At 44.3% G+C, this 143,506-nt stretch overlaps 2 protein-coding genes across 9 annotated transcripts; one reads left to right on the forward strand and one right to left on the reverse strand.

Moving 5' to 3' along the window:
- The first annotated feature begins 16,124 nt into the window (after positions 1-16,124).
- ARHGEF6 (Rac/Cdc42 guanine nucleotide exchange factor 6) lies at positions 16,125-112,443 on the forward strand. Of its 7 annotated transcripts, none has more exons than XM_027607900.2 (22): positions 16,125-16,632; positions 18,047-18,130; positions 44,837-44,921; positions 47,104-47,228; positions 48,517-48,718; positions 57,891-57,961; positions 72,386-72,480; positions 75,230-75,325; positions 76,783-76,905; positions 90,699-90,837; positions 93,171-93,230; positions 95,100-95,246; positions 98,082-98,168; positions 98,953-99,031; positions 99,828-99,970; positions 101,034-101,171; positions 102,754-102,774; positions 103,889-103,982; positions 105,243-105,332; positions 107,150-107,249; positions 108,848-108,902; positions 109,997-112,443. In XM_027607900.2, exons 1-22 carry the CDS (start codon positions 16,468-16,470, stop codon positions 110,135-110,137), a joined length of 2,340 nt encoding a protein of 779 aa, XP_027463701.1. In that variant the 5' UTR covers positions 16,125-16,467; the 3' UTR covers positions 110,138-112,443. The 7 variants fall into 7 exon arrangements, with proteins under 7 accessions (XP_027463701.1, XP_027463700.1, XP_027463699.1 ...); XM_027607898.2 differs by having other exon boundaries at positions 16,448-16,632; positions 101,046-101,171; XM_027607899.2 differs by lacking the exon at positions 102,754-102,774 and having other exon boundaries at positions 16,447-16,632.
- A 6,965-nt stretch (positions 112,444-119,408) lies between these two features.
- CD40LG (CD40 ligand) lies at positions 119,409-134,633 on the reverse strand. 2 transcript variants are annotated; one of them, XR_003522675.1, is made up of 6 exons: positions 134,393-134,633; positions 132,421-132,552; positions 128,442-128,496; positions 126,499-126,561; positions 123,222-123,809; positions 119,409-119,500 (listed from the first exon to the last, which is right to left on the reverse strand). XR_003522675.1 is itself a non-coding variant. In XM_027608831.1 (5 exons), exons 1-5 carry the CDS (start codon positions 134,546-134,548, stop codon positions 123,433-123,435), a joined length of 783 nt encoding a protein of 260 aa, XP_027464632.1. In that variant the 5' UTR covers positions 134,549-134,633; the 3' UTR covers positions 122,742-123,432. The 2 variants fall into 2 exon arrangements, 1 of the variants encoding a protein (XP_027464632.1); XM_027608831.1 differs by lacking the exon at positions 119,409-119,500 and having other exon boundaries at positions 122,742-123,809.
- Positions 134,634-143,506: the final 8,873 nt, after the last annotated feature.

A 143,506-nucleotide genomic window follows, 5' to 3' on the forward strand; every position in this document is an offset into this window, starting at 1 on the left:
ACCAGGTTAAAGTGACCTGGAGGCTTATTAAAAATTAAAGTGAGGGGCACCTGGGTGGCTCAGATGGTTAAGCGTCTGCCTTCGGCTCAGGTCATGATCCCAGGGTCCTAGGATCGAGTCCCGCATCAGGCTCCCTACTCCTTGGGAGCCTGCTTCTCCCTCTGCCTCTCTCTCTCTCTGTCTCTCATGAATAAATAAATAAAATCTTTAAAAAAAAAATTAAAGTGAGGGCGCCTGGGTGGCTCAGTTGGTTCAGCGACTGCCTTCGGCTCAGGTCATGATCCCGGAGTCCCGGGATCGAGTCCCACATCGGGCTCCCTGCTCAGCAGGGAGTCTGCTTCTCCCTCTGACCTTCCCCCTCTCATGCTCTCTCTCTCTCTCTCTCTCATTCTCTCTCTCAAATAAATAAATAAATAAATAAATAAATAAAATCTTAAAAAAAAAATTAAAGTGACCCCTTTAGCAAGCAGGGACTCTCTCCCTTTGAACTTACTTTGACAGGTCTATGAATTTGGGTCTGAGGCCAGATCCTGTGCCTGATTTAACTGAAGCTTCTCATAATCATGTTCAATACTTAAAAGGGCTTCTCTCTTTCTTAGAAACCTTGAGACTTAAGGTCACAGGACCTGGAAGGACCTGCCTGAAGAGGTCTACCCCCTCTATCAGTTGGGAAGCCTCATCTATGTGAAGATATTCCAAAAGAAAGACAGGCTGTCCAATGTCAAGTGCTGCTGATCGCCCACATGGCCAGCAAAGTAAAGGAGAAACTTAGCTGGATTCAGGCTTTCACCCCAGGAAGTCAGCGCCCCAGGAAGACTGCATTGTGGTTCCCACAAAGGACTTTTCTAGAGTAATGGATATTGATACTGAACTCAACTGAAAAAATGATAGTCTATTAAATTGATTACTATTCTCATAGGGCTACATCGGTGTCCCACTCATGGCAGTGGTTATTCCAATTACTTTAAGAATCACATTTACTCAGAAGACAAGCGTTGTTACCCGACTTTTTCTTTCTGCACTCCAAGTAATGGTTCCCACAACCACATATTCCGGTCAGCTCTACATCATGCTCTTGGTATGCACATGATCTGGGTTTACAAACCCAACATTCTGATTATCGGCACAGTACATGTGGGACCATCTTTATATTAGTAATTTTTGATTATAACAAACTAAAAGTGGTTACTACGCATCTATGTACTCAAGCTCTAAATTTCACACAGAAATCTTTTGTTGACTGGTTTGATCTGGAAGGTTGTTGTAGAAAATAGAAAAGCAAAAACACTGAATTAACAGACAAACAAAGCTGGCATCTAGAGACAGAAACTGCAGAAGTCAGATTTGATATCACGAGATTAACGTTGGGAGGTAAGTTCTCTCTAGTCCTAGTATAGATGGATAAACAAAGATGAATGCCTGTTACATATATTCAGTTGACTGTTACAATAATACAAGTACTGATTTAGACCAATGTGAAAAATGACCCGTAGGATCGATGTGTCCTCAAGACTTAAGACATTACAGACATGTACAGTAAACACCAGAGGTTCCATCTGTACTCTGGAACTGCTGTCTCATCGTAGGACTTTGAGGGGCGCCTGGGTGGCTCTGTCGGTTAAGCATCCGACTCTTGGTTTCTGCTCAGGTCGTGGTCTTATGGGTTGTAGGATCCAGCCCCACCTCAGACTCCACGCTCAGCTGGGGGTCTGCTTGAAGATTCTCTCCCTCTGCCCCCCCTCAAATAAATAAATAAATCTTTTAAAAAATAATAAGACTTTGATACTAGATGATGGCCATGGGAATCTTTGTATTTCAAATCTGAAAAAAAATTATTTGGAAAGATGGAACATTTACTGAAGGGTCTAAATTATCATGTAAATGTGATGTTGCTTATGTAATCAATGGACCTCAGGGGAAATTTATTGGCCTTAAAAGGAAAACTTTTCTTTTTAAAGAGTTTATTTATTTATTTGAGAAAGAGTGCGCGTGTGTGCGTGCGAGAGCAGGAGCACAAGCAGAGGGGAGGGGTGGAAGGAGAGGGAAAAGTAGACTCCCCGCTGAGACGGGAGCCTAATGCGGGGCTCCATCCCAGGACCCTGGGATCATGACCTGAGCTGAAGGCAGACGCTTAACCAACTGAGCCACCCACGCACCCCTCTATCACAATTTTGATGAATGCTTTGCTTTGTGTTTTTCTATGCATTTGCTTGATTTAGATGGCTACAACTTCCCCAGAGAAAGGGAAAAAAATAATGGAGATGATTAAAACAGAGCCCGACATGGGGCTCGACCCCACAACCCTGAGATTGTGACCTGAGCAGAAATCAAGAGTCGGACACTTAACTGACTGAGCCACTCAGGCGTCCCTGTTTTTTTTTTTTTTTTTAAGATTTTAATTTTTAAGTCATCCGTACACCCAGTGTGGGCTTGAACTCACAACCCCAAGATCAAGAGTCACATGCTCCACCAACTACGCCAGCCAGCACCCAAGAAGTTGATTTCTATCTCGATAAAGCCAATTAGCTAACAGATATTCACGCCAATTACAAAGTAAAGTTAGGATTAGCTATGTGTGACAAATGGTGCTGTGAGGCACTCTTCCTTAAGAAGTAGGCCATCATTTATCTTCAGAACATGCATGTAATCGGTTGTATCTGCCTGGCTGTATCAAAGGGTGAGATTTCTTTCTGTCTTTGCAATCTCTTAGTAGATTACCTATGATGCACATCACATTCTGGTTTAATGTTTATTTAATAATAAAAGTGTTCTCTTTCTCTACTACCATTATGGGAATGATTTCTAGGTTTGGAGAATACCTCATTTTTTAAAAAATTGTACTTCTCCAGCTTAAGCAAAATAATGACCCCTCCCCAAGATGTCTATGTCCTAATCTCTGAGACCTGTGAATTTTTACCTTAGGTGGCAGAAGGGATTTGCAGATGTCATTAAGGGAGATGGGGAGAGGATCCTTGATTGTCCAGGTGGTTCCGATCTAACCACGTGAGTTTTTAAAAATGGAAGGGAGGGGAGAAGAGTGGGGCAGAGCTGTGATATGAGGACTCAACCTGCTGTTGCTAGCTTTGAAGATGGAGAAAGGGAGCTGAAAGCCAGGGAATGCAGGTGTCTTAGTGTGTTCTGGCTGCTATAATAAAATACCCCAGATTGGGTAGTTTATAAACAACTTCTCATAGTTCTGGAGGCTGGAAAGTCCAAGATCAATATGCCAGCATGGTTGGGTAAAGGCCCTCCTCCTGGTTCAGAGCCAGGGCTTGCTTGCTTTTTTTTTTTTTTTTTAAGATTTTATTTATTTATTTGACAGAGAGAGAGTGAGATAGCACAAGCAGGGGGAGAGGGAGGCAGAGGGAGAGGGAGAAGCAGGCTCCCCATGGAGCAGGGAGCCTGATGCAGGGCCCATCCCAGGACCCTGGGATCATGACCTGAGCCCAAGGCAGATGTTTAACACACTGAGTCATCCAGGTGTCCCCCCCCCCTTTTTTTAAAGATTCTAAGTGGTTTCACACTATGTCCTCACTTGGTGGAAGGGATTAGAGAGCTCTCTGAGGCCTCTTTTATTTTTATTTTTTTAAGTAACCTCTGTACCCAATATGGGGCTTGAACTTACAACCCCAAATTCAAGATTCGCATGCTCCACCTACTGAGCCAGCCAGGCGCCCCACTCTGGGGTCTCTTTTATGAGACACTTATTCCATTCATGAGGGCTCCACCCTCATGACCTCTTCACTTCCCAAAGGCCCCACCTCCTACTACCATCATGTTTGAGGTGAGGATTTCAGTTGGCGAACTTTGGGGAAGGGGCGGGCACAAACATTCAGACCATAGCAGCAGATGGCCTCCAAAGGCTGGAAAAGACAAAGAAATGGATTGTCCCCAGAACTTGTCTCTAGAAAGCAGCATAGCTCTACTGACACCTTGATTTTAGCCCAGCGAGACCTCTGTTGGACTTCTGACCTGTGGAACTAGAAGATAGCAAGTCTGTAAAATTGTAGCTATTTTGGTCCTGTTGCAAGGAAAAGTAATAAAGCAAGGTAGTCCCCAACAGCTAGAGCAATTCTAAGGAGGCGGCTGCATGTGTGAGCTGTTAACCCCAGCGCTCCCAGCAGCTGGAGGATGTGTGTGCTGGCCAGAAAATAGGCAAACAGCTTTGGCCATGCCAGTGAGTCTGCCTAATTCTGCGATGCAGTATAAAGGAAGCCTGTGTTTCTGGTTTGGGTTTCTTTCTGGGGGGGAGAGGTCCTTTTTGGGAATACCTTATCCCAAGGCCAAAATGTATTTTTTGTTTGTGGTATGAGTTGGTGATCTACCTCTTTTCCAAATGGGTAGCCAATTGTCTCAACATCATTTATTGAGGGGGCAATCTTTCCCTATTGATCTAAAATACTATGTCTATCATATACCAAATTCCCACATAGGCAAGAGTTGGCTTCTGGGCAGCTCTCTATTTTTTTCTACTGATTTGTTTTCACCTAATCTTGAGTCAACACCACACTTGCTTAATTATCATAGCCTTATAGTATGTCTTGGTATCTTGTGGGTAAAAATCCCTTCTTTATTTTTATTTTTAAAAATAATCTCGGCTATTTGGGGGGGTGAGATGGGTTGAATTTATCTCCTCCTCCTCCTTTTTAAAATATACAACAGCTTTATTGAGATATAATTCCTATACCATACGATTAACCCATTTAAAGTGTAAAATTCATGGTTTTTAGTATATTCACAAATACAAGCTACAATGATGTGGAAATGACAAGTAAGCAGTTGAATATATGAGTGTGAAGTTTTAGGGAGAGGCGTGAAGTAATGAAGTGAGTCCAGTCATCACTATTGTAAAGTTTTTCTCTGGTCACATTCCGCTAGTGCAAAGTTGAATTTAGCCAGGGTTGGGATTTTGGCAGATGATTATGGTGGAGGGAAAGTGAAGGAAGAAGGGTGAGGGAATTTGCAAGGAAATAATTCTAACAGTGGACCATGGAATCTAAGCTGGTTAAAAAGGAGAGTGGTAGGGGCGCCTGGGTGGCTCAGTCGGTTAAGCGTCTGACTTTTGGTTTCAGCTCAGTTCATGATCTCATGGCCATGGGATTGAGCCCCTCAGCGAGCCCCACGGTGGGCTCATCGCTCAGCAGGGAATCTGCTTGAAAGATTCTCTCCTTCTGCCCCTCCCCCCACTCATACTCTTTCTCTCGCGCGCGCGCTCTTTCCAAAATAAATAAATAAATAAATAAATCTTAAAAAAAAAAAAACAAGGAGAGTGGTGACAGGAGGGCAGTGATGGACCATAAAGAGGTTTTGGCTCAAGTGGATAACAAGATGGTTGGGATAGGGGTACTAGAAGAAATGATCTGGAAAACTATAAGATTGTATTTAGAGTGCTGAATGTTTGAACTTGAGATTTCAGAGCTGGTGCATTTTTGGTAATGATAGGAATTTGAATATGCTTATGAGAGTGGGTGGAGAGAGTAAAAGCCAAGATCATGGGAAATGAGAAGGTCAAGGCAGTCAGAGGCCAGTGTTGGACTGGTCATCCATATAGGTATGGAAGTTACCAAGAACTGTGGCAGTTGTCATGGTGCAAAGAAAGAGCGCAAAGCTAGCCAGATGCTAAAGACTCTTATGTTCGATGAAAAAAAAAGAGTAAGAAAGAGAACAAGATTTATGGCATGATATCATTTATGTAAAGCACACTACAAACCTTATGAGAGAACATGGATATTTAATGACATTTATCACACACACTGGAATGGGTGTCTATGAGGAGAGTTTGTGAACGAAGGAAAAGTATGAGGGGAGTCCTCATGTAGGATTATATGCATGGTAAACTGAGGAGTATGATTAATTGAACACTCTGCATCTGAAGATGAAGAAATATTTAATGAGTGTTCAGTGATAACAGCTGTGGTATAGTCTTCAATTTTTCTAAAAGATTTTATTTATTTATTTGAGAGAGAGAGTGTGTGCACACAAGTGGGGGGAGGGGAGAGGGAGAAGCAGGCTCCCCACTGAGCAGGGAGCCCAGCGTGGGGCTCGATCCCAGGACCCCGGGATCATGACCTGAGCCGAAGGCAGACGCTTCACCAACTGAGCCACCCAGGTGCCCCTATATGCTTCAATTTTAGGCATATTTAAGCATTTATTTTTAAAAAGGAGGATCATACCATATATGTTATTTTGTATTTTGCTTTTTGGATTTTTTTTTTAAGTAATCTCTACACCCAATGTGGGGCTGAAACTCAACCTTGAGATCAAGAGTCAGATGCTTTACTGGCTGAGCCAGCCAGGTCCTCCTGGACCATACACTCTTGATAAAAGCTTTTCCACATTCACCTCTGAAAATCTTCTACCTGTTATATATGAAGCTCCCATCATATGTGATGTCAGTTCTTTTCATATGTGATGTCAGTTCTTTGTGACCAGACTGCATCATCACCTACCACTTCACAGTATGGAATGGGGAGACCACACTGGCCATCCAAATTGGTGGTTTTCATAAGACAAGTCTTCTAGGCCTTCGAGTTGTTTTGTTTTTAAACAAAAGTTCTCACTAGTTATTACTGAACCAACCTACTAGTGCAGAAGCATAGAAACAAAGAGAACAGTCACTTCCCCAATAAAACATGACCAGCTGTCCAGATAGTGGTGATGTTTCCAGCTTGATATAGTAAGACACTAGTGACCTTGATGCAGGATAAATATGTGTGCCGTCTCGTGTGCAGCTCCTCATAGACCCAGCTGGGTTCTTGTCCAATGTCTGCCCTTCAAGAGGTACCTGATTTTATTACCAGTGTTCATCCGAATCCATTGGGGAATCGGACAATTCTGCTTTTGTTTCTTGGCCGGGAATTGCTTGATCTTGAAAGTCTTGTAAGGAGACATGGTGAGGAACAGAGTCAACCACACATGGCATGATGGTGGAGAAAGGAGAGAGCTGAATTTTCTTTCCTTGACAGATTTCCCAATATTGGTTGCCAGGTGGGTTCTGGCAAAATCTAAGGAGTAGAAAAAGCTGCAAGACGTGACCCCCAGGGTACCACAGAACGCCAGATTGTCAGCAGAATACCTCCAAAATTAATGTGCTTGTGCACTCATCCCAAGAATACCTGCTTAAACTTAACCTTAAAGGCAAAGTTAATGGCTCTATTGGGGAACTATATGATGCCTTTTCTCAAGTTGCCCCTCCAGAAGGAGAAAATCCACTTCTTGGGGAAGCAGACTATATAATACTATATGTCTTTGTATTGTTTGTCGACATCAAGGGTTTTCCATGTGTGTTGTACCTCTGGCGTTGTGAGGCCCCTGGGCATCTGTCATTTCAAGAATGTTATATAAAAAGGGGCGCCCGGGTGGCTCCGTTGGTTAAGCGACTGCCTTCGGCTCGGGTCATGATCCTGGAGTCCCGGGATCGAGTCCCGCATCGGGCTCCCTGCTCAGCGGGGAGTCTGCTTCTCCCTCTGCCCCTCCCCCCTCTCATGTGCTCTCTCTCTCTCTCTCATTCTCTCGCAAATAAATAAATAAAATCTTTAAAAAAAATCTTTAAAAAAAAAGAATGTTACATAAATGAAATCGTACAGTATGTAACTTTGGGGATTGGCTTCTTTTTCACTCAGCATTATTCCCTTGAGATCCATCCAGGTTGTCGTGTGTATCAGTAGTTTGTTCCTTTTTATTGCTGTTTAGGATTCTGTAATCTGGATACACCACAGTTTGTTTAACCATTCACCTGTTGAAGGAAGAACATTTGGGTTGTTTCTAGTTTGGGGCTGCTACAAATAAAGCTGTTATGAATGTTCATGTATAGGTTTTATTATTATTATTATTATTCAAAGACTCCATTTATTCATTTGAGAGAGAGAGTGAGAAAGAGCAAGCACAAGCCAGGTGAGGGGCAGAGGGAGAAGCAGGCTCCCCATTGAGCAGGGATCCCGATGTGGGGCTCGATCCCGGGACCCTGGGATCATGACCCTACCTGAAGGCAGATGCTTAACCAACTGAGCCACCCAGGTGCCCCCATGTATAGGTTTTGATATTTTTATTTTTTTCTGTGATAAATGCCCAAGCACATAATTGCTGAGTTGTATGGCAAGTACAGACTACTGCAAACTACTTTCCAGAGCGGCTGTAACATTTTCCCTTCCCGCCAGCAATGTCTGAGTGATCCAGTATCTCTGCATCCTCAGCACCATTTGGTGTTGTCACTGTTTTCTATTTTAGTTCTTCTGCTATGTGTGTACTGATATCTTACTGTGGTTTTTAATTTGCATTTCCCTAGTGGCTAATGATATTGATCACCTTTTCATGTGTTTATTTACCATCCACCTATTCTATTTCATGAAATATCTGTTCATGTCTTTGCCCATTTTCTATTGGATTCCTTTTTTTTTTATTGTTGAGTTTTGAGAGTTTTAAAATGCACTTTAGATAGTAGGCCTTTATCAGATACGTGGTTTGTGATATTTTCGCCCTGCTTATAGCCTGTTTTTCCCGTCCTCTTCGAGTGGGCTTTTACAGAGCTCCTATGACCGGAGCGAGGATCTGAGCGGAACCCCTCATCGCTCACACCTCATTGCAACATCACCAAATCCTCTTCCTGATGGCCACTTCAGAATCACCAACACCTTATGGCCTCCATTCTTCCTTGTTAGCACTCCTTTAGGGGAGAGAACACTTTCTCCACGACAGGGAGTTCTCTTTAATTGAGTATTTTTTAAAAGATTTTATTTACTTATTTGAGAGAGTGAGCACGCATGCGCACGAGAGAGCACAAGCAGTGGGGAGCCAGGACCCTGGGATCATGACCTGAGCTGAAGGCAGATGCTTAACTGACTGAGCTATTCATGCGCCCCTATTTATTTATTTTTAAAGATTTTATTTATTAATTTGAGAGAGAGCACGAGTGGGGGAAGCTGCAGAGGGAGAGGGAGAAGCAGACTCCCCACTGAGCAGGGAACCAGAAATGGGGCTTGATCCCAGGACCCTGGGATCATGGCCAGAGCTGAAGGCAGATGCTTAACCGACTGAGCCACCCAGGCGTCCAGATTGTGATTTTATTGTCATCAACATATATCTTCTGAACTTGTCATCATTACCCTAGGATAAGTTTCTGAAGTGACTTTGAGGAAGGACTTGAAGCATATAAAAGGTATACATCATAAAGGGAAAGATTGGTATATTTAATTATATACAAAATTTTAAATTTCTGTATAGTAGTTGTTAAGAAATATATAAAAGACAGGGGCGCCTGGGTGGCTCAGTCAGTTAAGCATCTGTCTTCGGCTCAGGTCATGATCCCGGGGTCCTGGGATCAAGCCCCACGTCAGGCTCTCCACTCAGTGGGAGCCTGCTTCTCCCTCTCCCTGCCACTCCCCCTGCTTGTACCCGCTCTCTGTCGAATAAATAAAATCTTTTTTTTTTTTAAAAGAAATACATAAAAGACAAATACTAGCTAGGAAAAAATTTAAAACATATACCAAAAGGTCAATATCCTGAATATCTTATATCTTGCCCATAGGACACAATGTTTTATGAGTCATCTCATTAGATACCTGTGGGTCAGGCATGCCTTGGTGACATTCCAACTTTACTGTACTTTATGGTAATTATACCCACCCTGCTTCTGATGGTTAAGTGCTACTGCCATTAGCAGTCACTTCCAGTTTCCCCTCAACCCCTACCCCAGTGCTGGGCAACTGCTGTTCTGTTTTCTGTTTGTATGGATTTCCCTATTCTGAACATTTCATGGAAGTGGAATCATACAACATATGGTCTTTTGCGTCTGGCTTCTTTCAGTTAGTATGTTTTCAGTGTTTATCCATGATGTGGCCTGTATCAGCACTTCATTCATTTTTGTGACTGAGTAATATTTGATTGTAACACTTTATCCATTCCTCAGGTGATGAACATTGGATTGTTTTAACTTTTTGGTTATTATGACTAAGTGCTATGAATATTTGTGTACAAGTTTTTATGTGGACACATGTTTTTATTTCTCTTGGAGAGGAATTGCTGGGCCATACTGTGACTATGTTAACATTTTGAGGTACTGCAAATCTGTCTTCTATAGCAGCTGTGCTATTTGACACTGCCACCAACAATGTAGGAGAGTTCCAATTTCTCCACATCATTATCTTTTTGGGTTTTTTTTTTTGTTATTAAAATTTTTTTTTAGTAATATCTACACCCAACATGGGGCTTGAACTTATGACCCTGAGATCAAGAATCACATGCTCTTGGGGCACCTGGGTGGCTCAGTAGGTTAGGCATCTGACTCTTGGTTTCAGCTCAAGTCCAGATCTCGCAGTGAGATTGAGCCCCCTGTCAGGCTCCATGCTCAGCATGGAATCTGCTTCAGATTCTCTCTTCCCCACCCCCCCCCCCGCTTCAATCTCCACTGTGCTCTCTCTCTCTCTCTCTCTCAAATAAATAAATAAATAAAATCTTAAAAAAAGAAAAAAAAGAATCACATACTCTTCTGACTGAGCCAGCCAGGTACCTCAATATCTGTCTTTTTGATTATGGCCATCCTAATGAGTGTAAAGTGGAATCTCATTGTGGTTTTGATTTGCATTTACCTGACCGCTGATGATGTTGAGGATCTTTTCCTGAGTTTATTAGCTATTTTTATATCTTTCTTGGAGAGATGTCTACTCAGATAATTTGCCCATTTTTCGTTATTTGTCCTTTTATCATTGAGTTATAAGAGTTCTTTTTATATTCTGGATACAAGTCCCTAATTAGATATATGACTTGCAAATATTTTCTCTCCTTCTGGAGTTGTCTTTTCACTTTCTTGATGGTGTCCTTTGAAGCACAGAATTTTTAATTTTGATGAAGACCAATTTATCTATTCTTTTCTTTTGTTGCTTGTGGCCTCAGTCTGATATCTAAGAAACCATTATTGCCTAGTCCAAGTTCACATAAACAGTCATTTTGAACTATGAGGTGGGAAGCTAAAGATGGTGAAGTAGCAGGAGAGTAGAATCCTGGGTCTCTAATGAGACTGCATGCTAGCCTTGGACCGCCAAATTCTGGATTTATTTTACATGAGAGTGAGATAAAGTATCTTATTTTTGAAAATCAAGAACTTCTATTTCCTAAAATACACCACATATTACACCATGATGAAAAACAAGAGTACAAGGGGATATTCACAAACACATTGGTTTAGTATCCATAATGTATTACACACTTTTACAAATCAATAACAAAAGGACAACCAGTGGAAAAGTAGACAATGGAAATGAGCAAGTATTTCACAGAAGGGGAAATATTCATGGCCAATTGACACATGAAAAAATGCTTTAGGGGCACCTGGGTGGCTCAGTTGGTTAAGCATCCGACTTGATTTTGGCTCAGGTCATGATCTCAGGGTTGTGCAATTGAGCCCTGGTCAGGCTCTGCATTGGGCGTGGAGCCTGATTAAAATTCTCTCTCTCCCTCTGCTCCTCCCCCGTCCCTCTCTCTTTCCTTCTCTAAAAGATAATTTTTTAAAAATGCTTTAACCTTATTAGTAATCATAGAAAAGTAAATTTTACACCCATGAAAATAAAAATTTTAAAGTCTGAAATGGGGCATCTGGGTGGCACAGTTGGTTAAGCGACTGCCTTTGGCTCAGGTCCTGATCCCGGGGTCCTGGGATCGCGTCCCACATTGGGCTCCCTTGCTCAGCGGGGAGCCTGCCTCTCCCTCTCCCTCTGCCTGCCACTCTCCCTGCTTGTGCTGTCTGTCAAATAAATAAATAAAATCTTTAAAAAAAATAAAAGTCTGAAATGTGTATTAGCTATGATATGGAGCAATGGGAAATCAGAATCTGATTTCAGGAAAGTAAAATTGCATAATCATTTTGGAAAACAATGCTTTGAAGATCCCTACAAGGTTAAGGGCTAGTTGTCACGGGAGAAACCAAACAAGCCAGCTGGAAAAATGGTAGGTTGTAGTTAGAAAATGTAATGTTTGAATTCATGATTTAGGAAGCAGAGAAATTTGTGTGATGCCAAAAAGTACAAGTTGTGACCTTGCAAGTGGTTGGCGAAAGCGGAGGAGCGTTCACAGAAGATAACGAGGCCTGTCAGTCTGGGTCCAATCAGGACAGAGAAACCACAGAGGGATTTGAACAGGAAAAGTTTAACACAATTATTAACAGGAACAGAGGATTGACTAGTATGAAGTAAGTAGAACTCTAGAAGAGTATAGGCATATAGCAGGTACAATATGAAATAACACACTGGTCGCTTCCATAGAGCCGTGAGAACCTCCCCTCTTCACCTACAGCTGAGGTCCACGCCTTATTACAGAAGTTGCCATGGGGCTGAGTCAGTGGAACTCGCTGGACATCCGCCCTCTAGAACTTGCCAAAAATGTGCCCTGGGAGGGTGCTTGTTTCCCCTTCACGGGGGAGGTGTCTCACCAGAGGTACTTTGCCATAGCACCGCCCCCCCCAAAGGGTGCCAGGGGAAGCTGCTACCCACTGTGCACTGGAGGAAGCCAGTGTTGCAGAAGGGGAGCACTAAGAAAGCTGGGAGCTCGGCAAGAGCCTGTGGAGTGAGCACACAGGAAACAGGAAGTAAAACCCCTTCTTCCTGCAATGTCTACCACCAGCTACCCATAAAAGTTCATGTCATGCCAGCTGGCAAAGTAAAAATGATTTAAAGGCCCAGGTCCATTTTCACAGAGCAGGCATAAAGAGGGGCTGGAGGTAATCCATCAGTCACAAATAGGGAAGTCAAGGAACTGAGCGGACATGACCCAGATGTTGGCAGAAATTGGGGTGGAGTTGGGGCACCTGGGTGGCTCAGTTGGTTAAACCTTCGGCTCAGGTCAAGATCCCAGAGTCCTAGATGGAGCCCCACATCTAGCTCCCTGCTCAGTGGGGAGCCCGCTTCTCCCTCTGCCCCTCCCCCTGCTTATGCATGCTCTCTCTCAAGTGAATAAAATCTTTAAAGATTAAAAAGAATTTGGGGTGGAGTGGAAGGTTATAAACCAAATTGTTTCTCCAAGTGTGACCTTGGTCCCCCTTATCAGAATCAAGTGGGGTATTTATTTATTTTTATTTTATTTTATTTTTTAAAGATTTTATTTATTTATTTGGCAGAGAGAGACACAGCGAGAGAGGGAACACAAGCAGGGGGAATGGGAGAGGGGGAAGCAGGCTTCCCACGGAGCAGGGAGCCCAATGCGGGGCTCTGGGATCCTGACCCGAGCCGAAGGCAGACGCTTAACGACTGAGCCACCCAGGCGCCCCTCAAGTGGGGTATTTAATAATATAGATTCCTTTGCCCCATTGCAGATCTTCTGAAGTAGGGTTCTGGGGACTAGGGCTCCCAAGTCTTCATTCTTTTCTCCGCCTTCCCTCACAAGAGGTGATTATTTTTGTACATTGTTCTTTGTAAAATCACGGCTTTAGGCGATGGAGTGCCTTTGAGGGTTTTTGAGCAGGAGTATTACACGATCAAAGAGGTGTTTCTGGAGAAGCAACCAAACTGTGCTCTGCCAGAGAGTCCATTAGGATGAGAGGGCGCAGGTGGGAAAGGCAGTGAGCGACGGGGCTGGGCTCAGTGGCCCAGGGTGCGTACTGCTAAGGCTTGGCAGTCAAGTGAGAAACCTTTTCTCTCGCTCTTTTCTTTCTTTCTTTTCTTTTCTTTTTTTTTTTTTTTTACCTTTTCTCTTTTTACTCATGCTGTCGTGGGAAGCCTGTTGCTCTTCGTATCAGTGTGACCTCTAGTCTTCCAGCGTCCCACCCTATACCCCTAGTTCATCAGCTCCTTTGTGGTGTCCCCTGCTTCCCTAGCCAGCCTCAGTTCCATGGCTAGTCATTCAGCCACATGCTTGCTACAGTCCTGGTATTCCTTAATCTCCATACTGACCCTAACTCCCAATCTTCGTACTAATAGAACTGCCTTGAGGAGGTGGCCTTGCTTTTCTGGTTTTACTTTTAGTACTTAGAGTAATTTGCTATAGCCATTGTCCAAAATGAGGCAGATTTTTATCCGGGTGACCTCAGTGGGCTTAAGCCTGTTTTGGGCTAGGCTGGGTTCCTGAAATTACTTCGGCTTTGTTCTTGATCAGAAACTGTAAGGGATACCTCAATAATACTGTCAGATTTGTTTGTCTGTAGAGTACAGTTTTGATGAGCAATTGTGAAAAATTGTCCAAATGACATAGAAAAATGTATTCAAGTAGGTCTGACTTGGGAATTGAATTTACCACCGAATGGATTTTGTATTTCTTTCTATGACATAGCTTTGGCTATGGTCAAAAGTCAATTAAAACTTTTGATTCACTATACTTATTTTGCTTCTAAGTATAATTACATCAAACCAAACATTTGGAGGTCAAATCCTTGTTATAGAACTATTGATAGACAAAACAACATGAATGAATCTCAAAACGATGATGCTGAGCAAAAGAAACCAGAGAAAGGGAAGTACCATACTCTATGCTTCCATTTATATATGATTCTAGAAAATGCAAACTAATCTACAGGGACTGAAAGCAGATTGGAAGGGAAGGGAGGGGGACAGGGTTTGAAAGGGCACAAGGACATTTTTGGGGATGATGGAAAGTTTTACCTGGATTGTGTGTGTGTGTGTGTGTGTGTGTGTGTGTGTGTGTGTGTGTGATTGTATTGCAGGTGTATACATATGTCAAAATTCATTAAATCGGACATCTTAAATATGTGCAATTTATTATACGTCAATTATATCTCAATAAAAGTAAAAATCATTACCAAGGAAAAGAGTTTTGATTTAAGACATAGGAGTTCATTCACTCATTCATTCAGCATTTTTAAAAAAGATTTTATTTATTTACTTGACAGAGAGAGACACAGCGCGCGAGAGAACACAAGCAGGGGGAGTGGGCAGAGGGAGAAGCAGGCTTCCCGCGGAGCAGGGAGCCCGATGCAGGGCTTGATCCCAGGACCCCTGGGATCATGACCTGAGCCAAAGGCAGACACTCAACCGATTGAGCCACGCGGGCGCCCCTCATTCAGCATTTTTAAACATCTGTGTACCTGGAGCTGCTGGGAACAGTGTTAAACAGGACGGACAAGCTGTCTACTCTAGAGAAGTTACATTCTGGTGGAGGGAACATATCAACAAGTAGTAATAGTGAAGTGTGGTAAGTGGTAGGAACAGGGCAAGAAGGGGAAGCTTTGAAAACATTCAGCAGGATTATCTAAGCTGATTATTCGGTGGTAGATGTTTAAAGCTGTGTTGAGAAGGATTCGGAAGCTTAGCAGGATCCCCGGCGTGAGGAGGGGCAGTGACTGACGGGGAGGTCCATGCATTTGCCAGTTTAAAGCTATGCTGCTCACATTAGTCTTCTCGTACGTTTCCCAATAGTATGACTCTTTCAACTGGTTGTGAAAATGTTTGAGAATAACAAGATCTCTTGTTCTAGACCAGGTTTGTTTTTTTCAGGGCAGCATTTTTAATGCAAAGTGTTTCTTGTTGGGGACGCATCAGCTTTCCAGACTGTAGTATAGACAGAGGACAAGCGCTCTTTTGTTCTCAAAAGTTCTGGTTTCAAGTATTTTGTACCCGCTCATGGGACTGTGTCTGCGCCTTTGCTAGGGGTACTGCAGCTGGATTGTGTAGTGGAACCAGGTCCAGAAAAAGAATTGCTAAAGAATGCAAGTAAACAGGATGTCAGATGTTATCCTTAGCCTCTTTCCCTAAACACAGCGTTTTGGCTGCAAAGTAAAATGCCATTCTTCTAGCTTCTGCTTATACACGGTGATGGCTGACAGCAGGCGTGGTCTTCATGTGCTTGGCACATTATCACCAGGCAATCAAGGTGTTCTAGGGGGAATGATCACGACACACCAGCTCTGTGAGACAGGATGAGGGCATCCGGCCATTTCTCGGAAGAATTTTCCCAGCCTACCTTCCCCACGAGGCTCGGATCTGTCTGACCTAAGAGCCAGTTGGCATCTTCCTCCTGACCGGAGCCAGGTTTTCACTGGGGCTAGACTATTTATCGGCAGTGTTTTCCCAGACTGGCCCATGAGTGTCTCATTTCCAAGGTCCCCTCTGTTTTCCAAGAGCACTTGCTTCCTTCTCTCTCCTCCCTCCCCAGCATCCTCCTCACTTCCTTCCTTTACAGCTTCTTGCACTGTTGGGGTTTTTTTTGGGGGGGGGTGGTGGTGTTTGTGTGTTTCTTCTTCTTCTTCTTTTTTTAACCCTCATGAATTTGTTTTGCAGGTTTGGAAAAAGAAACCCAGCATCATCCAAGGATTTTTATTCCTTCTATTTCTTCATCTTTTAAGTGTGATCTCTGTGGCTTTAAGATCCCGTAATTCGTGTGGGTTCCACCATTATCTAAGAAAAGTTGTCGAAACGCTTTGCTCTGCAAGCCACAGAAGAGAACTTATAAAAACGGAAGGCAGTAGCAGATGCAATTACGGATGTGGCTTAGTCCTTGCAGCTGCCCCAGGGAGCTGTGCGGTCCTCAGTGATGAATCCAGAGGAGCGAATCGTGACATGGCTTATATCCTTGGGAGTTTTAGATTCCCCCAAAAAGACCGTCTGTGACCCGGAGCAGTTCTTGAAGTCCTCACTGAAGAATGGGGTAGTGCTGTGCAAACTGATCAACAGACTTAGGCCGGGCTCTCTAGAAAAGGTAAGGGAAATGGGCAGTCTCTTTGGGATTGCTCACCACCAGAGAGCAGCAATAATGTAACCCTTGAGATGTTCTGTTGCTCAGGCCATGGGACTCGCCCCCTTGAATCTCTTCCTAAGAGTTTGGCCTTCTCTCATTGTTTTTGTTGTTTGAGAAACTCAGAAAATGAAACGTTATCCTCTCGCAGTTGGGCCCCCAAAGATAGTAAAACCGTGGTACACCGTTGGTGCCAGGGGACAAGGAGAAAACACCCGTATCGTTTGCTCCATCCAGAGATACGTGTTCTACCTCCCCATGTACCAAGGGCATATTTTGCACTTGGGGTATATATGAGTCTGCGTAATAATGGGATGATTTATGAGAGATATTGATGGTATTTTTTTAAAGATTTTATTTATTTATTTGAGAGAGAGAGAATGGAAGAGAGAGAGCATGAGAGGGGGGAGGGTCAGAGGGTAAAGCAGACTCCCCGCTGAGCAGGGAGCCCGATGCGGGACTCGATCCCGGGACTCCGGGATCATGACCTGAGCCGAAGGCAGTGGCTTAAGCAACTGAGCCACCCAGGCGCCCCTATTGATGGTATTTATTGACAGTTTGGCTAGAATCGATGTCGATTTTCTGCTCAAAGAAATAAAATATCCTTTGAAACAGAGGCAACCAGGAGAAATAATCCAAAATGTCAGAAAAGGTTTGCTAAAACAATAGAAACCAGATATGTGTTTTGAATGCAACATGTGTTCAAAGTGAAACTAACCTTACCCTCTTTTAAAAAGCCAAAAGTTTTAATGTTGGAAAGCCATGATCACGAGGATGGGTCATTTCTAAAGTAGGCACTTTAAGGAAGTTTAAAGGTTGAATCCTACAGCTCTTAAGGTTAGCAGGGTACGTGACCGTGAGCATAACGTGAATTCTTTTGCCTTCTTGAACCAGTTTGTATTTTTATCAAGTAAATTGATTTTCTTTTAAGTTTCCTTAAACTTGAAAAAAAGAAAAACAGTACTAAAGCACAGCATACAGAACTGTTCCCAAATGTAGCAAACAGTAAATGGGAGAACAGGATTTTAATAAATTATCATGGGGGAGGAGGGAGCAAAGTAATAGATTAAAAGCAAGAACCAAAGCTCAAAAAACAGTCTGGATCCAATTCACTACCCCCGCACTTCGGCGGAAGGCTAACAAAGGGTTTGTCAGTAGATTTAGATGGTTTGGGACTGAAAGTTTGGTGACATTTGAAAGAGACCGACCGTTTAGACTGTTACATCACTTCCTCCAGTGGTTATTTCTCTTCCTGGATTGATAGCAATGTGTCCCCTGCCTTAGAAAGCCTACCTATCTAGTTATCAGAACATGAGGACTATGGTATGCTTGGCATGGGATGACAGTGTCCAAGTGACCTCTGACTGTGTTTCTCTAGTACTGTTCGGAGCCCCAAACGGAAGCTGATTGCCTCAGCAACATCAGTGACTTCCTGAAAGGATGTGCAACACTTCAAGTGCAGGTAAGCCCGCCCGGGGTGCCTCGCCCCACTGGTGAGCTGGTGAGGATGGTGCTGTACTGCAAGTCCTCGGTTGATCTTGACTGTCATACTGGGGTAGCATTGTATGGAAACCATGGTTAAGATTGGTGGTCTCCAGGGGTGGCTTGCTAGTTTGTCTTCTCCAGAAACCAGTGCCAAAAGCAAACAAACCAAACCAAATCAAAACTTAGGATGGGATTTATTCTTTTAATACAGCATCCGAGCCCTGAAAACAGGCTTTCGGTGACAGAGGTTGTATGGGGTGCTTCCCTGCTAGGGGGAACTGGCTGCTCTAGGGGGTCACCGTAACCCCCCTGAGTTGGGAAGAGAGGAAAGCATATTGTCACTTTTTCCCATTAACACTTTATGTATTTCTTTTTTTTTTAAAGATTTTATTTATTTATTTGACAAAGAGAGACACAGCGAGAGAGGGAACACAAGCAGGGGGAGCGGGAGAGGGAGAAGCAGGCTTCCCGCGGAGCAGGGAGCCCGATGCGGGCCTTGATCCCAGGACCCTGGGACCATGACCTGAGCCCAAGGCAGATGCTTAACCTAGCCACCCAGGCACCCCCCTATTAACACTTTAGAACAGAGGCCTTGAAAAGCCCAGAGAACCTACCCCTGCGGTAGAAATTGTATATTAAAGTACATTGCATTGTTTTATATTATATGGATCCTTAGAGTACGTATGGGGGTATTGCTGGAAAGGAGGTGATACTTTTGTCTGAGTGTCAAATTACTTAATTTCTCTGTTCCCGTGTGTCTATGTGTGTGTGTGTATGTGAGACATCTTTATTTGCAGAAGCAAAAGCCATGGAAACAACATCAGTATCTAGCAATAGGTGAATAGTCAAATAAATTATAGTACATTCAAATGATGCTGAAGTCTTATACATTCATTTAAAAAAGATTGTAGGTTTTTTAAAATTGAAGTATAGTTGACATATAATATTATGTTAGTTTCAGATGTACAATGTAGTGATTCGACCATTCTATACGTTACACAATGCTCACCACAATAAGTGTACCTACCATTTGTCACCATACAATGTTACTATAATATTATTTTTTTAAAGATTTATTTGGGGGTGGGAGGGACAGAGGGAGAGAGACAATCCTGAAGTAAACTCGCCTCCGAGTGCAGAGCCCAGTGGGGGGCTCGATGATGGGCTTGACATGGGGCTTGATGCCAGGACCCTGAGATCATGACCTGAGCCGAAATCAAGAGTTGGCTGCCTAACCTGACTGAGCCACCCAGCCGCCCCTACAAATTACTGACTATGTTCCCTGTGCTGTACTTCTCATCCCTGTGCCTTACTTACTTTATAACTGGAAGTCTGTGCCTCTCCGTCCCCTTCAGCTGTTCCTGCCATCCCCTCGGTCCTCTCCCCTCTGGCCACCACCAGCTTGTTCTCTGTATTTATGAGTCGGTTTCTTTTTCTTTTCTTTTCTTTTTTTTATGAGTCGGTTTCTGCTATGTTGGGTTTTGTTTTTCAGATTCCACATATGAGTGAAATCATATAGTAATGGTTTTTCTTTGTCTGATTTATTTCACTTCACATAATACCCTCTGGGTCTATCCATGTTGTCACAAATGGCAAAATTTCATTCTTTTTTTTTTTTATGCTTGAGTGCATATATACCACATCCATCCATGTATCGATGGACTCTTGGGTGGCTTCCATATCTTAGCTATTGCAAATAATGCTTTAATGAACGTATGGGTGCCTATCTTTTTAAATTCGTGTTTTTGTTTTCTTCAGGTATTTGCCTCAGTGTTTTGATCTGTAAAATGGACACAATAATTGCTACCTCATGGGGTTGTTTTAAAGGATCAAATGAGATACTACATCATAATTTAGAGCTAAGAGCTTGGACCTGAAAAACATCTATGAGTTAATGTATGTACAGTGCTCAGCAGAGAACCAGGGACATAAGAAGTATAGACTCGTTTTTAGCAGCATTTTTTGTGGAGAAGTATTAGTAGTGGGTTGATCATGGATTCTGATGCTAGATTGCTTGGGTTCAAATGCTCAGTTTTCTCTCAGGAGTAGCTTTGTGACCTTGGGCATGTTCCTTGACTGTGACTCAGTCTCCCCACCTATAAAGTGGGAATAATAGCAGCACCCATTTCATAGGATCAGTATAAGATGTCAATGAATTCATGTCCCCGGAAGAGTGCCTGGCGCCTAGTAAGTATTTCTCCAAGTCTTAGCTATTATTATCAGTAGTAATACAAGTCGCTTTGCCCCAGATAGACTTGACTTGCTTCAGAATTTTTCCTAAAGTTAGCTACAGCATCAGGCTATAGTTGTCTCAGAATATTTTCTTCCAGGTGTCCCTGTTACCCACTGTTAGCTGTGTGTCTCTGCACGTGTGTGTGTGTGTGTGTGTGTGTGTGTGTGTGTGTGTGTGTGTGTGTGTCTTTTGAGGTAGGTGTAGCCTGAGACCTCTCTATATATCTTCTAGAATGATGTCTACTATGGAACAGATCATGGCATTTTCTTTTTTATTTGACAAATAAAAACGTGGTGAGGTTGCCAATGATTTCTGCGCTGTGAAGCTGCCAGAAGGTATCCTGAGCTTCTTTGCAGTTCTAAGAATACTAGATGATACAGAAACACCTCCTGGGTCTAGCACTGTGGGATAATGAGTCGTTTCACAGAAGTGGATTTTTCTGATGATAACTAATGCTTACTCCTTTAAGTACCAATGCTTAAAATATTTTCACCCACTTTGGGTACAAATCTTTCTGAAAAGTATATGCTAATTTTCATTTCTTGAATCAAGGCGCTGGGCATATTTTTGTCTCTCTTTGATCATTGAGGCTGGCCTGAACATCATAGGGATATTGGAATAAGGCGGTATCTGGCACTACGGCTAAGCACATAACTTTCTCTAGTTTGACAGACTTGGATTAGAGTCTTGGCTTGGTCAGTTACTGACTGTGGACTCCGGGAAAAGTTACTTGGCCTCTCTCTGTTTCAGTTTCCTCATCTGCGTAAAGGAGACATTAATAATATCTATTGCGTAGGATTGTTTTAAGGATCAAATGAGATAATGCACCTAAGGCATGAGACTGAAAGCTGAGCTGGGGGAACCCCGCAGCCAGGAATATTGACCATCCAGTCTCAAGCTCCCACGTAGCTAGCTAGGAGACAGACTGAGACACAAATATTTACCATTTTTAAAATTAATTTTTTTAATTGAATATATTTGACATTTGGCATGTAAGTTTAAGGTGTACAGCATGTTACTTTGCTACTTCTATATATTGTAATATGATTGCTGTTGCAGTGGTATCTATCACGTCACATAATACTGGTACGATATTGTCTGTATTCAATATTATGCCGGACATTAGATCACTGTGGCTTATTTAGTACTCATTGCAAGTTTGTGCCCTTAAACAATATCAATTTTTATCTCCCCATCTCCCCATCCCGTGGTAACCACCATTTTACTGTTTTTTTTTTTTTTCGAGTTTGACTTTTTAAAGATTCTATTTACTTATTTGAGAGAGAGAGTGAGAAAGCGTGCATGAGAGAGAGCACAAGTAGGGGGAGGGCAGAGGGAGAGGGAGAGAGAGAATTGCAAGCAGACTCCCCGCTGAGCATGGAGCCCTTTATGCGGGCTTGATCTCAAGACCCTGAGCTCATGACCTGAGCCGAAATCAAGAGTCAGAGGCTTAACTGACTGAGCCACCCAGGCGCCCCCAGAACACACTGTTATTTTCTAAAGACAGAGTGCGGGCTTGAAAGGGTCAGTTGGGAAATGTAGAAAAATGAAACCAGAGATGGAGCAGCACAGTGACATCTTGAGTACTGGCTGTGGAGCACGACGGCCCCATTAAAGAGCAACGGCCTTCTGAACCTCTGGGTGGCCAGTGGGCCTCTCCAAGGGACCTCCATCTTTGTGTTCTCAGATGGCTGTAGTGTCCTAGGGTCTCTGGAAGACCACACAGCTAGCAACTGGTCAGGGAGGTCTGCCGAGACATCTAAGAAACAAAGCACTCTCTAAAGCACCTCCCCAACTTTGATAGTATCTTTTGAAACACAGAAGTTTTTTAAATTTGATGAAGTCAAATTGATCTATTTCTGTTGTTGTTGCTTGTGTTTTGGGTAGCATGTCGAAAAAACCATTGTCTAATGCAAGGTCGTGAAGATTTATACTTATGTTTTCTTGTAAGAGTGTTATAGTTTTAGCTCTTACATTTAGGTCTTTGAATCATTTTGAGTTAATTTTTGTGTATGGTGTGAGGTAGGAGTCCAAATTCATTCTCTCTTTTTTAAAGATTGTATTTATTTGAGAGAGAGAGAGAGAGAGAGAGAGAGAGAGCACAAGCGGGAGGAGGGGCAGAGGGACAAGCACACTCCCCACTGAGCGCAGAGCCCGACGTGGGGCTCAATCCCAGGACCCTGAGACCATGACCTGAGCCAAAGTCAGACGCTTAACTAACTGAGCCACCCAGGCATCTCCCAAATTCATTCTCTTAAACACTATTTTTGAAAAGACTATTCTTTTCCCCATTCAATCAATTAATGTAGCTGTGTAATAAGTTTTCAAATCAGAAAGCATGAGTTTTCCAAATTTGTTCTTCATTTTCAAAATCATTTTGGCTATTCTGGATCCCTTGTGTGCCCATATGGATTTTAGGATCAGCCTGTCCATTTCCACAAAAACAAAAAAACCCCCCAAAAAAACCCAGCTGGCATTTTGATAGGGATTGTGTTCAGTCTGTAGATGGCTTTGGGGAGTATTGCCATCCTAACAATATTAAGTCTTCTGATCCATGAACACAGGATGTCTTTCTACTTATTTGGGTCTTTTAAAATTCCATTCAACAGTGTTTTATAGTTTCTAGTGTGCACATCTTATACCTCCTTGGTTCAGTCTATTCCAAAGAATTGTATTCCTTTTGATGCTATTGTAAATGGAATTGTTTTCTTAATTTCATATTTGGATTGTTGATTGCAAGTGTATAGAAATACAATTGATGTTTTGCATATTGATCTTGTATCCTTCAACTTTGCTGAACTTTTTCATTAGTTCTAATGGTTTTTTGGATTCCTTGTGGATTTCTTGTACAAGGTCATGTCATCTGTGCATAGAGATAGTTTTACTTCTTCCTTTCCAGTCTAGATGCCTTTTATTTCATTTTCTTGCCTAAGTTGCCTGGTTAGAACCTTCAGTTCAATGTTGAATCGAAGTGATTAAAGTAGACATCCTAGTGTTGTTCTTAATCTTAGGGGGAAGATTGCAGTCTTTCACCATTAAGTAGGATTGTTAGCTGTGGGTTTTTCATAGATGTCCTTTATCAGATTGAAGGATTCCCTTCTATTCCTAGTTTTTTGAGGGTTTTTTTTTTTTTTTGGTCATTAAAGGGTGCTGGACTTTGTCAAATGCTTTCTCTGTATCTGTTAAGATGACCATTGGTTTTCGTCCTTTATTATCTTGATATGTTATATTACTTTGATTAATTTTCATATGTTAGATCAATCTTGCATTGCTGGGATAAGTCCCAGCGGCTCATGGGGCTGTATGTGCACATAGAGGTGGATTTGTGTACATCTGTGATTATTCTTGAAGCATTTTTCTTCATAGAAATGGAATTACTGTGTCAAAATTTGATAGATATTCTCAAATCCCCTACAAAAATGCTATATGAAGCTCTGCTACCACCATAGAGTAGGAAGTGCCTTCTCCCTCATGTCCCTGGCAGCACTGGATATTATTTATCTTTCATGTTTGCTAAAATGTTGGGTGAAAATGATATTTCGTTTACCGCTGTAATTTGAGGTTCATGATTCCTAGTGAGTTTGGACATCTTCTTACCCCTTTATAGTCCACTTGTATTTCCTTTTCTGTGAACCAGCTCTATCTTTTTTATTTGTTTACAGAATGGAGAAGGCAGGGAGGACACTCAGGCCTCAAGAGAAGATCTAGAACATATGGGAAAACCCTCATATCTAGGTAGAGTGTCACTAATGTGACCAGGAAGTCCTCTGACAACCTATTTTAGCAATGGTGGTTTTATTTTCATTCTGCCTTTGAACTTGGGAGGAGGAGGGACAGATATACTTCTTCTGATCAATTGAGAGTGGCCTGGGGTGATACCTCTTTGACTACACTGTTCTGGCTACAGCCCTCGTGCTCTCCTCCTGGCCTCATCCCCAGCTGGTACTCCTGCTTCGTCCCCTGCCACCTTTAGTACCAACCCACTGCCGGGGATACCCTACTATCTCCTATTCTGCTCCTGGGCCAAGCCTACTTTTATAAAAAGATGTTTTGCTCATGAAGGATTTCACTGAATGTATATAAGGCTCAATTAGTGCTTCTCTCTCTCTCTCTCCCTCCCTTCTTTCTTTTCTCTCTCCTTCTCTTTCCAGTACCAGCTGGTATCAGTATGGCTTTTCTTTGCCCCCACCCCCTCACTGCCTCCTGTCTCCTGAGTCACTCCATCTGCCTTGTCACTGGAACAGCATGGATGCCATCCCCAAAGTGGGGCCTGTGGGATGGACGATTTGCCATTTCCCAGGGACTGCTCTGCATGAAGGTAGTTCTGGAAGGAAGGCAGATCTACTCATGACCAAGAGGCAAGGCTAAATCTCCCATAAGAGAGCTTCAGCTCCGGGAGAGCAGAAGCATCTTGGGGGAGTGAGGTCAGTAGCTGTAATGGGTATCAGTCGGGCCCTCCTTCAAGGCTAAGTCCGCCACCTGTGTGAAGTCAGAGCTCCCCCCCCCCTCCCCGCCTTCAGTTGATTCATCTGTGAAAGGAGACTAGAGTAGGGATTGGTAATGTCTAACTGTTGGATACTCTGTTTTTAACTGGCTCAAGTCCATGAGTTTCTGCTGGGCAGAGCTTTGTATATTTAGCTGCTCAATTTGTGCTAGTGGGAAGACTAAAGAGGATATCGGTAAGTTGTTTGTTTGTTTTTCTGTTGAGCAAATCTGACACTCCTAACGGAATTTCCCTGAGTTACATTGACTGACACCCAGGGCTCGGGCCATCCTAATCTTTTACCGACTGCATCGTATTTCTGTAAAAACTGGACTTCAAGTGAGGCGGTAAATATTCCCCATCTATCATGAGCCTTTTTATGCTCCTAACAGGCCCCTTTGACTTGGGTCCTGTTAGGAGAGAGCCCAGGAAGGGCATGCAGGACAGTTGGGGAAGGGACAGATGTGGAGGGCCGCCGGAGAGCGCGTCCTTTCCCGCTGTCTCGGCGGCTGGGCACAGAGCTGGCGGGGGGGGGGGGGGGAGGGGTGCGTTCCGAGTGGCGTCGGCGAGCGGCAGGAGGGCGCGGGCCGCCAGGAAGGGCTAGTCCGCGAGGCCGGGATTCCCTCCCGGGGCTCCGGCAGTGGCCGGCGGCAGGCCGGGCGCCAGCGGGCCCCGGGCTCGGCGGTTGCAGGCGGCAGCAGCATGCGCAGTGTGGCCGCCGCCGCTCCTCCGCGGCTTCTGCCGCTGCCACGGCTACCCGGGCGGCGGCGGCGGCGGCGGCTGCCCTGCCGCTGTCACTTCCAGTTCCTACTTCGGCGATCCAGGTCCGGGTCACCGCTTCCCCGCCGCTGGCCCGGTCCCTCCAGGCCGCTCTCCCTGCCGGGCTCTGGCTCCAGGCCCGAAGGGGCCAGCGCGCGCAGCCCAGCGGGGTCCCCGGGCAGCGGCTCCCGCCCGCCCTGGCCCGGCCCGCCGCCAGCGCACCCGGCGGGCGCGTCTCCCGCAGCCCGCTCGGCGCCGCGCTCCTCCGCCCGCCGAGCCGCACGGCCCTGGAAGCAAGAACTTGAGGGCAAGAATCTGGCTTCCCTTTAGATTAAAAAAAAAATAAAAAAAAGGCATAAAGAAAATCCTTAGGCTGGCGAGGTGGCGGGCGCGGCACGGAGTTTGGAGACGGGCGCCCCCTCCTCGCCCGCGTTCGGGAGCAAAGTTGCAGCAGCCCCTCCCCGCCCGGGCGAGCCGAGCCCAGCTCTCCAGTTTCGCTCGGGTGGCGGCCGCGCTCAGGGCAGGGTCCCAGCCCCGGCTGGGGTGCACGGTTCCCGCAGCCTTGGCACGGGCTCGCCCGCCCGCTCGCCGGCCCCGTGACTCGCGAGGGCGAGCCGCTTCCAGGAGGCGGCGGCGGCGGCGGCGGCGGCGGCGGCGGCGGCGGCGCGGCCGGAGCGAGCGAGCGAGCAGCGGGAGGAGCGGCGGGCAGCGGCCGAGCCAGGTGACCTGCCTGGGGGCGGGGGGGGGGGGTTGTCAAGGGAAGGGGAGAACGCAAGGGCCAGGGTGGTGCCGAAGGACCCGGGTTGCAGAGGAGCCGCCCTTCCTCCCCCTGCCGAGGCTCGCAGCCCCAGCCGCGGGGTCGGTGCTTGGCCAGGGCCTGGCAGTGCCCTGGGATCCCGGGGGCCGGGATGGCGCGCGCGCGGGGCGGGGGGAACCGGGGGCCGAGGGCGCGGAGCGAGGACGCGCCAAACTTAGGGGCGAGTTGTCCGGCTCTGGCCGCCGGCTTTGCGGCGGACAGGATTCCTTCTTTCCCCCGGAACCAGGGCAGGAGTCAACAGTACTATTTTCGATACTAATTTGATGCCTCCCCCCACCCCCACCAGCTCAGTCCCCGGCATCCGCACGTTTGCGGATATTTTCGGCGTCGAGTACACAGGTCTGTCGCAGGAATGGGTTGTGGATGGGGGAAGACCCGTACTCTGCAAGGTGTGCCAACGTGCCCGTAGTTAATTCCGAGTTTCATTTTCCAGTCATTTAGGAACCCAACAGGTATTTGAGCTATTTCGTTTCTTAGCTCTAGAGTGGAGAGCCCTTAAGTTTATCTCTGTCTCTTCAAAAATCTTATTTTTATTTTTGGTTTGTTATTGTTTTGGGCTATAGGGGTGACTCACACGAGTTTTTTTCTTTTCTTAATGTGTAGTGGGAATACAAATGGAATGAGGGAATATATTTGCCTACGCAACTACTTATGGTTTTGTGAATAAAAGCTTCACGTAACCCCGGAAAAAAAAATCACAGAATAGGATACATTTCGGTTGATGTTCTGTAAAGTAGTAACAATTTTAACCACAAGATTCTAAGGTCCAAACTGCTTTTCTAACTTCTATTTGCCTGGAAAGCCCACAATTTGTCCTTGAACTTCCTATCTTAATTTTGACATTGACCATGGTAAGAGGAGCTTGGATGACATCATTTGCTCCAGCCACAGTTCTGGTGTTCTGTGACTGAGAGCACCTCTCTCCAAAACGTTAAGGCCTGGGCCTGCCCTTGTACTTCAGCTGAGGCATTTCCAAGGATTTCTCTTAAGTAAAGTATTATGCTACATGCCAGGCAGTGCTGCAGTCCCTTCTTACATAAGCGAGCTTCAGGCTGGGTGTGCTCGGAGCGGTTAATATCAGAGAGTTCTCAGTCTCCGGGGGTGGTGGTGGTTGGTGACTGGAGTTTGGAACAAAGTAAATTTGCAGCTTGTATTGTGTCTTGCATGTCTTTGCCACTTAATTTTTTTAGATTGCCTTCTACCTACCTTATCTGAAACTCACAGTGCCCTTGTAAAGCATGTAGGAAACCGAAAAGTTAGTTAACTAAAGTCATCCAGCTTACCAGTCATAGCATCAAAACTCCAACCTGGATCTTCTGCTCTCAGCTCAGGATTTTGGTTTGTTTTTACTAAACTATGACATTTTATACAAAAGCGTTTCATCTGGCACATTTTACGGATGGTATGTCTTCCAAGCTACTCATTTTTTCTGTTCTTTCTGCCAACTCACATCTTGGCCTTGTCTTTGCTCGCACAGGGCTGGCGCTGTTCTTAAGGATGAGGGCAGGAGTAAAGCCTTCTAAAGGGGGGTCTGTGGTTTGTATTTATGGTACGGTCCGTGTCCTCTCCATTCATCTTCAGGGATAGCAGGTGCTGAATAGAGTGAGCAAACTAGGGCCCAGAAATGTCCGATATTCGTTTGACATCATTAGTCCAGGTATAATATTACTTCAGTCTTTACAAAGAAACTCATTCAGGAGGAGAAATTGGAGAGCGTTGGTTTTGTGCATTTGCAGCGATCTGCTCATCACTGTACTTAGGAACTTAGATGCAAAGGATTGGAAAAGGAGTGGAGTAGCTACCACTTAGCTACCACTTCTTAAGCACCTACTATATTCTAGGTACTGTGCTAGGTGCTCTAAGTCCCAACAATCCTGGGAGGGAGGTGGTGTTGTGCCCATTATACAGTGGAGGAAACTAAGGTTTGGGGATCATCCAGATAAATGCCCCACACCGTCAGTGCAAATCAGAATGTCATTGCTGATGGGCCTGAGTCCAGAACTCATTCCCTTTGCCATGTGCCGGACTGTCCCCCCAAAAGGAGCTATTGATAAATACAGGATCATCAAGCCCCTTGCTTTTCAGATATGGCTGTACATCAGAGCCATCTGGGGTGCTTCTACAAAATACAAATGTTGGGTTCTCCCACCCCCACCCCACTGAGCTTAATTGGTCTGTAGTGAGGCCCAGGCCTGGGTATTTCTTTTCTTTCTTTTATTTTTAGAGAGGGAAAGGGTTAGAAAGAGGGAGACGGAGAGAGAGAATCTTTTTTTTTAAGATTCATTTATTTCAGAGAGAGAGAGAGAGAGAGAGTGCATGGGGGGGCGCAGAGGGAGAGGGAGAGAGAATATGAAACAGACTCCCCGCTGAGCGCAGAGCCCGACACCGGGCTCGATCTCACAACCCCAAGATCATGACCTGAGTCAAAATCAAGAGTCAGACACTTAACCAACTGAGCCACCTAGGCACCCTGGTATTTCTTTCTTTTTTAGTGTTTAAATAAACATCATATTGAAATGTAACATGAATTCAGGAAATCGCACAAATTCTAAGTATATAGTTTGATGAATCTTTACAAATTGAACACATCCATATAATCAGCACACCAGTTAAGAAACACAACATTATCAGCACCCAGAAGCCACCCTCATGCCCCTTCCCAGACACACCCCTCACCAGTGGGCACCACTGCCCTGACTTCTAAGACAATAGATTCATTTTTTTTTTTCTGTTTTGGTACATTATATGAGTGGAATCATATAGTAGGTACTCATTTGTATAAGGTTTCTTTCACTCAGAGTAACATTTGTCCAAGTCACCCATGTTGTGGATCCAAATGGTTCATTCTTTTCATTGCTAGTCGTATCCCATCCTGTGGATGTACCATCTTTTGTTTATCCATTCACCTGTTGATGGACATCTGGGTTGTTTCCAGTTTGGGGTTGCTGTGAACAGTGCTGCTGGGTGCTGTGCATGTCTTGTGCCTGGCTTCTGGTGGACATTTCTGTTGGGTTTGTACATGGGAATGGAACAGCTGGGCCACAGGGTATGTGTATGTTCAGCTTGAGTAGGTGCCGCCCGACAGTTTCCCAGAGCCACCATGTCTTGTAATTAGTTTGTTTTGAAAGGTCCCCAAGTGATTCTGATGTGCATCCAGATTTGAGAACCATTTCCATGGTTTATCTAGAGTTCAGCCATCTGGCAACCTCCAGTGTCTGCCATCTAGCTGAGAACCATAAAGAAAGAGATACCAAGCTTCCTCCACAGCCTCAGATCTTCTAGAAAATCTTCTCTGCTGGATTGGGCAACTCTCGTCCCCCTTCCCATAATCCTTTGTGCCAGGCTATCTTAATGCTGGCGGGCCACTCTTGTTACAGGGATCTGTGGACACGTTTATCTCTCTTCTAGTCTTGGCACTTCTCAAAGGCAGGAAGCTAAGGTTGATCATTCTTATAATCCCAGCACTCAATATAACATGTGCGCATAGCAGGTACTCAGTAAATGTTTATTAAATGAACGACCAGTAGCATGAGTGAGTGGTGAGGGAAGGTCTGGACTGCAGAAGAGATGCCTCCCCCCACCTCTTTGCACTAAGGCTTCCGCACTTTATTCCTGGGAGACTGCCTCAGGATCTCACTTGGAGCCTAATGACTTTTACTTATCTAAGCATGTTGGAATTATGGGTAATCTGGTTGCTCATCCCCAAACGGATTAGAAATAGAAAATTAGATTAGATGAGATAAGGTATGTGGAAGCACTTTGTAAATTGGAGAACAGCATCGAGATAGAAGGTCGTGATAAAGGGAGAAGGGGGGTTGCCAGGGACTAGACGTGCTGGCAGTGGTACAAAGGGTACATATCCACGCACAACATGGAAACAGTGAAATCAGCAGCACGCCAGGAAAGGAGGCAGGAAAACTCTAAAAAGCAGAGCCCCGAATACATAACCATCTGGGGCCCTTTGGTGTGGGGTCAGGCAGCTCAGCACATGCTGTGCAGTCCAGTGGCTCGAATTTGTGACTTCCCCTACCTTGGTCTGGGTTTGAATCCTGGTCAGGGAAACCTGTGTTCTTGAGGAGTCGCATGCATGAGGAGTGCAGTGCTTAAGAGCCTGGGCTTTGGACTTGAACTGACCTGGGTCGGCCACTTCTTAGGTGTGTGCTAACTTCCGTGGTGGTAGCAGTAGGTAATGTGTGTGCTTTGTTATTGTCAGGTATACACTACCCCTTAGCCGGAAACGAGAGAAAGCAGAGAAAGCACTTGGCACAGTGCCTGGCACTGAGCAGACTCAATGAAAGCTAGTTCCTAACTGGAATTTTAATATATCCCAGTAGACTAGTGTTCATGAATGATCACATAGTGTTATCAAAAAAAAAAGTTCACTTAAGTCTTTAGTTATGTTAAGCAAACTCTAAGAAGTGAGTCATACTTTAGAGAGAGATCTTCTTTTGAAATCCTAACATTGAAAACAACTTGGGGGGCGCCCGGGTGGCTCAGTTGGTGAAGTGTCTGACTCTTGATCTCAGCTCAGGTCTTGATCTCAGGGTGGTGAGATCGCTCCGCGCTGGGTGTGGAGCCTAGTGAAACAAACAAACAAAAAGCTTGGATACAGGCAGGGGTAAACTGTGGCCTCTCTGGGATGATGGCTTCTCCCAGGTTTCTGAGCTTTTATACCAGTTACTTGGAGAATTTAAACAGGGAGGAACCTTAAAACAGGAAAACAAAATCCAGCCATCTTTTTCCTTGGTTCCATGCTTTATTGGACAGAGACTGCTTGCTTGTGGAAAAAAACATTTTTTTAAAAAGTAAAGTTGAAGGTAAAATGCCTACATATTTTCTAAGACTTGACACCCCTCTTCTGAAGGCAAAACCGAGTTGAATGTTTTCTGGGAACTTTGGATGAATCGTGGTGGCGGCCTTGGCCTCTGTTCTCGTGTTGACCAGCACGCATCAGGCCTTTCAACATTATTTACATCTTTCACTCACTAATTGAAGTGCTTTTCTTTTTTTGTACTTGAAATTCTCAGTGCCTCACATCATAGAAAATAATTTGAATTTAGATTAGAGTGTACTGAAATGTGTTTAAAATTATTTACATGTCCTGTTTAATTTGTTTACATATTTTATTTGGAGGGCTACATAAAGGCAGTTTAAATTTCAGTGATGCTGTGGCTCAGTGATACCCACAGAACAGAGACTGCAACCTTTAATTATAATTTCTGTCAATTTATGTATAATCTTAAGAGTTTTATGAACCTGTTATAGAAGTTCATGTAAAGGTCTCCAGCTGGTTGTCTTGCTGTTGGTCTGAATGTTGTTCTGAATGCTTAGGGTGGCCAATATTTAACTGCTGGAAACAATTTGTATATGGTTTCCTTTATAAGAACTCAGGACTAGAGGTGTGTGGGACTCCAGTTCTAAGGAGGACCTGGAGAAGACCAAGGAACCGAATTCTTCAGAGACTATGAATTATTCAGTTGTTAACCACAGAAACTTTTTTAGCTACCATTTTGTGTGCTAATAATAGAAACAGTTTGGATGGATTCCCCTTGGAATTGAAAAATCAGGAATGCTTTTTGCTCTTTTCTAGTCTATGCAGAAACTAGAAGGTGATAAAAGAATATTTTCAGTTTCTCACATTTACTACCTGGATGAAGTAGTTTAATTTTTGTGTCTTTCGTGTGTTTTATTTTTAATTTCTGTGTCTTTTAAAACAAACACATCCATTTTATAGTTACAATAGCTTGAAATTTAAAAATACACCCCAGAGCAAGATGCTTGTTGTTTTAGTTAAATTAAACAATTCAACAAATGGTTTTCTATTTTTGGTGATGACCGACAAAAAAAAAAAAGTCTCCCCTTGCGCCGGGGAAATAAGTAATAAATCTGTCAAATTGGGCATAGTAGAGGGTGAAAATCAAAATCAATTGCTTCTGTACAAAAAAACACGGTATGTACTACTTAAAAAGGAAACATGGCATTTGTGGGTTGGGTTGAATGTATATTGATAATACCAAATGGAATGCATTTCGTTAGAAAATTTGACCAATTGAGTCTCCCTTATCTTGTTTTAAATCCCATTCACTCTAATTTGTTTTTTTTTTTTTTTAGATTTTATTTATTTGAGAGTGAGAGCACGAGCAGGGGGGAGGGGCAGAGGGAGAAGCAGACTCCCCGCGGAGCAGGGAGCCTGATGCGGGACTCGATCCCAGGACCCTGGGATCATGACCTGAGCCGAAGGCAGATGCTTAAGGACTGAGCCACCCAGGCGCCCCCTCTAATTTGGTTTTAATGTTGATTCTAATCCAGGCTGTTTCTGGGGGCACCAGAGCACAATATAGCTCTTTACTAGAACCACACAATCTTGGCCAGCGATCCCCTACTCCGGCCCCATTCTTATCTGGTCATAGGTTATCATCGAGGTAGCCCCCGGGGGGGGTCAGTCCTTGCTGGCACAGCAGAAGGTATGCCGGACGATTGGTGATGACTTTGGGGTTAGTACCAAAAGGAAGTGCAAGGTCTGGCCTTTGAACTGCAAATGAAGAAGGGTGAGGGCACTTGTCAGTTTTGTAGGGCCTTCGCTTACCAACTTTTTAGAGGGGATATATGTCCACCCAGTCCAGAAGCTGCTCCACCTCTGCATTTCAGTAGTGACGTTGCCCCTTCCTCTGCTGTCGTCTGGAAGAAAGATTTAGGATGCCAGACATCTGTCTGATTAGCTCCAGGCTTTGTCGTAGCCTGGCCGACTTGGACCCTACCACGCAGAGGGGTGTACGGGTTCAGAGAGGGCTCATCCGAAAGAGCATAGAGCCACCCATCATTTCTACTTGACTTCTGGCAGAAGATTTACCTTCCTAATTAAGTTCTGCTTAAAAACAAATAGAGTAAAATCCCAGCTTTATACTTTCTTGGGGACTTGAATATTATTACAGAGATCAGACATATCAGCCGAGGGATTGAAACGGGCAATAGGGAAAAGAAAGGATTAAATTAAGGTAAGATGGAAGGCAGCAGTTTGCAAAGCAGTGAATGACACTGTTATTAAGGGCTTGTCTCGCTCTAGACAATAGCAGGCAGGTTTCTCCACCCTTGGAAGCGTGGACATTATTTTAAGAGGCATCATTAAGGTGTCAAGCTCTTCACATCTTTTATGAAGAGCCCAGCCTGTGAAAGCAGGCCTGAACACTAAGGAACATTCCATCTTATAATCTCTCTATTCTTCATGGCTAGGTCTCCAGCAAACTGGGGCTGTTTACCAATAATTTGTGAGAAACGTATGCAAACCAAGAGAATGCAGTATTTTAACAACGAAAGAAGTGTAACCGTTTCTTTGGGGGCGTATATGTTGTGATAGTGTGAATAAGCATTTGCGCTGTAGCATGACCACTTTGCGTTCTTTGAAGATATGCTGGTGTTTAGGAATGTGTTATGGATTGGGGCAAGTCTTGATTTGGGATCGCAAAATTACCTTCCAGGAAAGACCACAGAGTGGAAAACAATGGTTTTGGTGAGCTCGTGGGTGACTCCTTTATGTGCCAGATTTTACATACTATCCTTTTTATTTCCCACGACTGCAAGATCATGACCTGAGCTGAAACCAAGAGTCGGATACTTAACCAGTTGAGCCACCCAGAGGACCCCGGATGAATTTTTTAAAAATGTATTTTAGATAGCTTGTATATCTAAGAGTCTATATGTAGATTATCAAGAGTTGACTTTCTTTCATAGAAATGACTCTTTAATGAATGAAAATAAGGATAAAAAGAAAGCTTAGTCTCTCGTAATACAGTATTTACTGTATTTACTCTGTTTCTTTATGCCAAACTGTTTCATTAAAAAAAAAGAAAAGAAAATTAATGGTATGTGAATTAGGTCCCATAATGTCATATGGAAGACCTTCTCTGCTTTTCCAGTCCTCAGCTCACTTCTTATTTTTTTTAAGATTTTATTTATTTATTTGTCAGAGAGAGAGAGAGGCAGGCAGGCCAAGGGAGATACAGGCTCCTCGCTGAGCAGGGAGCCCGATGCGGGGCTCCATCCCAGGACCCCGAGATCATGACCTGAGCCGAAGGCAGACGCTTAACCCAGGCGCCCCACACTTATTTCTTATGTTACCCAAACTGTCTTGATTTCATTGGGTTTTCAAGGTGTGACACTTGCACCTTAGGACTCTGTAACTGTGATTCTCCCAAGTGATCCCAGGCAGTACCTTCACTTCCTTTTGGTGAGATAAATGCTTTGTCAGCATTCTTCACGACTCTCAATCACAGCCTTCCAAAGAAGACTCTGTTTCACCAAGTGATGGAAAAATAGATGAGCCCTGATTGGTCAGGTTCTACTAGAAAAAAAAAATGACCTTTTCTCTGTCTTTCCTTTCAGGGAAGGCATGCCAGAAGGACAGGTGTTTCTGGTGGAAGAAATACCTGTTTAACTTTCAGGTGAAAAGGAAAGCATCATAGTCAGCAAGTACTTGTTTGCTGTCTGTACGGTGGGTGCTGTGCCTGTGGCATTGTGGGAAGAGGCAGTATGGGAAATCGTGGAGTTTAACAGGGTGGATGGTGGCATATGGCGAGGTATCCAAGTTAGTGGGTCCAGAGTCTAGACCGTAACACAGAGTTCAGAAGAAGAAGCCTATTGTGTACTGAGGTGTAGTGCCTGGGGCAGACCCCGTGGAGTGGGAGTGATGTTGTCTGGGCCCCAAAGGACAGCTGGGGTTCAAATGGTTAAGGGGCCTTTTTCATAAGGAGAAGTGTGCGTATCGGAGAGAGGCACAGTGAAGAAAGTGAAGGATTCTGGTGCATACAAGTTGACGATGGTGAGAAATGATGGGCTTGAGAAGAAATCTGAATGCCGGCCTGAAGCCTGGGGATTGGATTCTGTAGGCACTTAAAGGCTGGGTTCCATTAAGCTGAGAGACATGGATATTCATGGAAAGCACCATTCCTGACATGTCTGATAGGTGAGCTCCCAAACACCCACCTCACCATGTTTGGATTGTATCCTAGGTGTAAATCTTGTTTGAGATCAGATGGAGGAACATTAATTAATTGTCTGTTAGGCATTGATGGGCATCTCTGAAAATGACATACTTTTGAAAAGGTGACTCACACATAGACTTTTGGCAAGGAGTGCCAAAAGTCTTTGCCAAATATACTGTTGAGGGTGATCTCTAAATAAAGAAAATGGTTGTAACTTTGGCACAACATCCTTCCTACCCAGATTAGCTGGTCTAAGCTGGGGCATGTGGATTGTAGGCTTTCGATTTGCCTCTCACCCCTTCTTGCTTCTCGTGAGTTCCTTTGGCATATTTTGCCACGTCCCACTGTGCTCTGGCTGTGACTCAGAGCCTGTTTTGGAGTAAGGGATGAACAGGTGAGTTTGGCTGCTAGTGTCTGCCCTTTAAGCGATTTACCATGAAGCGGTTCAAAAAATACAGCCAACTCCAGCAAAGCAAAAACAGTTCAAAAAATAGAGCCAACTCCAGTTTTTCCCCACTTCCTTTCTCTGTGATGCGTAGGTCATGGCGCTTTGTGAGGAGAATGAAAGGCCCCTGTACTACCCGGGACAGGCCAGCAATTGCAGACTTGGCCCAAACTGGGCACATAACTCAATGAAACCCACAACCTTGGAGTTTGAAGCACCTCTGGTCATCTCACAATTGAGCGGCTTAATTCTGCCGACGAGTACAGGCGTATTGTTATGTTAGCTAATAGGCGTTTCCTGGAAAGTCACGTGGAAATTGTTTCTTCCTTAATCCTGTTCTTTTGAACTTTACTGTAATTTTGGCAATGCTTTTTCTTCAATTGTGATTAATCATCTGTTGGCAAGAGCTTCTAAACTTTCCTCAATTCATCAAATATTTATTAAGCGCCTGCTATGTGACAGGCAGTCTTCTAAACACAGGATCCAGAAGTGAAAAAGTTTTTAAAGAACTGGCTTCATGGGGGCTTGCATTTGAGGCCTGATTTGTGTGTAAGTGTCTCTGCCAGTACATCCTGTTGATCAGCCAGTGAATGATTATTTATCGAGGCTCTCACATACGTTGAACCCCAGGTTGGGTCTGTGGGGGCCAGTTTTGGGCTTCCAAGAGTCCGCCTTCTCATTGGAAATCCAGAGCTAATCCTAACACCCACAGAATAAATACAGTGGTACAGTGTAGGTGGTAGGTGGCTGAAGGCTTGAGTGTGTGCCGCCATCTCTACAGACTGGGAGGCTGGGGCAGTTCTGAAGACAGAAGCCTTAGGGTAAGGCGTTGCAGAACTTTCTGGAAAGCAGCAGATGAAACTGGCTAGAGGAGCTGCCACGGAAAGCAGCCCGCAGTGCTTCCTCTTTTCATGGCCCTCCTCCCTCCCTGATCTTTGTGTAGCGTTCATTTAACACCAGTCTTTCCTGTGTGTGGCCTCTACAGCAAAGCCGTTGGTTCTGCTAGGCTCCCGGGCTCCAGCCCTAGCAGACTCCTGGGAAAGCTGGGGTGGCAGGAGCCCTGTCTTCCCATGGGAGGCTCCTCCCTAACTGCCTGGCCCCGTTAAACAGGCGGGACTTGTCAACTGTTACCATTTCTGAGGCTCTCCTCATCGTCTTCCTGTGTTATCACTTGATTCTCGAATCATGGGCAGTTCCAACATAAAGAGTGCTTGGAGTGTCCAGGGTAATTGTTCATCCTTTATTTGAAAGGACAAGGAGAAAGTATAACAGAGGTGGACATTAATTTGGGACCACACAACCAGGCATTCTTCCATGTAAAACGGAGTCTTTTCCAAAAGTTGATTTGTAAGGTACTGTTAGGAACACAGAAAACATTTTCCCCCTAGAAACCAGGTTCTGTGTGCTGATTAAGTTTTCCGGCTGGCCCACAACAGCCTGTTTAATAAGTGTGGCTGAGCTGTAGAATTCACACACCAAGTGGCAGATGTGGCCCTATGTCCCTGGGAAAATGGGTTCCGCATTCCAATTTGGAACGCTAGGAAATAAGTCCCCTTCCCTGAAGGGGTGGGGGTGAGGAGCTTGGGGAGGACACCCCCTGGTCTGGCACCCAGATGTTCTGGCAGCTGAGGAATTACCCGTCCACCCCACCCCTCAAAACTGGCAGCCAGTGCAGCTCCTGCAAAGGTTCTAGTGACAGGAGTGCCGGGGGAGGTGGGGGACAGGCCGCAATGGCGTCTGGCTGAGCAGCGCCTGGTCCTAGGCGCCCTGCTTCCCGTCCTGGGCTTGGCAAGCCCTATTAACAAGAGAGATTTCATCTTTTCCTTCCCTTCATGCCTACTGTCTTCTTGGTGAAATTATCCAAAGCCGGTTATTCTGTCTCTTTCTCTTTTGAATCCTGTGGCCGTCCTGGCCAAGATACCTGTGTCATTCCTTGTTCATTCTGCTCTTTCCCGAGCACTTAATACTCAATTGAAGAGGGGCGCCTGGGTGGCTCAGTCAGTTAAGCATCTGCCTTCAGCTCAGGTGGTGATCCCGGGGTCCTGGCTCTCCACGCTTGTGCTCTCTCGTGCGCATGCGCGCTCCCTCTCTCTCAAATAAATAAATAAAATCTTTAAAAAAATACTCAATTGAAGAGAACTCCCTGTTGTGGAGAAAGTGTTTTCTCCCCTAAAGGAGTGCTAACAAGGAAGAATGGAGGCCATTAAGGTGGTGATTCTGAAGTGGCCATCAGGAAGAGGATTTGGTGATGTTGCAATGAGGTGTGAGCGATGAGGGGTTCCGCTCAGATCCTCGCTCCGGTCATAGGAGCTCTACGGAGCTGAACTCTTCCTGGCTCTGGATTCTATAAGGTCCAGGCAGTCCAGAAGCACACATTACTTACGTAAAATGACACTATATAAATCCAGAGACAAAAGAACGTAGACTGGTTAAAGCTGTCCACAATCACAGGCCAAGTGCCAGTAGGCAGTGGCAGCAAGATAGAGCCAGAATATTTATAAATAGGCCATTAATTAATTAATTAATTTTAATTTTTTTAGAGAGGGAAGATGGGGGAGGGGCCAAAGAGAGAGAGCCTCCATCTCACAGCCCTGAGATCATGCCCTGAGCCAAAATCAAGAGTTGGACGCTCAACCAACTGAGACACCCCGGTGCCCCAGTAAGTCATTTTTAAAATGACATTTTGAAGAAGTGCACTTATAAACAGGTAGTAATTACATTAGCTTGTGATACTCCCGACTCCCTTTGCTTTGATTATATACTATCCAACAAGTTTCTAATTCTGGTTTGGCTTACCATGCAGATTGCTCTCTTGGGAAGAGAGTGATATGCTGGCCATAAGATGGGAATATCCAATCTTCTTAATGGTCTATTTCTTTGAGCAGAAATTAGCAAATTGGCCACTTGGTTGATGCAGTGGCCTTTTGTGAATGTGGTTAGGGTGAGTCCCTTCTCAAGAGCCATGAGAATTGAAGACCAGACTCTGGACCTTGGGGAAACAGCCAAGGTGCTGCCTCTGAGGGCCCCTATTCGGACGATGGGCCGGTGAGCCTTGCTGTGCTAGTCTGGTCAAAGACCTCTCTCACTTTCCAGATGGGAAACAGAGCCGCAAAAAAAAAAAAGTGGTGTAACTTTCCTAAGGTGCTCACAACTGCTCTGCAGTGACAAATCTGGGGTTTGAATCAAGATCTCCTGACCCTCACGCCGGAGCTCTTTGCCGACACAGATGTTACTGCTGCTCTGAATGGCTGAAATGGAGAGAAGGAAGGAAACGAGAGGAGCGGAGAGCAGGATTTGCTGTCTTTAAGTTTACTCCCTATCAAATAGGAAGTTATTATTGAAAACCAGACACAATACAAAAGCCATCCACCGTATTCTAGGAAGGGGAGTACCAGTGGCTCATTGAGTGCCATTTCTGAGCTAAGAGCATTATTTGTTGCTGACGTTGTGACTGCTTTCAGGGGGAGCTATGTGACAGCATCCCTGTTGTGCTCACAAAGCCAGGAGCAGTGCCACCCAGCGAAATATGACTAAGCAGCTCCAATTTGCTTGCTCTGGTGCATTCTGTAATGACATTTCCTCCAAAGTTCAGGGGTTAACAGAGGCAGCATGCTCAGCTGTGAGAATTGGAGAATGCGATTCAAGATGGGCTAAGTTAATTTGAGATTTTATTCAGCAGGAACAAGGGAGACATGGAATGTTCTTAAAATATTTGGAATCCTTTTTTTTTTTTTAAAGGGCCCGAAACAGAAGCTATGTCCATGTGGTTCCACTGAATCCCTTGCTTTTCAGCTGATGAGGTTTTAACAGTTGAGTGACGGAGCCTCTTGTGATCACCCCAAACCCTCAATTAACTTTAATTGGAAGTCGATTGAATGGTACCCAAGCCCCATGACTTTAGAGACGGTCCCCTGTTCCGAACGAGTATGCGGTATGGCTTCTCTGAACAAGGATGTGGCCAGGGCTGTCACTGGTTATCTCAGATGGTTAGAGCAAGGTGCCAGGGGATGGTTTGGCGTGGCCCTGTAACCACGGGCTGGACCCCCGCCCAGCCGACACCTCACAAACATGGACGGCGGCTTGCAAGGTGGAACCAGATGAACGAATAGAATATGGGTAGCTCGGTGCAGCCCTCCCCCGCTTCCCGCAAACAGGAGCAGGTGCCTACTGGGTCGGGTCAGGGCTTGAAATGAGAAGGCCAGCACCGGAATCAGGCACGGCCCCTTGGAGACAGGCTTGTAATATGGGAGGTTTTCTCTTTGCCACGATTAGTGGAATTAGTCATCTTAGAGGTTGTAACAGACTTGCTGCAGATGGTACAGACGCGGATCATAGTGACAGCGGCAAGGGACTGCTTTTTGTGCATAAAGGCGCAGAACTCTTTTTCTTCTTTCGAATGCCTCGTGACAGTGGAAAGTATGCAGACAGGGCTAAACTGCCCCTCAGAGCACTTTCTTGGATCTCTTGCCTTGTGAGTTAACCACTCGGAGTGCAATTTGCTCATCTATAGAATGGGGGAAATAATTGTACCTATGTTACAGACTTGCTGGGAGAATCATGTGCAATGAATGGACATGGGTGTGTGTGTGTGTGTGTATATATATATATATATATATATATAAAATCTGCAATCACGGTGTCAGTGCATGGCAGGGGCTCAGGAAATCAGGACCCTGTCCCTGTAAGATTAGTGAGGGAATGGAGCAGGGGGGTTGGAGATTTTCCTCTCATGTGCTTCCTTGTGTTGGTCAGTTTAGGGAAAATGTCATAAAATAGCCTACATATTGAAACTGAAAACTACTCCAAAAGGGTCTATATGTAAAGCCATGAAAATATAAACTTCTGTGTGGTTAATACTGCCAGATCCCCAACCGTTCAGAATTAACACCTGGTGTTTAGTGGATGGAAAAGAAGTTTTGCTGTCATTGTGGATATCCAAAATATTAAAATGTGCAGAAACATTTAAAGATTAAATGTCTTGTGGGGGGCCTGGGTAGTGGAGTCGATAAGGCGTCCGACTCTTGGTTTCGGCTCAGGTCCTGATCTCAGGGTTGTGAGATCGAGCCCCACATTGGGCTCCGCACTCAGCAAGGAGTCTGCTGGAGATTCTCTCTCCCTCTTCCTTTGCCCCTCCCCACCCATGCACACACTTTCTCTCTCTCTCTCTCTCAAATAAATAAATTATTTTTTAAAATTTTATTTTTAAAAAGATTTTATTTGGGGGAAGAGAAAGAGAGAGAGAGAGAGAGCATGAGCAGGGGGAGGCGTAGAGGGAGAAGCAGACTCCCCACTGAACAGGGAGCCTGATGCGGGGCTCGATTCCAGGACCCTGGGATCATGACCTGAGCCAAAGGCAGACGCTTAACCGACTGAGCCACCCAGGTGCCCCAAATAAAATCTTTAAACAAAATAAAATGTCTTGTCTGAGTTCAGCTGCTGATGTAGAATTGGACCTTAGGTAGCCTTATGTAAATTGACCCGAAGCCTCACTGATGACATCAATAGTCAATTAACATGTATTTTGCATGTTATATGTATTATATACTGCATTCTTACAATAAAGTAAGCTAGAGAAAAGAACATGTTATTAAGAACTTCATAAGGAAGAGAAAAATACATGTACGGTACTGTACTGTATTTATTGAAAAAAATCCATGTGTCAGTGGACCTGCACGGTTCAAACCTGTACTGTTCAAGGGTCAACAGTACTTAAAAAAAAAGTAACAACAACAAAAAAAACATCTTTCATGAAGTTTCATCTCTGTCCCTCCTGTCGCTTACCCAGAGTAGAGTAAATGTTTGTTGTTGCTGTTATCCTTGAACCTTGCCTCATCCCATTGCAGGAGCGACCTTGAAAGCACTAGGCAGCAGTCTGAGAAGCAATCCTTTTTTGTCTGCATCACAGTTGTTTGTGGTCAATGGAGGAAGGGAATCCTGCTGTTCATCTGACCTTGGCAGATCCAACTGGAAACGAACCAGCTAATTTCTGGACCCAAGTGGTCGAGAGAAAGTTCCGCTCATCTGGGACTCAGCTTCATGCCATACTAAACAGGCTAGTGAGGCTTGCAGAGTAGCAGAAGACGAGTATCATCACAGCTTCATGTTGGAAAAGCACAGGCATCGTAAATATGCAAATCTGCATTTCCTTTCACAAGCCCCAGTGCTTTGCAGATAGAAGAGGGGAATTGCTTCTCCATTTTGTATGTATAACTGGTCGGGATTAGTCCGAGGCAAATGGCCTGTCCCACAGCCTACTTCTCCGTGTTCTCCCCATACCCCCTCCACGTTGGACAATTCTGCTTTTTCCCAGCTGGGCACCAGTGCCTTTAGGTTTTTCACACCATCATCTCTAAACTTGGGCTCAATGCCTCTCATTTCCATGAAGGTCTAAAAGACTGTTAACAGCTGAACGTGTTGTGCTCCCTCCACATGTTTCCGTTTTAGCAGGGGACCGGTCTCAGTGCATGGAGGCAGAGTCCAGAGTGGAATGTTTACTAGCATGCAGTTTGGGGTTTGGAAGGGTGTGGTGCTGTGGACAGTGTTCCTGGTTCTATTTAATCTTTCCACCGCTCTGAAATCGTAACTCTTAGGCTTTGCCTCCTCTACTCCTCCCTAGAGGCTTCTTCCAGCTCCTTCCTGTGTAGCTCCTAGTGCTACAGAATAGGCTTGCAGTGAGAAAAACAGTGTCCGTGGGCAAACTCTAGTGTATTGGGTTTTTCTAAAAAGGAAACTGTATAGTCCAGGCAGCTCCCCTCAAGCAGATGCAGTGACTCTTGCTGATGATGCGCGTTTCATTTTCTGATCAGGCTATTTGTCTTAATTTCAGCCAAGTGGCCATATAAGTGAATAACGCCAGTGTTGCCACGTATGGGCAGTCAGTTAACCTGGATAAGGAGCAACAGAAAAAGAAAGGGAGAGGGTTTTTTTTTTTTTTTTATCAGTTTTTGCTCTCCTGCCTCATTCTGCTAACATTTACTTCTGCTTCTTATTTCAGGCTCTCCCCATCTCCACCACACCTACCCAACACACACATCCACATGCACACACATATTCACGCTCCCGTTAGGAATTATGGGCTAAAACGAGTGAATTTTTTGCTTTGTTACCATTTTGGCATACATGTCGTTAACACTTTCCCACTGATGTGCTCTAAGGGAGGTTCAGTGAATCTGGAATCCTCTGGGATACTAGGTTCTCTCTCCAGGGTCTGTTGTATCTTGTTCACCCAGACTTTGGCAAACTAAAACAGAATGCCTACGCATTTATTCTTGGACAACTTTGAATTTTATATTGCAGCATTCAGAAACATATTTGGACTGTAGTGTCATTTGACTCTTTAGTAATATTGGGATTACCCCTTTACTAAAAGTAGATTAGTGTGTCATTTTTATTTTTTCAAAGATTGATTTATTTATTTTAGAGAGAGGGAGCACGAGTGCGTGCATGTGACTGGGGGGAGAGGCAGAGGGAGAGAGAGAATCCGGAAGCAGACTCCCCACTGAGCGCAGAGCCTGAGGCAGGGCTCAGTCCTGATCCTGAGATCATGACCTGAGCCAAAATCAAGAGGCGGCAGCTTAACCGACTGAGCCACCCAGGCGCCTCTAGTGTGTCATTTTTAGTTGTGATTGGGCTCTTCAGTCATATTGTTTGAATGCAAAACATTCATTGATTAAACGAACAGTACAGTCGTGAATCCCAGAAGAGGCAGACTTCGATAGGCTCACATGTGCATATATTATCTATATTGATGCCCCCTCCCAGGTTGAAAAAAAAAAGACTACGGTATATTTTCATTTTAGAGACAGAGTTTAGGTCTTGAAGAATATGTACACAAAGAAGAGAAAATTTTGCCTTGACGTGGCTCCCAGAAAACACGCAGATTAGGAATGACATTACCAATCTTGTCCCACATGAAAAGGTACATTTTATTCCTATCACTGCATCTGGGAAAAGAAGATTCAAACTTCTAGACCTCCTGGGAAGAAATGTTTTTAGAAGGTGCATTTCCATCCAGAACATGGGTTTCCTATAGAGAAGTATATCTACGTTGTTGGCTGGCAAACTCATAGATTGTGCCTATGTTTGAGGATACTTCTAGTTTCAAATACACATATAGGAGACTAGAAGAATTGTCCAAACATTTTCCATACGTGGAATACATTTATAAATCAACAATTAGTTTGTATTTAAAACAACAGCTGACTGGTGTCTTCCCTAGGGACAGTGGCATATCAGAATGAAGGCAAAGTGAAGTGTTGTATTTGTTTCATGATTTGTTGCTGATGGTTGAGCCGTGTGTGGAAGGCCAGAGGTCCCATCTGGAAAAGTCACCTGAGGCCAGGAAGAGCCAGCACAGGTTCAAATCCATGAAGACGAGCTGAGAGGGGCAAGGTCAAGCAGCAGAAACCAGGAACCCAGGTCGGGAGCCAAAGGCAGGCCTTGGAAAAGTTTGGGCAGCGTGGAGTTAGGATCCCAGGCCGTTGGGACCCAGTGGGTGGCAGCGGGGAGGACAGAGCAGAGGACAAGGCAGTGTGGACGGTGGCCCTACTGAACCCGGTGATTGAACTGCACACTTGGAAACATCTCAGAAAGGCTCCAGCACCTTCTTGGCAGACTGTAAGGATGTTGTGTAGGTGATGGGCATGAACTGGAACCCATGCATTTGGGTTTCCTGGAACCGGGTTGAATGTCGACATGCTCAGGTTAGGCGAGCGCGTTTGCTGTGGGCCCTGCTTCTCAGCTTGGCTCTCATTTCCCATCACCGCTTTGCTCTGACTCACTGATGGCCTGCCACATGTCATTGGGTGGCTCAGCTGCTGCTTTCACTTCTCCCGAAGGTATACAGAGGTTTGGGTCTCGGCTTGTACATTTTTGTCTCCTGAGAGCCAGAGGAAGTGGCCGTTTCGTAGTTTGGTTTGCTGAGTTGAATCCTTACTGTGTCTGACAGTTTCAATTTCCTTTCTCATAGGTATTTGATCCTGATGACCTTTATTCAGGGGTCAACTTCTCCAAGGTTCTGAGCACTCTTTTAGCTGTCAACAAAGCAACAGAAGGTAAGCAGGGTTTGTGATTTATGAGTGGTGCGTGACATGTTTGGACCCACGGGCTTCTCATTCCCCTAGGAGCCAGCTGTGGCCAGGACTGTTCGAATGGGGCAGATTTCTCCTCTCCTCGAAAATAAATCCCAGTGGGTGTCACGTGCTTTAATTGTTCATACTTGAGGATTTTAACATGCCTCTCACAGATGTTACTGTAATGCCCTTCATATAATGATAAGAACCAAGAAACTATTTCGTTCAAAGCTATGGAATAAGCAACGGAGTATAACAAGACAGAAAATGAAAAGGAAAAGACCAGTTCTCTTTTTCATAAACTTTACAGAAGATAGCTGTTACTTCCTTGTCCCCCCTACAGATGTGTTTTTCTCATAGATTTTTTGTGTGTATCCGTCCATGTAAAGGAAGTTGTCAGTAACCTCGCTCTGGAAATGAAACCTCAGGTTCATAGTGAGTGAAAAGAGTATTTTTTTTTTTATTTAAATGCTTAATAGCTACCACATTGGAGGTATTGAATGTAAATCCTAATGAATGTGAAGAAAACGCTGATACCTTGGAGTATAACTTCACTCCTTCTGTGAGACAGCATCTTACCTACAGCTGGGTGGAAATAACCGGAGGTAAAATGCGTTGAGCCCTCACCATGGGTCTAAGCAATTCTAAGAACCATCAGTGGTCTCATCTTTGAAACGACTCTGGGGGTAGGTATTATTATTAGGTCCATGTTACAGATAAGGGAAGTCAGGCCCACAGTTGCCCAGTTGGAAAGTGGCAGAGCTGGGATCCAGCCCCCGTCGGATTGACCCCAGGACCCTTATGCCCGAGCATGACTCTTGCTGTTCATACCATTGGAGAGTCAATAGGCTGTGTGCCCAGCACTGCCAGGTGCCACAAAGGAAGTGTAAGATATGGTCCCCGCCCTTGAGAAAATGACTGTCTGTTGAGGGAGACTCAACTTACCCACGTGAAACAATTAGCAAACAAGAGCAGATAATATAGTCAAGTGCCAAATAGAATGGAACATCTAGGAAGCTATCAAGTAATTATAGTTTTAGTCAAAAGAGCTGTATATAATAGCAATAAATGTAAAAATACTTCTCCAGAGTTGTTCTTTTGCTATTTGGGAAAAAAATGCTTTTGAGCTATTGCAAGGCGTATAGCAGAAAGTACAGCTAATTCAAGTAACTATATTTAACACACATGACAACCACCCAGTGTTGGGCAGGGAGGATCGTATAATTCTAACATTATGCCATACAAATTATACGTTCCTTTGCCAAACTCTGCTAGCAAGTTTTACAGTCTCTTCCCTTGCCACAGATATTTATAAAATACAAGGAGGTGAAAGTTAAAACCCACAGCATCAAGGAAATTACTTGGATACTGAGCTTGTCGCCTAGGGAATGTTTGGGCTTTAGACTTTTGCAGTTTATGTCTTTTAAAAATAAATGGAGAGGAAAAGAACCCTCATTTGAATTTGTCAAGAAGCCAGCTCCTCTCTTTAGCACGCTGTCAGCATACGGAAAACATCCAGCTCAGCGCTGGTCTGATCGAATTTCACAAGGTTTCAAGGAAGAGAAGATTCTTGAGTTTGATTTTTTAAAAGAAGAATCCTGGTATCAAGATTGCATCTCTCCCAGACACACATTCTCTCTCCGATTCGCCTTCTCCTCCCCGCCAACCCCCCACCCCCAGGCTCCGGGGGAGAGTTTACATTACAGACACCACACGTACTGCTGCCTACGAGGAAGACAGAACCACCCAGTTAAGGGCCAAAACACAAAGAGAGAAGTTTGAAATATTTCAAAGTAATAAGAGCCACAAACAGCTGTTTGGTACCCAATATAGTTCTGCCTTGGCTAACAGGGCGTACTGTTGCAACTGGTTCAAGAGGGGAGAGTGGTAGGGAAATGGGTTAAGCGAAAATGTGGCTTTGTCGCTGTTTTTCATTCTACTGGACAGCAATGGCCAGTAAGGCTCCGCAGAAGGAAGTTGGCCACCAAACTGGAGGGGGTGGGGGTGGGTGGAATGAGATACACTTGGGCACGATCCTAAGGCTAACAGTGAGGAGGACGGCCCCGGGGGCCTTTGATAATGTCCCATGAAAGATGACGTGATGTTGTAGCTGTGTTTCTGACATGAGCGGTTCCTTTTATCTTGCCTTTTCCTCTTTTCACAGATCAGCTCTCAGAAAGACCATGTGGACGTTCCTCTTCTCTTAGTGCTGCTAACAGTTCTCAGACAAACCCGCAGACAACAGTTGTTAGCACAGCCCCAGGCCTGCAGAGGCAGTCAAAGGCGGTGGTAAGTATAGAACCCAATTCCCCTTGCCTGTTCTGGAATCCGTCAAATGAGACACCCCCCCCCCCCCCCCCCCCCCGCCGCCCGGCTCCAGTCCCGGTTTCCCCTGCATCTGTGATGAGATAGCCGGCCTGTGTGTTGGGGGCATTGCCCCCAAAACTACTCTGAAACCCAGTGCCAGTTCAGGCCTGTGGGCCAGAGGGTCAGAGACCCGGGGTTGAAGCCCCAGAGTTCTTTCCCTTCCTCGAACTGAGTGAGTCGTGTGGCGGAGGAGGCTGTGCAAATGGAAGTCATGGTAACTACTTCCTGATGGCAGTTTGCTGTCATTTCTTAGGGGAATGAGATTGTGCCTGGCACAGCAGAGGCAATCAATACCTATTACTGGCTCTCATCATCGTTATCACCATTTTATTTTTCTCTTTGCATTCCTAGGGAGCCTGTGAGGAGCTCCCACATTGGCTGTAGCCCCATTATCTTTGCATTTGGTCTTGACGGGAGCTTTTCTTTGGGAGGAACCGCCTGTCTTCTGCTCGCTAGAGACTTTATTCCTTGTCAGAAGCCACCCACTTGCTCCAAGCCATCAGGAGCTCTTACTTCCAAGGCACTTTAACTACTTCCAAAGTGCTTAAACTTTTGAGATCACGATCCCTCTGAGGAGCTGATGAACACTACAGTTCCACAGCCCCGGGACCCTCTCAGATTGTGTGCAAAATCTCCTGCATGTGAACTTCTGGGCCTGTGTTTTGAGCAGAGATCCCTTGTGCTCATCAGCTTCTCAGAGGGGCCCATGACAGGTTAACAAATCCCGACTCAGGTAACGATGGGGTATTTGATGTTTGCGTATGACTAAATCTTAGCCAATTTAAGATATTCTTAGCAATCGGGAGGTGGGAGGCAGATGTTATGGGTGGATTCATACCTAATCTTGGCCGTGTAATTATGTAAGAGCGTGTCTGTGTGTTGGGTAGAGGCAGGGTGGAATGGTTTATCATTCTACTCTGTTTCCCGGCTCATTTAAACAGGTATCTTTAGGTCACTGGTGAGGGAGAGGGAAATGAAAGCTACGACCCCCTTCAAAACACACATTCTCAGAAACGCAAAAGGTTGCATGCGCTTCCGAGCAGCTTCTTAACCTCCCCCACCCCCCAGTCCCACTCCTCAGCTAACAACTCAAGACTGAGGTAGACCTGGGGTTTCATCCTTGCTCACCCCACTTTATTTGCCTCAATTCATTTAATTTCTGCCCCTGCCCCATTTAGAGGGCTGCTTAATCTGGCTTTCGTTTCTCTAGGAGATGACAGAAAATGGAAGCCATCAGTTGATAGTAAAGGCAAGATTCAACTTTAAGCAGACTAACGAAGATGAACTGTCGGTTTGTAAAGGGGACATCATTTATGTCACCAGAGTGGAAGAAGGAGGCTGGTGGGAAGGCACATTAAATGGCAGAACAGGCTGGTTCCCTAGTAATTATGTCCGAGAAATTAAATCCAGTGGTAAGTGGATCTTTTAAAAGCCTTTTTGAACGTGACTCTTGTACTTTCTTGTATTCCTGCTGCGAATCTTATAGTTTTAATTGGTTCCCAGAAACTCTTTGTATTTGCGCATGCATGCCAACAATAAGGGTAGAAGAGAACTGGGGGGGAAAATCTGTGATTAGATATTTTGAAACGAAGTTGTATTTAGATTACATCAAGGCAACAAAAGCCTAAAAAAGCCAAAGAATTCAAAGCTCAGACAACTGTTCCACCTTAACTATGTCCCGTTCTGTCTACTAATTCTAGCCCGTGGACTACAGTGCATAGTCCTTCCTGCTGCTCCAAGACTCACCATGATAGAAAACAATAATAAGGGAGGCCATGTGCTAACTTCCTTTTTTTAGCCCTAAGCCCTTTGAGCAGACCTCAGTCTAAATGCCTCAGAGATGTGTTCGAGAAATAACAACCGTAGGACTGCAAGCTGTCTGGCCATTTTGATTCTGAAGAAGATTGTCCTTAACTCATTGTATACTGCTAACTACTTACCCTCTTTCATAATAATATCCAGAGAATGAAATCTAATAATTCTTCAGTAGTCTTTCTAGAACTTTCTTAGGTAACTTCCTTGCCTTTTCTTATTTAAGAAAGTAGGCCCTGCCTATATTACCAAAGAGCCCTGATGTATAAAGCTATGTCACAATACACATAACATAGTGTTCAGTTATTCCCATTATTGTATCTCTTCACTTCCCCAAAATATTTACTACTCCTACTGAGGAGTAGTTAGCTCCTCAGTGCATTTTTTTCCCTTTCTTAGATGTCTTTATTGTTTTCTTAATGCCTAAAAATTAATACTATTAACTAATATAATTATAGGCTCACTGTAAATGAATTAAAACATTACAGAGATGTGTAATGTAGATAATACGAATTCCTCTCTCCTTTGCTCCCTCCCCCAGATAAACCACTGTTAGGAGCTTTTTTCCCCTAAAGCATTTAAGAGAAAGTTTAATTTGCACACTTTCTGGGTTGTGTGTTCATTTAAGGGCAGTGGGGGTGGGGAGGGGGCATCTCCTTTAATGGAATAAATGTTTGCTAACGGATTTATAATTATATGTGTATGGGTAGACTTCTTAGCATTTTTTTTAAGATTCTATTTTTACATAACTCTACACCCAACGTGGGGCTTGAACTCCCAACCCCGAGATCAAGAGTCGCACACTCTACCGACTGAGCCAGCCAGGCACCCCTTAGCATTTTTCATTACTGGGAATTCCGACGTTTCTGTTGAGCCCTGAAATATTTTCACAGGCCTTGCTTGGAATTTCCTTGGTTTTGATGATTCTCACAGCTGATTTTTACCCCTTGCTACATCTTTCAGTTACTTTGAGCTGGTGGTCTTGATCACCTGAGAAAACCGAACCTTATGCCCATTGCCCCTGTCCCCCTTCCCCGCTCTGTTTTTGTTTGTTTGTTTGTTTGTTTACCACTTCTCTCCATCTAAGGTGGTATACATGTGCTTATTTATTTCATTCACTGTCTGTATCTTACCATGAGAATGTACGTGCCATGAGGGCAGAGATGTTCTTCTGTTTTGTTTAGGCTCAGGAAATCTATGTAAAATGAACGAATACTGTGGGGCAGGTCATTACGTTCTGTTCGGCTTGTTCACTGAGCGTCAGTTAGATACTGGGTAGTAGTGGTGGGGGGGCTATAATAGTCTGCCCTCATGGACCCTGCCTCCAAGGACCTTACAGTCTAGTGGTCAAGCTAGGTGTGGACATTACCAACTGTAACGGGTAGCACAAGCTAAGTAACACAGGCAAAGCTCTAAGCCTAGATAAGATGCTGTGGGAGCAGTAAAGAAATGATTCTGTTAACAGTAACCTAGGGGCGGGGGGGAAGCACTTAAATTGGGTCTTGAGGGATGAAGAGAAGCTTCTGCAGGTGAGAGGTTGGAGGGCGTTAATAAGTTAAAGAATGGAAGTCGGAGGGCATGGAGTGGGTGGTAGGGTGACTTGGGTTGAGGGGAAGGCAAGTCAAGAGGAGTGGGGCCTTCCTTGGCTGGAGCCACATGAAGAAGGGTGTCAACGAAAAGCAGGGGATCACGTGTGGTTCCAAAAGCTCTTTCTAGCGGTGGTGTGGGGGCTGGGTGGCCAAGCAACGAGGGTGTGGGGAAGCCAGCAGAGGCTCTTACTCAGATCTAGGCAGTCCAGATAGTGGTACAAGCCCCTTTTGCGATAGTGGAGCAGAAGAAGTGGGTGGGTGCGGTAGATACTGTTAAAATACAGTAGAGAAAATTCACTGATGATTTGTTATGAGCAAAAGGGAAGAGGTGAGGATAACTCCAAGTCTAGGGGTCCAGCTTGAGGGTGAGCTCTTTGAGGGCATGTGGTGTCATGCACCTCGCCAGCCAGCAAAGGGTTCTTTGCCACAACTGGGCTATCAGGCTCTGTCCTGGGCACTGGTGAGGCAGAGAAAGCGAGACCTGAGTTTTGCCCTCATGTTCTTAGTCTAGCAAGTGGAGGGAGATCTTTGGATAGCTCAGTGATGGAGTTAAATGCGGGGTGCTGTGGAGAATGGTGAGCCAAAGAGGGATGCCTGGCTCACCGGACACGTAGGGCGACAGGGACTTACTCATCTTTGTCAGCTTTCTGTCTCCAGAGCGCCTAACACATTGGTTTTGACACAGGAAATATAGGAAATGTTTAATACGTGCTGAACTCCATTAATAGAGAGGATGAAGAGGGTGTGTGTGTGTGTGTGTGTGTTGGGTGGGTGGTCGGCACTGAAAATGAAGAGTTGCTTTGGACATGTGGAGTAGAGGCGCCAGAGAATCATAGTTCGGAAGATTTCCAGCAGGTAGTTGTCCTTATGGATTTGGAGTCTGGGGGAGAGCTAACAGCTGGAGATGAAACCAATAACAGACCGTGTAAAGTGATAGATGATGATAATGTGTGAACTCCATAGCAGATCATCAGTGGACGGGGAGTGTGCTGTGGGTGGGGAGATGGGAAGAGGCTTTGGGGAGGAGGTAGGGCTTGAGCTGAGCCCTCAAAGACATGGAGGCTGTGGATAGGCCCAGATGAGAGGAGAGGACAATCCAAGTCACAGCGATTGGTGGGGACAGGACAAAAACCACAGAGGGTCTGTGGTAGCATCGAGCAGAGGGAGCTTGGGGGACGGTAGAAGAGATCAGCTTGATGGAGTAAAGATGTCTTATTGGGAAGATTGAGGATGCTGCTGAGGGAATTTTAAGTTCGGTGCTGTGCTGTTTTATGTTTGGTTTAGAAAATACCTGTCAATTTTTAAATTTCTTTCCACAAAGCTCATACTGATATATAAGCTGAGGAAAGGACATTTGTCTTTAAGGAGTTTTTTTTTTTAAATGATCCATAGATGAAATGCATCTCCGTAGACACGACACTGTCCATTTCGAGTTTTACAAGATTTTATTTATTTATTTGACAGAGAGAGACACAGCGAGAGAGGGAACACAAGCAGGGGGAGTGGGGGAGGGAGAAGCAGGCTCCCCGCCGAGCAGGGAGCCCGATGCGGGGCTCGATCCCAGGACCCTGCGACCAGGACCTGAGCCGAAGGCAGACGCTTAAGACGACTGAGCCACCCAGGCGCCCCATGTCCATTTCAAGTTTTAAACCTCACGGCGGTACAACCTCGTGGGTCATCCAAGAAGTTGAACCAGGCATCGAACTAAAGGACTCCTGTGATCCCTGTCTGCTTCCGATTGGATCAGACATGTAACACTGAGGTCACTCAAATAGTCCGTAATTCTGACCAACTCATTCATGGTAGCCTTGGGTACCGTTCATTCAGGCCGACATTACCCATTCCTTTGTGTTGTCTTAAAAACAAAACCAAGCAACCCTAGCCCCGTGCAAACCCTCGCCCTGCAGACTGCTGTGTCGTGGGAGTGCTGTGTGCAGTTCCCTTCCCTTGAGCCTGTCATGGACAAGAGCACTTTGTGCTCTGGTAAATGCCCTTGGGGAGTAGCATTTTAAGTTTTAGATTCCACTGTAGCTTTTGTCTAGAAGATAATTATGGCCAAAGCCCTGGGGGCAGCTTCTTCCCTCTGTTCAGGACGAGGGTGGTTTCAGAGGACTTGTGGAACCACCAATCTACTACTGTAGGAAGTTCAGAAATAGAATATTTGAGTATCTCTCTCTCTCTCACACACATATGCACGTACGCACGCGTGTGCGCGTGCACACGCACAACAGTCCTTTCAACATGAGCTTGAGGCTGAAGGTGGTGTAGGTTTTTGTGACCATGAAGATAAAAGCCTCTTGCCAAGGATGATGGAATCCGGACAGTGGTGACATTATGGAGCCATCGTTCCCAGTCCTGCTTGTGTACCTCTTGATTTCTTGTTACATGAGAAAAATAAACCCTAATTTGAACAAAAGTTTTTTTTTTATTATAACTAAGAAAATTAGCCATTGATGGGGCGCCTGGATGGCTCAGTCGTTAAGCATCCGCCTTCGGCTCAGGTCATGATCCCGGGGTCCTGGGATCGAGCCCCGCGTCAGTCTCCCTGCTCAGCGGGAAGCCTGCTTCTCCATCTCCCACTCCCCCTGCTTGTGTTCCCTCTCTCGCTGTGTCTCTCTCTGTCAAATAAATAAATAAATAAGATCTTAAAAAAAAAAAGAAAATTAGCCATCGATACAATTTTCAGTCCTTTACTTAAAAATCAGTGGTGACCTATAAATTAATATGTTATTCATACCTTAGAGAAATTTCTGCCAATACATCAGGAACATGGCAAATTATATCTCTTTTTCATTTTTGTCTTTGTTACTTAGGGAAAAACTAAGGGTTCTGTCAGGACTTGGCGTTAAAATTTTCCTGGCAAAATTTCCATGCCAAGGAAGTATTGAAGCAAGTATGATCAGAACAGATATTTTAAGCAAATTCTGTCTTCTGCCACTGGTTCAGTGAAACGGTCATTAAATCCATCTTCTAAAGCTTCTTATTAGCAGGTAAATATAGATATCAGATGAGGAGATTCGGTAGCATTCTAATTAAATCTGTATTAAGGCAGATTAAGAAATGGCTCTTCCTACTGATCGTAAAGCAAAACTAGGATTGAGCTTTATATTTAGATTTCCTGTTGTAGTCCCCTGGGTATGTCACATGGATGTTTCATATCCAGAGAAACTAGTTGTCATTAGATGTCTTTTTGGGAGGGGAAGGGACCAGAGGCTAATTGGAAAGAGATCTTTACATCAGGGTTAGGAGGGTTTCTTAGGGCTCTGTCTGTGTGGTACTGCTGTTGTTTGAGTTCCCTTATGCCACATAACCCGTTTGAATTCTTCACTAATGCTGATTGATGTCAGTGATTGGATTGAATTGAAGAGTGATGAGAGGGACCGCTTTGCCTTGTTCCTGATCTTAGGGGGCGCACGCTCAGCTTTCCATCTCGCACCGTTTCCGTAAACGCTAGCTGCAGGTTTTGGGTAGATGTTCCTTATTGAGTTGAAGGAGTTCCGCTTCATTCCTGTTTTGGGGGGCTGGAGAAGGGTGGGAGTTTTTTCCCCGTGAATGAGTGCTGAGTTTTGTCAAGTGCTTTTTCTGCATTGATTGATATTACCGTGTGATGTTTCTTTTTAGACTATTAATATTGTGGGTCACATTGATTTTTGAATATTTAACCAACCTTGCATCCCTGGGATGAATTCCATGGCCTACAGTGCTTTAAAAATGCTTTAAAAATATTGCTGAATTTTATTTGCTAACATTTTGTTAAGGTTTTTTGCATCTATATTCATGAGGGCTGTTGGTCTGCAGTTTTCTTTGTTTAGACTCCCTGTCTGGCTTTGGGATCGGTGTAATAGTGACTTCATGAAATGAGTTGGAAGGTTAACCCTCCTCTCATTTTCTCTAAGAAATTGTGAAGAATTGGTATTGCCTCTTCCTGAAGCATTTGATAGCATTCTCCAGCGAAACCATACAGGCCTGGAGATTTCTTTTTCGTGAGTTTTAAGTTTAGAAATTCAGTTTCCCTGATAGTTATAAGGCTATTCAAATGGTCCGTTTCCTATTGGGTAAGTTGTGATAGTCCTTGTTTTCTGGACAGTTGATTCATTTCACATCTAATTATCAAATGTGTATGTGTAGAGTTGCTCAGAGTATTGCTTTATCATCTTTTTGATATCTCCAGGGGCTGTTAAGTGATAGCCCCTGTTTGACTCCCGATATTGGTAATTCGTGTCTTCTCTCTTTTTTTGTCCTCTGTCAGTCTTGCTAGAGGTTTGACAATTTTATTGATCTTACCAAAGCACCAGTTGTGTCTTTGCATCACATTTCGCTACCCGGGAGTCTCCGGACCGGCCACTTCCTTCCTTTCGATTCATGTGTCTCCATTCTACTTGACATAGTTAACATTTTGTTTCAACTGCAATCACCCATTCCTGTGGCCCTTCCTTCCCTCTTCCGTTTCTTGGCAGGCTCTCGGTTACTGTTTACCCTCCCTTTCAGCCTGCCTCTTGAAAGGTGACCACGTCTTGCTGGTATCGCTAGAAAGTTCCATCTTTATCAAGACTGGTTTACATCATCATCGCACAAAATTTCTGTGAGTTCTCAGTAGAACCATTATCACTATGCTGTAGAAAACGGGCCTGATTAAAAAAACTCAAAAGAACTCGGCAGCGGCCACTTTTGAATATGTCTAAGAGTACAACACAGCGGCGGACTGGAAGGCACAGCACGCTTGGCAGTACAGTACCCGGTTCAAGTCCTGGCTCAGCCCCTTACAATCTCAAGTATAGGCAAGGTGCCTCTGCATTGCTCTGCTTTGCCCAGTTAGGCCTCGTGAAGCCACCAGGTAGATCTAGGATCTTGAAATAGCGTAAAGCTCCCGGAAACTGGCTTTGCCCCACTTGTCATCACTTGGAAGTGACAGAATTGGCCCAGATTCCTGCCTTTTTTGCCTTATTTTCACTCTACCCAGCGTGGCCCAGCTGGACGATTCACTGTCATAGGAACAGTCGTTCCTTGAGCATTGCCATTTCTACAGCTATGCTTTTGGAATCTTCCCTACCTGGAAAACTCTCTACTGTTTTCTCTCCCGGTTTGAATTCTTACCACCTTCCAGGACTAGGTCAAGTGCCCCCATGGGGCACCTGGGTGGCTCAGTCAGTTAAGCATTTGCCTTCGGCTCAGGTCATGATCCCGGGGTCCTGGGATCGAGCCCTACATCAGGCTCCCTGCTCAGCGGGGAATCTGTTTCTCCCTCTCCCTCTGCCACTCCCCCTGCTCGTGCTCTCTCTCGCTTGCTCTGTCTCTGTTAAAACAATAAATAAAATCTTTTTTTTTTTTTAGAAGTGCCCCCTGCCCAGCTAAGTCTTCTCTGACCATCCCAGCTCAAACTGATGGTCCCTCTGATCTCCAGTAGGGATCACTGCCAATGCCATCAACCGAGCCCTTCAGTAGCTTTATCTCTGCACATCATATGGGTTAGGAGTGCAGGCTCTTCTTAAGGCACACCTGGCCTTCAGCCTTGCCTCTGCCATTTCCCAGATACGTGCCCTTAGGCAACTGACTTCATCTCCCTGACCTTAGTGACCTCTTCTGCAAAATGAGATCATCTCTGCCTGACAGGGCTGTTGTGAGGATCAAATAAAATGTCTTGAAAGCTACGAAGTGCTAAATAAATATAAAGGATATTTTTTTAATTTAAATTCCATTAACATATAACGTATTATTGGTTTCAGAGGTAGAGGTCATCTTATATAATACCCAGTCCTCATTACATCACGTAAAGGGTATTTTTAATATAATAATAATTAAAAGTCAAGGTTAGATGAGAAAATATTCATGAAATAATGTTGTGATAGGAGAATTACAGAGGAGCGCCTGGCTGGCTCATTTGGTAGAACGCGAGACTCTTGATCTTGGGATCTTGACTTCGAACCCCACATTGGGAATAGAGATAACATAAAAAAAAATTTTTTTTAAAGGTTGTTGGGAGAATTACAAAACTGTAAGTAAAGTAAGAAAGATCCCTGTGTGTGTGTGTGTGTGTGTGCGCGTGTGTCCACAAATACATATATAAAAAGGATGGGAAGACACGCTTTATAATGTTACTCTGATGATGGTTAGCTCTGAGTGATGGGCTAATAATCAGTTTTTTTTTCTTTTCTAAAATTTACATTTTTTAGGGTTGGAATGTAGTAGATATAAAACTAGAAAATATTTTTTTAAAGGAAAAACCAAGCGTGATGCTATCTTATCATTTGGTTATTTATATATACTCTACCATACTTCAGAGAGAATTTAAAGCAGCATATAATATAGCAAGATAGAAATGGAATTAAAACAAAATGAAGCAAAGGAGAAAATGAGGGTAGAAAAGATCACCATCTTGTATTTATCTTAAATTTTTTTTTTTTTTTAAAGAAAGAATGTGTTAGGATGTCTCTTAGTCATGAGTTTGGTTAGGTAAGAGTAACTTTGTAAAAGAAAGCATTTTATCACTGAATGTTATGATATTAAAATGATACATAAAAGAAATAAGAATTTCCTGCTAGTTTTCAGTGTGTTAGAGATTTTAATTATTTTATTTTTGGCACAGTAGAGAGCCCCGAGAGAGGATGGTTGCTATTCTCCATATCATACTCGTATAACTTACAGGTTACAAATACATATATTTGGTTAGCATTGGCTTTGCTTATCTGTTTTGAATAAGTTGAGTGGAGAGACAGACTGCAGTAATTAAACACGCCCAAATGGAGAAAAGTTCTTGCCCTGGCCCTGCCATTCATTAGTTAGGCTTTTTTTTTTTTTCTTTAATTTAAATTCAATTAGCCAATGTATAGTAGTACATCATTGGTTTTTGATAGATTCATTAGTTGCGTATAACACCCAGTGCTCATCACACCATGTGCCCTCCTTAATGCCCATCCCCCAGTTACCCCATCCCCCCACCCACCTCCCTTCTGTAACCCTCAGTTTGTTTCCCAGAGTCAACTCCTCAGAGATTGAGGGGGCCTGGACAAGATCTAACTTGGACCATCTAGAGTTTAGTAAAAGTATAGTTTCACTTGTTGAGGACTGTACATTTCCACTGATCTTTCCATTTTACAATATTTGTAGTAGGTTAGTGGACCTACGTTATAAAATGCTGCTCTTCGCCTTGGATGTTATTAACATAATTTAAATGTCTTTTTCACAGAGAGACCTCTCTCCCCCAAGGCTGTCAAAGGATTTGAAACTACTCCGCTTACCAAGAACTATTATACTGTGGTGAGTGTTCAGATCATAACCAAAGAATTTCTTGACTGTCTGTATGGAACCTTTTCACTGGCTGAGCCACGGATGCGTTGAGGTGACACTTATGGGAGACTCGGTGGAGTATTGCAAGGGTCTAATGTCAATAGGCCTTGTACAGATGGCTAGAACTTTTACATCCACTGTACTGACAAATTCAAAGGTAGCACAAAGATTCAGAGCAAGGCCTATTAAACAGTGCCGAAAGAGAAATCGGTTCACATGTAGGCATCATGGGGAAATTCAGCCATTAGATATAGCCTTACCAGATATTTAGAAGGTGAATTCCCAAGTTCCTCTGAGCAATAAGTTTTAAGTGATTATATACTGTGATTTTATTTTAGAATCAATCAATCCATTATGATGTCCTTGGAAATATTATCAACCTTGTGTTTGAGGAGAGCCTGAAGGGAAGACTGCCCTTTGGCACAGAGGGAGGAATGAAATAGCTCTGGCTTGAACACAGATATGTCAAAATCTATTAGCTATAAATAGGGCATGTGCAATATTCAAAATAAGTTCCCATTTGAAAAAAAAAATCCTATTATTCTCCTTAATCTTCTCTCTGCTTTCCTTCATGTCTCGTTTCCAGACTTGGCCCAGTCACTAATGAAAAGGTCAAGTCAACATAACCTCTAAGTTTTCCTGTCTGGTAGCTTCGTCGTCGTCCTCGACCTCAGCTGAAATAGTGTCGCTTTTCACGCAGTATTGGATATGCGTTTGGACTGCACACTCCTTTCATTCTGTGCATGGAGAGTTTTTACACATCTCTATACATTGTGTTTCAAAAGACAGAATTGCGCTCTTTGGTGAATTTGCTCCATAATGATGATGTGAGCAGTAGTTGGTATGAAAACTCAGGAAGGAGCTTCATAGGTGACACGGACAATAATCATAGGGGACAATTTTACCACTATTTTTCTTCTTACATTTATGAGGTTAAAATATATTACCCAACAGAGCTGGGCTCCCTTCTCCCTTCCTCTCTGACCATTTCTTTTAACTTCCAGGTGATCCCCCAGTGATTTAATTTTTTTAAAAGATTTTATTTATTTATTTGAGAGAGAGAAAGAGAGAGAGAGCTCATGAGCAAGTGGAGGGCCAGAGGGGGTGGGAGAGGGAGGGAATCTCAAGCAGACTCTGCACTGAGCGCAGAGCCCAACGGGGGGGCTCCACCTCACGACCATGAGATCATGACCTGAGCCAAAACCAAGAGTCAGGCACTTAACTGACTGAGCCACCCAGCCACCCCACCCCAGTGATTTAATTTTTTAAAAGATTTATTTATTATTTTGGAGAGAGAGAGAGAGAGGGAGAGAGAGAGCACTCGTGGGTGCACAAGTTGGGGGAGGAACAGCGGGAGAGGGAGAGAGAGAAGTAGACTCCCCACTGAGCATGGAGCCCGACACAGGGCTTGATCCCACGACCCTGAGACCATTACCTGAGCTGAAATCAAGAGTCAGACGCTTAACCGACTGAGCCACCTGGGCGCTTCCCGCCCCCCGCCCCCCGCAGTGATTCAATTTTTAAAGAAAGGATGCAGTCAAATGGTAGATGAAAATATTACCATAGCTTCTTCTCCCTGTGGATTTGGAGTATGCCGTCAAGCTGCTTTGGAGCTGTCTCTGCCTCTGCTGATTCTACCAATTTATTTTTTCAAGTTTTTATTTAAATTCCAGTTAGTTAACAGTGTATTATGAGTTTCAGATGTACAATTCAGTGATTCAACACTTCCATACATCACCCAGTGCTCATCATGAGTGCTCTCCTTCATCCCCATCACCTGTTTCCCCCATCCCCCACTCCACCCACCTCCCCTCTAGTAACCATCATTGTGTTCTCTGTGGTTAAGAGTTTGTTTCTTGGTTTGCCTCTCTCTGTCTTTTTTCACTTTGCTCATTTGTTTTGTTTCTTAAATTCCACATATGAGTGAGAACATATGGTATTTGTCTTTCTCTGACTGACTTATTTCACTTAGCATAATACTCTCTAGCTCCATCCATGTTGTTGCAAATGACAAGATTTCATTCTTTTTTGTGGCTGAATAATATTCCAGTGTGTGTGTATATATGTGTGTGTGTTGTGTGTGTGTGTGTGTGTGTGTGTGTGTGTGTGTGTGTGTGTGTGTCTCAAAAAGTTAAAAATTGAACTACCTTATGATCCAGCAACCACACTACTGGGTATTTACCCAAAGAATATGAGAATACTAATTCAAAGGGAAATATGCACCCCTATGTTTATTGCAGCACTATTTACAATAGCCAAGATATGGAAGCAGCCCAAGTATCCATCGATAGATGAATGGATAAAGAAGATGTAGTATGTACATACAATGATTCTACCAATTTAAAATGTCATTTGGATTACCCAAGGCACATTAACTTCTGTGATTCTTACGGGCCTTATGTAAATCTTATATACAAATTCTGGATGTCCTGCAGTTTGTCTCTCCCAACTCCTGTTGGAGTTCATGTGCATTGCTTCTGGTCCCTTGCTGCTATATCAACAATTCTGCAGTGAAGATCTTATACATGGGACTTTGGCAAACTGTATGAAGATGTGTAGAATGGATTCCTAGAAGTTGAATTGTCCAAAGGCTTGAGAACCAGGAGAACCAATGGTGTAAGTTCTAGTCCGAGGGTAAGAGAAGACTGATGTTTCAGCTCAAGAAGTCAGGCAGAGAGAACAATTCTCCCTTTCTCTACCTTTTTGTTCCATTCAGGCCCTCAACAGATGGGATGATGCCCACCCACATTGGGGTGGGCAGTCTGCTTTACTCACTCTCCCAATTCAAAGGCTCATCTTATCTGGAAAAGTGCTCACAGATACACCCAAAAATAATGTTTAAGCTGGGTACCTCGTGACCCAGTGAAGTGACATGTAAAATTAACCATCACGGGACCCCTGGGTGGTTCCAATGGTTAAGCATCTGCCTTCAGCTCAGGTTGTGATCTCTGGGTCCTGGGATCAAGCCCCATGTCGGGCACCCAGCTCAGCGGGGAGTCTGCTTCTCCCTCTGCCTCTCCCCCTGCTCATGTGCTCTCTCTCTCTCTCTTTCTCTCTCTCAAATGAATAAATAAAATCTTTTAAAAACTAAAAATAACCATTATATACTATAAACTTGGGCAGGGTAGAGACCTCTTGAATTGGTAAGTCTGTGGATATCATCTCCCCCTTTTCAAGTTTCTAAGGGATCCTCTGCTGATTTCTGCCCCATTCAGGCCTTGGTGCAATTCTGGTGGCACATCAGTGTGTCTCACTGAGACTGGCCTGTTGTTTTGAATATGTGCTGAGCATCCTTTAGGGCCGTGGCAGGCCAGAGGAGACTTGTGCTGCCCCTGACCTTGGTTCCTTCTGTGTTCTCAAGATACACTGCCATTTGGTGAGCTTTTTTCACCATTGCAAGACAGTGTGTCATTTTTCTAGTCACTGTTTTTCTGATAATCTTATCCTGCTCTTTGCCTTTCTTTGCCCATCATAACTTGATGTTATGTGCCAGGAAGTATTTAAAAATAACAACAGCAACAATAGCAACAAGAAAGGAAAACGGCAACAATGTGAGGGGAGGGATGTTAATTAGCTTGATTGTGGTGATCATTTTGCAATGTGTACCTATATCAAAATATCAAGTTATATACCTCCAATATATATACTTTTTAAAAAAGATTTTATTTATTTTATTTGTCACAGAGAGAGAGAGAGAGAGAGAGAGAGAGAGCACAAGCGGGGGGGGGGGGCAACAGGCAGAGGGAGAGGGAGAAGCAGGCTCCCCACTGAGCGGGAGCCCGATGCGGGACTCGATCCCAGGACCCTGGGATCACGACCCGGGCTGAAGGCAGATGCTTAACCAACTGAGCCACCCAGGCGCCCCCAATATATATACTTTTTATTTGTCAGTTGTACCTCAGTAAAACTGAAAAAATGAATCTAAGTGGCTTCATTATCAGGCTCAATTTACACGCAGCACCTAGGTCTTAGCACCCACGGCCTCATGGGGAAGGCAGGACCGACATGATAGTGTAAGCCACATGGCAGAGAATGATGAAAAGTTATAAAGTGTCCTAAGATGGGTTTCTCAAAATGTGGTCGAGGGATCCTGCATCCGAAGCCCCCCAGGAAGCTTGTTAAACGTGCAGCTGTCTGGGCCCCACACCTGACTTGCTATACCTCAGAATCTCTGGCCCCAGATCTCGGGAAACCGCATTTTTAACAACTCCTTCAGCCCCTTCCTCGCCCCTCCCCTACAGGTGATTCTGAAGCTCACTAAACTGACGTTGAACCAATAAAGGGAAAGGTTCAGTGAAAGGAGGGATTTAAGCATGTTAAGACTTAGATAAGTAGAGAAGAGCTGGAAGGGAGTTCAGGTGTGTGTGTGTTGGGGGGGAACTGTCTGGGCACAGTCGCCCAGGCGAGAGTGTGCACGCCTGCAGTCCATCCCCGCAGGTCACAGGGTGGACTGCACTTTCTTCTTCTCCCATCGAAATGTCCCTGGGAAGGTGCAGTGCTTTATTCACCGCATTCATTACAGCACATGGGAAGGATGCTGTCCTTTGCACTGCCACACGCAGGGATCTGAATGTTCAGTCCCGGCCGTGAGCATCCGTCTGCAGAGGGAGAGGTGATGTCTCCCTACTCCCAAAAAGGCAAATACAAGCAGTAATAGGCAGCATTTTTTTTTTTTCTAACTTTCTTCTACTGCATTGTAACTTGTGGCAGATGCTTTAAGGGTGTGTCTTAAAGAACCTGCATTTGGTAGGAAAGGTGGGGCGTGTGTGGCATGTTAGATCCCATAAAAATGCCAGGAAACCTCTTGCAATTTCTGCTGTCACCACCCACCTTCTGCTTACCCCATTTTCTCTCTTACTCATCTACCTGCCCACTTGCTCCCACCCTGAGTTTTCTCTACCTTTCTCTAGTGCTTATCTACCCCCCCACACCTTTTTAAGACTTTATTTTATAGAGCAGTTTTGGGTTCACAGCAAAATTGAGCAGAAGGTACAGAGATTTCTCATCTACCCACCCCAGCCAGACACATGCACAGTCTCGCCCACTACCAGCATCTCCCACCAGAGTAGGGATCTGTGACAACTGAAGAATAATTACCATCCAATGTCCATAGTTTACATGAGGGTTCACTCTTGGTGTGGTATGTTCTTTGGGTTTGGGCAAATGTATAATGGCACGTATCCATCATTAGCGGATCATACAGAGTATTTTCACTGCCCTGAAAGTCCTCTGTGCACCTTCCCTTTTTTAATCTACCGACCTAAACTACTTTGTACATCTACCCATTTACTCTTCCATATCCCTTGTACTTTTTCACCTACCCATTTCCTGTCTTACCCGTTCATATACAGTTGAGCCTAGAGCAACTTGGGGGCTAGGGGCGCTGACCCCCTGCACAGCCGAAAATCCATGTATAACTTTTGACTCCCCAACAACTTAACCAGTAGCCTGCAGTTCACCAGAAGCCTCACCGGTAACACCAACAGCTGATTACCACCTATTTTGCATGTCATACGTGTTATATGCTGCACTCTCAAAATAAAGTAAGCTAGAGAAAAGGAAATGTTATTAAGAAAATCATAAGGAAGAAAAAATACCTTTATAGTAGTGTACTGTATTTATTGAAAAGAATTCGCGTCTAAGTGGACCTGCGCAGTTTGAACCTGTGTGGTTCGAGGGTCAACTGTTTATCTTCCATCTGAGAGCTGGAGGTAGAGGTGGTGATGGGATTTGCAGAGTCTGTTGATAGGGAGATTGTGCTGTTTCGGGAAAGCCAAGGACCTGGAGGTGTGGAACCAATCACTGTACTCAGACGTAAGCGAGGAGCATATAAGCCAAAGATGATACAAATACAGTAATATGGTGCCTTCTTAGGTCCCGTAGGACTTTATCAACGTGAGCTCATTTTTACAGGCATCATAATTATCTCAGAATTCCTATAATATGATGTCTTTGCTTTGATTTAAGGTTTCCTGAGGCCATTAGAGTCCCCCTTGATCATGGGACATCTCTCTGTTTTCAGCCTTGGTTTATGTATTTTCGCCTCTTAAATAATTCCTTCATACTCTATGACTCTTTCCTTTTGGAAGAAAGAGTTATAAAAATGAACTCACTCTCAAGCCTTTCCAGGAAACGTGGGAAATATATTTTACTGGAAAATCGATAGCCCAGGATGGAGGTACAAAAGGCCTCCACCTCTTTTTCTATGGCTTCTCACCATCTGTCTTATTCTGAATTTAGTCAGAGGCTAATAAAGCAAAAGGATACTCAGTTGTCCTTGGGAAGACAGAGTCAGGGAGGCGAAGACAATGTCTGGGTGCAGTCTATTTTAGTAAGGTCGAATGGATTTCATCTCGATCAAACTGTACTGCTCTGAAGCTGGTTGGCTTGCCAAACCCCTTGCCTTCTGACTCACCACTGAGGCCTTCTGTTTGGGAACACATAGCCTCCTCTGTCTGCTTCCCTTTTTTCCTCTTCCAGTAGATGCCCCGTGGCCTGAAAAATAAAGAACCAGTCTCAGAAGTTCATCACTTGGTCTTTTGAGATTGAGGAAAGCAATAAAAGCCCAAATGAATTTGGGAAAGCATCCCAAGCATCCACCCAGATGAGCATTTCTACTAATCAAACCACAGCAAGGGCAGCGCTATTTTATTTAGTATGTTACCATTCAATGTTTTTTTTTTTTTTTTTTTGCACTACTTAAAGAAGGATTCATTGACCACCTTTGTCAGTTTAGTTTTATAAAGCCAGCACTCAGCCACCCTCAAAATTTGTAACAATATGAGTTAAAATACATTTTCGGTTTAGCTCTCCAGAACTCACCCAGAGGCAGCAGGTGTCCACCCACTAACTCACCTTTGCCTTCTGCGGGTCCCAGGCTAGTGGGTCCATCAAGAATGAAACTTCTATGGGCGCCTGGGTGGCTCAGTTGGTTAAGCGACTGCCTTCGGCTCAGGTCATGATCCTGGAGTCCCGGGATCGAGTCCCACATCGGGCTTCCTGCTCAGCAGGGAGTCTGCTTCTCCCTCTGACCCTCTTCCCTCTCGTGCTTTCTATCTCTCATTCTCTCTCTCTCAAATAAATAAATAAAATCTTTAAAAAAAAAAAAAAGAATGAAACTTCTACAGAGCGTGCTGCCTCACCTATCGGAGAAGCCCGTTGGAGCAGGACAGTTGGTACCCTTCTTGCAAAATCTTAGTGATTTCTTCTTTTCTTTTTTTCCTTTGCAAAATCTTAGCGATTTCTTTTAAAGGAGCCCCCCGATGATAGCATTTTAGAGGAAGTTGAAATAATAAAGCTGTTTCAGTAGTGAGAGGGAGGTCGGATTAAAGCCGTGTTGTTTGTTGTAAAAATCACATTTTATGATGTAAATAATGTCTGACTTTTCTAATTTAAAAATTCCCTTCAGGCAATGAATGACTGGATCTAGTTTTTTTTTTTTTTTTTTTTTCCTCGTTTCCAGCAGACATTATAATTTGGGTAGGGTGACAGTCACAGGCGACAGTGCTTGAAAAGAGGGTGAGGATGTGGGATGGCTTGTTTCCAGACATGGTCTTTCTAGAAAAATGTGAACAAAAGTAGATGATTAGATGACTTCGTTCCTTCCTCAACGTGAGCAGGAAGGCACGCCACCACCTTTTCCCTGCCCTCAATACATATAGGACAAATAAATATTGTTAATAAAGCAGTCTGCATATGTTTTACCTCTTCCTTTAAAAAAAGATGGTACTGCTGAATTCCGGTGCAGTTCTCTCCATTTCTAAGAATACAAAACGCATATTAGTGCTGAGCACTGCTGTGAGGAGCGGCCCAGCTGGGCAGAGAGCTCCATGATGGACAGATTCGAGTTTGGAAGGGCACTCTCCTGGGTGAGGACTTGGAGTCCGAGAGAAAAACCAGAAAGAGTTTCTATTAACAGCTGAGAAATGTGTGCTTTGACTTTTTAAAATAGCTTTATTGACATATAATTCACATACCACATAACTCACCATTTTAAACTGTACAATTCACTGATTTTTAGTAAGTTAACAGTTATGTGACAAGCACCACTGTCTGGCTTTACAATATTTTCATCACCTCAGTAAGAAACCCTGTACCCATAGCAGCAATGTCCACAGTAGCCAACCTATGGAAAGAGCCCAGATGTCCATCGACAAATGAATGGACAAGGAAGAGGTGATGTTACATATATTCCAATATATATATCATATCATATCCTGTCTCCAGTGGAGTACTACTCAGCCATCAAAAAGAATGAAATCTTGCCATTTGCAATGACATTGATGGAATTAGAGCATATTATGCTAAGCAAAATAACTCAGTCAGAGACAGACAAATACCATATGATTTCACTCATGTGTGGAACTTAAACAAAACCGATGAACATAGGGGAAGGGAGGGAAAAATAAAATAAGACAAAATTAGAGAGGGAGACAAACCATAAGAGACTCTTAACTCTAGGAGATAAATAGGGTTGCGGGAGGGGAGGTGGGTGGGGGGATGGGGTAACTGGGTGGTGGGCATTAAGGAGGGCACGTGATGGAGTGAGCACTGGGTGTTATATGCAACTGATGAATCACTAAAGTCTATCTCTGAAGCTAATAATACAGTATATGTTAACTACATTGAATTTAAATAATAAAAAAAGAAGAAACCCTGTACCCATTAGCAATCACTTCCTCCAGGCCTTGACAACCACTAATCTACTTTCTGTCTAGATGGATTCTGCCTATTCTGGACATGTCATATAAACTGAATCATACACTATTTGTTCCTCTGTATCTGGTTTCTTTCACTTAGCATATTATTTTCATGGTTTGTTCATGTTGTAGAATGTACCCGTACTTCTTTCCTTTTTATGGCGAAGATTCTATCGCATCGATATACTAGGTTGTGTCTATCCATTTATCAGTTGATGGACCTTTGGATTGTATCCACGTTTTGGTTGTTATTAGTAATGCTCTGTGAAGATTCATGGGCAGGTTTTTGTGTGGGCGTATGTTTTCATTTCTCTAGGAATTAAATTGCTGGGTCATATGGTGAAACTCTACGGCTATTCAAATTTTTAGCCAACTTTCAAGTAATTATTTTTACTGTTGAGTTGTTGGAGTTCTTTATATATTCTGGATACTAGACCCTTACCAGATATATGACTTATAAATATTTCTCCCATTCTGTGGCTTGTCTTTTCATTTTCTTGATAATGTCCTTTGACCCACAAAATTTTTAACTTTTACGAATTCCAGCTTACGTGTTTTTTCTCTTGTTGCTTGTGCTTTTGGTGTCAAATCCAACATCATGAAGATTTCCTCCTCTGTTCTCTTCTAAGAGTTTGGTAGTTTTAACTCTTGAGTCCATTTTGAATTATTTTTTGTATATGTTATAGATTTAGAGTGCAAATTCTTTTGCGTGTAGACATGTGGTCCTTGCACCATTTGTTGAAAAGACTGTTCTTTCCCTATTGAAAGGTCTTGGTACACTTGTCAAAAATCAGTTGACCGTGGGTTCATTTCTGGACTCTCAATTCTACTCCACTGATCTATACATCTATCCTATACCAGTACTGAACTATCTTGTTACTATAGCTTTGTGGTATGTTTTGGAATTGGGAAGTATACCCTCTACTCTGTTCTTTTCCAGGATTTTGAGTTTGTGAAGGACTGATAAGAATTCTTTCAACTTTTGGTAGAATCAACCAGTAAGGCCATCTCATCCTCGGCTTTAACTCATGGGAATTGTTTTTTTTTTTTTTTTTAAGTATTCTTTATTTTTTTTAAAGACTTATTTATTTATTTCCTTGATATAGAGAGAGACAGCGAGAGAGGGAACACGAGCAGGGGGGAGTGGGAGAGGGAGAAGCAGGCTTCTGACTGAGCAGGGAGCCTGACGTGGGACTGGATCCCAGGACCCTGGGAGCACGATCCGAGCCGGAGGCAGACGCTTAACAACTGAGCCACCCAGGCAGCCCCATGGGAATTGTTTTGAATGCTTATTCAATGTCTTTACTTGTTACAGGTGTTGAGACTTTCTGTTTCTTTTGTGAGGCAGTTTTGGTAGTTTGTATCATTCTAGAATTTTCTTTTTACTTTTTTGAGTGGTTGACCTAGAGCTTGCAATGTATATTTAGAACTAGTGCAAAAATAGCACTATACTGCTTTACAGGTCGCACGAGTACCTTATAATAACAGAGTACTCCAGATTCCTCCCTCCCATCCCTTGTATACTTGCTGTCATTCATTCCATTTCTACATAAGCATTATATTGTATATGCCCATCTATAAGCATACATATGCTTATCTTTTTTATAAGCATATACATATATGCTTATCTTAATTACATATATAATTGAATACATTGTTTCTATTATTTTGAACAAACTGTTAACCTGTTACATCAATTAAGAATATAAAAAATTAGAGTTTTTATTTTATCTTCACTTATTCTTTCTCTCATACTTTCTTTCCTTATGTAGATCTGGGTCTCTGACCTATAGCATTTTCCTCCTCTCTGAAGAGCCTTTTTTGAAACATGTCCTGCAAGGCAGGTCTACTGGCAACAAATTCCCTCAGTTTTTGTATGCCTGAGAAAATCTTTACTTTTCCTTGAGTTTTGAAGGAAAATTTCACAGGGTACAGAATTCCAGGTTGGTGGGATTTTTTTTTAATTTTTTAAATATTTCACTGCACTCTCCTCTTCTTTGTATGGTTTCTGAGGATACGTTGGATATAATTCTTATTTTAGCTTCTCTATAGGTAAGCGGGGCTCCCCCCCAGCTTCTTTCAGGGTTTTTTTCCTTATCTTTGCTTTATCTGGACTTTGAATATGACATGCCTAGGTGGATTTGTCTTTTGCATTTATCCTGCTGGTTATCTCTGAGCTTCCTGGATCTGTCATTTGGTGTTTGACATTAATTTGGAAAAATTCTCAGTCATTATTGTTTCAAGTATTTCTTCTTTCCCTTTCTCCATTTCCTCTCCTTTTGGTATTCTCATTAAATGTGTTACCCCACAATTCGTAGGTATTCTGTTCCATTTTTTAAGTCTTTTTTTTTCTGTTTGCTTTTCAGTTTCAAAATCTTCTATCGACATATCCACAAGCTCAGAGATTCTTTTTTTCAGTGGTCCAGTGTACCAATGAGCCCATCAAAGGCATTCTTCATTTCTATTATAGTGTTTTGGATCGCTACCATTTCATATTTATTCTAAGTATTTCTATCTTTCTGCTTACAATACCCGTCTGTTCTTGTATGTTGCCTACTTTCATTAGAGCTCTTAGCGTATTACTCATAGTCATATTAAAAGTCCTAGTCTGATAATTCCAACCTTCCTGCCATACCTGACTATGGTTCCAGTGTTTTCTCTGTCTCTTCAAACTGTGTTTTTTGCCTTTTAGTATGCCTTGTAACTTTTTTTTGGAAGCCAAACATGACATGCTGTGTAAAAGGAACTGCAGTAAGTAGGCCTTTAGTAATATGGTGGTGGGGGCAGGGGAGGGATTCTGAAGTCCAACGATTAGGGATGCAGTTAAAGCAGACAAATATAGCTGTAAAATGTCCATATCGAAAAAGAAGAAAGAGGACTTCTGGTTTCTGGTCCAGCATTTAAGCAGCGTGGCAGTCATTACTCCATCCCAACAATAAGTAGATAGCTGAACTAACTGGAAAAAAAAAAAAGACCTATGGTCTTTTGCTGAGTTTCTGTCTCTTGACTATGAACTTCACCAGTGCTTCTCAGGTTGTTTTCCTCCTTTAGCGGGGACAGGAAGGCTAGAGGGAGCTGAGGTAAGGTATTTCCCTTCCCCTAGCTAGGTTAGACTCTGGTAGAAACCTGATAGGTTAAGCTCTGGTAAAATAGTTTCTCTCTTGAGGGCAGACCTTGTTAGGATGGACAGAATGCTCTGGTGTATTTCAAAATGGCTACCTTTCCTTTCCCGCTCCTGAAGCAGGAGGGAGATTTTCCTCCTCTCTTCATTGTGACAGCCTGGTAGAGCTGCCGGAGGTACCACAAAAGGTGGGTGTGCTGCCCTGTGACTGGGCCCCCTGGGGGTTTGAACTCAGACTTGTCCACACTGCACCCCCAGCAATTCAGTTACAGCTCAGGTTTTCCTGCCCTGCTCCTGATTTCCGTGGAGGCCTCTGCTCGTGGGTTTCTGCTCCAGCAAGTTTTGATTTTCTGCATCTGCCTGTCTGTCTCTTCACTTTTGGGGGTAGCATTTTCCCCCATGGCCTCAATTCCCTGACAGATATAAGGAAAGTCAGGCGGGTTTTTTTTTTCCCCCCAGTTAGTTCAGCTATCAGCTTATTGTTAGGATGGAGTAATGACTGCCATGCTGCTTAAATGCTGGGCCAGAAACTGGAAGTCCTCTTTCTTCTTTTTCGATATGGACATTTTACAGCTATGTATTTGTCTGCTTTAACTGCATCCCAGGAGTTCTTTTAATTTTTTAATTTTTTAATTTTTTTAAAGATTTTATTTATTTGTCAGAAAGAGAAAGAGCGCATAAGCAGGGGGAGTGGCAGGCAAAGGGAGAAGCAGGCTCCCCACTGAGCAGGGAGCCCGATGCGGGGCTCGATCCCAGGACCCCGGGATCACGACCTGAGCCGAAGGCAGACGCTTAACTGACTGAGCCACCCAGGCGCCGCCCCCCATGAGTTTTTTATGCTGTGTTTTCTTTTTTGTTCATCTCCAGATAGTTGCCCATTTCCTTGGTAGTGCTTCAGCTTTCTATGGGGGAGGGGGGGAATCATTCCTATCCCATCACTGGATTAATTTCAGAGAGCGTTAGTGCCTCCAGGTCCCGGGGTTTATTGACACTTAAGCCTTTTGAGAGTAGTTTCTGAGGAATAGAGGAACTGAAAGGAGACATGAGTGGCTAGGGAGGAGGGGGTATGGCTTAAGCCCTCGCTTTTGAAGCCACGCTGTGGCCTGTGGCCTCTCAACCAGGGTTTCTCGACTGGGGCGATATTGTCCTTCAGGTGGTATTCGGTTGCCATACGGGGTGGGGTGGGGGCGGGCAGCTGACATCTAGTGGGTAGAGGCCAGGGACGCCGCTCAACGTCCCATAATGCCCAGGGCGGCCCCTCACAGCCAAGGGTTGTCTGGGCCGAAGTGTCAGTAGCGCCGCCCTGGAGAAACCTTTTTTAAGCCCTTCCACTGGCGGGACTGTTTCCCGCTCCCGCAGCACCTACCTGTGCAGCGTCTCAGTGCCTCTTCACAGTGGTCCCTGAGGTAGGTGAAATGCCCCAATCTGAGGTGAGGCGAGTGAAGCCTTAAAACTGTAGCCACCTGTCCGTCGGTAGCAGAGCCTGGACGACCACCCGCCGGTCTGGTGGTTTCCCCGCAAAGCCCACAGTGACCTGGGCCTCCGCTCGCTTTGTCCACTCCACCTTTCAGAAGCGGATCGCCATGCATTGTCTTGTGAGTCTGTGTCTGGAACCCTGGTTGCCTGCAGGGCTCCTTGCAGCCAAGAATGCTTCACATTGTCCTGTGATCCTCTGTTTACCGGTGCCCCCCTGCAAACAGAGCGGAAAGGCCCTGCAGGCAGCATGGCGCTGGGCGCAGGGTGGGCCTTCAGTACATTTCTGTTGAAGGAATGAGGAGCTAGGAGAGACGATATACCGAAATGTTAGCTTGGCGAGCTCTAGGAGCTTGAAATGTTAGGTTGTAGCTATTTGCAGAGGAGGCTGGGGAATGGGGCAGGCCCCTAGGACAGGTGGGGCAAGAGACCTTGCGTTCTGTACGTTGGTTGTTTTGCCTAGAGGATTTTAATTTGGTTATTCTTCATAATGCTTTATTCCCCTTGTTAATTTCCTCCCACTTCAGCTTCCTCTTCTCTTTGAACTGTTCATGCTAGCACTTTTTGCCTTTCTTAAAAGACCGGTTCTAACTCTACTTAACAATTCCCTGTGGCCTCAGGTATTGTCCCCTAAAGGTCTTATCGAGACCTTAAAGAAGAATCCTTTGTGGTATTTGACCTCAGTTATCGTGAAATTATCCTGACATAAATTCTGTATGTCTTAAGGTAGCTGGTCTCAGTGTTCTCATCCATAAAATGGGCATATGACCCTTTGTTAGCTAACTGAGACCTTTCCCGAGGATAAATGATTTAAAGCCCATGAAAGCATTCTGAACAGCGCTGTGTAAATAAATGGCCAGGTCCTTCCGGTTATGAGTAACTGTGAAAAACTGTATTCATGTGAATTATGCAATATAACCAGTGGTCGTGCAATTATTAAAGTAGTTTGCTAGAATGAAACAAAGGGCATTCAGATTTTGCGCTTCTTACTTTTACTACAGTGCTAGCCTAGTAATTTGGTTAAAAGATCTAAAGCTCTATCTTACCTTGGACTGTCCTGACAAATACAAAATCTTGACCTTGACCTTTGTTTCTCTATAGGTGTTACAGAACATTTTGGACACTGAAAAGGATTATGCTAAAGAACTTCAGTCTCTACTTGTCACTTACTTAAGACCCCTGCAGTCCAATAACAAGTAAGATTTACATTTTAAACCCCTTGCTAAATAAAGCAAGATAATGTCAGCATCCAGAGTCATTGCTCTTATGTCACTGAATAATTGATTTTGCCCTTTAGAAGAATTTCCACAGATCACAGGTTGCCAAGAACATGGTCAAGGCAGCGGAAATTACGCAAGATGTTGCTGCTGGAGAGCTTGGCTTTCTGTCTCTTTTGGCTGTGGAAGGAATGAGCACATCTGCATTTCTATCTGCCACAATTGTTATCTTGTACATTTTAAAAGCGATACATGCAGTTTTACCTGGCACAAACAGGACCTGCTGGTGTTTTTATGCAGAAAACATGTAAACTGGAAAGTTTCATGCTCCCCCTGACCTTTGCTTGCTGGGGCAGAGACTCTTTCCTACGGTCTGAGAGTGGAAAAAGTGTGGCATTTTGTGAATGTTTGTAAGGGCACCTCGAGCTCGTATTTCACCCAGGCCAAAGAGAATGATAGAGCTGTTCAAATGTTTTGTTTTGTTTTGTTTTAAATAAAATACTCAAACCTTATTCTGGTCTTAGAAGTGACTGAGGTTTGAAATGAAAACTTCGTTTTCACAGAAGAAAAATACTGACCTTTTTTTGTGTGTGTGCTTGTAGGCATGGCCTATTTAGCATGTAGTGGCTAATGGCGTTTGTGTTTTTATTTTAATTGATTACACTTCACTGGAGATTATAATCTATAAGTCAAATAGAAAGTTGAGCCGTGGGCCCACATACTGGAGGACAAAAGCCTCCTCTTTCCCCTCATTTAGAGTTTACTTTTGCTGGACAGCTGTCTCAACTACTGGACTTCAGGCTTAAATAAGTTTAACATATTTCACAATTCCCCCCCCCCCCCCTTTTTTTTCCAAATCATGTTTGCTAAGGCATAAGGTCTTGCTAAATTTCCCAGTTGGTTATTTTCCATGCACTGTGGGAATCTCACTTCAGTATGAAAGGATTTTGTATTCCCATGTTTTGTAAGAGTTGAAATGCAATCAACAACAAAGTGTCTTTTGTTATTATTATGTAAAACATGAAGTGAATCCTGTGAATCATACTTCTTAGAGCTGAATGGAAGGAACCTCAATGAATCACTGGGTCTAGTGCCCTGGAAGAAATGACTGTCCCCATTGAACAAATAAGAAAACTGAAGTCCAGAGAGGCTTACTGCTATACCCATCACACAGCCAGTAAGCCTCCAGACTCGACGCACCACGCCTCCTGCCACTGACTGAAATGTGCCTTCCATTTTGTGGAGGTGACAGGCAGAGGCAGGAAACCGAGGTGGTGACCCTGGGAGGGGAGATGGTAAGATTTCAAATGAAGGAGGCGAGGAGAGCCTGACTCAGAACTTCCCTGTTGCCATATAAATTCAGAATGCAGTCAGGGTCAGTTTCCACCGGCTGTCTTGTGGACCCCAGAGCGACTGGAGCAAACCAGACTGTTTACTGTCTGATCCTGAGGGGGCCAAGAAAGTCCCTGATCAGGTTCAAGTTGGCCCCCCAGTCAGCTTCTTGGGGCCATGAGGGAGGAAAGTCAGGGAAGCTGGCTGGCTGAAGGTTTCGCTTTTGACACCCATGCTAGGGGTTTTCCAGCTTGTGGTTCAGAAGGGCATGATGGCAGAGGAACTGGGCGCTTCTGATGCTCAAGGGGTTACTGGTAACGTTTGTGTGGGGCTTCCTTTGCTTTGTCAGCAAAAATCACTCTTGGAAACACTTCCCTCGTATTACGATGTGAAGAAGAAAGAACACGTGGCCGACACTGGCCTTTTAAGTCTTCAGAAAAGTCTTCTCCCAAAAAGCGTTTAAGAGCATGGCCTCTGGAGCTAGAATGTTGGGGTTTAAATCCTGGCTTCACCCTTCACTGGCTTTGTGACACTGGGTGATTTGCTTAACCTCTCTGTGCCCGGGTCTCCTTACATGTAAGATGGAGACCATAGCGCCTACCTCATGAATTTGTTGTCAGGTTAAAATATAAAATATAAAAGAATAAAATAAAATACAAAATACAAAAAATAAAAATATTTGTGAGATGCCTGCAGAGGTGTGAAGTGCTTGTGTGAGTAGTGTCGGCATATGTTGTATCACCTACCGTTTGGGAGGGAAGAATGGAGAAAAATTCATAGTACGGAGGCTCTGGATAAAATTGTTCCATTTGCCTTTATTTGCTCCATTCCATTCCACAAGCAAACAAACAAACAAATCGGTACTATTTTCTTCTCCTCTGCTTCCTCTGATAAAGATTTCCTTTTGCTGATTTATGAGCATTTTAAATTGAGAGAAACTGGATTTTGTGGTTTTTCCCTGTGCAGTCTATGAGCATTTATAGTATCTTTCAGTTACTCTCCCAGCTCCTCTAGAATACTCAAACTTGTTTGCATTGATCCCCAGCCATGATGTATTTTGCCTATTGAGATACTTAGATATTACACCCTTGTTATCTGTTCACTCATTGCATTGTAAAACACCTAAATGTCTTTAATAAACACATGTTTAGGATCATTATTCTTATTGTAGAAAAAGGAAATCAAGGAAAGATGCTTTTAAATGTTGTTTAAGACCACAGAGCTGATGTAAATTAAAAAGCGAAAGTTAAAATCTAGGGATTGCTTCCCTCATCCCATTTGCCAATTTTTTTTAGCAAATTATCAGCTCACTAGACCAGAGATGGATAACTGGAATCATCCTGAAGTTCTATCCACTGAAACTATGTTTGTTTGTTTGTTTGTTTGTTTTTTTCAGTCTGAGTACTGTGGAATTTACATCTTTACTGGGGAACTTCGAGGAAGTATGCTCCTTTCAACAGACGCTCTGCCAAGCCTTGGAAGAATGTTCCAAGTAAGTGTTGTATGTTGCCCTTAGAATAGCTAGCAACACCATTTCTTTGGTGTGTTTTCTTTTCCTGCTAGCTGTTGTCTTAGATAGGGACACTTTGTATTTACTCATTTGTTACAACGTTGATAAATTGTCCCAGTACAGACAAAATGCGCTAGGGAGAGCCAAACCCCTGGTTGTATATCAGGGCTCTACATGGAGTAAATTGTTTCTGACTTTATTTAAAAATTGTATCGGTTTACTGCTCCTGGTCAGTATGAGAGACAGATAAGCTCTCCATTGACCAGGGACGTTGCCTTTGATATTGATTGGATATTTTCTTTTGTACATTGCAAATTACTTGGAAAAGTTAGTCAGGTGATTCATTCAGTTGCATAAGCTGCTTTTTCTCTTTAAATCACGCCTGGTATCTTGTCTATTATAGTAACAGTTGAAATACACAAAAAGTGGGGAAAGGAAAGTATATCTTTATGTGAACCACAATACATACTGGAAGGCTAGCTCGATGGTTGAGGTGTTCAGCTTCATACTGCAGAATGGACTGTAATGATCATCAGGCAATATAGTTCTGTAGCAAGATTAATTTTGCAAGCACTGTATCTCAGAGAAGTTGGCAACTTTCATCATCTACAGGGAAACCGGGGTGATTGCCTGTTTCTTGAGCTTTCTGGGATACAGGTGGTCATCCGGGAAGGAAGATGGTAAGAGCCCACACCAGAGGCCTGAGGGGCCGTCCTCAATGCTGATAGGGATCCAGCTTATTGACGTGGAAAGATAAGTCAGTAAGTGAGAAGAACCGATTACAAACTAGATTTGTAATCTTTGTTTTCCATTTTATCGAGAAACATGTAGAAGGAAGACCAAGGAATATGCCAAAATTGTTCTAATAGCTGTCTCTGAATGGTGGAATGCTGAGTAATTTTTTTTTCTTTCTTTCACTTTTCTGATTGGTCTACAAATGAAAACAGGTGGCTTATAACTTAAAAAAAGTAAAGCCTTGAGGCCATCCTGCCTAGCAGCCGCCAAGCCCCTAAGACTACATAATATTCCTTTCTGATGTGTCAGTTTGGGATTTGATTACTTTTGTCTGTACTTGAACTTCATATAAATTAGCCAAGAGTATTTTTGTGTGTGCCCGGCTAAAATTTTGAATATTGCAATTTGAACAAATATCTTTAAAAAACAACCCTCCCTGGTCATTTCAAGTAAGTATCTGGCCCCTATATATGGGCGCTATGTTTGGCGGCTCGAGTTTGAAGTGATGGTCAATTACCCCATTCAAAAAATAATAATAATAATAAAGCGGCAGTCAAGAACTTGCATTCCATGGCAAAAGTGGTTATAATCTAGTTTCTCTGTTCACTTTGGCAAAAGAATTCAGAAGGTTCGTGTGTCGCCAGATTTCATTGGAATCCTCTTCCTTATTTTACATTCTGTGTTTCATCTTGTCTCACCTCCAGGTTTCCAGAAAATCAGCACAAAGTAGGAGGTTGCCTGCTGAACCTCATGCCTCACTTTAAATCTATGTACCTGGCTTACTGTGCAAATCATCCTTCAGCTGTCAATGTGCTCACACAGCACAGGTGAGTTGTACCATTTCCCCAGGTAAGCTGTTCCACCGTGAGATCCTTTCCTAGGACCGCTTCATTTGGAAATCCAAGGTCTCCAGTTGAACTTTTGATCATCCCCCTTCATCGCTGCAGGAATTAATTTGTCGTTCCACCGATTGCTTGTCTGTCCGTGCAATAGGTAATTTACAGAGCATCTCCTATGGGCAGGGTCCTGTACTAGCTGATGGGGGATACAGCAGTCAACAAGGAAGAGGAAGTCCCTCCCCTCCTGGAACACAGAATCTCAAGAGAAATACAGACATGAACTTAAACGTCATAAACGTGGTATTACAAAAGGGTAAATTAAAAAGATGCCACGAGACTTTGCAATGTGGTCTCAGCTTCGTGTAGGGGGAGGGTAGCATCAGGGAGGGCTTTCCTGAAGCCAAACTCTATTTAGATCCGGTGTTTGCGCCTTCTCCTGTCCCAGCGAATGGTTTATCTGAGTTACTGGCAGATAGCTAGAGTGCCTGGCTTCGTCTCTTTTTCACTTTCCCTTTGGCGAGTGGGGGAAATTTCCAACAGCGCTATGGCTCAGAGGCAGATACTCATTAACATGGAAAGGTGGAAGGAAACTAGCAGGGTGAGCTATCTGGCAAGCACTTTAAGCAACGGGCTGTGATAATATTTGTACGTGAATATAAATTGTTTCCAATTCATGGGGAACAACGAAACAGTATCTCCTTTAAGAGTCCTTGCAAGGGACCCAGATAAGTTCATATCTCTCCTGCCCTTCCTTACCCCCTGACTCCCCATCCCCGACGCATTCACAGACGCATTCATCTGGGCCAGAACCCTGGATGATAGGCTTAAAGATGCAGTTTGAACTTTGAAATCATGTGCTAGAAATCTGGCAGGGGCGGGGGGGTGGGTGCGTGTCTCTCACCACACAGAGTCTCTTAGGACGTAACCTGGAGACCAGACTCAGAATGCATATGGATTCTGGAGGCTGCTCACGACTGGAAAGAATATTCTTTTCTTAATCTGGCTCAGACCTGAACCCCCAGGGCCAGACTGGAACACCAGTTGACACAAACCCTCAGAAGTGGTGGAAATTTTGGTTTTGTCCTGGTTTGTTAGGAGCTTTATTGACTTGGGCACCTGGGTGGCTCAGTCAGTTAAGCGTCTGCCTTCGGCTCAGGTCATGATGCCAGGGTCCAGGGATCGAGTCCCACGGCGGGCTCGCTGCTCGGTGGGAAGGCTGCTTCTCCCTCTCCCACTCCCCCTGCTTGTGCTCTCTCACTCTCTCTCCCAAATAAATAAATAAATAAATAAATAAATAAATCTTTTAAAAAGGAGCTTTATTGACTTTATAGAGCCATTAAGTAAGGACATTTTAAAGGTAGAATTCAGTGGGTCCCACTTGAAGGTCCATTTTATTCCCCTGATCGAAGTCATGAATTCTTGTGGAATAGCAAATATGGAAGTTGGAGTTTAAAGAAAGAGAGGCCATGATTCTGAGTTATTTAGGCAAGTGGCTCAACTCCTTAGAGCTAATATTGGCTAATAATAGTACTGACAGCACGCCAGGCGCATGACGTAAGAGCCTATGAGGGAATTACTATTACTACCATCCCTGCTTTACAGATAAGACATTGGAAGGTCAAATAGTCGGCCAGAGAGCTCATAGCTCTTAAGTGGTTGAGCCAGAATTAGCATCTAGGTCTGTCAGACTTCTAAAAACAGTATTTTTTTTTAAAGATTTTATTTATTTATTTGACAGAGACAGACAAAGTGAGAGAGGGAACACAAGCAGGGGGGTGCGAGAGGGAGAAGCAGGCTTCCCGCCGAGCAGGGAGCCCGATGCGGGGCTCGATCCCAGGTCCCTGGGACCATGACCTGAGCCGAAGGCAGATGCTTACGACTGAGCCACCCAGGCGCCCCTAAAAACAGTATTTTTATTGAGATCTATATTTTACCTACAAAGAATGCTTTAAATGCAAATTTAAAGAATTACAATAAAATGAACACCCATGTACACACCACCCAGCTTAAGAAATAAAACATTACCAAAAAAAGAGAAAGAAAATGTTACCATTTCCTTTTTTATCTACCAGCCTTATTGAATCCTACTTCACATACCATGCAATTCACCCATTTGAAGCATACAGTTGAATTATTTTTAGCATATTCAGAGTTGGGCAACCATCACCACAATCAATTGGAGAACATTTTCATCACTCCCCAAACAAACCCATACTCATTAGCAGGCGCCCTCCATTGCCAGGCCAAGGCAACCACTAAAGTCCTTTACGTCACTCTGGATTGGCTAATTTGGGACATTTCATTTAAGTGGAATCACACAGCATAGGGCCTTTTGTGTTTGGCTTTCTTCTCTTGTAATGTTTTCAAGCTGCATCCATGTTGTAGCACTTATTAGTACATTGTTTTTTTTACTTTTTAAAAAAGATTTTATTTATCTATATGAGAGAGAGCACACATCCACAAGCAGGGGGAAGGGCAGAGGGAGAGGGAGAAGCAGACTCCCTGCTGAGCAGGAGCCCGACGCGGGGCTCCATCCCAGGACCCCGGGATCATGACCTGAGCTGAAGGCAGTTGCTTAACCCACTGAGCCACCCAGGCGCCCCAGTACCTCGTTTTTGAAATTGCCACAGAAGATTCCATTATGTAGATACTGCATATTGTTCTTCCATTCACCAATTTGCAGACATATGGATTGTGAATAATCCACTGCTCTGAACATCAGCTACACGTCTTTGGGTGGACGTATGTTTTCACTTCTCTTGGGTAGATTCCTAGGAGTGACATTGCGAGGTCATATGATAACTCTTCTGTTTTCACCTTCAGAGCAACTGTCAGACTGTTTTCCAGAGTGGCTGCACCCATTTATGTTCCTACCACCAGTGTCAGAGGGTCCCATTTTCTCCACATCCCCACCATTTGTTATTATCCGTCTGTTTGATTACAGCCATCATTATGGGTGTAAAGTGATCTCTCATTGTGATTTGATTTGCATTTCCCTAATGAATAATGATGTTAAGTGTCTTTCATGGGCTTATTGGCCATTTGTATATCTTCATTTGGAGAAACGTCTATTCGGATCCTTCACCTATTTTTAAAATTAGATTATTTGTTTTATTATTGAGAAATTATGTACCTACCACAAATTCACCATTTTATTTTTTTTAAGATTTATTTATCTGTTTTAGAGAGAGAGTGCATGCATGCACACACGAGCTGGGGAGAGGGGCAGAGGGAGAGGGAGAGAAATCCTCAAACAGACTCCCTGCTGAGTGCTGAGCCCCATGCGGGGCTCAATCCCAGGACCCTGAGAACATGACCTGAGCCAGAATCAAGAGCTGGATGCTTAACCGGCTCAGCTACTCAGGTGTCCCATAAATTCGCCATTTTAAAGTGTATAATTGAGGGGCACCTGGGTGGCTCAGTCGGTTAAGCGTCTGCCTTTGGCTCAGGTCTATGGTCCCAGGGTCCTGGGATTGAGCCCAGCATTGGGCTCTCTGCTCTGCGGGAAGCCTGCTTCTCCCTCTCCCACTCCCCCTGCTGGTTGTTCCCTCTCTCGCTGTCTCTCTCTCTCTGTCAAATAAATAAATAAAATCTTTAAAATAAATAAGTAAATAAAGTGTATAATTGAGTTGTTGTTAATATATTTGCCAGGTTGGGCAACCATCACCACTGTTTAGTTTCAAAACATTTTTATCTCCCCCAAAGCAACTGTGTAGCCAGTAGCAGTCACTCTCCTTCTGTCCAGTGGCTAACGATGTTGAGCACAGTTGCACGTGCTTGTTGGCTATAATATCTTCTTTGAAAATATGTTTGTTTAAATCCTTTGCCCATTGTTTAGTTGGGCTACTCATCTTTTCATTGTTGAGTTGCAACACTTTGTATATTCTTCTTTACATTCCTCTTATCAGATACATGATTTGCAAAATTTTTCTCCCACTTTGTGGGTTGTCTTTTCACTTTCTTGATGGTGTCCTTTGAAGCACAAAAGTTTTAATTTTAAGTTTAATTTTGATGATGTCCAATATGTGTTGCTTGTGCTTTTGATGTTATAGCTAAATGAGTATTGCTTAATCCAGGTCATGAGGATTTATGCCTATTTAAGAATTTCATAGTGTTATCTCTTACATTTAGCTCTTTAATCTATTTTTGAGTTACTTTTTGCATATGGTGTGAGGTAGGGGTCCAACTTCATTCTTTTGCATGTCTATGTCTAATGTCCCAGCACCCTTTGTTGACTTCTATCCTTATAAATTTGTTACATTGTTTTATGTCTCAGAATTGGATCTGTCTTGGTGAATGTTCCACGTGAGCTTGAGAAGAATATATATTTTGCTGTGGTTAGATGAAGTATTCTATAAATGTAAATTAGATGATTAGATTGACAGTGCTGTCCAGTTCAGCTATATCTATACTAATTTTCTATCTGCTGGATCTGTTGATTATTGATAGAGGGATGTTGAGGTTTCTAACCACAATAGTGGATTTATCTATTTCTCCTTTCAGTTCTATCAATGTTTGCCTTATGTATTTTGATGTTCCGTTGTTAGGTGTATTCATGTTAAGGATAGTTTTGTCTTGTTGGAGAATTGGCCCTTTACCTTTATGTAATGCTCCCTCTTTATCCCTGATAGTTTTCCTTGTTCTGATGTCAGCTTTTTCTGAAATTAATGTAGCTAATCCAGCTATTTTTTTATATATCTTTTGCTTCCTTTTCCTTTTATTCTGTCAATGTCTTATAGACAATATACCGTTGAGTCTTGTTTTTTAATCCACTCTGATGATCTCTGTCTTTTAATTGGCATATTGAGACCATTTACATTTAAAGTGATTATTGATATAGTTGGATTCATGTTTACCATGTTTATAACTGTTTTCTATTCATTGTACTTGTTCTTTGTTTCTTTACTACCCCCCTTTTACTGACTTCTCTGGTTTTAGTTAAATATTTTATATGATTTCATTTTATCTTCTCTCCTAGCATATTATACTATTAAAGTAGCTCAGGCAGTTATGAATCTGACTCTTAATTATTATTATTCTCTGACACTCTTCCTTTTTTATGTAGATCTAAGTTTCCTTCTCTCTGAAGAACTTCTTTTAACAATTTTTGCAAAGGTGGTCCACTGGTGATAATTTCCCCCAGTTTTTGTTTGCTGAGGAAGTATTATTTCTCCTTCACTATTTTTTTTTCTTTTAAGTAGGCTCCATTCCTGTCATGGAGCCAAGGCGGGGCGTCAACTCATGACCCTGAGATCAGGACCCGAGCTGAGATCAGGAGTCGGACTCATAAGTGACTGAGCCACCCAGATGCCCCTCTCCTCCACCTTAAAAAAACTTTTCCCTTTTATTTTTATTGTGGCAAAAATATATATATAGCATGAGATCTACCCTCTTTTTTTTAAGATTTTATTCATTTATTTGAGAGAGAAAGTGAGAGAGAGAGAAAGCACGAGAGGGGGTTGGGTCAGAGGGAAAAGCAGACTCCCCGCTGAGCAGGAAGCCTGATGCAGGACTCCACCCTGGGACTCGATCCTGGGACTCCAGGGTCATGACCTGAGCCGAAGGCGGACACTTAACTGACTGAGCCACCCAGGTGCCCCAGAGATCTACCCTCTTAAACAAATTTTTAAGTGTAAGAACAGTACACAATGGGATTTTTCTCCAATTTTTACCATGAGAACTTGCATGGGCTCTTAGATGCAAAACCCACAAAAGTATTGGAATCTCGAGACTGCGTCAAGAGTTTTTAACTGCCCAGCTAGTCCACACTTAGACTCCTGAATTCATCAAAACTAGCATTTGAGTGTTGCAACTAGTTACTGGCTCCAGTGGCTTCTCCTTCAGGGAAGTGGAGCTCTGTTTTAATTCTCTGTATTTACCGGTCCTTCCAGATTTGGAGGGGGGTGGTTTTCCCTGTGATCTCAATTCCCAGTGGATCTAAGAAAAGTCATTGATTTTCAGATAGTTCAGTGTTTTTTCTTGTGAGAATAGTAATGATGCCCTCCAAACTCTACATGTCAGAGCTGAAACCAGAAGTCTTTCAGTGAGTTTTTGAATTCCTTTTTTTGGTGGTTGCTCAGAGACTTTCTATATATATATATATATATATATATAATCTTAACTTAACAGAATCTCCTTTATATTCACACTAACTTAATTCTAGCGAGATATACTAATGTTATTCCTTGTATAGCTCTGTGTCGTCTTCCCTTTTTGGGGCTACTATTGTTATACATATTACTTCTCTATGCTACAAACCCAGTAACATTGCTATAAATATTATTTGGTGTAACTTTATGTGTATTAATGAAACTGAGAGAGGAAAGGAGAACAAGAATATATTTAGAGCATCTGTTCCATTAACATTCTCATTTACTATGTGTTTTATTTCTTCCTGTGGATTTGAGTTACTATCTGGTATCATATCCTTATTCCAATAGAGCTTTCCTCCCACCCACCTCCACTGTGCTGTGGTTGTAAAATATATTTCTATGTGTTACAGGCCCCATGATATGATTATATGAAATGTATATGCGTTATACATTTGTTTTTATATTAGTTAAGAGAAAAAGGAGTAATAGGTATTTATACTGTCTTTCATAATTGCATGATTATCTTTGCTGGTCTTTTTTTTCTGTGTGGATTTGAATTTACATCTGGATTTACTTGATTTTATCATCTAACTTTCATATTTCACGTAAGGTGGGTCTTCCAGCAACGAATTCTCTGTTTTTGTTTATTGGGGAATGTTTTCTTTCCACCTACATTTTTGACAGATAGTTTGAATGGATATAAAATTCTTGGTGGGCAGTTTTGTTTCTTTACCTTGAGTATGTCATTTCACTGCCTCCAGGCCCTTATTAATTCTGAGGAGAAATTAGCGGTTATTCTTATTCAGGTTCCATAGCCCATGATGAGTTGTTTTTCTCTTTCTCTTTTGTTTTTGTCTCTCAGCATTTTTACTATAATTTGTATATGGATCTCTTTGCATGTCTCCTACTTGGAACTCATTGAGCTTCTTGGCTATGTAGAGTAACATTTTTCTCAAGTTTGGGAAGTTTTCAGTCATTTTTTTTTCCAAATATTTTTTTCTGCTCCATTCTCTCTCTCCTCTCATTCAGGACTCTCAGGATGCATGTCTTATTGTGCTTAAAGATGTCCTGCATTTCTCTGAAGCTGGTTCATTTTTCTTTATTTGTTCCCTCTGCCCCCCGTTTTCTCAGATTGCATTATCTCTATGAATCTATCATCAAAGTCACTGATTCTTTCTTTTGCCAGTTCAGATCTACCACTGAGCAGCTCCAGCAAATTTTAAAATTTCAGTTATTGTACTTTTTAACCCCAGAATTTCCATTTGGTTCTTTTTTTTTTTTGATAATTTGTTTCTTTACTGATCCTCTCTGGTGAGACATTGTCATTATAGCTTCCTTTAATTCTATAAGCATGGTTGGTTTCCTTTTGTTCTTAGAACACATTTATAATGGCTACTTTGAAGTCTTTGTTGAGTCTGACATTTTGTCACTCTCACAGACAACTTCTGTTGTCTCTTTGTATCTCCTATATATGGGTCACACATTCCTGTTTCTTTGTGTGTTACCTATTTTTTTGTTGTTGAAAACTAGACACTTTATGCAATAATTTTAGGTTTAGCAACTCTGGACACTGATTCCTTTCTCCCCTCCTGGGGCTGTGTTTTTGTTGTTGTTTGCTTCTTTGTTTGTCTAGTGACTTGATAGACTCTTTTAGTGAGGTCTGTTTTGCCCACAGTGTGCACCTCTGATGTCATTCCTCGGAGGACCCAGCCTTGGTCATGCACACAGTCATCCTGAAAGGACAGTGGTTTTATTAGCAGGGTTCTCTTTGCCCATCTCTCCCTGATTTTCCTGATAAGCTGTCTACCCCAGTTCCATATCACATCCAGCTGTTAGGCTCCACTAATTTCCGGCTGATTGCTCTCATGTTTTTTGACAATTCCCTGGGGGCATAAATTGATCTGTCATCTGATCCAACGAAGTAGCTTTTGAGACCAGTCTTTGAAGTTTGTTTTGACCCTTCTTAGCTGTCTCTTTCCTTGGTTCTTTCTTGTAACCTAATTGGCCTAGGGTTTAGATTCTTGCTCTTAATTAAGACGAACTGCCATCATCCTCTTACTTGCTTGCCACCAAAATCTTCATTGTTTTTGTAAGAGCCTTTAGGCTTGGATTTCCCCCACACTCTTTCTTTTTTTTTAAAGTAGGCTCTACCCCCAATGTGGGGCTCAAGCTCATGACCCCTGAGATCAAGAGTCACATGATCTACCAACTGAGCCAGCCAGGCGCCCCTCCCCCACACTCTTTTTCAACTAAAACCAGTTCCTCTGGGGAGAGCTTCAGAACTCTCTGTTCCTATAGGCTGTCTTCCTCCCTGGGCAAAATCTTTGTGCCACTAGCCTCTGGTCTTCTCTGCTTGCCTCTCCCAGCACAGAACCTCTGCCCAACAAGTGAGTGGGGGTGAGGGTGTTGGGTCCCAGTGTTTTCAGCCTGCCAGTCCTGGGGTAGAGCCTCCTCCCTATGTGTGTGTGAGCGGGCGTGGGGTGGGGTAGCGGGGGGGGGGGGGGGGAGCGGGTGCTGAGTAGAGAAGGAAGCCTCCAACCTCTCAGCCACACTGGCCAAGAATTGGCTTCTTCAGCTCAAAGTGGGTTTGTGTGGGGATTAAATGAGATAATGTCTACAAAGGACCCAGCATCTAGCACAAGGTAGTTGTAGCCACTCCTTATTTCTACTGTATTCATCTGCTACCGGCTACTAGCTGCTTTTTAGAAGAAAGGTATGCGGTATTTCCAGCAGATGAAAAACAGAGATAAAATCAAGTCACCAGTCAGCTTAACAAATCCTAGCTTCAGTTGGAGTCCTGTGTGTACTCTCTCCTATTCCCTGCTCCTTCCTGCCCCTCCCTCCCAGGCCACAGGGAACCACAGTTCTGAATTTGGTTTTATCATTTCCGGGAATGTTTTAATATTTTACTACCTATCTTCAATGAAGAAAAAAAAAAGATCCAGAAGCATTTTTCCTGTGGTGGATACATAAACATCTTGCGTATATAAGGGCAAATTTCTGAATACCAATAAAAAGAGATGCCCCTCTTTTCCTTTTAATCTGAGAATAGCAATTCCAGAAAGAAATGGTAGTGTTCAGTGAAGTTTCTATTGTTAACTCTGTGTGCTGAAATGTTACTGACTGCATTTACCCACATTAGGAATTTAATTTTATAATAACAGTACAGATTCCTTCAAACATTATGATTTAAAGTTAATTTAGAGGTTCTCAACTTTGGGGGGATTATCATATCCTATTTGCTTCATTTTAGTTTGTGGTGTTTTTTGAGAATCTTAAAATATCCCTTGAAATGACGGAAGACTCACTGGAGTCCCATAGAACTGAATTTTTAATCTTACCTTTAATTTGCATGTAAGGAGTAAAAATTAAATTGAAATGCTTGGGGGTTTCCCCAGATGTGCTTCTAATATAATCTCAGCTCTGTTACATGCATTTTGTGGTGATTTATGCTGACTAGTAGAGGCAAGGTAGAGTTGAATGAAATTTACAGAAATTTCGGTCTAAAATCCTGTTTTATTGTCTTTTTTAAAAAAATATATTTATTTATTTACTTTAGAGAGAGAGAGTGGGTGGGGGTAGGGGCAGAGGGAGAGGGAGAGAGAAACTTTAGGCGACTCACTGCTGAGCGTGTAGCCCCATCAGGGGCTCCATCTCATGACCCTGAGATCATGACCTAAGCTGAAACCGAGTCGGCTGCTTAACCGACTGAGCCACCCAGGCGCCCCTAAAATCCCGTTTTAGATGAAGGTGTCAGCTGAAACAAGGACATCGGTGGATTTCTGTTCTTTCCTTGCTGAATCTGTGAATGATTAGACACTGGAAAATCCCTCCAGCCTGAGCAGGCCAGTCGGTTGAAGTTCTTCCCTTCAGCCTGCAGATGGCAGTATCATACCAGCAACGCGCCTGACATTTGTCAAAGCTCTACAGCTTTAAAAATTCACGGCCTGTTGGCACCTTGTTAAAAATGCAGTAATGTATTAGCTGAATATGGGTATAGAAGCAGACCCCAACCTTGATGTGTCCCCATATTTACATATATTTGAATGGCTGCCCCAGTCTTTTGTTATCCCTGGTTGAGGTCTTTTGGGGTTTCCCCTCTCTCTCCCCTTCAGGCTTCTTACTGTAGCTCTTATTTCTTCCTGGGAATAAGCTCTCTCTTACAAAAATACCCACCTCTCTCCCGTGCTTTGGTGCGGCTCCCATCCTTTTCATGAGGGAAAGGGACCCGGATTGAAAGAGAGAGCAAGGAGAGGGGAGAGTGAGTGCTAAGACAGGTCTAAACTGTACTTCTGTCTCCATTGCAGTGACAGACACCACTGTGTCGCCACTGTGCCCTTTTCCTCTTGTTAGTTGTCACTCTGTTTACCCTGTTGTCAGCAATGAAGACTTTGAGAAAAACCCAGAGTTGTGTTCTGTACTTGCTTCAGGGACAAGGAGCGTAGGGACCATTCTGAGACTGGATTCGGTCCTGTCTGTGTCTTTGAGGAACTGGGGAAGGGAGTGAGACTGATCACAAATAAAAAGTGGTGGGGACAAAAAAAGCAGACAGCCTGCTCTCTGGGACTAGATTAATGAAAAAGGGGTAATAGGGATCCACCCAACTCAGTTGCATGGCATCCCTGGGATTTTCCACTGGCCAGAGGCCTGGGCCCTTCAGCTCCTCAGGCCTCACTTGCCCCTTTCCAGTGATTTCCATGATAGGGGTGTGGGCAGGAGGGTGTGTGTGTGGGCGGGGGGGGGGGGGGGCGGAAAATCTGATCCTTTTCCAGATGTTCTAGGTAGACTTCTCATCATTCAAAGTAGAAATCTATGCAAAGATTCCACAGAAACACTCTCATATGATATGGTTAAGCTCTGTAGAGGTATTAGAAGGTAAGATAGTTTTCTGGAGCCTTCCAGCCCAAGCCAGAGCATCCCAGAGCCCCATGCACCCTGCATTCTGTGAGATAAACGTATGTTGAGTCTAAGACAGCATTTATACATTGAGAACTGCTTCTCTTGTATCACATCACGTGTACAGAACATGTGAAGCTTGAAAAACAAGCCTTAACCCATTGACATTTCCAACAGGCTGTATAAAATTAAAAACCGCACTTTAAAGACAGCTTGTTCTTTGGTACGACAATATAAATTTGAGTCTTACATTTTTGTATAATGACATTAATTTGTGGATTAAGTTTATTTGGCTCAGTAAAATGTGTCTTGCAGGATCTAGTTATTGTAATGGGCAGCAGCTTAAGGTAGTTTTATTCTTTTGTTGCACAGTAAAATGTTCATTTCCTCCCCAACAGCCAATGAACTCGTGTTAAGTTGAAAAATAAAAAAAAAAACTCTTTTATAATATTTAGCAAGCCTAAAAGTTAGAATGCTGCATGGAAAGTAATAACAAAGTACGCGTTAGTATTTGCTTTTAATTGTCGCAAGCCTTGTATCAATTAGAGTAGAACATTGAGGACGGGGGCACTTATTTAGTCATGGAAAGAAAAAACAAGACTTGTTTACCAAATTGAAAAGAAATTAGGAAAGTGATTTTCTCTAAATTACATTTCTACTCAAATGCACTCTCCAAATTCAAGTTATTTTCCTAATTATATTTTATATGCAATGAATTTTTAAACCTCTTTGTGCACTTTATGCTCTTGGTTGGAAATTTAACATCAATTGAGTTTCCATTAAGCTGGAAATCACAGCTTAATGGTAGTTTCTAAAGATGTGATTTTAGCAAGGTATTTGCCTTGGCACAGTAATAATAGTAATACAAATACGTTTACAAACTACTTTAAAGTTTACAAAATCCTTTTCTATACAGAGGCGTGTGGTGTCATGGAAAGACTTGAGGGTTTGACTTCAGACCTGGGCACGAACCCCAACTTAGCCATTTACTTCCGATTACTCACTTTTCCTGAGACTCAGGTTTCTCATCTGTAAAATGAGGATAACACCTGGGTTGAAGGGCCGTTGCGCATATTAAATAGGATTAAACGCACTCCCGAAGACCTTAACGTGAAAGAGTCGCCTTCCAAACCCCAATGGTGAATCTTCAGAATTTTAGTAGGAAGTAGGTTTGAGTCAGCTGAGGCCAGGTAACTGATCCAGGGTCACCAGCCCTGTTTTATGACTCCAGGTCCAGGGCACCTCCTTCCTCCCAGGGGCTTCTGGGGCAAAAACGGATACAATCCGTGTGGCTTGTCAGGCATGACCACTCAGACACGATCCCGCTTCCATGAAAGCAGTGATTCCCAGCCCATTTTCCCTTTGCCATACGTGTGACCCTACATGGCTCCAGGTTGCCAGGGCATTAGTCGAAACCCCATCCCTTCCTCTCCCACTCACAAAAGCCCAAGGAGGGAATGTGTCTATGAATAGGGGTAACCTGCAATCCAACCCATCCCTGCCCCCCCCCTCAGTGTTTTACTGCTGATAGCAAGTTTCTTTGAACATGTTTCACCACTGATTGCAACATGCCATGGTTAGGCACTGTCCTGCCTGAGCTGTCTTCTAGGGAGAATAAGTAAGTCATTTTGTAGTGGAGGGTTCGTGAAAGAGTGAGGAGAGAGATGGGTCGGACCCATGGGAGGCTAGAAAGTGCAGGCTTGGGTTTGCAGGCAATCAGGGGTTCCTGAGTAGAAAGCAACAGGATTAGAGCCGTGGTCTGCAGGATGGCTGGGAAGCCAAAAAGCCCGGGAGCCAGGAGACCAGTTGGACTCTTGGAGTGAACCAGATGGGAAGAGATAAAGGTCTGAACTGAGGCAGTGGCAGTGCAAATGGAAAGGAATAAACTTGAGACTGATTGGATATGCACCGGCAAGCAAGGAGGCAAAAGGGGCCAAGGTAGAAGCAGAAGTTTCAGAACATGCCGTCCCCGTAGACAGTGGGGGTCCTTGCACAAATGAATATTAAAATGAGCTTGCAGCCCCAGGACTCGGTATCACGTTGCTGGAAAGGAGACAATCCAGACGGTGCAAAAAGGAAGAAAGAAGAAGCACAAGCTTATAGGGTAGAATTCATGACATATGAATAGTCTTTTTCTTTTAACCAAGCTGCCGCCTTATAGAACTGTCTGTGTAGCCCTGCTGCACTGGTTTCAGATCCTAGGCTAAGTGACTCTGTGGTTAGTCAGACACACATGCAGCTATCTGAGTTTTGAACTTGATTCTGAACATTACAAGTGGGTGCCCGGTGATAGGGAGTATGCGGTGAGTTGCTACCCTCGGCAATTGACCAGCCAATAACTAGAACGTTTGAAGTGACTAAAACCATACGTTGGGGCCATCTGGTAGACTGTATGTCCCATGTCCGTCAGGGCAGTCTTCTTAAGGGCAGGGATTTTTGTTTTGTTCACTGCTGTATCCCCCAGCAGAGACCAGAGCCTGTTACTTAGTAGATGTCAATAAAGGATTGTCGTACGAGCAGAGGAAGCTGGGGATCCTGAGCATCTGGCTCACCACAGTAGCCCCAGTGCTGGACACAAGGCTGATTGCATAGCAGGAACTCAGTAAAGGTTTACTGAATGGAGTTGGCGTGAATTGGACGGCATTTGGATTAATGAAACTCATTTCTGTTCGGTTTTATATTGTGCAAAGTACAGGAAAATAATATTCTTCTAATAATAAATCAATAATTTGGTTGATAATTCTTTACTTGGAACATGAAGCAGTAACAAAACTGCGGTCGTTTTTTTGCTAGTGATGATCTGGAACAGTTCATGGAAAGTCAAGGTGCATCCAGCCCAGGTATCCTCATTTTAACAACCAGCCTCAGCAAACCATTCATGCGACTGGAAAAGTATGTTACTCTCTTGCAAGAGTTGGAACGGCATATGGAGGTAAGGGAAGGCAAGGTACGGGCCTCTGCTCTGGAAGAAGCAGCCAGTCTCCCTCCAGACTAACCTCACTAAGGAATTCAGAAAAAGCCTTGGTTTCGCATTTTACTTGATCCAGTCTTCTCTCTTGCTGGGCTTCTAGTTTCCCTCTTAATGCAGCGAAATAAAAAGGGGGCATTCTTCCCCCCCCCGAAGATTTTTTCATTTTTACTTATTTATTTTTTCCACTTGTATTGGGGTGTGATTGACAAACAAAAACTGTATATGTTTAGGTTGTACAATGTGATTTTTTTAGGTGTACAATGGGATGGCTGAATATATGTAGAGATTGTGAAGTGATTACCATGAGCAAGTTAATTCACACCTCTATCAATTCACAGAGTCATTAATTTTTTTTCCCTTTACTACTAAATATTCATGATCATTTTCCCTCCCAGCCTCGGTGCTGCTGCTTTTCTCAAGTTGACTTAGGTTTTCCTCCTCTGTAGATGGTGGTTCAGTCAAAATTGACCAAGATCTTCTGTTGTTCTGGTATATGAACCAACCTGATTTGGGGAGATAAACAAAGCAAAACAATAGAAAATATAGATATCACTTTCACTACAGACAGGGATAAATATCTTGAGAGCTCTGTGATCATTGAGCTTTCTGACTCTGGATTATGCTGGAACATTCTGGAATTTCCTTAAAGATTCATAAATGGGTCCAGTATTAGTTGATCTGTGTTTGTGTCCATGGACCTACATCAAAGTTCCCTCACATTTGTGTTTACCAACTTAGAGTTGACTGGCAACAAGGTCTGATCATGGAATACTGTTTCAGCAAGAGGCCCGATCCTTTTATTAAAAACCAATCAACAGGGATAGCTTCTAGAGTCGTCCTTGCGCCATCGAGCGTGGGTGTTTGAGGCGTGGGTGGGAGAGGAGGGCCCTCTGAGGGAGGCTGCGTTTACCCTAGTTGCTCTTCCTGTGTCTGGGGAAAGGTTTTGAGGTTTTAAAGGGTTTGATTATCTTTAAAGAAAAAGGTTGCACGCTGCCGGTCTTGTCAGCATTTGTAAGGATTGAAAGCACGTCCTCTGAGCAAAACCACATTCTCAGGTTATTTGACCTGCCGGAAAGCTGGAGGCAGTGGGGAGCTAGTGAGTAAAGCCTGCCGGAATGAAATTTCAGTTAGGGCTTGGGAAGGTGTTGACCTCTGGATGCCTTTCCAAAAGCTAAATCAGTTTGCCGAACCGTTTGAGGTTTGCCCCTCCTTGCTTATCGCAAAAACCCAGAAACCAGTGGCCTCAGTTTCTGTTAGGGCTCAATGCTGGAGTACTAATACACACTCAGTTAGAGGCGGAGAAGCCCCAGATGCGCCCCCACGCCCCCACTGCCTGGACCCTCTATCTGGGGCTTCCTTGAATTGGAGCCCATCTACACTCCTGCCTTCCATTTCCCACCATCAGCTAACCCACACCCTCCCTCAGCGCTAGTTCGCCGTCCGCTGAGATGCTTTCTCCTGACGTGGGTCTGTTCGGCTCTGTGTTTTCTTACCGAAGGCTGGTGGAGCAGCAGACTTTGTCCTTCCATTATTCCAGCTGAATCCCAGAGGTTAGGTAGACATCTTACCCCCACATCAGGTCTACAGCCTCCCCAAGAATCTCCCCTTTCCCTTCATGAGCAGTCATGGACGTAAGGATTCCTCAAAGCCGTTCTTGAACCTGTCCGCTTGCTGGGGTCGTAAGTACCATGGAATTGCAGACCATAGGTACTACCATGGCTTACAAAGGAGCACAATGGTATGAAACCTGGAATTTTGTTCCCACCTGCCATGTTGAGCCTGCAGAGGGAAAATGAAGGATTGTGAAGGAAAGTGAAATGGGATTGATTTTTCTCTACCCACCACTCGGTTCCCACAGTTCCCTACCTCTTGTCATTTATTAACAACATGGCCTGATGATGGCCCCCAACTGCCAATTAGTTATTATCTAAAGTCTCAGGAACCACATCTAGGATGTTGTTGCCAAATCCATGAAGCGCCACCAGCTGTCTTCGTTTCTTGGTCACCTGGTCACTGGAGGCGCTGAGATGCCAAATGCTCAAGTGCTGTCTTATTTTGTGATCTTTAAATTATTGCCTACAGTAAAATGGACTTCCTACTTTTGGCGTGCAGTGCTGTGGCTTTTATCACGTGTGTAGATTCCTGTGACCACCGCAGTGATGGGGATGCAGGACGGTTCCATCACCCTCTCAGATTTCCCGTCTCTTGCGGCCACAGCCTCCTCCCACCCCGACCCCTGACAACGGCTGATCTGTTCTCCTTTAATATTGTTTTACAATGTATTCCTTTAATAGGATACGCATCCAGATCATCAGGATATTCTGAAAGCAATCATAGCATTCAAAACTCTCATGGTAGGTGATGCTCTCAAATTATAATTCTCCGTTTTGTATGCTTTGTTCCTAAGAGAGTGACTTGTGTGTAACGTTTCTTTCCTCATGCAAAGGTCTTTAGAATGGAAACAATAAGCTTTAGCAAGAGTATCGCAGTGATTGCTTCATTTAATTTTGTCTTCCAAAAAAATCATGCTTACCTACGAAAGGTTGCCAGGCTGCGGGCATAAAGCACTCACATTTGAAGTCTCTGCCACATTAAGCATTGCTGTGTAGGTGGGGGGTTTCCTTTTGTCTCTTTGTCTTTACCCCCATGTCGTTCACCTTATGTCTGCGTAGCTTGTCAGTCACTGATTGGCATCGATACTGGATTCATCTGTTTATGCCAAAAGGTGTGAGTTTATTCTTTGCATATGAAAAAGAAATCCTTCGTCAAATCTAAAAGGAGAAAACCTACCAAAATGCAATTGCTTTATATAGATTGCTATCAAAGCTACCTGTAATCTTGTATCTTGAGCGTGATGGTTAATGTCTTCTTGAACCCACTGATGTAAAACCACTTGGTGGCATTTTAGGAGAAAAGATAGTGTTACTTTGGGTGATTGATTAAGTTTAGCTTCCTTTTTTAAAAGATTTACTTATTTGTCTGAGAGAGAGCACAGGTGGGAGGGGCAGAGGGAGAAGGAGAGAGAATCTCAGGCAGACTCTGCACTGAGCACGGAGCTGGATGTGGGGCTCAATCTCACGACCCCGAGATCATGACCTGAACCAAAACCCAGAGTCGGGTACTGAACCAACTGTGCCACCCGGGCACCCCAAGTTTAGCTTCATTTTAGACATTTCTGTAGCATTCCAAGTAGTTGGGATCGATCCATGGTTAGTTATTGATTCTTGCTATAAGCTTGTGATGGGACATTCACCATCACCTCATTTTTATTGCTGTCGGAAGATCAGTACCTGATGTGTCCACAGGTAAACAGCAAGTTGAAAACCAGAGTGAGGTATTAGGTTAAAATTGCTATTGTCATAGGTCAAAAACAGTTACATGGCTCAGCCTAATCGAACGGCCCACTGACAGCCATGGCATTTATGACTCTTTTGTGTCCCCTTTATTTTGTCCTATGTAAATTGAATGTAACATTCCTTTTTAAAAAAATAATAGGTCTTTCTGACCATTTTCCATGTTGCGAAGCTTGCTTTGATGGTCATAGTATATTTATTCCCAGTATAGATGCTTCAAAAATGTGTGTAGAGTGAACTGATGTCTTCCAGTTGCCATATAGCTAAAAGGGGCAGCAGAGATTTTATAGAAAACACACCCCAAAAAACTATGACATTTATTTGGAAACAGTAACATAACTAACCATATGCTCATTTTCATATTCAACTTGGAATGAATACTGTTAAATTACTCTAAGAAATAACTTCATGCTTTCTGAAGCAGTGATATTTATATAAATCGTATTCATATCCCACATACTGTTTCCTGGCTTGTATTTTCAGTTTGTATGCATAAAATTCAGTTGTATCTCTTTTTCACAGTTCTTTTAGGAACAAAAATTAATTTAGTATTTTTTCCCCATACCAATCTACTACTAGTCCCTAAAGTATAGGGCTGTGCCACAGTGAATCAAATCAATCTTATAACGAAACAAATGCATGGCCCCTGCTACCACTTTATCTTGATGTTTTGGCAAAAGTAGCTCTTGCTCACAAAACCTTTGGCTACAGAGTTAGGATAGTGGATCTTTCTGTCTGTTGGGAACACATCATGCTGAGGCATAGGGACTCTGGAAATCTGAAAGTCCAAAACTTCATCTCACTTTGGTCTTGATTTGGGTCTGTTTTGCAAGAATTCCTAGCCCATTATGTTCTGCTTTGGTTCTGTAGGGGCAGTGCCAAGACCTAAGAAAGAGAAAACAGCTGGAGTTGCAGATACTTTCTGAGCCTATTCAGGCCTGGGAAGGAGAGAGTATTAAAACCTTGGGAAATGTGCTGTTTATGTCACAAGTAATGGTGCAGCATGGAACGTGCGAGGTAAGACGTTTCAGACCTCAGTGCCGTTGCTTCCATCTTTCCTCTTTCCTGTTTTTCTTCTTTGACCTGTCTCTCCGTCAAGGTCAGGTGCTTGAACGTTCGAAGAAACTGAGCAGCTCTTCCTTGCCCGGCACTCTACTAGGTGCTGCAGGAGATAGGCGGAGAGAACCCGCGGTGATCCCTGCCTTCAAGGAATGCCTTGCAAACAGGTCAAAACACAAGCTGCAACTAGCGAACAGACCCAAGTAGTCAGGGTAGGTTGTGCAGATCTCCACAGTGGATTCCGCAGAAGTTCGGAGAAGGGGGAGAGCAAGAAGACCTTATGGAGCTGGGCCTGGAGGGGGAGGGCCACAAAGAAGAAAGGCGAGGATTTTGTAAGGTAGAGGCCATTCTTATCTCAGGAGAGAACAGGAGCATGGCCTTTTGCCACGGGACAGTGGGGAAGCCCGTCGGTCAGGAGCAGAGGAAGCGTGCTGGGAGAGGGAAAGAGACGGAGGTCGGGTTTTGAGAACCCCAGGCTTCGGGCAAGAGCTGTTCAAATCCACACCACGAAGGGGGAGTTGATGATGCTTCAATCGGACAAGCATGGGCCTCAGGGAAACTGGAGGGGAGGGGGCTGGCCACAGAAGGACCAGCTGGGTTGCAAAGTGAAAAGCACCCCCCCCCCCCGCCCCGCGCCGACGAAGGTGGTGGAGGAGAAAATACAACTGCAGGGGGCAAATCTGAGCCCGGTTAGGAGGGCAAGTGGAGAGGAAGCGGTGACCTGTGGGCTGGAGATGATGGCGTCATATTAGACCTGTTCACTTGCAGGTAACCAGCCGTAGGTCTCCAGGTGGAGAGGTCTTGTAGGCGGCTGTTACTAAGGTAGAGAAACGTGGGTGGGAGGGCAGAGCTGGAGGCAGAGATTTAGCTGTTCCTGACAGATGTGCCTTCCTAGGAAGAAAATATCCAGAGAGAGGCACGGAAGGCTGAAGATGGATTATGTCTTTTAGGAAGGGGGCAGAGCAGGGGAGGAAGGTTGCTTATGTCACCTGGTATGATTTATTGGGCGTTAGAATTGCCTTCCCCATCCCAAAACATCTCCCTATAGTCCCTGACAGGTCTCTGTCAGAGATTCATGACTTGGGGTTAACAAGCAATCTCATTTAAGATGCAGATACCCTGGGGAGGGTTAATGTGGCCGCGAGTCTAACTATTAGTCTTTCACACCTTTGGGATAAACCTCTCGGGTGGAGGGAGGAGGAGCTAGTACCTGGAAGAGCCCGACCCAGAGAATTGGGGGAGCGTGTTGTTATGGAAACCCCAGGAGGGAGGGGTGACGGAAAGTGGTCAGCCGGCTGAGTGCTGCCGAAGGGTCAGAGGTCAAGGAGTATGGAGAGCAAGAAGAAGCCATTGGATTTCGCTAGAAGGCAGTTATTGATGACTTCCAGAGGGCAGTGGGGCCGCAGTTAGGAAGGAATCAATGGGGAGAAAAATGAAGGGAGCAAGTAATTTGGCAAGAGAACGTCAAGGCACGGGGTCCTGGCATACCTGGGAGACACTGGAGGTCCGGTTCCAGAGCCCCGCCACAAAGCCAACAGCACACTGAAGTGAGTCAAATCAAGTTCTCAGTCTCGCGGTGCATGTGAAAGTTTTCTGTACGCTGTACTGTAGTTTATTAAGCGGGCAATAGCGTTATGTCTCAACACAGTACATACCTCCATCAAAAATACTTCATTGCTAAAAAATGCTAACCATCATCGGAGCCTTCAGTGAGTCATAATCACTGATCACCAGAACAAATACAGTAATAGTGAAAAAGCTTGAAATATGGCAAGAATTACCAACACGTGACAGAGATGCGAAGTGAGCAAATGCTGCTGGAAAAATGGTGCCTGTTGGAAAAAATGGTGCCTGTAGACTTGCTCCACGCAGGGTTGGCACAGACCTTCAATCGTAAAAACGGCAGCATCTGTGAAGCGCAACACAGCGAGGCGGGCCTGTGTTTTGAAGAAGGAGCCGTGGGGGCCAGTGAGGGACAGGAGATGGGCGGATGGTAAGGGCAAAAGAGAAGAAACTAGCTAAGCAGGAGAGGCTGCTGGAAGGAGAAGGAAGAGATGAAGTGTCTGCAGAAGGAAACCAAGCAAGAGAAAGATGTGAGTGGCTGCAGAGAACTTGGTAGAAGAGTGAGCCTCGAAGGATTGCCCTTCTCAAGTGCAAGGAAGGAGATGGAGAGAGGCATAAGGATCATTGCAGCTAACATGGCTGGGCGTGTAAGCCGAACAGAATTTTTTTGCACCTACTAATCGCCTATCTGTTTAAGGGGTTCAGAGAAGCCCTCCTGTGTGAAATTTCCTTTCATGCCATTTTCAAAAAGTATTTACTTCTTCCCATTACATGGGTATGATAGTTATCTTATTCTTACCGAGTAAAAGTAATTTTATGAATGAGAATTTAATACACATGCTAGAGCATAGGAAACTTCCTATGGCCTGAAAGCCCCTTCTGTTTTGCTCCTTTTTAAAGTAAAATCATTTTCATTTTGTGACCCCAGAGCCTTGTGCCTTGGCATGAACCCTGTGACGTCTCAGGCGTGCGTACTTGGGAACCAAGCATGGTTATTTGCACCTAACTGTTTTGTAGAGGAAGAAGAGAGATAAACCATGGGTTTGTACTCCTTTCAAAGCAAAATTCAACTAGTTTGGTGCTTTGAGGTTGGGTATCTTTCTTAAAAGGTCACTGTTCATGTTTCGTTGCCTCACAAGCTCTGGGTTACACAACAGTGACTCCTGAAATTCTTAACAAATAAAATGTCCAATTTCTGTTCTCCGCTTAGCATGTTTCATTTCACTTTAGGAAAAAGAGGAGCGGTACCTCCTGTTGTTCTCAAGTGTCTTGATAATGTTATCTGCAAGTCCTCGGATGAGTGGCTTTATCTATCAGGTTAGTAGATTTCATATAAAGCAAATAGCAGGACCCAGAATGAAAACAGGTTTCCATCCAGATGCAATATTTCCACTATGGCATTAAAAGCTCCAGCCAGAGAACACAGAGTGTTCTGACCCTTTGTTGTAATTAAACGGCTTATAAGAACAGATGTTCCTTAGATCAGAAACCTTTATACTGCTGTAATGAGTTTATCTTCAATGTCCACTGCTCTGGTTGTGAGCTAGGTTATGAATGTTTAAATAGAACTCTAAGTCTGCAACCGGATAAATCAGCAGCCATGTTTCACGGGCTCATCTCGTATCATTATTGCTGAGAAACTATAAAGCTGGGACCCACTCCTGTGACTGTCTAGTCGCAGTCATATCACATGATTTGGGGTTCTGAGGTGCAAGTCGTGAAACTCCTTAGGAAGTTAAACTTCCTTCAGCCTGGTAGAGCAATTACTAATTTTCGTAAAATTGGACTTTTTTTTTTTTTTTTTTTGAGTCTTTACTTTGTTGACTGAGTCTCCTGCAAATGTGTTAGAAAAAAGTAAGCTGTTTGTAAATCTCCACCGTATGGTTTAGGGCGCGTTAGCAAAACACAACCCATATTTCCCCCCTTGCTTTCTTGTCTAATTAAAACTGAAAGCAGGGAAACATACTCTCTATTGACAGGCCAGAGAAATCTGTCTAGCCGTCATTCAGCAGGGATTCCTGAGAGGGTCAGAAAAATCTAATAGACATAAGCAGAGGTGCATATAACCACAGAATTAACGGGAATGTTCTTTTTCTGATAGGGAAAAATACCAGTAGCAGGAATGGTGGTGACTAGATTAGATGAAATCGAAGGGAATGACAACACATTTGAAATCACAGGTAGGTAATTTTCTCTTTTTTCAAGTAGCTACTTGAAATCCTTTTTGAGACGAGGTGGGATTTGAATAAATAAATGCCATTATTTTCTGTGATAAGGCTATGAGTGAGCTTTACCTGGGCACAGCATAGTATGTTAGCTCTCCTGAGATAATTAGGGCCCAGCGATAGAACACAGTCTCCTGGCCACTCAGAAGCCTCGGCTTTGCCATTAGTTTCAATCTCTTCTTGCCTAAGACAGCCACTGTTGGGCCTCAGAAATAACAAAACGGACTGATGTAAATGCACAAACCAAGCAAAATGCCAGGCCTGACCTTTTGGCCTGGGGTCCCTTTTGCCAGGCCTGTGTGATTTACACGTTTTGCACAGACACGGCACAGTGGCTGACGCTGGGATGTTGGCCCCGGGGCCTTACCCCCTTCTTCCCCAGTAGGGAGCCCAAATTAGATGTTGGTTCAACTTTGAATAGTGTCTGAGGCACTACAGTATTCTCTGTGAACGAGATGGCTCTGTCCTTCACTTTTTGCCCTGTGAGTTTGTTTAAAGTTTTAGACTACTTTCCTCAGATTCTGTAAGCAGTAGAAGTCAAGGACAGTTTTAGAAATCAGATACAGGTATTTATTTCCTGACTTCATGACCTGTCCCCAACATAGACGTTTCCACAGGGTTAGCACGTAGGTGTGAACCCTCCTTAAAAACAGACACCTGAGTCTTAGTTGCGTCGAGTCTGTTTATGAAGGAGGCGAGCTCAGGCTTCTGCTCGCTCTTGTTTCCAAATGCTCCCCGGTGGGCAATGCAGGTAACGTGGAGAGAATCGTGATCCACTGCAGCAGCAACCAGGACTTGCAGGAGTGGCTGGAGCAGCTCTGCAGACTGATCCGGGGGCCCGCCTCCTGCAGTTCGTTATCCAAGACCTCATCATCATCTTGCAGCGGTCATTCCGTAAGTGGTCCACTCGTGCTGTCCGGGGATTGTTGAGGCTCTCGTCAGACCTGCCTGCAGAGGACTTACGAGAAGCAGTGAGCATGCCCTTAGTCTTCAGCTCGTCTATATTTGTAGGCTTCAAAGTACAGTAAAACCTCACGAATTCTGATTTCTTGTTGTGGAGGGTGGCCCATCCAAATTAAGACAGAGGTGTACCGAGAGGTGTGCACTTCTGTTTGACAGTATTAAGGGACTCCCCTGCCCCAACTGCCGGCAAAGTTTTTCTCATCACAAGCCCCACTAAGATATTTCAGTGATACACAAAATTCATTTTATTTAGCGACCGTTAGTCTCCTACTCATTGTGTGCTGAGTCAAAACACAGAGTTTCCCTTCCCCAGGACTTAAGCCCCGCCATGCAATCTCACTGATGCTACCACATTCACTAGGTCACCTTCGAGGGTAAACTTGCAGCGTTGCCTTCTTCCGAGTTATCACAACTTTGGAATTCCTGGAATTGGAATCAATGAGATTTTACCGTACTTGTTGAGTGAGAGCAAAGATTGCCGTGTTGTCTGTTAACACTCAAACCGGTGATGCCAAAACTCCAGTCTCAGGCACTGTGTGTTGTGGTGGGAAGAACGAGGGCTTTGGCATCAGACCTGAGTTCAAATCTTGGCTTTGTCAGTCGCCAGCTAGTTACTTTGCTTTGCTGAGGTTCCTCTTTGGTCGTTCCACTGAAATAACCTATTTTGGCACCTAGTCGAGCGCCCAATGTATGACTGAACACATTCAATGTTGACTCCGCTTTCCTCTCTTCTAAAGGAAAGCCACCCCTGGCTTGAGTGAAATTCCAGAAGAGAGAGGGAAGATAGGATCATAGGATGTTGAGTCAATGTGGTGCTGTTCCTTAGAGACCCCATAAGCTGGCCTGGAGAGTGCCAGTTCTCAAACTGGAGACTTTTGTTTGCCCACCTTTCCTTTTCTATGGCTGGCTTTGCTGATCCAATGACACTGTTGCTGTTCTCTTGCCGTGTGGCCCAAGGTTGGGTTCAAATGGCAGATTGCCAACATCTCATCAGACATTTTCCCAGTCTTTTAGCTCTACTGGACAGCCCCGAGGACCCCTGGAACCTCCTCAAATTATAAAACCGTGGAGTTTAAGTTGTCTACGACCTGCACCTCCACTTAGACCATCAGCAGCACTAGGTTATAAAGAGGTAATTTTGCTACCTATGGTATAAAATGCTTCTGACAAGCTCATTTCATAGCTCATTACAGATAATTCTGTGGGAATGTGCTAGAATTTATGCTAGGGGATAGATGTCAGTCACTTGTGAATTGTTAGACTCAGGGATTTCTTATTTTTTAATTTCCCGTTTCCCCAGTGTCCCTGTGCAGATATTTATCAAATATCCACAGGGTTTATGTGCACTGCCTGAGTTCCCTGGTCCCCTCCTAAAGTGCCTCTGCTTCACCTTTCTGATGACAAGACAGTTGTACCCTTTGGTAATCACGTCCACACGTCTCAAACAAGAGCCACTTCATTCGACCCGAATTTCCACCCAAGCAGACCCAATTCTGCATTTTTGGATCATTTTGATCTATTAAGCCAAACCAGGAAAGTCTTATGGGACCAGGCCATGAGTCTGAACTATGAGGGCCTGGACTTTTTGTTGCAGTTGGGAAGGGAAAAGAATTTAATGAAAAGAATGTCTTTTAAGTAGAGGCTTTTAGGCAACAACCTTAGAGGGCATTGGATATTTGGGTAGTGTGGGCACTTGAAGTTTCTTTCTATTTTTTCCTGAAAGTTGCAGTCAGGAAATGTCAGTCACTACTAGCTCCTGTGATTGTGGAGTGTTACTTTTTCCATCCAGTGTTTTTATTTTTTTTTTCCCCTAAGCTGTTTCTCATCGTTTCAGCTTTCAGTAAAGAGCCTCATTTATTAGGAACTGTTCTTTACCTAGGTCTTACCGAGTGAAGGTTTAAGTCCGTGACAGTTATGAGGTGCGTCTTAGAATTAGGGGGCAAAGACAGCATATATTTCTATTTCGAACGTGTGTTTTGATGCCTGACACAGATTTAGCTCAATTTTAAGTTTGTCCCGATCTCAAACACCGTGCTGCTGTTTTGATTAATTGTTGCCTCCAACTCCGAGTGCAGCAAAAATAAAACAGTCTTTGGACACCGGAGGATTTTTTGATCATTTCAGCTGGGCACGACAGGAGAAATAATGCTCGAGCAGAATCCTTATTATGTACCTCTGTCCAGAATTGGGCCAGGAAATAGTCCCACAGGTTTGCTTTGGAAATCGACCAGTGATACCCGCAGGCATCCACTTTTCTTCTCTGATTATGTAAACCAGGAGTGCCACATCATAGTTACCTGGGTCCCCTTTTTAACGATGGATATTTTGTAATTGTCAGTTACTAAGTTCAAATGCAGGTGAGCCTTGAAGGGTAAAGTTGACTTAATCCTTCACAGAACTAATCCATTAAAACTAAGGCATGATCATGTTGTTTCCACTGGGAGAAGAGAGTTATTAATATATTCTTACTGCATAGTGTGTATTTCGGTTATTTTCAGTATTTGTTATTCCACACAGAACTGTATTCCTTGGGCTTTTGCATGATGATATTGCATCTGAGACTAATGTGGGAAACATGATGATATTCTTTCTGTGTAATTGATGATAACACTAACATTTCAAATGTTGTTTTAGAATTATTGATAAATGGATTTGGTCATTATAACCATCGACCTCTCACGCTCATCTTCTCTTTCTTTACATATTCACTTTAGAGGATGTCTTATATCTTAAAGGTAAGGGTAGAACAATATCTTTGGCTTACAGTGACATCATAATGCTGTGCTGTAACCTTTGATGAATGAAGCTTTCCTTTATGCTTGTTTTGTCCCTTGTTCTAACTGGTGGCTAAAATATGAAGATGCAAATCTGACATGTAAGTACTTTCTTCAAAAAAGCAGGCTCTTGTGAAATACATTTGAAAACATCGTCTTAGATGCCCTGAAAATGCCCATTTTCCTTTGTGTGTGTGTGTGTTTTTTAATGCTCTTTTTCCTGTTCTTTTTGTCACATGTGAGTTTTCCATGTCTGTCTGTTTTCAAGTAAGTCTAAGTGGGTCACTGTGGCTAAGTGGAAGAAATTAAATTCTTTGTTCCGTATATTTTGAGGTACTAATTATTATCCATACATCACGTATACGCATCGCATGGGAGATTGGGAGAAGAATGGTCACCAGGGTCTAAGATTCTAATCCGTTTACTTGGATACTTGATAATGGGCACTGGTTATTCAGACGGCAAAAGCAAATTCAATAATTCATGGCTCTTTAATCACCTAATTAAAAATATGGCTTTATATATGTATATTTAAGCTTGGGTCTACACCCGTGACTCTTGACCCCGAGTTATTTATCCAGAGATCCCTCATTTGGCTCTGCTCCCTGACTTCAGGGAAAGTATTCAGTCCCTCTGCCTAAATTTTCCCATCTGACAAATGGAAATTAATATTCTTCTTTGGGGGACTGTTGCTAAGGAAAATGTATTTAAACCGTTTTGAAGCTCTTTGAAAAGCAGTATGTACTACAGTTGTTACCTAATTCCCTTAAAACTGTATCAGTGAGGACTATAAACCACGTTAGGAATACGGTTATTTCCCTAGGATCAACACCCACTGCTTTCACTACAGATGGCACCTGTCCCTATGGCAATTGAGAGGACAATGTCATTGCCTCTGTTTTATGTAACCCTTTAGAGTTTATTGGAGCCATTTTTTTGTGTATGTTATTAAATTTTGATGCACTCTGGAAACTGTCAAAATAAGAGAGAGCCATTCGGTTTAATTTCATTTGCTCTTTTCAATTTGTTTTCAGGGGGAGAATTCTAATTCATAAAGAAACCTCTATCCTTACAGGAGTCTAGTAAGAGCCCCAAAACAATGAAGAAGTTTCTTCACAAAAGAAAGACGGAAAGAAAGCCATCGGAGGAGGAATATGTGATTCGGAAAAGTATGTGTTTTATACTTTTTTTTAAAAGAGATTTTATTTATTTATTTGACAGAGAGAGACACAGCTAGAGAGGGAACACAAGCAGGGGGAGTGGGAGAGGGAGAAACAGGCTTCCCACCGAGCAGGGAGCCCGATGTGGGGCTCGATCCCAGGACCCTGGGATCATGACCTGAGCCGAAGGCAAGACGCTTAACGACTGAGCCACCCAGGCGCCATGTGTTTTATACTTTTTGACGGTCAGTTATGGATGAGCTAGCAGAAGAATTTTGTTGGAAGCAGATGATGAGAGCAGCTTGTCCTCTGTATCACCTGTTACACAAAGAAAAATGCATGCATTCTAGGGTTTGGTCACCTCTAAGCTTTTTGAACGAGCTGCCTCCCACTGCACTTCATGTGATCTGAGCCAAACACCCTCCATATGATCTTCGCGTTGAAGATTTTGCCCCGCCTGGTTGAGAACCACTAAAGGGCCACATTTGCTATGGATACATTTTTTGTCCCTTAGTTTCTGATGCCCAAGATGTTTTCCGCTACTGAGATAGACTAAACATACCTGAAGGCTGAAATCCTTCTGGAAATTTAATGCTCAGTGACGTTCCCAGTTAGCCAAGGTATCAGCCTGCTGCCGTGTGGAAACGGCTTGATTCCCAGGCGGACAGCAGAGTCGGTTGGCCAGTCCATTTGTGCGCATTGGCCTCTATGGCTGGGACCGAGTTACTTTGGGACACACATGAAGGAGTAAGGGATGCCTCCTCAGTGTCTCAGCCAAAAATACAGTCTGGAGAAATCTTTGCCAGACTCCAGCTTCTGCATAGCCCAGCCCACCCCTGGGTGCGCACATCAGCCCTCTAGCAGGGTTCCATCCCCCAATCCCTTCCAGAACGAGTTGGAGAGGGAGGGGGAGGAAGGGAGAATCAATGACTCTGCTGGCTGCTTGGAAAAAATGGGTGAGGTCTATGGGGGAAAGCTTCCTAGAGAAGGGGAGCCTTACAATTTGGAGGGGAGGCAGGTTGTGGTGTACTTTGGCTGAGAACTGAGGTTAGGGCCACGCCCGCTGCGGTCATTGTGGCCCCTTGGAGTCTTAGTAGAAGCCCCCAAACGATGAAAAGGTTTCCTCAGCAAAGAAAAATGGAAAGAAAGCGGCCGAAGGAGGCTTTCCAGTCAGGGAAGCCAGCCCCCAGCAGAGGAGTGCGCCGCGTCATCTCGAGGGTCCAGAGGCAGATCTGTCTCTGCAAAGTCCTTATTCCTTAAATCCGACAGGTACTGCTGCTCTGGAAGAAGACGCGCAGATCCTTAAAGTGATCGAAGCCTACTGCACCAGCGCAAATTTTCAACAAGGCCACGGCTCAAGTAGGTTCCCTCCCAAACCACTTTCTCTAATGAATGCTATTTCTTTTTGACTGCTCAGCGCCTCTTTGAAAAAAGAGAAAAGCAGGTGACCGGGTGCAGAGGAGTGCTTCAGAACTGCATCTTTCCGATAAGGTGCTTTGAGCTGCCAGGCGGTTTGTTTACCCGCTGTTTCTTTTCACCCAGAGAGAAAGAGAGACGCAAGAGTAAAAAAGTTGGAGGTGATAGAAATGAGAAAAAAAAAAAAAAAGATTTTTTTTTTTCTTTTAAAGTCCTTCTCCTTTGAAGTATACGGATACCTTCACGAGCACTAGTTAGGAATTAAAGAGCCCAGAGAGTTCCTGTGTCTGTGAACTGATGCTAATCTCTTCTCATAGGCAGATTTGGAAAGGAAGTCACAATACTATCTTTGATCAGCTGCATATTTAAGTGAACAGTGCTTCACCCAGCTCAGGTTTCAAAGTTGCTCTGAAAATCTGGAAATGTAGCTGCTCAGCAGGGGCCGTTTGGAATGTGTGCAGTTTACAGGGAGCTACCAGCAAAGGGCACCCCCCGCCCCACCTCCCAGCACCTTTCAGGCTACAAACTGAAAGCCAGATGAGGTTTTTCTGATTGCTCCTTGAGCTTTTTAAAAAACCAGGTCGCATCAGTTCTGTCTTGTCTGCTGTGATTATAGACATTCAGGAGACCTGGTGCAAGGTGTTTGCATCTGCAGAAGAAGTCAGTTCTCCGTAACGCTCCCTGTTGGACAGCTAATGACCAATCACTTGAGTAGGGGTGGGGATCACTTGGGCGGATGGCCTTGACCGATGCCTTCAAAGTAACATGTCCCCAAGGCTGGCGTGAGGAAAACATTTGATGTCAGACTTCACACATTTGACCGTGAAGAGAGGACTGTCCTATGTTCTGCTTCATAGACAGATCCTGGCTCTGAGAACAAGTTTCAAGGAGGCAGGAATGGAACGTGAGAGCAGTTTGGGGCGTGAAAACTAGGAAAGAGAGGGGGACAGGGAGACACCAGAAGAAGCATCCCTCATACAAAACATGACCTCATCTGCTCCCTGAACCTGCTCTCTTCACATCAACAGTGTCCGCAGATCTGTAGGAGGTGGAGGCAGTGTTCAGGCCTCGAGAGTCACGTTTCCACCCCTCCTGCCTAGCCTGCCCCTGACATGTGGCAAATGTCTAGCATCATGGAGGCCTCCCATTCTCTGTCCCTCTCTCCAGCCAGAAGTCCTGTTTCCTGGGGAACTGAGTGCATTTAACCAGGCAGTTTGTCAGTCTGCTGCCTACTTAGTAAGCGCCTACGGAGTGCTGGGCCCTGTGGAAGGCAGAGACACCACCACCTCAGCAAGGGGGAGGCAGTGAGTGCACACAACTTGAAGATTCAAGATTAAGGGCTCGAACTCCAAGAGGAAGGATCCAGAAGTGAGGGGGAGGTTGGAGGTGCAGGAGAGCTCTTTGGTCCGGTCCCTTGTCTGTTCTGTCACCTCTTCCATCCCCAGAGCCTGGAGAGAGTCTGAGCAGAGCCATAAACATGCCCATGTCTTTGTGCTGATGCGGTAACGCCCAACCCCTGCTCCACCTTTGACTGGAATGGACTTCACTGACAAAATGCCCCCCACCCTGGCCAAAATTGAATCAATGTATTTGTCTATTTTCTCACGTCAGGAAGATTTAGTCAGCAAATGTTGGATGACTGCTCTCTGGGTGCAAGGCAGCAATGTGCCATCAACAAGGACCCCTCAGTGACAATAGTAGAAGGGACCAACACCTAGAGCAGTCTCGGGTAACTCTCCCCTCACAACCCTTGTTTGTAGGTGCACGCAAAGATTCGCTCCCACAAGTCTTACTCCCCGAGGAGGAGAAACTCATCATTGAAGAAACCAGGAGCAATGGCCAGACTATCATCGAAGAAAAGTGAGTAGAGCGGGCTACCTTTTCTGATTTGTCTGGGGGCTGGAAAGCAGGTTCCAGCAGGGCAGTGCATCTCTTGCAAAGCCTGCACTGAAGGACAGTCCCTCCTTCTCTGGGAATATAGCCCTGTTTGCTCTCATGCAGTTGGGAGCTGTGGGAGGGCTGCCCCCCAACAAGGGGAAGTGGGGAGGGGAGGCAGAGCGGGTGGAACTCTCTGCACAGTGGCTCCCCCACATGGGAAGGTGCTCTAGGGTATGCAAGAATAGCACTCCAGATGGGTCTAGGTGGCACTTGGGAAGGCGACAGCACCAGTTTCCATGGCCAGGGGGTTGCTTCTCACATTTACTGAGTCAAACCCTGGACTTTTACATACTTGACCTATTTAGAATCCTACAGAAACCCAGCGAGATAAGCATTACTTTCACCACTTCTATTGAAGTTGAGGCTCAGGGAAATGACGTTCCCGGTCTACCTTTGCGCACTAGTGAGGGTGACCCAATGGGGGAAAAATCAGGTTAAGTACGTATGGGCTCATAAAATAAACACAAAGTAGCCAAATAATTCATTTGTTTAAACTTGAGTCATTTCTGAAGTCAGGCCTAAATTTGCATAGGACAGCATATTTCAAAGTGCTTGACATCGTCAATGTATTTTCCCATCTGGTATATGAAGTGATGTGGCAAAATGGTAAAGCCCTTGGGCTTAAGAGAACAGCCCTGGTTCATGTCCAAATTCTGCATCGTGTTAGCTGTGTGATGTGGGGGCCAGCCTCTTGACCACTCTGTGCCTCGGTTTCCCCATCCGTAAATGGGTATGATAGTAATACTTTAAGGTTTGTGGTGGGGTTAAATGGAAGAATAAGTATAAAGGCTGGCACTAGCTATATTAATCCCCACAACAACTTTGTGAGGCTTGCGGGGAATGTGGTATTACTGCCATTTTGTATGTGAAGAAAGTAAGACAGGGAGAGGAGTAGAAAGAAACTGGTTACCCAAGGTTGGAGGACTGGTAAGTGGGAGAATCCGAACTGGAACCCAGATCTCCAGAGTTCTTGTCCAGGGAGAGAGCCATCTGGGAAGTAACTGTCCCATGACTTAGCCAGGGCACTTTATCCTCTTTTGGAACAGATGGGATCTTCCAGAAAGAATGCCCCTGACTTTGTGTCATGTAGGGTCATGTAGGGTCAGAGAGGTGAGAACAGCAGTGCCATTGCCCGGATACCATAAGATAGGCAGGTCTCATGACACCCCACATTACATGTTAGGTGATGTTCGTTCCTGCCCCAAAGGAAGAATCAAAACCTTATGATGAGCCCGAGTCTCTCTTTTTTTGGACTCTCCCAAGCTGGGAAGCAAGCGGCCAAGGAGGATGGCAGTAGAGAAAAGGTGCCATGACATGGCATTCGAATGACCACGGGTGCGGGCGGTTGTTGGCCCCTGAAAATAGGGACCACGAGCACCATTCATGGCAGTGTCTCTCCCGACCAGCTGGAAAGTCCACTGCTTTTCAGGAGCTGTAGTTCTCGAAAGCTGCTTTTATACTTAAGTTTTTCTTAATAGTATTTCAGTGCCAGCTCTTAATCTCTGAAATTTATGTTCTAGGAGTCTGGTCGACACTGTGTATGCCTTGAAGGATGAGGTCAAAGAACTGAAACAGGTAATGAAATAGAAAAGTCATTTTCTTGGGTCACATAACAGGAACAACGTAGTGAGGTGGGGATTTTTCTTGTGTCTTCATGGTGGGTTTTGTTGATTTTACCACGCGGTCTTGGCTTTAAATTTCTCAGGATTGCTCATATACCTATTTAGCGGTTTACAATAGGGTCCCATACTTAGTTACAACTTTCATGCTCTCTGACATTTGTAAACAGAATGTTAACAAAGATAAATCATCCCTGAGTGTGTGAGTGTAAACAGAACTGTAAATCTTGATTTGTGGGATCCTCTGCAGATGTGATCCAGTGCTCCATGATGCACACTCTTCCTGGTGTTTGGGGACTGGCTGTACCTGGTGACGGGGGAAAGGATGGGCTGGAGGGGGGAGAACAGAGACTGGAAGACCACTTGGGAGGTTATCACAAAACTCAGGGTGAGACACGATGGAGTCCTGAACTGAGGCAGTGCCATTGAGGCTGCAGAGGGAGGAAAATGAACGTAAAGGAAGGCACATCGCAGGGGTAGAGCCTGTGGAAAATGATGCTGTGATGTTGGGATTAAGAGGGAGAGCCAGGGATTGAAGATGAAGCTTCTTACGTGGGTATCTAGTTTGAAAGGGTGGTGCCCTTCACGGAGATCAGGAGGCACAGGAGGAAGAGAAGTTTGGGGTGACGGTGGAGACACTGAGTTCATTTTAGGACGTTATGAGTTTGAGGCGCTTGTAAATATCAAGCTGACACTGGGGACTGTGGACCCAGTGCTCGTGAGATGAGATGAGGTCAAGTGTCAGAAGGACTCGGGAGGCCCCTGAGTTGAGTTGAAGGAGAAGAGACACTAAGTGAAAAGAGAGCTGAGTTGGAAGAGGGCCCCAGGCCAGAGCCGTAGAGGACACTTACACTGCAAGCAAGAAGAATGCAAAGGCTCGGCCAGAGAGGGGTCAGAGAGGCAGAGGGCTGCCTTGTCTTAGAAGCTGAGCGAAGGGAGCCTGAGGAAGGAAAGCACAGTCAGTGGTGAAGGCTGCTAAAAGGAGGAGCAGGAGGAGCCCTGGGAAGGCGCTCCTTGGTTGGGGAATTAACAAGTCTTTTGCCATCATAGGAAAATAAAAGAATGAAGCAGTGCCTGGAAGAAGAATTGAAATCAAGAAGGGACCTAGAAAAGCTGGTCCGGAGGCTGTTGAAGCAGACTGATGAGTGTATTCGGGCCGAGTCCAGTAGCAAGACCTCCATTCTTCCATAACCATCACTGTGCAGCTGGGCACACGTGCCTCCAGGGCATCTCGAAATGTCCAGCTGAATGATTTGTTTGGTCACTTCCTTGGTTTTTATTTTGTACCTGAGTCAGTCTCTCTCTCTCTCTCTCTCTCTCGCTCTCTCTCTTTCTCTTTCTCTGTCTCTGTTTGCTTGAGTGTTTGTTGTCATTCAGTTATTGGTTGGTTGTTTTCTTTTTGACTGGGGTAAAAGCAAGAGGTGGTGGTGGAAGTCTCCCCAGAGTCTTTTCCATCTAATAAGAAAAGGACAACTAGTATAGGCAAATGACTTAAACGGTCTTCAGATGGCCTTCAATTCATAGTGCCTCTTCACCAGCCATTACCCTCCTCCCTGCCCCGCCCCGTCCCGTCACTCTTTTGGGGCTGGCTGCCATATCACAGTGGCTGGCCATGGCTTAGTAAATGTGAACTTGACTTTTTCTTTCATGCTTTCTTGTATCTGGAAGCCCCTCAGTACCCAGTTTAAGGAGGGCAAAGCTCCTTGAGCTATGACTAGGGTAGGGTGAATGGAAGACTAGCACATTTGCCCAGTGACCCAGCCACCCTGCCCTGACTATCATGTGCCACCCCTCAATGCACACTTTTTATTTTAATTACTGCCCTGTGTTGTCTATAAGGCCAAGAAAACAGTAGCACCCTTATTCCTTTTATGTGGGTTTACATTTTAACTCTATGGGGCAGAAGCTCCGGTCACCCCTGCCAGTACCAGACCCATTAGCAAATTGCACTAGACAATCTTCCCCTTTAGCCGCAGAGTTGACCATCCCTGCCCAGTGCATGATAGGTTTTCCCCCCTAACCGTCTGCCTCATGTGTAAGTTTTCTATTTCCCCAGTGCTTTCAGCCAACCGTACGAAGCGGTGTGTAAACTAGTATGTGTGCGCTTTGCTTACTTTTTGAAAATATAGACTGTGAGCAGTTACTTCATCTACATTGCATATTCAACATGGGACTTCTCATCCTTCAAAACAATCTGCATTGAGGAGATATTGTGTCCTAGTAGACCGCTTTAATTCACTTTATCGCTTTCGCAGGTATGCAGTGAGAAGCTGTAATATTCATCAGCCTCTTTGAGTAGAACTTGGAGCATTATTTGCAGAAATGTGCTGTTGGTCCAGTTTGTATATCCAGAAAGAAAGGACCCCTCTAGTGGTCCTGTGCTGGTTGCTAGCGAAGCTCAGTATTTGGAACTGGTCTACTAACATTGCTCATTGAATCAAACAATCACCTTTGTAAGTGTCTCCAAAATTAGAACTGTGGTAAACCAGGTTTAGAAGAGGGTCCCAGAAGAACAAAACACATCCAAATTCAGCACAAATGAAAGTCGGCACAAGGCTCCAGGACAGAGCAGTGCAACCTGCCCCTTTCTCTCCCCAAGACAGGTGCAATTGGGCAGGTGGGGTAGATCACTGGAAAGAGAGGCAAAGGGCCAATGGACTGGTCAGGGTTGTCTACCAGATACATTTGATGGGTGCCTATACATGTGGGTTTTGCAAATGGTGTTTAGAAACCACACTTGAAGCTTGAATCCCCCAGCTTGCTAAGCTCTTTTTCTTTCTAGTACTGGGGGGGGGGGGGTCTCAAGTTCCCATAGCTACACGGTACAGGGCTGCTGACTGTTTGCTGCACAGGAAGAACTCCCCACAGGAAGGGGATGATTCCACAGTCTGCCATCAGCCAACCACACGCAGCCATCTTTGGAAGCTCAAGAGTGAAGAAGATTTCTGGAAATGGCCGTTGTTCTGTTTTTAAGCCCAACAGCTTAGATACTCCGTCCTTCACCTAAAAATTAACAACAACCACACAGATCTGAGCATCTGCCCCGCCTGTGGTTAATCAATGCCTTGCAGTAAATGTGCAAACTACATCCATAGGGAACATTTTTGTGATTACAAAATAGTCGATAAGGTATAGGATTGCTTATAATATTGAAAGGTCTTTATTTTAAAGCAACGTGTACATATGCATGTTTTTGGAACTTGGCCCTTCTGAGGAGAGGCCCTCGGTACTCAGAGTGGTGTCCGCGCTCACATATTAAGCAGTAATATAAAGGAAATGAAGCCATGTTAAACCGAGAGCAGTGTCTCCATAGTTGTGTTGTTTACAACACTCTGTAAGTGGGTTCCTGTTACCCTGTAATTAAACTGCTGCCCTTAGAGGCTTTTTACTTCCTCTTCTGTCATGTCTCTTCTTACACAAGCTCAAATTTTCTAACTTGTTTTTATTTTGAAGACTTTTAAAATGGACATTTTCAATAAATAAGAATAACAATGCTTTATAAACTAAGTCCCGTGTTTTCTTTGCTAGCCAGTGTGCAGAAGGATTTCTCACACGGTGGCAGCTTCCTCCCCCATGTACTCATTAGCCGTCTGCTCTCATCGGGTCCCCTGGCCTTCCACCTGTTTCCGTCAGGGCAGGTGATATTTGCTCCCCACTTTACAGTGATAATTCATGCCACAAGACAGAACCTTCCTTAATTTCCCCACCCCTGTCCTTCCGGTCCCAACCTATGGACTGTTTGTACACCATTTTCTGTCTGGTATCAGGATTTTGTCAACCAGTGATAGCCTACATTTTGACCACAGTTGGAATGCTGGTGTCAGCTGTCAAGATGAAAATATTTGCTCCACCTCGAGACAGATGTGCTGGATATTATCTGTTGTTACTCAGCATCCCTTCCTACCCTTTTTGTGTTTCTCCTTGGAAGCCTAAAGAAAAGAAAAGGAAAAAAAAAAGACCTATCTCAGACTCCCTTGCAGCTAGGGTTCTCTATACAATATGGGTTCTGATACATTTTCAGTTCTGCCAATGAGATGCCTTTGCACAATGTTTGGAAGGCTCACGTTAGGCAGAGGACATCTTCCTGGGCTTGGTGGCTGGCGGGCAGTTCCAGAGATGTGTTTGTGGCTTCCGTACTCTAGCTTCCAATGTGTCCACTCAGAGCTTTGTGCGTGGGAGATTGTCACGGCAGCGGTGGTGGAGCAGAAGCTTCCTGAACTAGATTTGGGTCACAGCTACAATAAAATGACCTTGAAGCCATTAGTCCAATGGAAGCCCCCTGACTTCCACTTCTGTTGCCAACAATTTTGTAGGCACTGAGTATTACGTTGCTGCTTGGGATGCCTTTGGCAGTTTAGGTTTCCTACTCTGAAGCATTAGATACAATATCACACCTCCATGTGCTAGGCTCTATCCCAAGTGTTTTATATGGTTGAGCTCACGAAACCCTCACAACCACCCTATGAGGTATTGGTTAGCCCCATCTTACAAAGGAACAGAGGCACAGATGTTGAACAAGATGCTAGTATGTGTGGAGCTGGGATTCGAAACCCTGGTCTGTCCACCTCTGGGATCCGCGCTCTTTCCACCACGCTTTCTCCTCTGTACTTGGCACCTGCTAAGTAGGCTACTACCTCAGCCACCTACTCTCGTGAAGTAGTCACTAATGAGCTGTTAATTGAAGAATCCGGGGAACACTTTTCAATTCCTATCTTGACATCTCCACATTATTTGACCCTCGCCTCCTTGATAAATCTCTCCTTCCTTGGCTTTCCTGATCCCGACTTTTCTGACATTTATTCAACTTTTCTGACCACCCCTGTCTTCTTTGCTGGCTCCACCTCCTTTGCCTGTCCCTTGAACATTTGCTGATCCTCAACACTTTTCTTCTTCTCTTCCTTTCTATGGCCTCTTCCTGGACAACCTCGTCTACTCCTATAACTTCATTGATCAAAATGCAGGTGATTCCCATGTCCGTAGTTTTCCATCCCGATCTTTCTCCTGAGCTCCAGACCCATGGATGCAGCTAGTTCCTGGACAGTCTCAACTTGGCTGTCCTACAGCACCTCAAACTCAACATGTCCAAAACTGGACTCCTCATTTTTATTCCCAGATCTGCTCCTCCAATGTCTCCCATCCCAGTGAACAGCACTCCTGGCCACTTAGTTGCCCCAGTCAGGAAAATGGGCATTATCCTCTGCTCCATCCTCTCCCTCAACCCTGTATAAATTTATACATTAACCCTTTATAAGTCTAGTCATCCAGTCTTAACCTTTTTAACACCGTTGTAGCTCCTGAATTCCTCTCCGTCCTCCTGGCCATCACCTGTTTTTGGCACTTGTCATCTCTCCCTCAGACTAATGTGTCTCCTTGCCTCTTGTGCCACCTTCTCTAGTCTGTCCTTTTTGGTGCCAGTAGCATGCTTACCTAAGAGGTCCGTGTCATTCATCTGTTTAAAAATTTAATCTCTTGCTACTCCCCACCACACAGTAAAATTTAATCTCCATGAATTTCTCTTAAGTCCTGTAATAGGCCTTTTGCCCTGCCTAAAATCCTTTTCCCATCCCTGTCCATCAAGCAAAATTCTTTCCTTTCCATTTAGAGTTAGCTCAAGTATCGATGTGAACTCATGATTTCTAAAATGCATTGTATATATGTGTGTCTCTGCGTGTGTATGTGTACATTTATATGTATGTACTATGAATGTTTGTATGTATTAGGATTGCCAGATAAAATACAAGATGCTCAGTTAAATTTGAATTTCAGCTGGGGTGCCTGGCTGGCTCAGCCAGTAGAGCCTGCAACTCTTGATCTTGGGGTCTTGGGTCCAAACCCCACGTTGGGTGTAGAGCTTACTTAAAAAAAATTGAATTTCAGCGATGCAACAAATACTGTTTTGGTATAGATCATGTCCCAAATATTGCATGGGATATATTTATACTAAGTTTTTCAATGTTGACCTGAAATTCAAATATAACTGGGTATCCAGAATTTTTATTTGCTAACTCTGACAGCTTTTGTGTGAGTGTGTATGAATATATATATTTATAGTTATTAGTGTGTGTGTGTGTATATATATGTGTGTGTGTGTGTGTGTGTGTATATATACATATATATATATATATATATATATATAATTTCCTAGGAGCAGTGACACCCTAATAGCAAGGAACACAGTTAGTGCCCAGAACTTGGTTTCTAAACACTTATACTCTGTACTGAAAGGAATCAGAGCTCCTTGGAGAAATGGCTGATTCTATGGCTGAAGCAGGGAAGGTATAAGATGAGCCTGGGACATCTTGTTGTGCCAGAAAGTACCAGAATGCTAAGAAAAGAATCTGACAGGGCCACATGTCAAGGACACAGGGGCCAACTTGAAGAGGCTCCCACTGGCCAAATAAAGGTAAATTTGAGCACCAAAATAAGGATAGTAATGAATTAGAAAACATTGAAAAAAGTAGAAATCTGTGAGTCCATGCCGATAAATAAGTAAGTGGGGAGAAAGGGAAAGCTGTTGTTTATAGGACCATGCTGAGTGTTGACTGGTAAATGTGGAAGGAACCCCAGAGTTGGAAAATCATTATTTTGCAACCATCATACTAAAGACTGATTCAGGCAAAAATGACTCTCAGATGCTAAAGGGGAAAATGTTGATGATGAGAAAGATACTTCCGTGGTCTCAAAGTGTTTCCCCTAAGACTGCTTACTAGTTACAAAGGTGAAAATGGTAACTATAGGTAACTATAGGGTGCAGAGACTAGACAACACCTTCCTTCACCAAGTGATCAAAATCCACATGAGTGATGAGGGGCAAATGGCCATCATGTGCCTCCAAATATAATACGCTGAGAACACATCGTCATGTATGTGGTTTGCCATCCAGGAAAGCATAACTAGGACTTGACCAAGAGGAAGCATCAGACAAACTCAAAATAAGGAACATTCTTTTTTTTTTTTTAAAGGAAGAGAGATTGTTATTATTAAAGGTAAAAATGTCCATGTCATTAAATACAAAGAAAGGCTGTGGAAATGTTCCAGATGAAAAGCAACTAAAGAGACGTGACAACTAGATTCAGTACCTGACCCCAGACTGGATCCTGTACTGGAAGGGCAAAGTGATATAAAAGATATTATTGTATCATTTAATGGAATTGGAATACAAATGGCAGATCAGTATCAATGTTAAATTTATGGAAGTTGGTAAGTGTACAGTTGACTCTTGAACAATCTCAGGGTAAGAGCATCAACCGCCCCACAGTAAAATATCCACCTGTAATTTTGACCCCCCCCCAAAAAAACTAAGCTAATGGCCTATTGTTGGCTGGAAGCTTTACTGATTTATACAGTCAAGATATATTTGGTATGTATCTTATGCTGTATTCTTACAATTAAGTAAGCCAAAGCAAAGAAAATGTTATTAAAAAAATCTTAAGAGTGAATACATTTATTCTATTTACTGAAAAAAAATCCAAACCTGTGTTACTGGGGGCTCACCTGTGCTGTGGTTATAAAGAAGAATATCTTTATTCTTAGGAAATACACCCTGAGGCCATGATGCACACAACCTCAAGTGGTTCAGAAAAAAGATACGCTGCTATTTATACTATTATTTTTGCAACTTCTCTGTAACTTTAAAATAATTTATTAAAAAAAAAAAAAAGAGTGATCTCAAGTCTTGCGTCCTCAGGGAATCCAGACTCCAACAGCCCTTTTCCTGACCTGTGCTGCCTCTGCCTGGGTCTTCTCCCACATGAAATGTTAAGGGATTGACTCCTGTCATCTATGTCAATTCAGGGCCTGGTACAGGGGCCAGCCCATCGTACCTACCTACTCAATAAATATTTGTTGAACGAGCAAATGTTCCACATAATTTGAGTGGGAAACCTGTGAAAACTTGCCTTAGTGTCTATAGCAGAAGCCACCTGGGGGTCTAAGCTGTCCGTGGCCTCCAAGCCTGCAGGGTCTGGTCTGTGGCCCAGCCTCCTGGCCACCTTCTCACAACTTGCCCCTCGGGCCACTTGAGCCACGCCCAGGATGCTGTGGAGTCAGCCCCTCCCGGAAAGCAGGCCGGAGGGCGGTTTATCTCTGCCAAATGAGCTCCGGGCCTCTTCCTTGACTGGGCTTCGGCACGAGCTGTGTGGCCATACACCGAGACTGGTTCCCACGCAAGGCCCTCTGGGAGCTGCCCTGAACCCTTCTGTGCCACCACTCCCGGAAAGCCTTTCCTGACACCTGCCTTCCTCTGCTTGTCTGAGTTACGTGTCCTCCGCATGTATCATGTGCAACACTGGTCCCTAACCCCTGCTGCAGCGTGGACCCCGGGGTTTAAATGTTTGCACCCCTGTTATGCAGAAGACTGTAAGCTCCTTGAGGGCAGGGACTGGATCACATTCGTCTCATGTTTAGCTCAGAAGATATAACATCAGTCAGCGTTGGATGGGTGCGTGGATGGATTGAAAAAAACCTAGCAACAAGAAGTGGGAATCAAATCTGAGTTAAAGGGGCACCAGAGTGGCTCAGTCAGTTAAGCGTCTGCCTTCGGCCCAGGTCACGATCCCAGAGTCCTGGCATCGAGACCTGAGTTGGGCTGCTTGCTCAGCTGTGAGCCTGCTTCTCCCTCTCCTCTTGGCTCGTGCTCTCTCTTGCTGTCTCTGTCCCTATCTCTGTCTCTCTCTCTCAAATAAATTAATATAAAATCTTAAAAAAAATCTGAGTTAAAGGTTGCACATTGAACTTCAAAGAGGTTTACAGCAGAGAGGTACAGAAGATAGGACTAGAGTTTGTGACAAAAATTATTGGACTTTAAGTGGGATTACGTTAGCAGGGAAGTGGGAAGGCAATTCAGTGTAACTCCAGGAGTGGGCAATGGGAACCCCACTGTGTGTTCTTGAGAGTTGCCGAGCTGCCTTTTGGGGTTACTCACAGGAGTGTGGTATGGAAGGGGTACATTTGTGTGCTGATGTCCTTTAGATCGGGAAGCAATGATCACAGTCTTTCTTAAAAGAAACCTTCCTTGTATATATATGCCCGATCTTCTTTATCCATTCATCTGTAGATGGACATGTGGGCACTTTCCATAGTCTGGCTATTGTGGACATTGCTGCTATGAACATTGGGGTGCATGTGCCCCTTCGGATCACTATGTTTGTATCCTTTGGATAAACACCTAGTAGTGCAGTTGCTGGGTCGTAGGGTAGTTCTGTTTTTAAGTTTTTGAGAAAGCTCCATACTGTTTTCCAGAGTGGCTGCACCGGTTTGAACTCCCACCAACAGTGAGGAATTTAAGAAACAAAACAAATGAACAGGGGAAGGGAAGGAGAAATAAAATAAGATGAAAATTAAGAGGGAGCCAAACCATAAGAGATGCTGAACTCCAGGGAACAAACTGAGGGTTGCTGGAGGGGTGGTGGGGTGGGGGATGGGGTAACTGGGGGATGGGCATTAAGGAGGGCACGTGATGTGATGAGCACCGGGTGTTATATGCAACTGATAAATCACTAAATTCTACCCCTGAAACTAAAAAAGAAGAAGAAGAAAGAAAAAAACCTTCCTAAATATGCTAAATGTGGAACTGTTCAAGCCAGCTGACATATCTGGCAACCCCAAGCCTCCAATGGTTCATTGTTTTTGACAATGAAACTGTAAGAAAGAGTCTTTGCTACACATAAATCTATTGTAATGTTAGGTATGTGATCTAATCCCCTGCCTTTTTTTTTCTTTTACTTTCCTTCAAACTGGGTGTGGTCTTTGGCCTACTACAATGGGCGAGGCCTGTTTTCCTTGGTCTCAGATGTCTCACACTGGTGTTCTGTTCCAGAGAGCAGGCTCTGCTGGGGACTTTCTGTGAATGATCTCATTAAACCCTCATAAACCTTGCTTTCCAGGCAAGGACCCTGAGGCCCAGAGGAGGAGAAATGACTTGCCATGGTTATAAAGGTGGTAAAATAGCAGAGCCTGGATTAGGACGGTGTCTCTCTGACTCCAGATGCAACCACTACACTACAATGACTATTTCTGAGGGTTTTATTTATTTTTTAAAGATTTTATTTATTTATTTGACAGAGAGAGAGAGAGAGAGAGAGAGAGACAGGCAGAAGGAGCGGGAGAAGCAGGCTTCCTGCTGAGCGGGGAGCCTAACACGGGACTCTATCCCCGGACCCTGGGATCATGACCTGAGCCGAAGGCAGATCCTTAACTGACTGAGCCACCCAGGAGCCCCTTTCTGGGGTGTTTAAAAAACGTTTTGACTTATTTATTTATTTACTTACTTACTTATTTCAAAATTAGGCTCCATGCCCGGCGTGGAGCCTAATGCGGGGCCTGAACTCACGATCCTGAGATCAAGACCTGAGCTGAGATCAGGAGCCGGATGCTTAACTGACTGAGCCACCCAGGCGCCCCTGGTTTTGTTTTTTTTAACTGGAGATGTGTTTCAGAGAGAGAGAAAAAAAAATTCTACTTAGCTTCATGTTCCAGGTTTCTGCGTCTCTTACTTCATTCAGACTGCTTTAAAGGCCTACGGCAGCGTGGCCTCCAACACAGTGGCATCAGGCCCTGTGGAAATAGTCAAATTCAGCATGAAATGCGTTCCCTCCTGGAGCCCGGGAGTCAATGTGTTGTTTTCCTTTAACTGGGGTGCCCCGTACCCACAGCTTGCCTGGGCACACTGTTTGCATCGTTTAGACCTTTGCTTCCTACCAAGTAAGAGTGATAGTAATATTTCGTACTTTGTTCATTTTCTCTTTACCTGGAAATAAAAATCATTGGTCATTTCAAGCATTCCCTTCCTGCCAATCCTTAGATGGAATGTAAAAGTAACATGTTTATAAAAATGGGATGATATTAGATAACTTATGATCAGAATATTGTAGGTTCTCAAGTCCCCATCATTTATTAGAACAACTTTGAAAATGTTCAAGTGAAGTTTGGACCAACTTCATGTACTGTTTTGCAAACTATCATGAACCAGATAGTAAAAATAGATGATGTACTTTTTAAGGATTTTATTTTTAAGTTATCTCCACACCCAACGTGGGGCTCGAACTCAGGACCCCGAGCTCAAATGTCACATGCTCCACCAACCGAGCTGGCCAGGCACCCCAGAAAAAGAGATTATTTATTTTTATCTACAGTATAATTCGCAGTCATTCTGTGCTCCTTGAGTACAGTTCTATCATATACATGTTGTGGACATAAAATATTTTTACAGTATTGCAAATTTATGCTTTATCCAACACCCAGAATTATTTCATGAACTACTTAACCAAGTTACAAGCAGGGGCATTTATTCACTCATTTTTTTCTTCATACAATGAATCAAGGGCCAATTCTATGCCAGGCGCTATGGCAGACGCTGAAGTCACCATGAGCAGATGTACAGGACAAGGTCTTGGTTCTCAAAAAGCTCACAGCATAGTAGGAAAAACCTCAACTTCGGTAAGTGCCATGAAGCTCAGTGCAGGGTGCAGTGGGGAGGGGGATGGGGGTTCCAAGCACACAGCATGCCCGGGTCCCAAGGCGGGAGAGTACGTGTAGCCTTGCTTAGCGGAACTGAGGGTTGGAACTTAAGACATTGAGAGAGGTATTTGCAGGAGATGATGAAGCAGGGGAGTGGAAAAATCAGACATTTATTTATTTTTTTAAAGATTTTATTTATTTGAGATAGAGCGAGAGCAAGCGAGCGAGAGAGAGAGAGAGAGAGAGAGAGAGTACAGGGGGAGGGGTAGAGGGAGAGGGAGAAGGAGGCTCCCCACTGAGCAAGAAGCCTGACTCAGGGCTTGATCCCAGGACCCTGGGATCACAACCTGAGCCGAAGGCAGATGCCCAACCGACTGAGCCACCCAGGCGCCCCAAATCAGACTTTCATTTACTACTTCACTTTGGTGGTGCACGGAGAATGAATGAGAGGGAGCAAGGGTAGAGGCAGGGAGGCTAGGAGGCTGTTGTTGTATTCTGGGAGACAGATGAACGGTAGTGTGGACTAGGGTAGTGGCAGTAGAGACAGAAAGAAGTAGATTAACTTACAGACTATTTAAGAAATAGAGGTGATGTATTTATGCTGGTAGGATTGCGCATGGGAGTGAGCACAGTGAGGCTGCCATTCCCTGGCAAAGTGGACCCTGTTGCGTTGGGGGAAAGACTAGGAGTTCCATTTGGGTGCATTGGGCTTGAGGGGACAAACTGCAGGAGGCAGGTCGGGACTAAAGGCATGAAGGCGGTGTTTGAACCCAGGAGTGGGCGGGGCTGAGGAGACAGCCCACTGTGAGCATGTAGGACAGGAAGATACGAGGGTAAAGGATGGGACAAGGCGACCTCATGAGGAAGTAGTCTGAGCGGTTGAAGGCCGTTGGCTAGGTGAGGCTGACATGCAGGGGAAAGTTCTGGACGGGAGCTCTGGGAGGCGTCTTTCAGTGAGCAGTAGGAAGCACGAGAGCAGAAGAAATAGACTAGAACATGTAGTTTTTGTAACTCTAGCATTCCTTTGATAACAGATATCGTTAGCAACTTGGTTGCCAGAGGCAGAGATAATTGGGAGATATGATGTCCAAAGAAGAAGGTAGGGTGAAGTGCAAGGGCAATGTTTAAATCAGAGCATGTGAGAGTATACAAAGACTGTAAAAGTTTTGTCCAGGCTGGACATGGATTCCCTGCGCAAGAACCTTACTAAACGGGGAATGCTTCTTCCCACCCCCGCCCGCATGTCTCACCTGCGCGAGCTGGGCAAGCACTGCTGTCCCCCAAAGTGGGCACTCAGGTACCGTGAGGGAGGGAAAATCATGACCCGTGGATTGTCTCTTCTCTGTGGACGGGGCCAGGCCCTCTTCTCAGCTGGACCTGGGGTCCTGACCTTCCTAAGGGAGCCCCATACCTATGAGAATCTCATGACCAATGTCTCCTTGCTGCCATGCCGCTGCCCCACTTCCTTCAGGTGTCCCGTGCAGAGGACAAGGCTGTAGAAGGATCTTTGCTCCGGAGGACAAGACAGCACTGAGGACATATCCATGAGTCCCTGAATCGAGCAATGTCACCTCTGCTCATACCAAAGTTCTCTCGTTGAAGACGGTATGCAGCCAAGCAAGTTCAACTAGCATGCTTTCAGCCTTGTGTTAGCAATTCATGCTAGAACGTCTTCAAAGTCACTCAGTCCAGGAGGGGCTGTGTGGTCCACAGGACCAAAGAGCAGGGCTGGTGGGCAGAGTGGACCCCCCCCTTCCCCTTTCCTATTCCTACAGTAATATTTTCCTGCTTGAACCTAGGTGTTTGCTTTAAGCAACGCACTCTGCCAATAAAAATGAACAAGCCACTCTGGGTTTCTTGAAGGTGACCAAGAATAGGTCTGTTGGCTTCGGTGGCAGAACGGGGGACCAGTACTTCTCCCCCGTTTGTCCCAGCTCCATTGCCTCTCACCCAAGCTAGAACCACCTAGACAGTACGAAAAAGATCGGCAACTGCTTTTCATTAAAGATCCTCCCTCCAGCCTCGCTTAGCTGTGATTAATCAAGAACAAAAAGTCTCTTTTTCATCCCCTACAGCCTTTCCAGAGCAGGCTGGAAATAAAGACCCAGATTGCTTTTCACCGAACGAGCTTCACGTCGATCCATCAAAGCCTATCGCAGACAGCCAGGCAGGGTGCGGTCGCCAAGATATTTAGTGGTGCATTAGAAGCTTGAGAACCAAGTTTATGAACCCATCACCGAGTTTGGGAAGAACCCTTCCCAACAATTCCTCCTCCACCCCCCACCAACCTGGCCAAGGGCTTTAGGTGCTAGATGACAACAATAACATTAAGGGCACTTTATTATTCAAAAAATAAATAACAAGATCATCACAAGTTCACTCTGGAAACAAGGGAGACTGCAGGTAGATACGAGAGATTTCCTTTAAATACAGTCATTTCGGGAGGAGGAGTGGGCAGCCTCAGAGCTTCTGCCTCTGCTCTCCCCTCCCGCCTACAGTGCTGGAGACGCGACAGGGTTGAAATAAGATAACCGATTAGCAACAGCCTGACTGTGTGTGTCTAGGGGGCGGGGGGGGGGGGCGCGGAGGAGGGAGAGGATGAGAGTCAGGGTGGCTGGTGGGGGCAGGGTTTTTCAGTTCTCCGCTGCATCAGACTTTCTAGAGCCTGCCCCCTCCATCAGGGCCGCGGGGACCCAGGGCTGAGGCTCCCCATTGCCCTTCCGCGTCTTCGCTGGGAAATCAAATACATTATCCATGGAAAGACACTGCATGCAAAGAAATGAAACGAAACTTGACTAATGATCTGCCGTTTACTCACAATTCCATCTGCGCATAATGGTCTCGTCTTTTCATGGGACTCTCTGGATGCCCGCAGCCCTACATGCCTGGGGGTGTACAATAAATAGTTCTCCACGAGGAGGATCCTAGGGTTATAAATAGGCAGTTCAACAGGGGGTGGTCTTAACTGCTTTGCTGTATTACGAAGACCACCAGCATGAGCTCAGCCGCAGCCTGCGAGGTGCCACTGTTCAGAGTTTGAGTAAGCCAAAAGACGTGAAGCCCGTCCCGTGGCTCACTTGGCTTGGATCAGTCACGTTGACGAACACCGAAGCACCTGGATGCAATTCAAATACTCCTCCCAAGTGGATGGATTGTTGCCCGCAAGGTTTGGAGGAGCTGCGGGTGTTTGCAGCCCTGAGTAAGACTCTCTTGGATCCGCTCGGGGAATTCAGGCAGAGGCTAGCTATAAATGGAGCTTGACTCGAAGTTTCCCGATTGGAACAGAAGGTGACTTGGGCATAGATGTAATAGAGTCCTTGTCTTTTCACGGCCAGCTCTTTCCCGTTTTCGAGGGTTACCAGGTTGCTGCTTATGGTGTAGTACCCTTTCGGGGCCCACTGGAGAACTGTAACGGAGAGGGGGAGTTCGTGGTGAGGTGAGGCATGCATGGCTCCCATTCCTCCAGAACACAGAGTTTAATGTTCGATACCAGCTTCATATACACGTGATAGTTGGGGGCTGACCGATCGGCAGGGGCTTCACAGTCGGATGGAGCTGGGTTCCAATCCAGACTTTAGTCAAGCTCGCGCCAAGACCCTCAATCACCCTGAGCTTTTAGTTTCTCATCTGTAACACGGGGCTAGTATTACAGAGTCTCTCAGAGACTTGTTTTGAAGATTAAATACAGCAACCGGGCACAGTGAGTTTCCTTCTTCCTTTAGAGCGTTTAGAGCCAATTTGCCCTTGAACTTCAAGTGTGAGTGATTTCAAAATTCCATGTCCTGAACTATGCACACTTATAAGACATTCAGACAAAATCCTTGCTGATATGAACACTACTATCTCACCTTCTTTGGATTTTACAAAGTCAAAGAGTTGCCGGTCTATGTAGCTCAGCCTCAGCTGACAAAAGGAAAGACCCCATTTCTTCCTACTTGCGCATGCTGTCGCAAACCCGACCTGCCTCCCACAGCAAGGACTAAAATTAGGCAAGGAAGTATGAAAATGAACCTGTCATTTCACTGTGTGTTTTGATCTTCCATTGTAGTGGGCGCCACCAACTTGAAAGTACCTGTGTTCTTGTGGCTAAACCTGAGTACCCACCAACGGTGTGCCATTTTCTCGGCGGAGATGTTGAGTGGGTTCAAAGTAGTGTGTGCACCCGATTTCAAATCTCAGCTCCCACAGCCAGCTAGACTGCCGGGCGTGGGGGTTGGGGAGAAGTGAAAGTATCGATCATTTGCTTCCTTGAGCCCTTTTTAAAAATTCCTATTTGGCGATCTATCAGGGTGTGAGATTCAAGCTGTTAAGATTCATCCTTTAGTAACAGGAAAGGCATCCTGAAATGTCTGACATTTCTTGGCCCTCCGGACCACTACAGAAATGACACTTCCTTATGATGTTTTCACTTTCGGGCCATTTGAGAAGCCAAGGGCAGGTTCTCTATCTTTTAGTCCACTAGGATTATCTCTGTAAATCCTTACCTAGTCTTTGTCCTTGCTGTGGGGTGCAGGTCAAGCTTGGGGCAGCATGACCAGGCAGGAGTGGGGGGTTTGGGACTGGGGGGGGGGCGGTGAGGAATGTTGTTGTCTTCACACCTGATCCCCTGCGGACCTCCTGTGAGGCGGACCGAAATATGCTGGGACCATATCAATCTTGGACTCTTTGGCAGAATCTGAGGCCACGAAATCTATCCAAGGGCAAGGATTTCTGCGCTGGTGGGCAAAGACCAGCGGGAAGCTACTCTTCTAAGTGGTGTCTCTGTTGAGGTCATGCAATCCGGGTGTGCAAGTGTCATGTGGACTGCCACCCCGGACAAGCCACCACAGCTGGGATGTTCTCCCTTAAGTGTATTTGCTGAGAATGGCTACCTGGCAGGATTATTAAATATGGTAGGAAATAACTGGTATTAATGAAGGGCTTTCTGCGACTCTACTGACATCCAAACTACAGTAAAGGAAGCTAAGTAACAGCACCTTGCATTTGTCTAGCACATGACAGTATGACCTTCTTCCACATCAGCTGATTTGACGCTGAGGGTCACCCTGTGAAGTAAGTGAGGCGGAACATGGCAGTAAAGGGACTTGCCCAAGGTCACCTAGCAAGTGGTAGTCACGGTTCTAGAATCTCAGTTCAAAAACTTCCTATCCAGTGCTCTTCCTTCCGTGTCATGATCTGTGATAACCACGTATATATTACGCCCACTGAGAAGCCCAAGCCGCCTCAGAGATGAGGTGGTATCTCCTCTTCTCTCTTTTTGTCTCTGTCTCTATCTCTCTCATTGTATGTGTGTTTCTCACACACACACACACACACACACACACACACACTGTTTAGAACTCCTTTCTGGAAAACTGTGCTAAATTTTTCCAAGACTGTTCTGATGCCCTCAGACTGCATTTATCTAGTGAGGGGGTTTCGTGCTCGCAGGCATGTTTCCATCCATTTATCAGATGCGACAAATTCTCCAGCACCAGCTCTCTCAAGGTACAGGTTTGGGAAAAAAGATCTAAGAGCTAGAATGATGGCAGAACGTATATGGAAATAAACTTTTTCAGAGTTGAAAAGATTACAGTATGTCATCTGCTGTTACTTCATTGGAAAATCTAACGTCCTGGCACCTATTGATCTTTGCAGAATGATTTTACCTTTAATTTCCCTGAGGTTGGCCCCCGTGAGGCTGGGGTTAATCATACAGGGATTGACAGATGGCAGGAAGTACCCCCTGAGGCCCATTTACACACAGCGAAGAGGGGTTAGCGTGAGGGATGCTCCCAGCCAGGAGGTCACTACCTGCCATCTCTTCTATGTTCTCAGAATAATGGTCCCTCTACCCAGCAATTCATCATTTAGAATCGGCCATTGAGCAAGAACATAATGAGAACATCGGGATTGCTTCCCACCTCCTTTTGTCCCTTCAAGTCCCATCTGTGCATCTGAGCTCACTTTGAAGACAAAGGAGAGCATATGAGAGGTGTATGGATGGGTTGGTAAATTGGGCCCCAGAGGAAGAGAGGAGCCTGGTCATTAGGCTGCCGTGGTTGCGCATCTCAGCCTTCCCACCCAGGTGACTGGCTCGGAGGCTTTGGACTTACCGGACACTGTGTTACTACTGGCCTCACTTATGACATGGGCTGCAATTTGAGGATCCTGATCACCTGAAATGAAACCAAAAGCCAACTGTCAGGCCAAAGCAATACCATACTGCCCACAGAACTATCCGGTCTAGTCCTATAGCTATGTCATAGAGACAGGGCGTAAGTAGGTTACACAAAAGAAAGAGTACAACGGTCTGAAATCCCTGTCACAGGGGAAAGCAGGTTTCTAGAATCTGAACAACTGAGTTGGCTATTTGCATTGATCCCATTCTTCTAATGGTCGTTCTGTACCTGACTCCACTTCAGCTAGATTGACGCAGGCTAAAACTCCTGGTCTTGGTGAAATGTATTTTGAATCTTGCTGTTAGAAACAGCTCCTGGTCATTGGGAACCTCACTGGGCCCCAAGGTGGTGTCTGCACACTTAGCTGGTATGATGCCAACAGTGTCTGACATGGTCAAGCAACTGGCCAAACTATTGTACCTAGCTCGGGTTGTTTCTCGGGTAAAAACTTTGCTCTTTAATTAGATGTGCCGAGGTCCCATGTGCGGAGACTGTGTGGAAGTTTCTTTTTTTTTTTTTTTTTTTTTTTTTTTTACCAAGAATGAGCCTGCTGTCAGACACTTCGTAGGTGCCCTATAAATATTGAATCAAATTGCATGACCTAGATAACCAGTTAAGTTGATCCTTTTCCTGAAGACTGCTAGGCAACACCCACGTGCACCATTTCCTCAAATTTCACTGTAACTCACAGACAACATGGTACCACTCAACACATCTTACAGTCATTCTGAAGACGAAAACTTCATGGAAATCAGATGGCCCATTGCATCCAGAGCAACAGTTAACGCAAGCTCTGAGTACTCTCTTTGCCTCAGAAAATAGTATCTGTATCTCTGTATGGATATATTTCTTTGTATGTATTAATAAGCCATAGATAGCATCGTTTTCACTGACGTTGTGAATAACACTGGTCTGCCAACACTCCATCTCCCCCATGCTCAGCCGCTCGCTCACTCCAAGCATTATTATTGTGTTTGGGGTGCTAAATTCTAGGAGGAACAGGGAGAGGAGAAGCCCCGGAAATGGTCATGGGAGGAACAGTGGAAGACACTGGGGAGGTTTAGCCTGGAGAAGAAGAGGCTTGGGGGCCACGATTGCTGTTTTCAACATCTGGACAGCTGCTGTCTGTAAGAATTCTACTTTGCTTAGTATGGTCCCAAAGAGCAGAACTGGGTCTAGTGAGTGGAGATTATAGGAACAAATTTCAACTCCAGAGGAGGAAAGACTTCTCTCTGAGTAGTACAGTAATCTTATTATAATTACTAGAGCCATTCAAAGTTGGACCAGGATGATGAATGAGCTAGAAGGTGCCTAGCGTGTTGGATCAGAGGCCAGATTGTTGTGAAAGAGATTCGTGCTATGTGGGTGGCACTGCGTTTGAGAACCCTTCCTTCCAGTCAAGATCCCTTCCAACCCTGAGATGTTGGAGGTGTTCTGACATGGAGAACAGGGCAAAGAATGGAATGTTGTCACACAGAATCATTCCTTGATCGCAGACACCCCACTGGCCATGGTTCCCCACCCAAAGCTATTATCACTGAGCGATGAATGCCAGCGATGACTTTCTTGTCATCTTATCCTCTGTGGGTGGCACCAGGCTGTATGGTTGCTTTGATGAAGATATTGAAAACAGTGGCATTTCTTCATCCTAGGTATTGTCAGCATCAAAAGAACACAGCCTTGCCCATACATGTGCACATACAAAACCTTTCCAAATCACAGGTGTTAGAGAAGGTGTCCATTTGGCCGTTGTAGTCCTATTTTATTTCCAGGGCTAAAAATTCCCTAATTCTAACAACTGGGTTGTTCAGTGTGATCAGCCTGAAACTTCCTTTTAGGTTTTAAGTATTCACAAAAACTGATAAATAGCAACCTACCTTTTTGCATCGCAACGCTTTCTTCTTTCTTCACTTCTTTGTTTAGCATTATCTCCTAAAATAAGAATAGTGCAAAAGGTCATTTTGACAGGAAATCTGGTGTGGGGTTTTAGAGGTATCATTCATTTGGCATCTGTCATGACTCTATTGCCTCTTCCTGGTGAGGATTATCACATGGACTTAGAGCCTGTCATTAATTCCATCATAGCGATTGGGAGCCCGTGGCTCTGACAGATGAGCTGACAGCCCAGAAAGCCCAGGGGTGAGCCTGGAGGCAGGATCGGGGCCCTATTATCTCCACTGCAGTGCTCTCTCCAGACCAGAGGCTGTGAAGCTGACCCTTCCTATGACCCCAGCCTCCCCGCCTTTGACGGGTATTGACAAATAATGCTGAATGGGGAGACGTTTCCACCTTGGGAACTGGTATATAGAATATTATTAAACATAAAGCAAGGCGTGTATCTATTAGAATAAAATTGGTCTGAAATCTCTTAGGAAATGGTAATAGTACGTTTGACCTTGGGAAGAAATTCCAGACTACAAACAGACCCTCAGGCATTTTTTGTCTTGTCCCTGTCGAGGGGATGAGGAGATTCTCTTGCAGTTGGTCGCTTTGTGGGGCCTGTATATATTTAGAATAATCAGCATATAGGAAACCCAGGTAATCTCCCAATGATGCTGGTGTTCAAAGGCAAATGCAACACTTCTTAAGTGGTTTCTTTTCACTTAGCAACTGGGGAAGTTCACGGGCATGGCCATCAACACAAGCAGGAAGGGAATCAGGGCTACGGCTGCCATTTTAAAGATACTGAATACAAGGCCTCGAGGGCTTAGCAGGCTGGCACGAGGTCACCCAAGAGTCTGAGGCTGAAGCCAAGAGCAGAAACTCTGAGATCACGTTCACACCGTGGAGATTACTCTCTTTGCCTCAGAAAACAGTATCTGTATCTCTATATGGAGTTGGCTATTTGCTTAGCTCTATATGGAGTTGGCTATTTGCTTAGCTCACACCGTCACTCTGGGCTCTAAATACAAGTGCCGAGCACACTAGTATTTTCCCCCTTGATGATCAAAGTCTTGCGCGCCTTCCCATTACTGGACTCCATTTTCTATAGGGCCTTTCCTTTCCTTCCTTCCCCAAAAGGAATTAGTGTCGGGACTGTTGAGCGTCCCCGGTAGGCTCAGCTCGGTTGCCAGATGTGAGGGTGAAAGTCACAGAGCCCTACTGGGGATCCTGCGCCTCGAAAAGCTCACAGGGACCACAGGCCTTCAAGTTTCCACTTGAGCTGAGAAAATGCGGCGACAGGAAAATGTTTGTGAGACAGCCAGTAAACAAATGAGTATTTAGTGTCTTCTCAAAAATGGAGTGTGATGATCGAGGTTGAGGTACTTTTAGGCTACGTGGTTGCACTGGTGTCAGGGTTTGGCCAAGATGAAAACGTGAAGTCAGCAAAGTTTGTCTTTTATGTGCCCAGCCTTGCCTTTCTGTGAACTTTCCCCCAACCACACTCCCCAGAGCCCTTTTCTTCCCCCTTCCTTCACTCCCCACCTCAACTGAAAGACTTGTCAAAGTTGACTTTCAGAAAAATCTCAGATTAGTGATTTCTCTCTTACTGGGAAGTCTATGTGGCAGGTGTGGACAGGTTGACCTTTACCTTGAAAAGGAAATGCTTTGACCTTCATCAAAGACATCTCAGGCCTGGGGGAGGGGGGCAGACGACCCTGGAACTGACCAGTCTAGCGGGGTGGCGTGATTGTACCGTGACATTACACTCTTCAAGACGCTGCCTGCACTTCCCCGAGCATAAGCCCCAAATTCCATCTTCCCCTCAAAGTGACAGCTTGGTGCTACCTGCCTCAGGAGCTAATGAGTTACTCGTCACTAGAGCTGTCCCAGCAGAGCTTGGTGACCACTCGGTAGGGGCTGTGGGGAGAAGACTGAAGTCCTGGGTTGATCATTGGATCTGGTGACTTCTAAGACCCCTTCAAGTCCTATGATTTGGAACCCCCGAATTCAAGCCTTTGGTTGTCCTGGTCCAGTCGGACCGTGAAGCCCAGAAAGAAAGCCCTGCTAACACTCACTGAGAAGATGAAAATCCAATTTGGGGTTACTCTGCAGGTGGCCGGCTGGATTAAAAAAAAAAAAAAGTCGTCCAAAATATTGTTTAGAATGAGAAATTTGGCAGAATGGATATTGGAGAGCGGGTCCGTCTTCGGGGGAGGACTGAGAAGCCGGAGGACTATGTGACATATGGGATCCCGCTCCTGTGGCAGTAGAGGCGAGGGGCTTCCTCTGCCTTACGTCAGGAGCCCTGGTTGACAGGCCTGAGAAGGTCTGCCTTTCTAGAATATGGAACTTTGGAGCTGTCACTTTTTTCGTGCAAGCATAAGCAGAGAGGCCAAGCCCGCCAGTTTCCCTTGCTCCTCTCCTGGGTAGCTGATTTGGGAAGTTTTATGTATCTGACCTGAAATAAAGCCATTAGAAATTGGCCGTTGAACGGTAAGACTCTCAGTAAGAAAGAGAGAGGAGGGGGAAAACCAGCAGCACTCTCGCTGCAAGGCTGATCATATAATCACACAGCGTCAGGGCAGATAACCTCAGCCCTCTCGTTTATAGATGAGAAAACAGGCCCGGCCGGGGACGTGAGGTCATTTGCCCAAGGTCGCATGGCCAAGGACATTAAATATCCAATAAATATTTGGATTAATAACTGTAGTTCTGGAAGTGGCTTTCTTCCCATTTGAATTTGCAACACCTCCCAATACCCTAGAGTCCTGGCCAGAATCCTCGGACAACCAGAGAAGCTCAACTCATTTCCAAGCTTGGCCAATGAAGAGGAGTCTTCATCTAGAACCTAGATGAGTGTAAAGAATGCAAAAGCCAGCAGCAGATTTGGGCTGCACTCTGATTCCTGTAGGTGACACAGGACTAGGCTGTTAGCGTCTTTACCGTTGGAGGACAGGAATAAGCTCAGAAATAAGATCTTAAGCCCTTTACTCCCAGGTTAAATGATACATTATTTATATGCGAGAACTAACTGCTGTTGGTTTACCCAGAGTACCTGCCCCCCCACCCCCCCGCCTCCTATTCATGACCCCAAAGTGAGCTGAGGGCCAAGGGTATTTTACTCAGTGTTCTGAGAGGGGAAACAAGCAGAAAGACTGATGTTCTGCTCCAGGAGAAAGAGCTTCTGGACTCCTTGTTTGTGATGATGGAATTGATGTTGTTATGTGCGCCCTCAGTAAACACTCTAAGACTTCTTGTTCGCAGTACCTATTCCAGGCCCCAGAGACTGCAGTGACTCCTCGCTGGGGCCTCTGTCCACCTCAGGGCTTGGACGGCCCTACAGTGGACTGGCTTCATGAGCAAGTGGTGTTCTGTGGGGTCTGGTTTGAGCGGCACCGAGAAAGTCCATCCCCTTTCCCCACAGCTCTCCTCACAATAAAGGGGAAAGATCTCGCTTTCATGGCACCTGAAATTCTGTCACGAGAGAAGCGTTTGTTTGTGTGTGAGAGCCCCAGCCTTCAGAGGTCCCTACTACCCTCAGTAAGGGCAGGCCCGTACCCTGTGGCCGGCCAGTGATTCTCGCTCCCCTGGGAAATGGGGACCCGACCATGGGTCCGCAGTGACAAGGCAGCAAAGTTTGGGTGGAAAGATAGGGAAATGCCAAGGGCCAAACTCGGTGTGTTTCATAATGTTCACAGGGGCAGCTGCATGTAGTATCCCCAAAAGAGGCTCTTTTGTTCCTCTCAAGAACATTCCTATGAATGTGCACACTTCCAATTTCCCTTTCCCTTTCACATAGGATTTTGGCTTCATTTTTCCTTTGTTTTTATTGGATACATATACCCATGTATATATGTACGCACATATGTACCTATGTCTACAAAACTTCTCCATCGTCCGCGTTCATTTCCTGACCTAGCAAAAGCAGTAAAACGTTTCAACGACCCTTTAATCAACAACTGAGCTCCTTACCTTGAGAAAGGCTTCAAACCGGCTTTTAATTTCCTCACAGTTCAGTAAGGACAAGGACCCCTCTCCTTTGTTGCATTTCTGTAACGTTTTCATGAACACAAAATCTTCGTAAAGATTCCTTTCATCTTCTATCTATTTGTGAAATAACATGGACATGAGAAACATAATTCTGGAGAAGGCAGCTAATGATGTCTGCCCCTACAATCACTTCCATGGCATCAGTAACAGGAGGAGGATTTTGCAGATATAAATGGGGAATAAAAGTTATTATACCGGATTATTGTTATTTGGTATCAGCCATTAAAAAATCGACAAAAGCCAGCAATTAAAATGTCCTATTACCCGAAACTCTAGGTAGAAATCACAGCTATTCTAATAAAATTTCATTACAAAGTATACATTTTGTCCATGTATTATACCAGCAATATTCGAGAATGATCATATTCCTCATTGCTCTGTAACGATAGGTCATTGTGAACCCAGCGTCTAAAATCGTTTTCCATTGAGCTCATTTGCCCACTTCATTTTAGTTGGTGCTGCAGTGCTTTATAAAAAGAAGTTAATTTGCAATGTATGTCAATTAACTTGAGTTCTAATTACATCTCTCTCTTTTTAACTTTAGTATTTGTGGAAAACATTTGCATTTTTAAGGAAGCCATCTTTCATTCCCAAAGTTAACGAGAGAGATTTTATTTTCCAATGTCTCAGAATAATTAAATGTATGGAATTCACTTGTATAATCAACTGATTCTGGACCGTTTTCTCGTTTTAAAACAAGATCCACTTAGCCAGTGGCTTCCACTGTCATTAAGAACACACCTCAATGCTTTGGTAGATGTGGTCGCCGCTTCCCCCCATAGAGGCTAGGCTTAGGTCCAGGCATTTGATTGACAGAGCCCACCAGGCCAAACACAAACAAACAACCAGACCCAGAACCCTGCTCTTTAGTCAACTAAAATCAGAGTAACCCAGTGAATTGCCCCAACCGTCACTGCCCCTCCTTATCCTGATGAAAAACTTCATGGCGTTAATTCTAGGATGGGATCCCAATAGAGGGCATTCAAACATCCCTGAGAAAATGCAGTCTCCAGAGGTTGTACAGCCACAGTCCCCACATCCAGACTTATAGGAACAGCCAGATAATTCATCAAATTTCTCCTTTTCATATATGACTGATGTTCTGTCGGTTACGGCCAATAATGCCCCTCAGTGGAAATGGGTAAGCGCACTGAAACAGGATAAATCCCAACAGTTATTTTGTCCTGAGGATGCAAAACTACCTCCTAAGTTACTCTACAGTTTTGTTCCTGTAAGTCCAGCCACTTGAGAATGTAAAACATCGCAGAGGGAAACTGAGCAGCTTGCAACTACAATCAGTGAAGAGTTATAGAGAGAATGCCGCTTTTACTCTAAGACTGCAAATTCCGGACTTATCCATGTCCGTGCTCCTCTGAAATACTAGGAAGTTTCAGATCAAATTCATACTCTTCTTCTCTAGTTAGCAATTAAAGAAAAAGGCGTCTCCATCAGAAAAGTTTACTTCTTAAACAAAACTTTAGCAAAGAATTACAGCTAATGCCCACCTAGTGCTCACTTTGCGCGGGGCTCTGCTCTAATCTTGCTACGAGGCTAAATTCATTTAATCTGCGAGCTGGGTACTATTATCTTCCCCGTTTCTCAGATGTGGAAGCTGAGGCACAGAAATATAAAATAACTTGCCCAGGATCGCAGAGCTATTAGGGGACAGAGTCAAGATTTGAACCGAGGCAGTCTGACTCCAGAGCCCGAGCTCTCGACCCAAGACCAGAGCAGGAGACCTTACTAACTAGATGACAAGCATTATGCCACGAGACCATTTTAGCTATGTGAACTCCCACCACTGTCCATCATCTGGGTAGACCTAAAACCAATCAATCCGCAAATCAATGAGGACCCCCAACTTGAGTTAACAAGGGCTCCTGGTTCAGCTTACCTTGTCCAATCTTTTGTGAAGATACACAGCAAAGAGTGCTGACCCAATCATCTGGGTGATGAGAAAAACAGTAAGTAAATACATAAAAATTTTCATACTGACGGGTGGTCCGGTGGCCACGGATCGGGGAGCAGTTTGGCTATATGTTTCGATCATGCTGTGTTAGAGTTGAAATGCTATCTTCAGACCGAGAAGGTGGCAGAGGCAGCATGAGAACACTGTCAAAGTGGCCACCTTACTCAGGATTAGTTAAGAGCGCACAATCTTTGCAGCCCACACTTCCTGGAAAATGTGCTTCGTAGTCTTCTCTCCCAGCAAAAAAAAAAAAAAAAAGTTACGTAAAGGTTTTTTTTTTTTTTTTAATTATACCCATATCATTCACTTCCAGGCTTTCCCTTTTGTTAGTAAAGAAGAAACAAGTCTCTTCTTCCATACATTCATTCTTGCCTTGAAATGTCATAGACTTCTTAACAGAGAATGGCGATATTTTCCTATCGCTAGTTTTCTGGGTTCACCAGTTTCAAGGAAAGTGACAAATGTGTCCACCAGCAACAGACTTATTTCAATTTCAGTCTTACTAATACAAACCGGGAACCTGGCATATGGGGAAAGGAACGAATGTCAACAAAAGTTTGGACTGATTTTTATGACAGGTATACCCCCAGCTAATTGCTTCTCAAGACTTCTTTAATCTTCAAACCCAGTGAAATCCCAGCAGCTTTTCAAGTCTACATGGCACGAAGCAAAAAGGAGTGCTGAGAGTTATTTTAAAAAAATTTTAGCTGGACAGGTAATTTAAGAAACATAAATTTCTCAAGGGCCAAGAGAAGGAGGGTCTTGAAGGAAATGGGTCCAAAACCCTGGGATCGAGGTTAAAGTCGGAATCCTCGCTTGACTTGGCCAAATTGCTTGTCTACACTATTCCAGTCTGTCAGATAATTCCTGATGCTGGTGTAATGGCTCAGAATAGAGAGAACAGGCTCCAGTTAAGAGACCTGAATTCTAGTTCTTGTTCTACCAACAAATGGCTATGGACCGCAGGCAAATCACTATAGGCTGCTGCAAAGATCAAATAAAAATGTGCACGAAAGATCTTTGAGACGTATTAAGCAACAGACAACTCATCCTGAATTTGGGGGATTTGTTTAGCCAAAGGTAATGAGTTTTCCAAATAATTGCCACCTCCTTACATACTAGTAAAAAAACAAAAGAACAGTAACAACATCAAAAACACCCCAAGTTTTGACAACGAACTGAATCATTGAGATGTGTAGGATTATGCATTTCTCAATGGCTTTTGTGTCGTCTTATCAGATTGCCTTCGAAACAAAAGCAGCCGTGGAAATCCCTACCCCACATCCCAACCTGGTCTAGAAACCATGATAAGATCACTTTCGTGATTCCTATAAAATTGTTTTGAGAGACAAATAGGAAATGTAACAAAGTGCTCCGGTAGGCACACTATCTGTATTGTTAGCACCTGCTCTCTTCCCCTCCCACGCGCCTGCATCCTGTCCTTGGGCCCAGAGCTGTGTAGCTTTTCACTGCATCTGCCAAGTAGGTGGCTTCAATGCACGTGATAAACTTTCATCAGTCAGGTCAGAGGCTTCAGTTCTTAGACAAGTAACCTGAGTTCCACTGAAGGAAAATGATCATGAGAGCCAAAATGGGCTCGAGGACTTCCCCCAAGCCTGTTTCATAGGGTTACAAAATGCCAGAACTGCAAGGGCCTTGCCAAGATTAGCTCGGCCAAGTGCGCAGGGAGGGGACGCTGAAGGGCCCACCACAGAGATGCCGGCAATGTCAGGATTTGTTCCCATGACCACCTTCCAGAAAGAGTTGTCCAATCTCCCTGCCTCCCACTTGCTCAACTTCAGCCTCCTGAAGTCGCACTTCCGTCCCCAATATTCCCCTGAAACTGCTCCCACCATTATTAGCTCCCTAGTTTGGGCTGAATACTTTTTAGGGTTCATTTTTAGAGACCTTTCTATGAGTCTGTTAACCTATGATTCTGTTGTCACCCTTCTGAAAGCTTTCCCCCCTTACCTCTCAGAATGCTTCTTCGTGTGTTTCCCCTTTTCCTTCGTTCCCCTTAAAACTTTGATATTAGCCCATTCTCATTCTTCTCTCCTCTCTTCCCCTCCCATCTCTCCTCCCTGCTCCTCATTCTACACGTTTTCCTTGGGTGATTCCCATCCACTGTCATGGTTTTCACTATCACCTTCATTGTGATAAACCCCGAATCTATAACTACAACCTTGAGCTTCAGATTTATAACTACCTCGGAATATGTCCACTTGGATATCCCAAAGCCACCTCACATTTGCACGCCCTACGCTTAACTCCACTTCCAGCCCAGACCTCTTCTCCCTCAAGCTTCTTCCTATCTCAGGGTACAGTGCTACTATACCCACCTAATTGACCAGGTCAGAGACCTGGGACCCGTCCATGATTCTTCCCTCTCTCTTGCCCAGATTCTTCCCCAATCCCAGGGGCTTCTTCTCCCCCAAAGCTTCTATTTTTTTTTTTTTTGAGATTTTTTATTTATTTATTTGACAGCGAGAGAGGGAACACAAGCAGGAGGAGTGGGAGAGGGAGAAGCGGGCTTCCCGCAGAGCAGGGAGCCCGACGCAGGGCTCGATCCCAGGGCCCCGGGATCATGACCTGAGCCGAAGGCAGACGCCCAACGACTGAGCCACCCAGGTGCCCCTTCCCCAAAGCTTCTTGACCTCCACCACTTTTCTCGTGCCAACATCAGAGTCCGGGCCTACATCCCTTCTCTGCTAGATTACTAACCTGTACTCTCCGAATTTATCTCCTTGCTTCCCTTCCTGCCCTACCCCATCCATCCTTCATACTGCCAGAAGAATGTTAATTCTAAGTCTTATAAGTGACCATATTATCTAATCTGACTTGACCCCCTAAGATTCTGCACCAGACGCAGGGAAACAGATGGACCGAGTGCCCTGGCATGTTCAGCAGGAATGGGATTGGCTCCAGGATAACCTGCTTGCACTTCAGTCCATGAAGCCTCCTCTTTCTTCCGTCCTTCCTCTGCCTGGTCCTCTACAACAGTTGGCTACCTTTCCAGCTTCCAAACTTGGGCTCTATTTTCTGATTTCTGATTCTTGATCAAATGTCCTTTGTGTCAGGATGTACCATACCTGTCTCTCCCCCAAGAAGGAGTGGCCTTGGCCCTGGTGTTGGGCCCCCTTTCAAAAACTTCAGTTGCTTAATGCATCCGGAAGTGATTCTCAACCTTAGTTTCCAAGAAATCTGTAGATCTATAGAGTGCATGAAAGTGCCTGTGCCCAAAGTCAAATATTGACCATCTTTCTCTTGGTTCACAAAAAGAATGAAGTTGATGGATTGAATTGCTTCATTTTTCAGTTTTTTTATGCAAAATTTTCTGAAATCTCTGTCCCCCTTTTTTACTATGCTTTCTTGCTAGCTAGTGACTGAATTGCAGCAAATAGATATCAAGGGAAAAGTTCAAAAAACAAGGGATCATACTTCAACAGTTTGTTTTTGGTGTGACTATGCTTGTGGTTGTGATTTTATATTGATAACCTAGAACACAGTCATAGTTTCTGCTAGGAAAATTATTTCCAGTACATATGAAAGAGTTAAATATATCACCATTTTTTTTTTTTTGTTCTACAAATGGCCTTGCATGGACTCTTTTCCCTGAACATGTCTGGGAAACCCTGGCCTAGAGCGCAGCATCTCAATTCTTAGCATAGAACATGATCTGTTCCCTGCCCACCTTTCTGTCTTCATCTTTCTCGCAACTTGGTCCTGCTCAACCCTGAGCATCAGCCGTATCAAGCTAGGCTTAGTCCCCTAAATGTACTGTGCTTGGTCAAGCTGTTCCCTGTGCACATGCTGACTCTCTCCGCCCTTATCCATTAAGGTTGATGAAGAAGATAGGCCCTCTGAAACCTCCCTTCCCAGCAGACAAGGTGGGAGGCTTAATCCATCTTCTGCGCTTCATCTCCCCTAGCATTTGCCACATTACCTCATAATTGACTTGTTCAATTTCCCTACCATTAGCTCCTAGAGGAAAGAGACAATTAAAAAAAAAACAAACTCAGAATCCTTGCTTCCTGACACATTGTAAGGAATTAGTAAAACCTCTGCCGATTTACTGAATTTTCTTTTAAGGGGATCGAAAGGGGAGCTGCACAACATTCTAATCTGGTAAAGTAGCATTGGCTAGCCTCTGGCGATACAAATTGGAATATATTTAAGTTTTCTTCTATTCCTTTAATTATCTTTCTGTCCTCGGGGGTCAGTTCCATTTGTTTATTTTGGTCCTTCTCTTTCATGTTGATAGTTTTCCTCAAATGTCTGATGACCCTTTGTTGTCTGGTCATATTTATGAATGAAAAACTATGTTTGTTTTTATGGGTAGATAGCATGGGTTTCCTCTGCAATTTGCACTGATCTGTTTCCCCCCACAAACCCTTCTCCGGAATGGGAGGGCTGACTGCGGGTTCTGTTTCAGTGGGTAGAGCCTGTCAAAAAGCAGGCTTCCCTTTAGGTTATGTGGGTGGAGAGGCAGGAAGGCCAGGGACCCCCACAACTGATAAAGCAAGGAGGGCTTTTCTCTGGGGGTGAAGCCCTTTAGAGGGTTTCACTCTTGACTGATGCTGGTTTTCCTTTTGTTTTCTTTTTCCTGTCTTTTGCAGAGGTCTTAGCACCCTCCCTAAGGCCCTCCTCAGGCAACTTCAGCCTGAGGGCAAAAGCCAAACGCTGCTGCTGACAAAGGGTTCATGGGGGAAAGGAGAGAGAGAGAGAGAAAGAGCCCACCTACCCCAGCTGTTCCCACTGCAACTCTTCAATGAGTTACCATAATGATTACCCGTCAGCCTACCCCTGCCCTTTGCATTCATTGTCTCTGAGATTGGTGTTTCCTTGGGAAAACCCACTCTGACCTCTGAGTTCCTGAATTGCAATGTTTTCTGCTCTGATTTCTCATCTAGTCCAAATTCATTGCCTTTCTTTCTTGTTGGTATCACTCAAAATTTATTTCACACTGATGTCACCTTTTCTTGTTTCCCGTGGTTGTGATTTCATTCTTTTTACATTTATTTTTGGCCACATAATACAGTCACATGGGTAAAAAGGTAAATGATATAAAAGAATGTGCAATGTGAAGTCGTCCTTCCACCTCTTTCTCCCAGTCCTCCATTGTCAACCAGCGTTGTCGGTTTCTTATACATCTTCCAGAGAAGCTCTTCTGTGCATTCAAGCAAGTTCATATTCTCTTTCACCCTTTTCACACACAGTAGTATACAATACACTGTTCTGCATCTTTGTTTTTTCATTTAACAATATATTTTGGAGATTATTCCATGTCGGCAAAGTGCTTCTTTACTCTTTTTTGTTTTTACAACTGCATAGTATTCCATTGTATAATGACATACCACAGTGTATTTAACTAGTTCCCTATTGATAAACATTTAGGTTGTTTCCAGTTATACGATATTGAACAATGCTCCAACAGGGGCGCCTGGGTGGCTCAGTCGGTTGAGCATCTGACTCTTGGTTTCCACTCAGGTCATGAGTTCATGGGCCAGGAGGTTGAGCCCCCAGTCCTGCTCTGAGCTCAGTGGGAACTCTGCTTGAAGGTTCTCTCCCTCTGCCCGTCCCCCCATTTGTCCTCTCCCTCTCTCTCTCTCTTTCTCTCTCTCGAATAAATAAATAAATCTTTTGGAAAGGTAATAAACAATGCTGCAACAAAAAACCCTGTACTTATTCATTTTTTTTTTAAGTTTCTTTTCAGATATTTCTGTGAGATCTGGAAGGCAAAAGAGTCACATTTTTTAAAAACATTGAACAATCAACATGTTAACCTAAACACATCACACTCAAAGGAAGAGAATTTAAAAGTTACTGTTTATTTTCTATTAGTCAACAGAAAATGAAAACTTCCATTATCAATGCATAGTAAATTATTTGTGTTATACGTCTTCTTCAAAGCCAGATATTGCATTTTAAAGCTTCCAGTGCAAAGTCCTAGCTGGCCTTGAGATTTTTTGTTGCCCCATGTGGGATTCTCCATGCAGAACTGCAGCAAAAAGCCAGAGATGATGTACTCTCTGGTGCCTCCATCCACGATGCTGCCCTTTTTGGCTAGCTTGGTAAGAAGCAATTACAGGAGACATTTCTTTCAGTCGGTTCATTTGCTCAAATCAACATTCACTGAGTGCCTACTGTGGGCCAGGTGCTGAGCTGGATGCTGGGAATACAAAGATGAAGATAATAGTCCCTACCTTGCCAGGAGCTCCCAGTTCAGAGCAGCCAATCGGTACAATGGGCAGACAAACATAAAACAATGTGAGAAGTGCCACAGTAGAGATGAACACAGACTTCTGTGGGAATATTAAGGAGGAGTACCAACCCAACAGGTGGCTGGGATAGAAAGAACATCAGGGAAGGCTCCTCAGAAGAAGAGATACTTGTCATAACTTTGAATCCTGGCTCCTAGCACTCCACCGACAAATCCCAACATTCAGTGTTTGGAATATTGGCCTGGTTTTAGGTATTAGCTTTGCTAGTGTGGCCAGATTCCTCAATTTCTGTTTCTGCCAGTTGCCTACCTCCATCCCAGAGCCCCAAAGGTGAATTTTGTTGGCAAATGCTCACTCTTTGTTTTTTGACTCGTGGGCACTCTGCTTCCACTCCCCATTTGTGTAAGAAAAATAGAGCTGTATTTATCGATATGCTTAGATGGACAAGAAATGCAGGTAACTTTGATTGCCACTGGGAAGTAGAACTGGGAGGCGGGGAAGCAACTTTTACTCTTTGCTCTATACCCTCTGTACCTTTTGCATTATTTTTTACAATGAACATATTTTACTTTTACAAGAATTTATTTTTAATAAACTTTTATTGAAGTAAACCTTTATGTACAGAAAAATGCACAAATCATAGGCTTAATGAATTTTCATAAAGTAAACATACCCATTGTAATCATCACCCAGATGTAGACATTTACAGTACCGCTGAAACCTCCCTCTTGTCTTCCAGTCACCTCTACTTCTCACAAAGAGAACCACTATTCTGCCTTCTATCACCAAAGATAGTTTTAACTGGGAGTTCCAGTTGCTCCTTATCCTCACTAGCACTTGGCATCATCTGTATTATTTATCTTTGCCATTCTGAAAGGTCTATAATATTACCTCATTATAGTTTTGATTTGTATTCCCCTAATGGTTAATGATGGTGAACATCTTTGCCTGTGTTCATTTGCTATCCATATGTCCTCTTTGTTGCTAACATTTTTCAAAAACATAGAACACAATCGTTTAAAACAATTACTTGAAAATAATAATGTCATTAGCCTGACTAGGGAAGAGTCTTTGGGTGTAACAATCTTTCTGAGAGATTAGGGTGGTGGAAATAGCCAGAATTTGGTAGCAGACATTCCAGACTGTTCCACTTGCTGTGGGAGCTTAGGTGAATCATTTAACCTTTTTGTGCCTTAGTTGCCTTGTCTATAAAGCAGGGATAGCAATAGTTCCTTCTTCATAGGGTTGTCCTGAGAATTAGATGTGTGTCTAGCAGAAAGACACAAGTCCCATGGCAGCTTTCTGTATAATTCCCAAAGGTTTTCCCATTGTTGTCTTCTATGACAGGACTGCTTGAGGTACTTGGGGCTGACAACAAGTAGTCCACATCCATGCAGCCAGGATTTGCCCAGTACTTAGCAAGCACTAGTCTCTCTGATAGGTCTGGGGAGTCAAAATGAAAAAGAAAGAACTGCTAGTTAAGGAGCTAGGAAAGCAAGGAGTCAACTATAGTACACCAGGGAAGCATCACAATAGGGCAAGTAGATGGGGCTGTGGCAGCGCACAGGAGGAGTGAGGGTGAAGTGTGAGAGGGTCAGAGAGGGTTCCTGGAAGAGATAATGTTAGAGCCCTGAGGGAATTTTCTGGGTGAGAGAAGAATGCAGTCCAGGTACAGGAAATAGCACATGCAAAGAAAGACCCAGAGACTGAAATTCTTTCTCCTCTTGAGGCTGCATGTTTGGGATCAAAGCCCTGCTCTGGGCTCTGCACAGCACCCCAGCTTCTTCCAATGGGCCCTTAAGGTGGAGCACAGAATATTAGGACTTTATAGTAAAAAAAAAAAAAAAAATCCCCTTTGTTCCAGAGTGAAGGGTCTCAGGGTTCGAGTGTTCTATGAGGGGGGGGCATATTATTGGCACCCATTTTCCTTCAGAAATCAGCCTGAACATCTAAGGCTTGTCTTTGTGGTTGTAGCCCATTTTTAACCTCCCTCGTTCCAGTCTCAGCCTGCCTTCTGCACCTCCCCTGGAGCTCCAGAACTCTGCTCAGGCTGGCCCCAAACTCCAATGCACCAAGACCCCACCACACAGCCTTTCCTTGGGCCCCTCTCATTTACCCCTACCCAATCCTTCTTCTTGACTTCACCCTGTCTCTCTCACTCTGTCTTTCTCTAACTTGTACCTACTATTCTCTAGGCCGCCCTCTTTAGTTCTGACCCAAAGCTTGAGCAGTCCTTCTCTGATCCCTCCTGTGGTTCACTCCTGGGGCTGTTTCGGAAACAGTGCTTCTGCTCCTAACCCATTTCCTCCATAACCTCACAGGAGACTGTCTTCTTAGTAGGACCTCACTCAGAGGACCTCTAGTTTTCCCACGAGGTCTCCTGGGGCCAGTCACATGTTTTCATAAGTGGGGAAACTGAGGCTCAGAGAAAGGGGATGATTTACCAAAGTCGTGCTGCAAGTTAGCGGCAGAGTAGAGACTAGTCCGGGCCTCCAAACTTCCAGCCAATGCTCTTTCCTGGGAATCAGGCTGCCCCTCACAATGCTCAGGTCTTCTAGCTGCCATCAGCTCCCACCCACTGAGTGCACAGTGCACCATCTCTGTTAGCATTTCCTTCCTGAGTCAGTTCATTAAGACTGCAGCTGGTCCGTCCAGGCTTCTGATTAAGCAGCCTAGCAAAGAACATCCAACCATGTCTGCATGTAATTAAGGAAATGCCAGAGGCAGAAAACATTTTTTTTTTTTTCTGGCAGAGTGGGGGTGCAAAAGGAGGTGAAGAGATTCAATAAAATGGTAAGATGTCAAGGACCACGATGGG

Source organism: Zalophus californianus, chromosome X, assembly GCF_009762305.2.
Source record: "Zalophus californianus isolate mZalCal1 chromosome X, mZalCal1.pri.v2, whole genome shotgun sequence".
In the NCBI taxonomy this organism is placed as follows: Eukaryota; Metazoa; Chordata; class Mammalia; order Carnivora; family Otariidae; genus Zalophus; species Zalophus californianus.

Bases quoted from the DNA above. Each gene is read 5' to 3' on its own strand.
- ARHGEF6 (XM_027607900.2), top strand. From the start codon at position 16,468: ATGAATCCAGAGGAGCGAATCGTGACATGGCTTATATCCTTGGGAGTT. The intron at 16,633-18,046 runs GTAAGGGAAATG...GTGTTTCTCTAG, and splicing joins GGCCGGGCTCTCTAGAAAAG to TACTGTTCGGAGCCCCAAAC. The intron at 101,172-102,753 runs GTAATTTTGCTA...TATTCACTTTAG, and splicing joins CAGCACTAGGTTATAAAGAG to AGGATGTCTTATATCTTAAA.
- CD40LG (XM_027608831.1), bottom strand. From the start codon at position 134,548: ATGATCGAAACATATAGCCAAACTGCTCCCCGATCCGTGGCCACCGGA. The intron at 132,553-134,392 runs GTAAGCTGAACC...TTTCACAAATAG, and splicing joins TTCACAAAAGATTGGACAAG to ATAGAAGATGAAAGGAATCT. The intron at 123,810-126,498 runs GTAAGTCCAAAG...TCTCCGTTACAG, and splicing joins CAGTAGTAACACAGTGTCCG to TTCTCCAGTGGGCCCCGAAA.